This window comes from Oryzias latipes, chromosome 16 (genome assembly GCF_053564925.1).
Source record: "Oryzias latipes strain Hd-rR chromosome 16, Olatipes_Hd-rR_3.1".
In the NCBI taxonomy this organism is placed as follows: Eukaryota; Metazoa; Chordata; class Actinopteri; order Beloniformes; family Adrianichthyidae; genus Oryzias; species Oryzias latipes.
Genome location: NC_136252.1, coordinates 6,055,699 through 6,197,940, shown reverse-complemented (window position 1 = coordinate 6,197,940; position 142,242 = coordinate 6,055,699). Strand labels below are relative to the sequence as shown.

Below are 142,242 nucleotides of genomic sequence, written 5' to 3'. Positions count from 1 at the left end.
ATTCTGTTATTAAAAGCTGCCATTTCATTTCAACTTAAAGCACATTTTTACATTTAGACACCAAGAGGGCAGCAAATCTGACATTTAACTGTATTACAGTGTGTGATAAATAAAGAATGTGATCCAGCCAAAGATGGATTACTTGCTAAACATATGTTATTCATACTGAAACTGCGGGTTAACCGTTGTCATAACTATTCTGAGTTGTATTTGTGCATGATAAACATTTTCTATTAAGGATACCTTTTCTTAAAAACAATTGCAACAGAAATGCTACGGTGAGAAAAACATTTTTTTCTTCAGAAAGTGGAATGACTGCAATTAAGGAAAGGTATTAAGCCTCCTCGGTACCATGTAATTGTTCTTAGCAGAAAACAAACTACTCCTTGACTTATTTTTCTTTTTAATCCACAAAAACAAACCTATATAATCACTTAACAGTTTAACAAAGAGAAATAAAGCGCCGATGCTGGTGTTTTTCCTTTCTAACCGAAAAGAGCAGAGAACTGCAGTTCTGCTGTCATGAAAAGACTTTCAGCAGCAGTCAGGACTAAAGCTGTCAGTTCAGTTTATGTACATTTTCTTTGTTATGGATACGTGTCTTCTGCCATAAATGTTCAATTCTAGTGAAGAGTGAATAAAAACTACAGATACTCGACCAACTTGTGACGAATAAGCATGCTTTTGTTGTTGTTGTTTTTTTGCGTTTTAAATGAGTTCTTAACGTAAGTTAAAAATTAACTTGTGACCTCATTCATACACGCTATCTGCTACGTTACCTGCCCATAACACCGCTTTAGAGGCTAAAAGGCTAAATTGATTAACAAGGACGTGCCTTGGTGGTCATGTGATGTCCTCAAAATGTACTAGTTAACCACTTTAAACTTAGGCGAATTTAAACGCTTTCCCGTTACTGTCAGTGCTCTACCAATAATCAATGTTTCTTAAGTGACGAGATTCGTTGATTTCGACAGCTAAAATAAATATGACTGAGGTAAAATCGCACACAGGAGAGCGTTTCTGATTGCCTACGCCGCCGGTGTGTTAGCTTATGCGGAATTCTGTGGATATAGTCAACCGAAACTAAGCTAACTAGCCGACCGGCTGACTGAGCTGTCAAAATGCGAGCAGTTAGCTTCTGTTAGGTAGCTTTAGCGTAAGCATAAAAACACAAGAAAATAAATAAAATTGAATGTACAGTAAACGTGGGTCGAGATTTCCATTCATGAGGAGCTCTCCTCTTCTCTTCCAAATCTTTTTCCAGCTATTTCAGCTTGCAAACAACCATTCCTGTCGTTTACCTTCTGATGCGACTTTCAGGATAATCGGAAATCTACGACTTTAAGATTGCACTACTCGAATAAATGCGCATTTGGAATAAATATAGTCAATAATCGAGTTAAAATGATCATTTGTATACTATTAAAATAGTCTGCATCTACAATCAAAGCTTAAATCAATATTTTCCATGTGAAATTGTTGTCTTCTCCATCCACTGTTACAGCATTTTGTATGTATGTATTTTTTAGAAAAAAGTTTAGAAACGTTAAATTATTATTCTTTTAAGGTTAATAAAGGGTTTATATCAGATTTAAAATCAACTGCTTTGTTTCAAGGACGAATAAACTGATATTTTTTAAATGAAATCCAAAAGTACGTGTAGTCTTTAAACGCCACATCGTCGTGTACAACAAACTGTCAACATCCGGTCACCATTCCTCTAATGCAAAGGATCACGGGAGTGATAGTTTATTGTTTCCACAAAGGATATCTTCTACTATATACCATACCACCGCGTCTTTTTTTATCCCTTGATTATCGTTTAATTTTTGTACCCACATTATTTGGATTAAAGTTTTATCCACCATAAATTAGTTTTATTTTTCCACTTTTTGCTGCTTCCTTTGGGTGTCGCCGCAGCTGTCTCGAATTATCTTCTTCCTTTTCGCTTCTACAAGAGAAGAACTCTTTTACTAAATACATTCTTCTTTTATTTGTTTACGTTTTCTAATACTCGGAGTTTAAATTTGCTGAGAATTGATGTTAACTAATTCAAAGAAAGTTTCTTCAGGTTCTATTTTCTGAAACTCCTTTGTGGTTTGTTACTGGGGCAGTTAATGACTGAAACTCGGATTAATGTTGATTAAAGGTGCAGAATCTTAGCATTGTTTTTCCCTTGTGATCATTTTTCAATAGCAGGTATTTAAAGTTATAAATGTTAATTTTGAATTTACTATAAATAACTTTGATACATTTTCAGTACAAGTACAAGAGATCTTCTGTCTTACTTTGACTTGGGTTTTCCCATTGTTACTGCAGTAGTAATAAATAAATAAATATAAATCAGTTAATTGTCTTTACTTCCCAATGAAAAAAGCAATTCAGCCATTATATACCATGTTAGATCCCAACCCTGTTCTACCCTCACATCTGAAAATAATTTTACTTTGGGAAATCCTATGAATCAAAAAGGGGTCATTTTTAACATTAAATAGTTCATATATTGCAAACTTCATGTTGACACAATCCAATTAAATCAGTTTCTGCTCAGATGTGTTCCCTCAAAAAACGTAGATGGTTCTCCCAGCGTGACATGTTTGTTAGCTTTCCCGGTAGTAGTTTTTCATCATCTGTTTTGTTTGATCTTCAGCTGAAACCGGTCTGTGCAGCTCGGACTGCAACACCGAAGCACATCACAGAAAAAAGACAAAAAACCCCAACACACACTTAAAATATGAAAACAGTCTCCAGACAGATTTAGAGCTAACAAGATGGTTTAATGTGAGTGGAGCACTGCTGGGCATGCTCAGTGACTGACAGGCCGGGCTGCTGTCACCTCCTCCAGGCAAGGATCAGCAAGCAGCAGCTCTGCTGCTGTCAGAGATCTGTTCTGGTCTAGTGTCACCCAGACACACGCACATGGTTCAGCACATGCAAATGGGGATGGACACACACATGAGTGCTTGTAAGGACATGAGCACGCACACACATTAACAGAAGATTCTCCTTCAGTCTTTCGTCAGTCATATGTTCATCCTCTCACTGCTAAACCTTCTGTCCCTTTAATAAGCCAGTTAAATAACAAGTCTGCACAGAAATAGCTGTTTGGCTGTTGCTTGTAGGACACATTTTTATCTTTCTCATGTGTTGGTGTTCTACGTGTCCTAAAGTTGTGAGCAAATCCAAGCTTGCCTATTCAACCTTTATACACTGAGAAGCAGTTTTTCCATATTTAATTGAAACAGATTCTTGCTCCAGTCAAGTTTCGAATCTTTAAAGAGTTGGTCTTAATTCATGGCATCAATGGGATTTCTGTCCATTTCAAGCCAAAAGGTTCTTTCTTAAATAAAATAAAATAAAAATGTTAAAAGTCTACATTCTTTCTTTGTTTTTGTGAATGTACTCAGCATCTTTGTCTTTTGGCTTCTGCTACTTTCAGAGTCTGAAGAGTTCTCAGTATATACTTTCAGCTTCTCTACATCGGCGGTTCTGGTGTTTCTTTTTTCATCTCATGTCTGCTCCTCTCATTCATGTGCTACTTTAAATGAGCTAAAAAAAACATTAGAACTGACAGTTAAATGACAATAATATTTGTGCTAACTGGCTCTTTTTAATCTTCACCTAAGTTCAGAATGTTAAAATTGATATTTAAATCCTCTCTTTATCTTCGCTACTTGTGGTTTTGGTTGATAGGGCTGCAGCTGCAATGTGTGAACAATGTTTTTTTTTTATTGCATATATGGAATTGGGTTGTAAAGTGACCTAAGGTGGGCAGCATTTCATTTGTCCCCTATGGATTCATGGATCCCTGGTTAGGAAACACTGATCCACTTCATCACAGCAGCTGTGTGAAACCTCAGTAACAATCACATATAGAATCACAATCAGATTTGCAGCATAGTTAAACTGAAGCCAATACACTTTAAAAATTTTAGCTTAAGAAATGTGCTTAGCCTGTCAAAGTGCCCTGGAGCACTTCACTGTGATGTATTCTGCCCTCTCTCTTTTCTTTCAGTATATTTGCTGTAACTTTCTTTCATTACAAAGTCAATATACTTTTTTATTTATTTTTATTTCTGTCTTTTTGTGTGTGTCAAAGTTGAATGAGTACTTAGCAATAGGCTTTAACAAGCTACAGCTTCTGCCTATCTCCTTTTCAAACATGTCAGTTTCTTAAAGTCTGTCAAATTAAGACTCTTTATTCCCCTAAACTGAGAAGGACTGCATGACTGAATCAATGATTATAGTTATTATTTATTGATCTGTTATTGTTTTTTAAAATGTCTGAAATAAATTTACTAAACTAAACTTTTGTTTTCTTTTTTTGGTCATTGTAAAACTTCAATTAACATCATTTCATTCTATTTGCTCACCTGCCTTGACTCACATATGAATTGAAGTGCCATCCCATTCCTAACCCACAGACTTCAATATGATGTCACGCCACCTTTTGCAGCTTTGACTGCTTCCTCTCTTCTGGGAAGGCTCTCCACAAGGTTGAGGAGTGTTAACAGGAATTTTTGACCTTTCTTCCAAAAGTGCATTGGTGAGGTCAGACACTGATGTTCGTGAAGAAGGCCTGAAGGCACAGTCATGTTGGAAGAGGAAGGGACCGCTCCAAACTGTTCCCACAAGGTTGGGATCGTGGAATTGTCCAAAATGTTTTGGTATCCTGAAGCATTCAGAGATCCTTTCACTGGAACAAAGGGGCCAAGTCCTGAAAAACAGCCACACAACATAATTCCTCCTACACCAAATTTTTACTCTCGGCACAATGAAGTCAGAACTGCACCGTTGTCCTGGCAACCTCCAAACCCAGACTCATCCATCAGATTTCCAGATGGAAAAGCGTGATTCATCACTCCAGAGAAGGCATCTCCACTGCTCTAGAGTCCAGTGGCGGCGGCTTTCCACCACTGCATCCGACGCTTTGCATTGCACTTGGTGATGTGATGTGCTTGGATGCAGCTGCTCGGCCATGGAAACCCATTGCATGAACTTGGGCTGGACTGAAGGTCACACGAAGTCTGGAGCTCTGTAGCAATTGACTGTACAGAAAGTCTGCAACCTCTATGCACCATGGGCTTCAGCATCCGCTGATCCCTCTCCTTCAGTTTGTAGTACACTTAGACTACTTTTTTCTAAGGGCAGTTTTAGACACTTAATGTCATATTCATTGCAGCTATAGATATAACATTTGCTGTGTTTTGTGCTAAAGCGTGTTTCTACAGGAATTCTGCAGACAAACACGTCGCAGCAAAAGGTGCAAGCATAGGTCCTCAGCATGCAGGAAATAACAATCCCAGCTGCTTGTAAATGTTCAATACAAGGTATAACAAAACATGTCAGATACATATAGTTCAAATGAGAAATGGGAGTCATTTTTAAGGAAAACAACAGCTGAGAGTACTGAGGACGCTTACAGGCACCTGCTTTTGTTCGATAAAACAATAATAACGCAAATTTGTATTTTTCTATTCTATTTTGACTCATATATACCTATAGTGAGAAGTATGATTTTAAAATAGCCCTTCATGCCAACAGTTCTGTCCAGGTTTAACTCTAGATTCTCTTTTGGCCCACCAATATGAACTTCCATCAACCAAACATTTTTAATTCTTTTAACAGACTGCAAAACTTTTTAGACGTTTTAGACCTAATGAGAAAATCTGCAAATATAATTACCGCACCAAGAAAACTGAGTCAAGATAGCACAGAGAAGCTGTCATCAGCTATTGTTTCCAATCTGTGTCCTCCAACTGAACTTCACCAACCGACAGTTTAATTGGTTTTAGGGAATGGAGTGTGAAAAAGAGTCATGACCTTGATCTTTCTTTCTGATAAATGATTTTCCCCCCCAACTATACATGCAAATATGCAGACTCTGTGTGTCAGAGTGTTGAGAGGGAGGTAAACAGATCGTCTCATTTTATTGTGTATTTAGTGGCTGATTAGGGGCCTAATTAAATACGCTGTTAGTGAGCTCATAGGCAAACAGAGGAGACACTGACCCTGCGACTTCTAAGGGACCCTGGAGATCATCTGAACAAAGAAGGAAGATGCACACGGCTGATGGGAAACACGCATTCAGAGAATCGGAACAAACGTCCATCATCAGACCTTTATCACCATAACCTGTTCTCAATACATTCCTCATTTGGGCTGATTAATATTATTCAGAATCCAGTGAGAAATCCCAGAAAACTAAGCATCAGTTAGTGGTGATGCTCAGTTAAGGCTTGAGATGGGATAAGCACAAAACTGCTAATAATGTGTTAAAATGTATAGCACTGAATCTTTATTTAAGAGCGGAAAATGTTCATATCACAACAATAGACTTCTGTTTTTAAGGACCCACTCTAATGAAAATGGTGTTTCTAACATGTTCTTGTAGCATTTTTCTGATGATGGAGAACAAGCTCCGAGTTGCATTTTTGAGTGTTTCTTTTTTCAAACTGTAGACCTATAGACCTGTAGTTAATCAAGAAATGCAGTAAGCAAAAGGTCGTATTTGTGATATAGAAAATAAGCTGGGCGGGCCACAAGCTCCCTCTTCAGTGTTCTAAGCAATGGGGAAGGGGTTGCACCAGGACAAAAATCCTGCCCACAACTCAAAGGTGAATTTCTCATGAACTCCTGCCGCTCTGCAGAAGCAATGTCCTAGATAACAACACAGGTTTTTTTATTTTGCCTAAAACAGCATGATCATAATTAAAAGACCACTGGGAACAATTTAAAATAGATCTTAAAAAAGGGTCAGAGTGGTACTTTGAATTTACTTTGTCCATAACCAAAGAAGAACTTCATTGTTGAAGACTACAACTCACTGCATAGAGTATGTTTCATCAGTAAATCAAACACTTCATTGTTTACCTGTCACAACAATGGTCTGAGCAGCTTCTGCTGGCATTGGGGCCACCAAAAGAAGTTTGCATGTCATCTCCCTGTTCCTTTGTAAAGTCATATGCAGTACAACACAGCACAGTGCTGCTGCATGTCTGTTTGCAAGAAGCCACGGTATCCCAGATGCTCATGTATGGACATTTTAGAGGAGAAAAAAAGTGTAATTTAACTCTTCATAAGGCACATACTACCCATCCATCAATCTTCTGTACCTGCTAAATCCCTTTTGGGATCATGGGGTTGATGGAGCCAACCCAGCTGCTGTTGGGCAAAGGCAGGACACACCCTGAACGGGTTGCCACACACTATAGTTGCCACCTACGGGAGATTTACCTATGAAGCGTGTTTTTGGGCTGTGGGAGGAAGCCGCGGATGGCAAGAGAAAACCCACGCAGAACATTCAAACTCTACACAGAAAGGTCCCAGCTGGGAATTGAACCAGGGCCTTCTTGCTGTGAAGTGAAAGTGCTGAAAATTAAGTATTTCAGCTTTACATCATAACTCGTAACCTTTTTTGCCAATCAATTTTTGCCGACATCCTTATATCGCTTCTATTCTAATTATGATGGATCAAAAGTGACGTGCTGCAAAAATATCAAAAAAGACCAAAAGCCATTCTACTGAAGTAAACAGACATACGTTGTGAATAGTACATACAGCTCAAATTATGCAAAGTATGAGCAAAATTCAGGCCAAAAAAATCCATCTAACATCTTAGAGCCTAAAATGTACACATGAAGAAAGTATAAGAAAGAAATAAACCTTTCCTTAAACTCATCAACGAGATGGGACAAGTAGGATTTGTGATTTATTTACGTTAGCAGGTGAACAGAGGAGGGTGTTCTGCTCTCAAACGTAGGTGTGACCTTCACAAAACACTAGATACAGTATTGATTTCGAAGCAGAATGTGTTTGAACAAACTGTAATGTGGAGCCAAAGTGCCTCCTGCTGCCCAATAACCGTCGTCTTATCCTCATCCACAGAGGCAGGCAAAGTGTCTGTCCATTGTCATTAGCAGTCATTTAAAACAAGGGAGCAAATTGTTGAAAATGAACTGAAATTGTAGCCAAACCTTTCATTTCTATGTAGCTCATGCCCCTCCAGAGGCCTTTCAGAGCTCTTTCACATGTACACCCCCCCTCCTCTACTCCCGCACCCCCAACTCTCCTTTATATTTCCCAACCCTGTCATCCCCTCTCCACCCCATTGGCGCCAACAATACTCCTCTCGCCGCACCGCCCCGCTCTCAACAGGCTTCTGTGGAATTTATTCAAATATTTTGACATTTCGCCTCCCCTCACTTCCCGAGCAGAAATGATTTGTGACAGCTGGAGATGGGCTCGGTCGGAGCAGCTTCCTCAAACACCCTGCTTTCTTTTTTTCCTTCCGTCCTTCTTTGGAGAAGGGCAGATTTTCCCCTTTCAACCCCCATCCCCTTTTTACCTCAGCTATTTGCTGCTGCTCCTCCTGTCAGCTGAAGCCGGCCTTGAAAGATTCTTGGCTTGTTTTTTTTCTGCGATTTCAAAGTGTGATAGACAAACTGGGTGATATTCCTATATTTGTTGACATTGTGTGTTTGCTGTCTTTCATGTGCCTTTTGCTCAGTTCCCACCTACTGTGTGACTCCAGGCTGACACCATGTATCTGCAGCATTGAGGGTAATCCTCCTCTGTAACGCCTTTCATCCCATTCCTTTGAGGATACAGAGCAACAAAATCCCTCTAGTTTGGCTTTTAAAGCAATATCAATTACACCAGCACTTTTATGCAGTCGGATCACCTGCAGAAAGCAGCCCATCCCAGACCATAGATAAAACTGGACAGCAGTTTGAAGGCACCTTATTTTCCCACTTGGTGATGAAATGAAATGGCATTAAAATAAGGATGCTGGGTGTCACGCAATGCTGCCTGTGACAGCACAGGGTGGACTGTAGCACAGAGCAGTGACAACAAAGAGCCCATTTGAATAATGCTGCTCATTAGCTCGGGGACAGGGCCTTTTTCTGTTGCCGTCTGTCCCTGGTCAGTGTGCGGCACTGCGATAGACAAACGCACACCAAGGTTGTCATCCATCACAGAGAAAGGTATGAAATGCCCAAACAAATGTATCTGTCTGTCATCTGTTTTCTCTTCATTGATTCTACACTTTGTTGTGAGTATTTACTGAAAAAATCGGAGAATCTGGACTTTACGATCCTTCTGTAATTTGAGGAAGATCAGTGCTAATTGTAATTATAGCTACCAATTAATAGGTAGTTCTGCAAAACAAAACTTGTGGTTAGGTTTTCCATGCAAATGTTCCCACTATTGCTTTATCACTGAAGTCCAGTGCTGAAAACAATGGTTAACGTACGGTAGAACTTACAGTATCTGACATCTTTCTTTCAGACCCACAATATCAGCTGTTTGCCAATATCTTATATGCAGATAATTTTTACTTCGGCCAAAGCAGATAAATAATTGTATAAACGTTTATTTTCTCATTTATTAAAGCTATACCATACAGTCAAAACAAGACAAAGAAGAACTCTAATTTTGTTTGCATGGTTTACACATAAAATGCACTAACATGGCAAATCAAACCCATCAAACAAAATTTAAGACTCAAAATTCCCTTAATCTGACTTAAGGTCTTTCAAATAAAACTATTAAAAACAGGCTGTTGATTGCAAATAACCATGATAGACTTTGGTTCTACCCACAGATATATGGTCTCTGGACCCTGACATGAGCTGTTACATTATGCACAGGGAAAATGAAGTCTGAAGTGAGAAGCTTGTTAAGATAAGATAAGATAAGACTTCATTGATCCCCGGAGGGAAATTAGGTTAACTGGAGTTCACTCCATCCAATCCAAAGTTATTCCAAAAACACCATTTAGACAAAGTAAAGTTTAAATCTTTGTGGGGCTCATCAATGAGTTCCACTACACTCCAATCAAAAGTACATGCAACTTAGCACAAATTCACATTCCAATAGTACAGGAATAAGAAAGCTGATCATCCCCACACACACACACAAACCTCTCTTGAGTTGGAAATATAGCAAACAGAAATCAAAGCAATCCATCCAGAACCTGCAGAATCCCTTTTAAGGTCACAGGGTGTCTGGAACCAAGTCATCTACTGTTGGGTGAAGGTGGGGTCCACCCTGAACATGTTACCAGTCAGACACGGGTCACACATACATGCACACCTGGGAGCAATTTTGAGATATCAATTAACCGATGAGGCATGTTTTTGGACTGAAATAAAAACACACCCATGCACAAGAAGAAAATGGAAACTCCACGCAGGAAGAAACAAGCCGGGATTGTAACAAGGAGGCCGGTAAGGATAAACTCAGGAGGAGGAACTCTCGAACAGATCCAGAAAATCAAAGAGATTTAATTGAGACACCAACACATCGCTCAAATACGACTTTAAATAATGAGAGCACATAGGATCACTCAATGGAGCTGCAACATTCTCCAGAAGCACCTGGGGGTGGGGCCTCCAGGACAGAGCTGACCCAATTAGAAAACAAACCAAAAAAAACATAAACATAACAAGGATTCAAACCAGGGCCTTTTCGGTGATAGCCAAGAGCGCTAACTACTACTCCACTGTGCAGCCCCAAGCAAAGCAATTTACATCAAAAGGAATGAAAATGTAATTAGTTTTGGTATAAACTGTCACTTCTTAACCGGGGTGTCAATGTTAAATTACTCGCTTTTATATCCTACCCCGTGTGGCTTTTTAAAGAACTCCAACATTTGAGACTTTCTGGATGGGTCAAATTTGGATATAGAAGGAGTTACAACAGAATTTATTGGCTGGTAGAAACCACTACAAAGAAGAGGCAATGAGTTAACATGCACAGGTTTTCCAACACAAAAATATTTTACAACCTACCTTTAGCTTTGACATTTCACTCAAAAACAGCAAAAGAGAAAAAATGTTCTTAGGTAAAAGAAAAACTGTAGAACACAGAACAGGGAATCTAAGTCAATCTACATAACAGCAGAAGCAGAGGAAAGAATACAGACATCTGTAACTACAAAATCCATAAGATTGTCCATGATTGTGCTTTTGCGGGTGATCTGGATTGGCAAAGGTCCATGCTTTTTGGTTGTTCTAACACTGCTAGCTAACCACTGGACAAGAGCAGTCTTTTTATTTGAACAGACCTGATGGGAAGATCCAGCTATAGCTCTCTATAATAAGAAAATCGTTACTCTGCCATGGACAACTGGAGCTAATAAGTGTGTAACATGATAGAAAAGAAAATTAGTTCATAGCTGTCATCTTATTGATGAAGAGGCAATCAAAATCAAAGTGAATCATTTCATGAGGAGGACTGTGTTTTGGAATTCAAACGGGCAATACCTCAATATGACAAATCAGCCACTGTGGCGCTTGCTGATTGATTCCGTCCATGAAAACCTAATAGATTTATCCCTCTGTGAATTTGGCTCTCATTAACCTCGCAGCGTTTTCATACAAGAATGTATTGGAGCCATTTTATCCACCACTCAAAGGCAATTCAGTGGGCGATAAATCCTGGGGCTTATCTGGCTGCAGGTGACAGCACAGCAGAGCACTGCGGCTGACAGGGGCACAAACACACAAAAACACACACACACACATTGCCGCATGGAGATGCACGCTTATGCATGGGCTTTTTCTCCAGAGGCGTCGCCATGGCAAGCCACGTGAGCAAAAACCCGTGATCTAACCCGAACTGAAGACACGCTTTTTGACCCAAGCGGCCAGCCACAAAAAAATCTTCCTCCGGGCTTCCAGTTAAGAGCAAGAAATAGAAGAAAAAGCAGAATTCAATTACACAGTCGAAACCCTGTCTTTGCCCTTGGGGAGTGATATCAGCACCATTTAAAAGTCTGATTACTCACAAAACCAATAACATTTTGACTCCATGGTAATGGACCAGTAGATTAGAAAATTTAGATTACATTTAACTGCCTGTAGATTCTCATTAAAATGCCACCAAGTAGTTAGAAACAATAGGTAATTAAGAGTGTAATGAAGCACAGTAGCGTTGGTGCACGACGGCTTTATGCTGCTCTTGTGGGACCAGCCTTACTTTGCACTTATCCTGCAGCAAAACACAAACCAGTGGCTCAGTTGGGCAATGCAACATATTTAATTAGATTAATATGAGTTGGGGCCGTCCCGGCGGGGTTGGCTCTTCCTCTTGTGGTGACAGCGTAACAACACATTATATATGACCGGTGCAGGCTGGTCCCATGACAGAGGTGCTATGTGTGACAGTTTGGGTGGAACCTGTCTACGACTCCCTCCCACTAAATGATCAGATGCAAATAATTATGAGCTGCTGTGCTGCACCAGCAAGCACAAACTCTAACCCAAAACTAGATTCGATTTAACAAGCTGAGACCTATTACACTAAACATGATTGACAGTAACACAGTGGAGACATGAACAGGCAAAAACGTCCAGATGATAAATAGCTGAGTTGAGAACCTGTGGTGAAGTTTAAGTTGAGTTTCTCTCTTGGCAGCAAATCAATGAATGCTTTCATTAATAAACCAAAGGAAAGGAATTGATGAATGATGTCTTTAGAGCTTAAATAAATGTATTTAAAACATGAAGACTTTCCTGAAGCAGCAATATATCTGTGGAGTTTACATTTTGTAAAATACAAATTAAGTTTCAGATACGCAAAGTATAAATGCTCCTTGATTGATGCAAAACTAAACACAGAATGTTAAATGTGTGATAAATCGATCCTTTTCTGCTGCTGAAAATGATCATTTTTAGAAAAAGACAACATTTATGAAATGTTTTCTCAAAGCAGTAATTATTGCAAACAACTTCATGCGGCAACTCATTCATGTTCCGGCAGAAATTTCTCTGGATTCTGACACATTTGCAACACATCAGAATTTTTCAGTCTTGTTTTGGAGGTTTAAAAATTCAAACCTTACTGGTGTCTGAGGGAGATAGTGACTTAAAGGAGGTAAAGATAAGCAGAGATTTTACAGAAATATTATGTTACTTCATGTTAGATCAGGAGGTGAGTCCAGGACAAATGGCAATAAGGAGAGATGTAACATTTAATCAATGAATCAATATTTCAATTTCTTTTACAATCCAACCAGATTGATCTGTCGGAGGCAAGTTGTTAATTAAATTGAATCAAACTATACCATTAAACAATAGTTTCCAAAATGAGATGGATTGATTATCGATCTTGAAAAATACCATTTGGATTCTTTGGATGTGGAAAAACAACAGTGGGCTAAACTTTAGGGAACTAAAATATGAATGGATTTGACATTCATTCTTGTTTACTTGTTTGTACACATATTTCATTTATTATTGATTATCAGGAAAACTTCACCTGCCCTGTTCAGTACCAGGTATTTCTCTTGGAGTCACACTAGTTAAATTTTTGTTTAAAGATGTTGTGGATCCATTTTTAGGTCAGTGAATCAGATCGTTCAAAATGAACCAATTTGGACAATGAATTATATCGGCAACCGCAAATTATGATATAAATGGCATCGTTGTCAAAGGAATTGTTACACCCTTATTTATAACCAATTTTTGTTGGGTTCTATTATTTTTATCATGATTCCACAAAAACAGAACAAAAAGTATAGAGACACGCTTTACAACCGATCATTAGAACAGATGAAATCTACTGACAGCTTTTCTTCTGCAACCCTAACAACTCAAATATCAGAGAAATTCAGTTTTGCATTTATTTATTTTTTTTTTCCTGCAGTAACTCATTATGCATTAAAAGAGCAAAATACTTTTTTCTGTAAAATAGTGGAGTAAAGAATCACTAATCAATATTTTACTCAGTACATCAGAAGAATTTGTATTACAACCCACAAAACCTGCTATTAATTGAGCAATGCAATGAGTTATAACAACTCAGAAATGCCACAAGAAAGTTAATTTTCTGCTTGTTAATCAATTTAAGTTTCATTGAGTTTGACCTCAATAATAGAGTCATATATGTTTTTACAGTTCGTTTACACCCATGCACTTATATCTAATTTTTCCATTCTTTTATTCTTTATTTCTTCCTGAAATGTCATCATTCCTACCGTCTCATTTTTGTAAATTTTGTGGAGCTATTTTAACTTTAATAAACATATTTTTTGAGGTCTTTTTAAAGTCTCATTATCTGTCACGCACCCAGGTGTCTGCAGCTCACCTGGGGGAGTGGCGAGCTGCAGACACAGCCGCGCTCGGGAAGCATTTGGGGGTTTAACCCCCAAATCCAACCCCTTTAAGCTGAGTGTCAAGCAGAAAGGCATCCCATTTTTTAAAAGTCTTCTGTACTTGACCTGAACTTATAACTGAACTGAAGCTGAGAGGAGATCCTACAACTGTTCATTCTGTAAAAAAAATTAAAAGCTAAATAGATAAATGAATCCATGTCCACCACAATACCCTTGTGTGATGCAGATATAAGCCTACGGATTACAACAACAAAAAAGAAACACTTGCATTTTGCCTTATATCTTACATGCAAACCTGTCTAACATGAAATAACTGAAGCTCGTCACTAAGTTTGTCAAACAAACACTTTAAATCTAAATTTTTAAATTATCCTGAATTTGATAAGTCTTTGTATGAATGTTTAAGTGCTGATTTTATTGTTTCGTACATCATCCTTGCTTTGCTGGCTTGAAATAAACCAATTCATATCAAAATAAAAAAATCAAAATTTAAATAAATGTCTTTTATACCAGAAACAAATTGATCAGCCTTTTTTTTTGTAAAGTGAGCCCGTTTGTGAATGTCATTTGGTCAGATCAGTCAGAGCAGCTGGTGATTTACAAAGATAGTAACAAAAATAGTATTGGAGAATGAAACAATTTCCATTAAATTACATACAATTTACCAGACCTTACAAATCAACGCATCAAACCAGCTAGTTTATTGATAAAGAAAACATAAATGTGCTCCCAGCCTTCTGAAGAAAATGCTCCCCAGCTGTTGATTCATAGTAACACACTGCCCTCTGTAGGACGTCTTTTTATATTTGCTGTCTTCAGCCTCAAAGAATATTTTTAATCTCATATCCTCCCCAGCTGTTTCACAGGCTCCACAGATTTACAGTTCAGAACAGAGAATTACACTTGGCTGACAGGCCTGTCAGGAACTCTGTCCTCAGCCGTTTTCAGCGTCAGCATGCATACGACTTGCTGTACATGAATTTCTGCAGCGATTTTGGCGGCAGACACAGATGTCACACGCCTTGAGCATATAGACACAGGCCGTATGTGAAGCTCTAAGAGGAAAGCACATACACACTCGTGCACTTCAAACCTGCTGGAGTGTTTGTGCTTGTAAGCACTTGAGAAACTGAGCCAGAATCAAACACTGTCCTGATGAAGGAGGAGGAGGAGGATGGGAGAAAAGTAGAGCAGATGGCCCTGTGCAGATAGACTCGCACACCAGGAGCGAGGCGTTTTCTCTGAAGGACGAGGGCATGCATTGTTGTGGCAGCAAAGGCCGCTCCACTGCACTGCGCTCCAGGGGTCCCCGAAGAGCGGCGGTCTTATGGTGTCAGTGTCCCCGCAGTCCTCGTCCCACAGCCCTGCTCCATTGTGATCCCTGCTTTTTAATTTCTCAAATGCAATCAAGTGTGACACAAATTGTTTACCTAGCGTGTCTGCCACAACCAGGAGGGGGGAAAGAAAGAGCGGTGGGAGGGGGGGGGCTCACAAGCCAGAATCTCTGCACAAAATAATCCTCCATAATACCAACGAGTTTAAAGAGGCTTTGCCAACACCCCCCTCCCACCCTTCCTCCTCACTTTGCTCTTTTGAAAAAGGGAGCAAGAGATAAAGAGGGGAAAAAAGCTTGGAAAAAAAAACTACTAAAGGAGAGCTGTTAAAATCGCCCCTCAGTCTTGTTTGGGATTGCTAATTATTGTTCTTTTTGAGCGCAACAATTGGGGTATTAAGGCGTAAGCAGCTGTAGATAACATCCAGAGGAGGGCAAGGAAGGGAGAGGGGAGAAACGAGCAGCAGGGCACGGGGGACACAGATAATGGGCTGACAGAAGGGGAGCCATGATAGGGTCTGGTCCATGACCGTGCGCCTCTCTGTTCTACAACACACCACAACAAAAGACAAACCCATTCAGCTTTCTCCCAAAAGTCTGGAAAAGTTACTGATGTCCTCCATTTTGCCCCCCGGATTGAGAGGGGTCACAGCAGGGCAGCTAAAGGTCCCTCCTTTACCTCTGAATTTATGTATAAGTACATTTTACTAAGGAAAATAATGACAAACTATTTGATGACTAAATTGTATTTGTTTGTAGCATAACTTTGACTCATAGTTGACAAACACGAGTAAAAAAAAATTTAACTCATGATCAAATATATTGAAAATGACCCAAAGCAGTTCTTTGATGAAAATATTTACCTATGAAAGAAAATGTAAAGGTATTTAAAAAAATAAAAAAATAAAAAAGCAAAAATCTGTAAGCATCATGTTAACCTCTTTTTCATAACTGTACCCTAACACTCATCTGACATTTTGTCACGGTGTGAGGAACACTCACTACCAGAAAAGACCCTTGGCTTCTGATTGGAAGCAGAACAATCACTGAAAAAAAAATAAAATAAAAAATCAATCCATGAAGTACTTTGGTCCAATTTTGCCATATGTTGCCAAAGCTAAATAACTTGAAGAGTCTGGAGGGACAGAAATCCACAGAAGGATTTTTTTTTTTCTTATCTGCTCAATAAGTCACATGAGATTAGATCTAAGACTGATCTGATCTGAAACTGGCTCCTTCCTGAATTCTCAGGGAAGTTTGCTTAAAAGATGGAAACTAAACAAAATGTTTAGTTTTTAGCTGTTATGTTCGTTTGTGAGGAACAGAGATGATGTTCCTGGGTCAATTTGACCCGGTGAAGGTTTTATTAATTAAAAGATGTCTGAAACCCAAAAAATCCTAACAAGCAGTGTGAATATTTCATTACTAACTTCATTACTAATTATTCTATCAAAACTTAGTGAAATGGTGTTCCTGACCTCTAACAGCTAATGGTTGAATCATTAGATAGTTCACTCGTTTTTCTTAAAAATATACATGGTCTAACTTTTTTCAAATTTTTCACTACTGTATTACTTTTAAAAGAGCACCATATAAAATACAATACTTTTACATAACATTGAAACATAATCTTGAAATTTTGTTTTACATAGATGCACTGTGAACCAGAAAAAAAACAAAATCACAGACAAGCAATTGCAATATGAAGTTGTCCGTGTGTGTCTGTACATATACACAGCACAAGAGTGATCAGTCATCACATTGTGCTTTGTGCAAATTAATTTTGCACATTTTGCACATTTTGCACAGGTCATGCTGGTCTTGACCTGGTTCCTGTCTCCGGCTCGACTCGCGCCCCCGGCCGTCCCCCCAACTCCATCTGGATGAAGCTCGTCTGCTGGACTTTAAATATGTAGTAGTAGAGTTTGATAAATTAATTCTTCTCAAAGAGTTCTGGTAAATCGCCTGTCCGTCCTGAGGGAGGATCCCTCATTCATGTGGGCCCCCCTGAGGTTTCTTCGTTTTTTCCGGAATCCGTTTTTTTTCAGGGGTTTTTCCTTACGGCGATTTTATGTTTACTTTTTCAATAACCTATTCGAAGCCCATTGAGACGACTGTTGTTGTGAATTTGGGCTATACAAATAAAATAAAATTGAATTGAATTGAATTAGATTGAATGAAGGCTGCACGGTGGCGCAGTGGTTAGCGCTCTTGCCTCACAGCAAGAAGGCCTCCGGTTCAAGTCCCGGCTGGGGGAACTGAAAAACTACATCAACAGGGGACCTTTCTGTGTGGAGTTTGCATGTTCTCCCCGTGTATGCATGGGTTCTCTCCGGGGTCTCTGGCTTCTTCACACTGTCCAAAAACATGTTTCATAGGTTAATTCGTTGATCTAAATTGTCCCTAGGTGTGAGTGTGAGAGTGAATAGGTGTGTGTTTGTGGACATTCTACCTTGCGACAGACTGGCGACCTGTCTAGGTTGTCCCCTGCCTTCGCCCACAAGTGGCCGGTATAGGCTCCGGCAACCCCGTGACCCCAAAAGGGGTTAAGAAAATGAATGAATGAATTGACATGGTCACATGAATCACTAGTGGGCCCTAACACTGTGTTTATTATGTTTTCTGCAGACAGGTTTGTCTGACGCATATTTGGGGATGAAGACCAGTGTACTTCACCATTCTTTGATATGAATGTCTTGCTTGGAGGAGCAGGAATAGCAATTCCCTCATCTGGTTCAAAATCAGAATCATTAGAATTAGAATTTAGCTCAAGAAAAGTCTTCTTCTGATCATGATCAGTGATGACTTCCAGAGCCTCCTGGACTGTAATCTTTCTCTCATTTTCTAAAGGTCTGCCTGTGTAATGTTGGAAGGACTCCCATGCAGAAAATCTTTTATATGTTTTGCCCCTCCCCTGTTGAGTGTCCGCGGAATGTGGGTTGAGTTTTCCTGCGAGAATATGAATGGTTCCTATCAAAAGTCATAACACCTAGGAACCTGTGTGCGTGTGTGAGTGCGTGCATGCGTGCGAGCGTGTGTGTCTATGTGTGTGATTGGGGTGAAATATGTCTCACAGCTGCAAAGAAAGCAATACTACTTATAATAAGACATCCTTGTACCTCCAGTTTGACTGCCAGGTCAAATTGACCCGAACAGTATCTATGTGATATATAAATGCAGGGGGGGGTTGCAAATATGTGAGATGAACCAAATTCATAATATGTGTTGATTACATCAATTAAGGCAAGCAGAAGAAGTTTCATGCTGAAAAAATACTTTTAACTATTTTCTAGATGTTCAAACTTTAAAACGGGTCAATTTGACCCGCAACATAGCATGAGGGTTAAGCTCCTGAAGAAGCAATTCAGTCCATTTGTAGAGTAAAAGTCAAATTTGACATGCTTGTCTGCAGTAAAGACATCAACTTTGTCATGTCAAAGACCAGACAGACAGACAGAAACTTAGAATGTCCATAATATTTTCACTTTTTTATTTCATATATTCATGTTACGGCCCGACAGGCAAACCTGTCCCAGTCTATGGGAAATCATAACGGGGCCAGAACATATGAAAAATGGACACCAACAAGGAACACAGTATATTAAGGGGAAGGAAGAACCCTCTTCCAAAAATTAATAATTACTTTGCTGGTTCTAAACAAATACAAAACAGAGGGATTGGAGCCTTGGACAAACATAAAATAAGTCAGAGACCCAGCCACCATGACCGTCGGAGTCAGGCTGCCTGACAAAATCTAACTAATAAAAAGAAATAAAGAAGGTCCGCAAATAAGGACTACCAAGGTCCAACCCCAAACTAAAATAATAAAAGCCAACAGTATAAGACTGCTGAGGACCAAGAGGGGAATAAAAAGAGAAACAAACCAACCAGCACAACTTAAACTCAAACCACAACTGCTCCTCAGCCTCCTGCTCTACTCTCTGCATGCATCCCTGGATGAGGCCTCCTCTGACTTAAATACCTGGCAGGTGCTGATCGAGATCATTGGCTTCACCTGCCAGGTGAGCAGAATGACAGGGGATGCAGCAAAGAAGCAGCAGCAGCAAGACGTAACAATTAAAATAAACATATTCTAAAGGTAAAAATCTGTGTTTCTTTGTATAACTTTGTGACAGTTATTCTCCTTCAAAACCCCTGGATTAAATTTTCTTCTGGGGGACATAATTACCTCTACATGTCAGGGACTCTCAGAAGGTCTCTGAAGTCTGTGAAATGCATAAGTGCACTGGCTGTGCTGCTAGAATTAGTAACATCACCTTCTCTTGGGTTTATTAAGATGATCAGAAAGTGTGTTTTTGGCAGTTAAAATTCATCACAACTACTTCTGGTTTCTAAACAACATTTATACCAGGCAGCAGGGGATGCGGTTGAGTTTTCACACTACACCAAGCCCGTAAGTCTTACCGAGTTCCTTCATTCAGACAAACGTGACGTCGCTTGGTGGACGAGCAGCGCCACCTGGCCACAGCCTGCCTTCAGGTTGGGTGTCGACAGTTAGATGCAGGTAACCTTGGTGAGTCTCTAAGTTTCATCTGCAGACTTGGATCAAGACACAGAACTGCTGGCAGAGTTTATGACAGACCCAGCAGTGGAGCCCCGCCAGTGAGAGACCACAACCATGACCACGAACATTTGCAGTCCACACAAGACCGTGTGACCTGGACGATGCAGCAATGGTCTACCGTCCTGTTCACTGATGAGTGTCGGGTCACCTCACGTAGAAATGATGACCCTCAGCTTTGCTGGAGAAGGGGAAGTGAGCGATTCGCCGAGCTCAACATGGTCCTCAGGGTTTGCTTTGGTGGAGGAGGTGCAACAGGTCAAAATTTAACAAAAATGTAACAATTTTTAGAGAAGTAGTTTCCCCAGGAACCACAAAGCAACCAATCTAAAGACTTTGCATATGTTTGCAAACCTCCCAGTGCCCAACTGTGCTCCTGTGCACAAAGATCAATAGTAAGCAATAAAGCCAATCATAAGGGAATCCCCCCATGGAAGCCCGAAAAGGTGACCAACCCATCATCAAACATCAAATGTTATAAAAGTAAACTTTGCATTAGATTTTTAAAGAACATTTTTAAGCTTGCTTCACAAACTTGAACTGTTGCCACTGAGGAAAAATCACATTAAATGGAACAAAAACTGTCACAGAGAAAAACATCATTTTAAAAAGATGTGTCTTCCAGCAGAGGTTTAAGGCCTTCAGAACAGAAGCAAGCAACCTGGAAAACACATGGTGTCACACACACACACACACACACAAACACACACTATTGTCCTGAGAGAAGAGGCTGGCCAAAGTCATCTGGAAGCTTCTACATGCCAATAAATAAATAAAGCTGTAATTAGCAAGGAAAGCAGTGCCACCTGTTGGTGTCCCACCCCAGTGAACTCAGACTATTATATGGAGCGGTGGGACACACCTGAGCCTGCAGAGACTCTGTGTAAATGAGTTGGCACACGCTGAATGCTGTGCGAGAGCATGCGCTCGTAAGTTTTTGTTTCTCGTGGGCCACCCATGTAAGCACGAGTGTTTTGTGCTCCTCCATTTGTATAGGAGCTTACTGAGCATATGTGCGGCTGTAGAGAGAGGGGAATGTTACGTCTGAAATGGGGGTCCAGCTTCATGTCCTGGGGCCCACCTGGCAGCACTGAGCAAACTCAGGGGCAGCTGGCCTGGGGTGGGGGCTGATGATTGGTGTGGGGGAGGTTTAAGAGGGGAAACTGAGGGGGTCTTGCAATGTCCCTGCCCCACCAGAGCCAGACAGTGGGAGGCAGATGGACCAGCCATGGCTACTGCCAGGGGGGCATCAGGGCCACAGAGCTGAGGGAAAGGGCCAGCGTCCTTAGTTTAGAGAGAAGTCAAAAATGATGCACACATGAATAAACAAAGCAATCATAGATTAAAAAAAGAAAATCCCTTAATTGGAATTACTAATCATTTCATATGTGGTGTACTGAATGTGCCACACTTGCCCACATCCCACAGATGTGCGGGAAGTGCGATCAGAGAAAGCACCGAGGAAGATCCCCACCTCATAATCAGGTCTCTTAAAAATCGTTTGCAGTGGCTCCAAAAGGAGTTTTCTAAACCTTGACAGAGTGATGTGCAGGAACACTTTGCTGTGAGACTGACAAAGTCTGTTGTGACTGTGCGCTGGAGCTTGATGGAGCCGGAAGCAGCCACCGGCTCCTGCAGTCCAGAGAGCCACAGATGCTCCACTGCTCGAGTGTTGACTCTCTGTAATTTGTTTGCTCTAATTTGTTTTGCCGTGCCAGGGGAGTTCTGATTTTAATTCTGCTCTGTGTGTGTTTACCCCTCTTTGTGGATCACTGATCTGCTAAGCACGGAGAGAATGAGAGACAGTCAAGAGAGGAGGGTGGGCAACTCACACAACCAAATTAAAAAAAGAAGCAGTGCAGATTGTTTTAAGCTCTGGCAGCCCCTTCAGGCCCAAAGGCCTAGCTTGCAGCCTGCACCTGCTCCGTCCCCCGGGAGTCTGGTTCCTGAACCATGGCCCTTGTTTCTCCTCAAGCCCCCTATCCCAGCATCCCCTAGTCCCCTTTGCTTTTCTCCTCTCCTCTGCAACTTCGGTGCCTTTCATTCCCATTTCCTCTCTTCTCCTGTTTGGTGGTAGCTCCCCATCCCCAGCCTGTACACCACTCCTCTGCTCTGTACCACCTGCTCCTCTTCTTTTCCCACTTCCCCTCTGCTGCCCTGTTATTTTATCTTCATATTTCCTCCCAAATAATCCCCTTCCACCTCCCTCCTCCACCTCCCGTCCCTCCTCCTGCAGCTTGCTGTCTGGCATCTGAATGAATTCTGGGCTCTGCAGCATCATCAACCCATGAAAAGCATCAAACTCATGAGGACCACTTGTTCAAAACTGTCAATGATGTTCTTTATTGAAACTTTCAAGTCACTCCACTTTTTAAACTTCATATATTCGGGTCTGTCAGTCTGTATATTTACACCCCACTATTTGCAAAGTTCCAGAAACATCTCATTATACTATGGCTTTTTTTTAAAGCAGTCTAGCTGTGGTGCTTCTAGATACGATGACTGACAAGCAAGTCAGTCAGGTTGCGGCGGGTTGGACCAGCGTGAGATCGCAAAACACACGGAAGAACATGTTCTGTTATAGCTGTTACTGCTGGATCCAAACCAGACTCATGTACTCGGGCTTCATTCAGCGTCTTTGAAATGCGCCAACATAAAAAACTAAAGTTCCATCTCAGCAGACGCTTCGTTTTTGGTCATCTAAGTACATCAAAAATGGATTTGACTTTTGGTTTCCTTGTTTATAATTTTGTTATGTTGAAAACTGCAGTTACCCAAGCAGTATAAGGAAAAATTACACCACCAGCACATGTTGCTGCTGTAAACAACATTCGGCCTCTGTTTAAACTTAATCATGAATATAGCTTCTCCTGGAAGAAATGTTGTGGTTTTACTGTAATTCAGTTCCTCAAATCATTGCTAAACTGGTCTGTACTACTTTAATTATTTGTGAACAGACCGGCTTTCTCAGCAAATATCTGTATAAAAAGAAAACAAACTACAAGAAAAGAGGCCAAAATATGCTGCAACTGCTCAACTGTGGCAACTGTTTATTAAATTTTAGTATTTTTAACACTGCTTAGGGTTGCTTTTCATAAAAATTGGTGAAAAGGTTGGTATAAGCAAAAAAAAAAGGGCTGTTAGTTGATTTATAGATCCTTCTTTTATTTGCTAATCTTAATCCAGGTAAAATATACCAAATAAAATTAAAAGTGTGATCTCTAAGGATGCACAAAAGGATAAAAATGCATTATGTTTGGAAAAGGAAACTCAAATCCAGAGTTTGTCCAACTTTTTAGCTCCTTTTTTGCATGTGACACTCACATCATTCTAGCACTGAGAATCATCTAATCCAATGTTTTGTTTTTCAGTGCTCCAAAATGAATAAATTAAGTAATTAGATATTGGGAATAAGCATGACCTGCCCCTGAAAATTCTGTACATTTTATTTATCTTGCATGTACTATATTTGTTCCAACCATCACATTTCCATTCTGAGCACCACTAGCAAAATGGGACAGTTTGTGTTTCGACTCAAGAATTTTACACGCATCCCCGACTCAGTCTGCAAAGACCTTTGTATCGCCTGCCACCATGACGAGCATTCCAACCCATAACATTCAACTAACCATCCATGTAAGCTGCGCAGTGCTCTCACAGGCTTTATCTTTAAGAATACACTTCATGTCCTGCTGTACATCTGTAGTCGTCTCTCATTTGGCCTGTTCTGTGGCTCCACAGCAGACTCCTCACCCTGAAAAAAGGTGAAAATAAATTTCCACTAGTGCAAAACATATTCTCTCTTTGAGAGCAATTAGAAAACAAATATGAACAAAGAAACATATTTGACACAGAAAGTCAAATTAATAAATACATGGCACTAATAAATCATATTACAACAAAAATCACTGTAGGGTGGTTTTACCACTTTAAGAAAAAAATAAAAATCTGAGCACTAAGGCTGGTTTAATGCTGCGCTCAGTTTGGGTACACAAGTATGCATGCACGCTCACATGACACCAACATACCTAATGACAGGTCACATGACTACTAAACTATGCAGGTCTTCCTGCAAGAATAGATATTTTTGACAGAATGGAGAAAACAAGATGATTGCCAACACTACCTTGTGGTAAAAAATAAAGAACTACACCTCAATAACAGAAGAAGGTGCTGGTATAATTAAATCTCAATAGATTTGGTGCAAGCAAAGTTACTTGCAGGAAAGAAACAAAAGTAATGGCTGTAATGAAACAGGCACAAATCTGCTCATTTTCCCTCATCGCTAGTCGACGGCCCTGCGTGTGAAGTTTTGTTGAAGTCTGATGGAGACGTTTCCCATTTAGGATACAATTTCCTCCCACAAAAGCAGCATTAAGAAATGACATGACGATCCATGTGAGACACGATCTGGCGCTCAGTGTTGTCTGTGTTTGCTATTCAGCGCACGGATGGTAAACAGCAGAGACACGACAGCTGTTCCTTTTATGCCACGTGATCAACCTCCACCTGTTTGAACGGGTGTTTGCGTTGCAGTGACACTGGCAGAGTGGCGATTAGTTGCATCATTTCATCACAAGCGAAGTGCCACCTGTTTTCCCTGCAACACTCTCTCTTCTTCGATACGTTTTCCTCACAAGATCAGACATTTACTTTGCGTTCACCTTCCACAGCTACTTCTGATCTGAAGACGGGACAAATAAGGCAAAGAGGAACTGCGCCGGGGGCAGTTCTGACGGTACAGGAGGGGACAAGCCACACAGCAGCATGTGCAGCAGGATGAGGTTCTGTTTGCATCCTCTGCATACAAAAACCCAGGGACTTGCAAAGTGCCGGGTGAAGACGCTGCAATAGTTTCTCCAGATGATTTTCCACCCAGATTCTGTGGAACTACACAGAAGACTGTTGACCCTCCTGTTGTTCAGTCAAACCTCCAGATCCGGCATAGACTCCTCTTTTAGCGGAATGTCATTTTCAGACCCTGTGCCCATGTCTGAGTCAAAGAGGGAATGGTCGGAGTCAGGGGTGGCTGTGTGCGAGTGTCCCCCTGAGTGGCTGCTGCCATCACTGTCGTCCAGCGTGTCAGTCCTGGAGAAGAGGCCGAAGTCCAGCAGACCAGCGGGAGTGCTGCTGCTGCTCTCGCTTTCTCCATCGTAGTACATGTCCTCCACCTCCACGAACCACTCGGGCCAGAACCTCCTCCGCATCCGCTCACAGAACATGGCCAGATTGATCAGCTCTCCTGCGGATGAACCAGTTACACCAGACCTCAGCTGAAACATACAGATAAGGAGCTCAGCACTCTATTCCTCAGTCATTTTTTGGTAGGGTGTCTTCAACACAAAAGCCATTCAACATGAATTATTCATCAGAATTCAAAATATATATTTTGCTATTAGAATTTTTAAAATTCTTTCTATAAAATAAAAATGTTCATTCAATTGTGATGAAGCAGCTGCGACATTACAACAATGTTGAAGAACATTACTGCCATCTAGTGGATAAAATAAAAAATATATAAAATCTTATTCAGTGTGAAACTTTTCAGTGCAAATTTTGCACATTTCTTTATAATCTCATCTAATATTTAGCTTTGGAGCATATAAATATTGGGACAAATAAGCACGTAGATTTTGGATTATAAATGTGCTTTTACTGAATGTGCACATGGTTGAAAACAGATGACAGCAATTAAGACTTTCCTCAAAGTGTTTTGAACTCAAACGATTTTGTTTGTGAGGACATCAGCCATCAGATTCCCTTTAGTTTTTTCTTTTTGTTAATTTGATTGTCTTCAACTCTATTTGGTTTATTTAGCTTATGTGGCATTTTAAGGATAACCTTGTAACACTTTTGGAAGGTTGAAACTGTTCAGCATTCTGCAATTTATTTTAAAAGATATTTTTTTGGAGAGGTTTACTTTTTTGAGTATTTATATACAGCACAGCTTTTCCAACATCATTCCTGTTTTTGTTTTTTTAAGAGGTTTATTGCTTGAATTTGTGAATTGAAATGAGTGTTTAATTAAACAGTAATATATGCCATAACACAGAAGTCCTTCAACCTGGCCAAATAGAAAAGAAATTCAGCAAAGAGTTTGAGTTCCTGCTCTTTTGACTTCCATTCTAACATCTGATAAGAACTTTCTGCTGCTGTCCATCCATCTTCTGAACTTGCTTTATCCCTATCAGGGTCACAGGGTTGCTGGAGCCTATCCCAGCTACAGTTGGGGCAAAGGTGGGGCACATCCTGGACAAATTTACTAGTCCATTGCAACACTGCTGTTATTACTTTCATGAATGTCAGTAAGTGCTGTATAACATAGTAAGCTGGTTGCACAGCTGCAGACAGCAGTTCGTGTCTCACGCCACAAACATCAGCACAGACCTTTGATTTTTACTGTTGATCCTTATTCAAAAACGTGAAGAGAAATACTTCTGGTCCCCAACAAAGGCTGACCTTTGATGAGTTGCTCCGGTGGGGTCCCAGGCAGGGTCCACATGGCCTGAGCCAGATGTCCAAACACCGTAGCATCCAATGTGGAAATCTTGGAGCCCATAAAATATTTCTTGTCCCCTTTAGAAAAGACAGAACACAAAATATTGACGCAGAGACACCAGTTACTGCAGAAGAGAGTTCATTTAAAGAAGTCCACGGAAATGTTTACACTTACATTTTTACAGCAACTAAACATAAAAAAATAATAATTTTTATGTTAAATGACTGGCTTTGTCGTCTTAAAAACATTTTACCAGCAGCAAAACATTCAGTTGCTGCCTTCACTGACACTTTGTACATTTGTGTGTAAGATAGAGTGACAGGATAAAGTTGAGGAGAGGATTTGTCATCAAATAAAATTCATCCAACAGTTTGCAAATCTTTAATTTTAAAGAGAAACTTTGAATTCCTATTCTTTTAAAGTCCCCCCCCCTCCTTCCGATGATTTTTGATCTATTGTAAAAACGATCCAAGTGGTCCTATAATTATGATTATGCCGTTTTCAGCCAAAATCAATGTGTAATTTTCTAGGATATAGTTTCTGCAAAGCATTAGAAATCCACCTCTAGTTGTGGGAAGGACTGTTGGTGCAGCGTAATCCCTTTCCCTTCACCGACAACTGAGCACTTTCTGTGTACAACCCCAACCTAACATTAGCGGTGCAACAAAAATGGCGAGCAATATTGGAGCCAACCAGTTTTACAGTTTAGATCCAGATTCCAGCACAGACGAGGAAAATGAAGATGTTCATGGATGTATTTGTCAGCTAGTGAGTGCATCAGAGCTTGTGGCCCTCCCAGCGTATTTTCTACATAATAAATAAGACCTTTTTCAAACAGCATCTGCTCCTGATTCACAACGATTCAATTTAAGAAATACTCAGAAATGCCATTTTTAACTTATTTTTCCTAATATTCAACGACCACTTTTTTCAGTAAACCTTACTAGTACCGGGTTGGTCCCACTCTTGCCTATAGAACTCCCTTAATCCTTGGTGGCATTGATTCAACAAGGTTCAGGAAACATTCCTCAGAGCGTTTGGTCCATATTGACATGACAGCATCACACTGTTGCAGCAGATTTGTCGGCTGTACATCCATGATGCCAATTTCCCGTTCCATCACATCCCAAAGGTTCTCTATTGGGTTGAGATCTGGTGACTGTGGAGGCAATTTGAGTCCAGAGAACTCATTGTCATGTTGAAGAAACCAGTCTGAGATGATTCCGGCTTGATGACATGGAGCCTTATCCTGCTGGAAGTAGCCATCAGAAGATGGTTTACTGTGGTCATAAAGGGATGGACATGGTCAGCAAAAATATTCAGGTAAATGGTGTTGACTTGCACAGCACTTTTCTACCTTCCTCGAAGTCCCAAAGCGCTTTACAGTCACAGTCCCATACACACACACATTCAAACACGGATTGCAGTTCTGCTGCTGAACGCTGGCACCACCTTCCACCAAAGGCAAGGTGGGGTTCAGGACAAGGACACTTCAATATATGGGCGGGCAAGTCAGGATTCTTCCTCACTGCAACCTTCTAGTCAGAGGTCGACCGCCCTACCGCAGCACCGCAGCCAACCCGTGGTTCGGGCTGTGGCGTTGTAATCTACTCAACTGCTACTAAAAATGTGCCAAGAAAATTTCCCACACACAATGACACCATCACCACCAGCCTGAACAGTTGATACAAGGTAGGATGGATCCATGCTTTCATGTTGTTGATGCCTAATTCTGACCCTACCATCTGACTGTGGCAGCCGTAACCAAGTCAAGCCTTCTATTGTCCAGTTTTGGTGAGTCTGTGTGAATTGTAGCCTCAGTTTCCTGTTCTTAGCTGACAGGAGTGGCACTCGGTGTGGTCTTCTGCTGCTGTAGTCCATCTGTTTCCAGGTTGGACGTGTTGTGGGTTCAGAGATGCTCTTCTGCAGACCTTGGATGGAACCAGTGGTTCTTTGAGTTCCTGATGTCTTTCTATCAGCTGGAACCAGTCTGGTCATTGTCCTCTGACCTCTGGCATCAACAAGGCATTTCCGCCCACAGAGCTGCCAATCACCGGATTATTTCTCTTTTTCAGACCATTCTCTGTAAACCCTAGAGATGGTTGTGGGTGAAAATCCCAGTAGATCAGCAGTTTCTGAAATCCTCAGACCAGCCTGTCTGTCACCAACAACCATGCCACGTTCAAAGTCACTTCAATCACCATTCTTCCTCATTCTAATTCTCAGTTTGAACTGCAGCAGAACATCTAGACCAAGGATTCCCAAAGTGCAGCCCGGGGGTCAATGGCGGCCCGCGGGAAGATTTTTTGTGGCCCTCAATAAATCCTAATTGATGGTTATTAAACCAGCTGTAGATTAATTGGAAAAATATTGTTTCGTGGTTTCTGGTGACATCTGCAGGAAAAAAAAGGTCATTACACTTGGGTGTTAATGGTACAGCGTATTAATTTCACCACAAGAGGGTAGACAACATTTTCTATGTTACTGCCTCTGTGAAAGGAAGGACCGTGACAACAGAAGTAGAAAATTAATCAGAACCCGAGTCGGAGAGAGAACCAGAGCAGGTTCCTTTGAGGAAAAATGTTGTGTTGGTGAGGAGAAAAAGAGATTTCAAGCTAAGTGGACAAATGCTTACTTTGTCGTACCTCATGGGCAGAATAAAGTCTTGTGCCTGATTTGCCAGCAGGTCAATGCAAAGCTCAAAGAATCCAATATAAATCGTCACTATGTTACAAATCATAAAAACTATAGCAAATTTACCGGCGAGGAGCGCAACAATAAGCTCCAGCAACTACAACGAGGCTATGCTGCACAGCAGATAATGTTTACAAAAATGGCTAAATCCAGTGAAGCTGTGAGAGAAGCGAGCTACGTTGTGGCTTTGGAAATGGTCCGGCGTAGCAAACCCTAAAGTCACGGGGAGTTCGTAAAAAAAAAGTAGCTGACATTGTTTGTCCAGAACAAAAGAAAAAGTTTGAATAATTAAGTCTGTCAAATGACACAATTACTAGAGGAGTTGAAGATCTGGACAGCAACCTCCAACCTCAACTGGGAAAACATCTGGAGGGCCTGGTTAATTGTACAAATGAAACTTGGCCATTAAAGTTGTAAAAAACAACTTTTTCTATTTATCCAATTTTTTTTTTCACCAAAATTGACCCCCACTGGTTTAGACTCTAGAGACCATGTCTACATTCTTCAATGCATTGAGTTGCTGCCATGTGATTGGCTGATTAGAAATTAGCAGTGACGAGCCGCTAGACAGGTGTACAAGACAAGGTGCTCAGTGAATGTCATTGTCCTCCATTATCAGAAAGATGCTACAAGAACATGTTAAAAACACCAAAAACAGTTTTTTATAGGAGTGGTTCTTTAACTGAAACATGTACAATACATGAACACACTATATCAATTCAAGCATCTGTAATTGTAATTGTATCATTTGACTAACTAAGCAATGTTCTCTGGGATTTGGAAATATTTTTGCGAAAAACTGGGATAAATTTATAGATGATACAGGTAAAATACAATTTTTGTGTTTAATTTTTCATTTTGTCCAAAATCAGCAGTGTTTGACTTTAGGGTATTTTAACTCAATTCTGATGCTCTCATTTAAAGAATTGGAAAAAATTAGATTTTGCTATGGTAAACACAGGTGTGGAGTAAGATTGCAGGTGTGGGAGCTTTCTCATACCCAGCAGTGTGGCCAGTGTCCTCAGGTCCTTCTCCATAAGCCTGTAGACCTCCTCCTTGGAGAAGCGTCCAATGCCGTGGCCATACATCTCTCTGCGCACCATGCTGCAGTTCAGGTGGCTCAGCAGCCACTTCAGTGTGTCGCTCAGAGGCCCGCTCATGGACAGCAGCTTCTGGGTCTCCTCCAGGTTGTCCACCCACTGGCAGTAGGCTATTGTCCTGGAAGAAGACAAAATGTAGTTGGTCTGATTAAAAACTGACCACTTTTAAAAATGTCTACTTCTTGGTTAATAAATAATCTGACTATTTTGATGTAAATGAATGGACAATCTCTCAGAATATGCTGCACAAATCCACTGGAAGTCCTCATTCAGCAGCAATCTTAAATCCTGAAACAGTTTCCTTCTACATGTAGGAAATTATTGGAGAAAAAAAGTTTCCAAAACATCTTGAAACTAGTTCAATGAAACAAATCTTTTCTCAAAACAGACTGACTTCACTGATCGACTAAACCAACAAAATTCTGCTGGACTTCCTCCCAATTTTTGTGCAATACTAATGTGAGGTTTAAACGGAAGTTTGTTACAAACTCAAATTTTTCTTATAACATTTTATGTCCAACTTGAGATCCAGCTATCAGTTTAACAACAAATTTAAAATCTTTTGAGTCACACAGCAGCCCCATCTTCTAAACGAATCAAGCGCAAAAAAGCAGCAAAAACATGAAATGCGTCCCTATTGCATTTACATACAATATTTAAACTGTAATACAAAAAAACTGCAAAACAACATTCCTTCTTTACATTTCCTGTTTTAATAAAAACATGTTAGAGATTTAAAAACAAAGCATTTCCAAACCAAAAATGTGATTCTCAAAGTGCTACTAGAGCTGTTGTGATATCAGTGCAGATTGTGCAACAACTTTCAAGGCATCACTCATCAGATCCGAGAGATAAAGAAACCAAATAACAAAATATAATAATAAACAAAATTAAATAAAACAAAAAAACAAAGTGAGTCTACTTGATTTAGCAGAGCAGGTAGAATCATGATTTGACTCAAGAGAAAACGTTATTTATGAAGTTGTACAATATGCAATACAAGGCCTACCAAACAACAATATCAAAAATAAAAATGAGATAATTAGTGTCTCTCTTCAGGGGTAAAGACTCCAGTTTAAAGCTAATAGAGGCAAGAAAATGTTTCCTTGTGACTTCAATCTGCTGCTGTCAGACTCCTCAGATGCTCGTTTGTTTTGGTAAACCTTTTCATTAAATCTATAATTTTAGCAGCTTTCTTAAAACGTTGAAGGAATTAATGCTACACTAACTTATTACTGACTTTAATCATGAATTCATCTCCAGCAGGTTTGATTATTTTAACAGTCGTGCAGTGATGCGGCTGCAGTTCCTCCAGGATGCCGCTGCTCGGGTCCTGACTAAAACCAGGAGGACTCCCTGTAGCACAGAGAAAAGACCTTCAAAGTATTCTGCTAGTGTGAAGGTCGCGATGGCTTGGTGCCAGAGTATATCTCTGACATGTTGGTCCTACAAGAACCACCTGAAACCCAAAGAAACTCTGGGACAGACCTTCTGAAGGTGCCCAGAGTCAGGACTTAAGTGGAGCAGGATCTCAATCTTCTTGTGACAATCAATGTGACAATGTTTAATGTGGTCCTAATGGTCCTCACCCCTGGCTAATCTGTGCTCCGGTATCTGACCGTGTACCTCTTCTCTGGCTAGTCTCTACTACTGCTCCTAGACCTGGCTGTGGATCCTGTCGCTAGCTCGTCTCGCGCCCCCAAGCGTCCCCTGACTTCATCTGGAGGAAGTTCATCTGCTGGACTATTTAAACATGTGGCTGTAGATTTAGATAAATTAATTCTCGCTAAGAGTTCTGGTACGTCGCCTCTCAGTCCTGGGGGAGGGATCCCTCCTTCATGTGGACACCCCTGAGGTTTCTTCTTTTTTCCAGAATCCAACTTTTTAGGAGTTTTTTCTTACCGCAAAGGGGGGTCTAAGGTCAGGGATGCCCAGTTTAGTTTAGTTTGTTTAGTTCAGTTTAGAATGTTCCTATTGAATTCTGTGTATTCATCATCCTTATGATTTCATGTTCACTTTACAATTACCGGTACAAAGCCCCATTGAGACGACTGTTGTTGTGATTTTGGGCTATATAAGTCAAATTGAATTGAATTGAATTCAAAACGGTTCTATTCATACTACAACCGCTGAAAGTCTGTTTCAGCTCTCGTTTCTTTTTCATTCTTATTTCAAAGAAAATTTGATTTTACTCTCTGCAGGCTTTTTAATTGCCTTTTTTCTAAAGCACTTTGAATTTGAATTACCTTGTGTATGAAGTCTTATTATTATTCAAATTCATATTCAAATAAAGCTGCTTTGCCTTTTAGACACCAGCTTATCACCACTTATCCTCCACATGCTCCACTTACCATATCACTGCTTTTTATCACACCCTCAGTGAAATCCTCTGTAATCTCATTAAAAAGATGTTTAAAACCAGGGGGGAAAAAAAGCAGAAAAAGCATCTGTTTTTTCCTTAATCTAAGAAGTTTGATGTGGAATTGTGTAAAAAAAAACACATGTTTAATGACAGATTCAAACCTCTGAATTTTCCTAACAGCACAGCTCTGGATCTGTTAACGTCAACCTCCTCCTGATCAATAAAGTGCACGGCTGTCTCTACCACTGTTACCATCAGTAAAAAATTTAAATTTTTAGGCAGACTGATCACTGTTACCATCAGTAACAGTGATCAGTCTGCCTAAAAATTTACTCCCACACACACACACGGACCTTACTGCCTGCTTTTAAACGGATAGTATAAGAGAACCTTGCTCTCAAATACCTGTAAACTCATGAAATTCATATAATAAGAAGAAACTACTGGTAAGAATTAAAGCACTATTTGGAGTCTCTTTTTTTTTCCAGTAAATGGCTTAGCAGTCATCCACACCCACCACCTCCACTACACACACACACAGACACAGATGAATAGTAAAGGTATTATTATGTTCTTATTACATTTGCTTCAGAGCTCAGGGGTCTGTTTTTTATTTGCAGACGTGTTTGTTTTTCTCCAAAAAAACATTAAAATTATCTTCAAAAGCAAAAGCAGCTAAACATGCTCCCATGCTCTCAATGAAAAAAATCTGAGCTTTGCTGGTTGCTGCTGCAGGACACAGCAGCATGACCTTCTCCCCGACCTGACAGAAGTGTCATCATCCTCTGCAGTCTTCCTCACTGCTCAGCCGAAGACCTTCAGTTGAAACCCCTGATCTGGACAAAGTTTGTTTCCACTGCTCTGTCATGACTGCATGATCCCATAACGGCCTCCCCTTTGTTCCCAGGTGTGACTGTTTAACAGGCACAGACATGTTTTACAGGGACACAGAGAAAAAGCAAAGTGTTAACACTTGACAAGTCAACAGGTCAGAAGGAGGAAGGGAATGAAGAAATGTTCTGCTGATTTAAAGCAGATCACAGTATTTTTCTATTTCAAAGTCAGCCTGTTAACACATGCAGCTTAGTAAAGCTGAAGTCCACCTTAAAAAAAGAACTCTGTCCATCATAAATCTATATTTAACATATTTTCTGAAACGTTCTTATCATAAAGCAGCAAATTAATTAACGCACTCTATCGAAGCAAATTGATGCATTTTTTAACACTTGACACCAAAAATCTCTACAAAAAAGCAACATTTATGTGCAAAGACAGGAGCTTAGTGTCTGAGTGCTGAGTGGGAACCTCTTCTAGGCTCTTCTGCAACATTTTTGGAAGATCTTCCACAACCACATCAAAACATTCATGATGTCACATTGACAGACAGCTGTGCTGATCTCCATTCTTGCTCCTCAAGTGTTTTACAAATAATGATAAACTACATAACCTGGTATGTTAGAAACCAATTGTCTGCTTGCTGAAGGTATTTTGCTCAGGGAGAATCAATGATCAAGCTAATGTTTTCATCTGCATTTTTTTTTTACCTTTAACCCTTAAGAACCCACGGTGACATTAGCGTACCATAAGAGCATCAGAAAGGTTTTCTATGGTCCACTTGGTCTGTGGTATATCCCACATAATGATCATTTTAAGGGGAATGGATCTGGATTCTGATGGGTTAAAACAGCGTTTAGTTCATGTTCAATGGAATAGAAAAAAATCATTTAAAGACATCTGATCCACACTGAACAGAAAGACTGCTTAGTAAAAATAAAGATGACTGAATCTTCAGAAGACATTTATTATTTTTTAAATAATATACTTTCAAAATGAATACTTTTTTAATCTGACACATTGTTCAGATACAAAGTTTTTAAAGGTCAGCCTCCTGCATTTCCTTCTTAGAACCACCAGGGTGGCTAAGTGGCGCCGCTCATCTGTATCGAACCACAACAAGAGCAGCATGTTGCCACACTGCCCTTCGTGGACATAAATTATTCAGTCAATAAGTCTATATGTGGTTCTGAACATGGCAGGGCGGAGCAGCAGAGGAAGGAGAGACGGCAAGAGGAAGAATGTGGGTCACATGGATGACCTTTGGAGTGAAATTCCCTGTTCAAGACAAACTTTGCACATTTTAAAAATGAATGTTTTCCTTTACTAGAATCTCTAAAACCTCTGATTGTTCAAAGTGAACCCTGGCTTAATAAACGGAGGCCGATCTGGAGCAGCTGTGGTGAGGACGGAGTGTGTGATGGCAGGAGAAAGACAGAGCTTTTTAGGTAATGGAAAACATGGAGAGTGTGTGGTGATAACAATTTCCTGGCAGCGGTGGAAGCAACAGAAGAAGCAGCGTGTCCCAGGGGGGCTGGAGTGACTCACTGCAGACACGATAGAGGGAGAGCTGCACAGAGGGCATGGACAGTGTCCGCTCAGGCTGGAGGCAGGCATGTGTCTGTCGCGCTTAAGTTAGGATGGTATCCATGCAAACGGCCAAACGCACATTATGCCATTTCAAACCAAGGAAGCTGATCTGTCTCTGCTTTCTGTCACTTTTCCATCTCTCCAACTCGCTCTGTAAATTTCAACCCTGCAGTTTTGACATTATATTGCTGATATACGGGAGAGGAAAGCCAAACAAACAAATGCTTAATGAACCAATATTGATAACAAAAAGGCTGACATAACCACATGGGGTTTGTTCCTTGTTTCTTAAAGGTTACAATGTCAATGCTTTCAAAATAACAATTTGATTTTTCGAGCCTCATCATGCCTCATCCCCTCACCAGTACAAATGCTCCTCCACCATTTTCGTGACGGCTCTGGACACGGCTCTCTCCTGGGGGGTTAGGTTCTTGTTCAGGTTGACCCCCAGCTTCTCCTCCAGAAAATCCACTATGAACTCGGAGCCGGACACCTGCTGGTGGTTGTACTCGATCCACGGCATCTTTCCCTGTGGTGACAGCCTCCCGTCGAAGTAGTTCTGCGGAGGAAAACAGCAAACGTCAAAAAATGCAGACCTTACGGGGTCCTCTTATTTAAAACTTTGTGTTGGACAGTGAGGAGCAAATGAACCGCTTAAGGTTAGTGTTTACAACTACTGCTTATCTACTGTTGCCTTGGATAATTGGGGTTAAAAGCCAAACATCATTTTTATTTATGTAAATAAATAAACATAGTTTTTATTTGAGTCTTAAATGTATTTAAGATCTTTTTCTAAGATCAAATTTGTCTGTCATTCTTGGAAATGTCTCCTAACTCTAAATGCTGCAGAGTACAAACAGTTAAAATCAGGGCATTGGATTTCATAGTCAACATTTTGTGTGTTTATTTTCATTTTTTCATTTATAGCTGCCGGTGCTTCACAGCAAGAAGGCTGCTGGTTCAGATCCTAGATAAGAACTTCCTGTGTGGAGTTTGCACTTTTTTCACAAGATCCAAAACAATGTCTAAAGTCCCAGTTTAATCATCCTTGATCTATTCTGAAATTGTTTTAATTATGATTATGCCGTTTTTAGCCAAAATTCAAAACCCTCTCAGGACATAGTTTATGCAGAGCAGCAGTAGTTTGTTAGAAATTCACCTCAGAGTTTTGGGCAGCACCCTTCGCATGGATTAAGCCCACCCCTACTTCTGGTCATCCATCTGTTTTCCACGCTCTCCTGCTAGCTTACAGTCCCTCCTACCCCCAACCTAGCATTGGCGGTGCGACAAAAATGGTGAGCAATATCAGAGCTATCCAACCGTACATTTCTGATCCAGATTCCAGCTACGACTAAGAAAACACAGACGTACATGGATCTATTTGTCTACCAACAGATGCATCAGAATGGGGCGGAGCAGGGAGACTGTAGCCCGCCCAGTGAATTTTCTACATCACACCTATAAGCTATTTACACCATAGTTTTTTCATCTGCTCCTGATTCACAACGATTTAAATGAAGAAATACTCTGAAATGCAAATTTGAGCTTAATTTTCTTTATAAATGTCCTGCATTATGAGAAAAATGCCATGAACATGTAAAAAACACTGTTTGCATCGAAGAAGGTCTCTCATAGAGAATGTGGTGAGTCCTACTGAGGCGAGCATGTTGGAAACAGCCGTTAAACCTTTATGAAATAATCTTTTTTTTGATTGTTTCCTGTTTTAATCTCTTGTCGTGCTTCAAACTGCCGCCAAGTGCACATTTCCAAAATAGATTATCTCTGGAGGAGCTTTGTGAGTGAACACAAAGCCTCACAACCTTAACTCCTGAATTTCACTAAAAAATATGTCCAAGTGTGAACAAACTTCAAGTTCAATTTTTTCATCATTCATTAACTTTAGAAACTACCAAAGAAAGTTGGAAAATGTCACAATGTTAATTAGTTGACATCCTGTATTCTGGAGCTACCTGATAAGGCAGATCCGCCATGCGCAGGTATGTCTCTATTTTCAGGCAGAAGGGCGAGAGGCTAGGAACGCCATTCTTTGGTCTGGAGAACTGATGGAGGATAATGGCGTCTTTAGAGTCCAGCTCCTGCTCCTTCCTACATGGACAAACAGGGAGAAAAGCGCATCCTTAAAAAACGCGCCAAAGGTTTCAGCTGCAGTTCATGAGCCAAACGAGCGTGCTGCTTCTTGTTCTTGAACCAGCATGTCAGAAGATATACTTTAGGACACTGACAAAACTACTAAAATTTAATTTGAATGATGCAACGCATTCCTGTAGAACGCAAAACCTGTAGAGTCACCAAGAGCTGTGATGAGAGGAGAAGAGAAATATTTGAAGCAAAAGAGAATGAAATGTTTGCTGAAGTCCAAAACATCAACAGCGGCCTCAAAAAGGAATAATATACAGAAATTTAAATGAGATAAATGTGAAAGCTGAATAAATCTAAACTCTGCACCCCTAAAAAACATTTGTTTTTAGGTCAAACATGTAAGATAAAAGTCCATTCAAACACACAACCCACTTTTTTCCATCATAAGGCTTTCATTTTTCATTATGAGACTAAAATAATCCAAAATTCCCAATTCCAGGTGGGTGAAAGTGTTCAAAATGCTCAGACCAGTTCAGATCTAGACTCTACTGAGAAACTTGAAGAGGGACTGGAAATTAGTAGTTGACTTTTTGATAAAGACGGTGAATGAAACTTAAAGGAAGCAGCAGGGATGTTTCCTGAAAAGAAAAAAAGATTAAGCTGTAAACCAATCAACCTGAGAGCCATCAGATGCCCTGTTTGTCTCCAAGGTCAGTAGGTTGTCTGTAGTGATCACAAACGGTCTGAAAAGAAAAAAAGGAATCTGTGGTTCTGTTTTTAGTGTCTGAAAAACCTTTCTCTGGGGAACATACTGTACCTGTTCCTCACATGCAGGTTATTGTTACATCAAGACTGGCCGACAGAGTTCTGGAAACCAAACTAAATCAAAGGTGAAGTGACATGTTTGGTCATTGTTTCTGTTGGTTTGTACAGATTTTGTTGTCCTGATTGAGCTCAGTGCAAATAAAAAGTCTGTGATGATGGAAAAGGAACGCACAATAATTGAAAAAGCAAAACTTGTTGGTTTTGTTAATGGAATTGAAAAAGCAGGATGTTTACATCAGACATTAAATCATTAGAACTTTTCAACAGTGCAATACAATCATCCAGCACTTATTTTTTTTCTAAATTTCTGCGGCTTTAGTTTAGACATTTATCTTGTTAAGTACTGCACTGGCCATTACTATAGCAGAGAACACTATTCGATTATACTATATTGTATTACACTACATTACATTATGCTACATAATCTTCTTCTTTCTCTCTCTCTCGGCTTCTCCCATCAGGGGTCGCCACAGCGAACAAGTCGCATGGTAAACTTGGCAATGTTTTACACCGGATGCCCTTCCTGACGCAACCTTCTCAAACTGGGCTTGGGACCGGCACAGAGGTAGAGAAGGGAACATGGAGCAGCCCGGAGTCGAACCCTGGTTTCACGGACGGAAGGCGCCGCAAACCAGCACGAGCTAAACCGGCTCCACTTTATGCTATATAATAATATATTCTATTATATCGTATTGTATTATATTACATTACATTACATTATATTTTTCTTATAATAATTGGGATGACTGAAATTACTTCTACTTTATTCTAAATTGTGAAGTTGCTTATACTTAGCTGTGGTTTGAGAAAACGTGATAATTAACTTCCCTGTTATTAAAAAGAACGTGAAAACAGAACAAAAGCAAGAGGGATATTTGGAATCCAAATGACGTTTTTGCTGGTTCAGATATCTGGCTTGTTGGAGCCGACCTGTTTACTTGTAGAGGTAAGGACTATGTTTCTAGGACTAGCATATGTAGATGATACAGCTGATTGATCATATTGCACCATTGTTTGGCCTTCCTATGAGTGATGCCACATAAATACAAAAATATTTGGGCTTGTCCTGGGCTCGCAGAGATTTCTCCTATTTCTGTAATTCTTTTAACAATGTAATCTTGATGTGGATGTGTTGATTTCCAAAGACTTTCAGTCTGAGTAAGTAACATTGTTTTTTTTAGTTCAAAACCTTTTTATGCCTTTGACTAAGTGGAGAGCTTCTATTTTTCTTTTTAGCGAGTGCTATTGAAAGATATTCCTTGGTATTTTCTACAGACTTGATCTCAATAAATTCAAATAATTGTAAGTGATTTTCTAGCCAAATCTTTTTTTTAAATGTTTTTATGTTAAAATTATCTAAAGCCCCTTTACCAACTATTTTGAGACCTGAAAAAAATCAATTTCAATTAAAAAAGATCTATTTAAATGAATAGAAGTGTAACATTTCCCAGTTTAAACTTTAGTTAGGTTATCAGTTTTCTAAATAAATATTGACTTGTAGGATTTGAAAGTCTATTTTTAATTAATACCCTACTTTTCATATTTATGGTTGAATTTCTTTGCTGCTGTGTATGAACTCATCAATAAGCTTACAGGCTGAAACCATCATGATACTTTATGTCGCTGTCCACTCTCACGTGGTGCTGAAACCACTCCAAATCTCTCCATAGCCTGCCAAGAGACTGATGCTGGGGGGTAAAGTCTACTGAGCTCTTTGCTGATCCTTTCTAGTGTGAATGACAAATTAAACAAAATTCCCAAATGTCAATACAAGTCCTTCCCAGAGCATCGTGTGTTTATTTCCGCTGCAGTCTCAGGTATCTGCCTACAACACACCGCGTGCAGATGATGCTGGCAGCATCAGCAGCCTGCACGTGATTCAGCAAGGTTACGCAGCTGTGTGGGGGTGGGGGTGGGGTGGGGGTTGTACTGTATGGGGCCACCGTAACAGGATGTGCAATAATCCTTCTAAATGACAGGGAGGCGTTTTTTTGATCACACAATAATAGCCCCTCTTAATCGCTTCTCCTCAACTGGCTTCATCATTTCATGTATCCCCTTACTTTGGATGGAAGGACAGCTAGAGCAAGCGATCCTGCCCCCCCCCCCCCCCCCCCCCCCTCCGAGCCGTCCGAGCAGGAGCGCGTACGTTGTTTTAGATGGAAGGAGCAACGCACGCGCTCCTGGAGAGTCTGGCACAAGACATGGTTCCCGGGCGCGCGCGTGACAGCCCCGTCGTGTCCTTGGAAGGAGCAAAACAAGGACTGAAACCACAACAATCCCCGCGAGATCTGTGAAGGAGCGGCCTCCTCCTCCTCACTCCGCCTCACGTTTGTGGAGACAGTTGCCAGAGGATGCGATTAGAAACGGAAAACCCATTATGACGTGCTGCTTGTACCTGATAGCGAGCAGCTCGTGCAGGAGGTAGGCTGCGGCGGCCAGCAGGGCTCCCCCTGTGATGTACAGGGTCTTCTTCCACCAGGAGTCCGAGCCCAGAAGCGACATGATGCCTCCGTAGTCCTGCAGAGGAAAGGCGATGATGTATCCATACAAAGATTGCTGCTGCTCGGAGCCGCACAGCCCGAGCGGCAGGCTGTGATTCCGCCCCAGCTCCACCACACACGGCCGGGAGGAGGCGAAGCCAGCCGCCCAGTGCATCCTTCCACCCGCGCTCAGTCTCACCACCACCGCCCCGCGTCCTCCTTCCTGCGGTCCGCCCACAGCTGCATCCGAACCGCCGGTAGACTCTCTACGGCATGATGGCGGAGGCGGAGGCGGAGGCTCAGGGCAGTTCCCCCAGAAAAGTGGAGGGAGTTAACATACTGCCTCTTCCTCTTCGGGATGAAGCTCAGCACTCAGCTGCGCCTGCTGCTGCAGCTTCAGGAAAACATTGTCAACAAATACCGAGCCGCAACATCGTGACTTCCGGCTAAGCATTCCAAAATAAAAGTTGGGCTGCAGATCAAATGCATTTCAGTTTGCATTTGATAAATCAACATTAAATTTACCGTGCCTGCTTATTTTTATTATTGCTCTTGTTGTGTCAATGCTTTAAATCACTTATTTAAGCTAATCACTTTAGCCACTTTAACAATTTATTGACTGTTTTTGAAACTTCAACTTTTGCATCTATTTTAGGAATAATAAGAAAATTACTTTAGTGTTTCCAGAACAAGGTATTCATATTTGCGTTATCAAAGGTAAATGGAAAATCTTATATTTTTAATCATTTTGCCACTACAGTTTTTTGCTATTCTGCTTTACCCACAACATCTGGAGATGTTGGAGCTCCTTTATGCTTTGTTTAATTTTTGCACTAAATAAAAAAATTGAATTTAAGTTTGTCTTTTTAGGTCTGGGTGTCCTTGAAGCAAACAGTTGGCCCTTCTATAATGAGGAACAATGGTGCAAAACAAATGCTGGCCATGCAAAGCCTACTGTACATTACATCCCAGCCAGATGTGCAAAGCCTTTTTGTGCCTCCTCATCAGTTGGAAATCAATAAGATGTTCCTGGATTACAGTTTCCTTCTCAAAAACATCTACCTTAAAAGGTTCTAAAATCCAGTCAGGCACTTCCAGATTCTGAAGATCCCTAAAACGGATCTCCGTGTCAGCTCTGATCATCCTTAAGTGCTGTGTGTAACACAGCAGCTCATTGTCAGTCAGTGTACTTGACACCTGAAAGCAGGTAGAGACAAAGAATTGTAAAAAGAGATTAGTTCCTTAAAAATTTTTTTTAAACAATTTTGATTTAAATAATCCATAGTAATAATAGAGTGATTGTAAAAATAATAATACAGCAAACAAAATAAGAGCCTTTTCTCAGCCTTTGCGAGAGGAAGCATCTTGGCAAGGAAACCATTGTAGTGGTTTTGTATTGATTCAGGGTCACACAATGTTCTGTGTTTCATATTCTCAATAAAGTTAACAAGGTAAAAAAAAAAAGCAAGTGATTGTTGAGATAAAAGTCTTTGTTGCCTAGAAACTCTATCCACTATATTAAAGAGTTAATGAAGATAAGAGAAAGCCTCTGGAAAGTCAACACAACAGTGTGCAGCAGCACGCGCTTAAACGTTTCCTCCTTTTCACCTCAAAAGTTGCTTGTGGTCATTTAGCATATGGGCTTCAATTTTGTTATAAGACTTAACTACAAAATTTAGAGACTTGTGGAGCTGAGGACTGATGTTTTTAGTCAGTGAAAGATATGCGTTGATTGCACTTCTAATAATATAGTGACGTTTCATGAGAGATACTCCTCAGCCTCTCCATCATCAGACAGATGGCGGATATGTCAATAATAAGGCAATATTCTCTTCTGCTGTGGTTATGATCCCCCTGATTTCTGAAAGGGGAAGCTAAACTCTTGATGCTCTCACCAGACAAATGTTTAGTTTGTGTTCTTTAAGGGCTTCGTTGCCTCATTTGAAATACCTTTTCACAAAGTACACACAGTGGAAGTTGTGTATTTGTGAAGGACTGTAGCCATATTGGGTGGCAGTGGCTGCGGTTGAGCAGGTCCTCCAATGATCAAAGGGTCAGCGGTTTGATCCCCGCTGCCCCCAGTCAACTGCCATTTGTCCTTGAGCAAGACACCTCACCGTCCCTGCAGCCTCCGGTGTTGCTCCACCGGTGTGTGAATGTGCATGAATGCCCCGGTGATGGTCAGAGGGACCATAGGCGCACACTGGCAGCCACGCCTCTGTCATCACCAAGTATAAGGAGTGAATTATTAATGGACACCTTGTAAGCGCCTTGAGGGTCTGGAAAAGCGCAGATAAACCTAATCCGCTTTGCTTTTTTTTCCACCATTCATGTCCTGTCCTGCTGCTTCTGACTTTCATTGCTCTTATTTCCACCAACTGTTTTCCCAATGCAACCAAAATGCATTACAGAATAAATAAAAATCCATGCTGGGTTTAAGCAAGAAAAGGCTCAGAGCCAGTCATTGATTCATATTTTTTTTTTAAATTTAAAATATCCCATCTCTTCCCGTAGCAACCTATCATACTTTAGATAAAAGTCAGAATTCTCTGATAATAAATTAAACTGTTTTTTATATAAATGATCATATATGATACAACACTGAACAGGCAGACTGACCTACCACAAAAAAACACATTTTGCTGTTGCTGCTTCAGTCTTTTATTTTGAAGACATTGCAATGCCACATCCGAGGTGAAGCTATAAAAAAAAAAAACTCACTGACGAAGCTGCCCTTTTGTCTCTATTGAGGGAGTCACCCCACCCCGACAAGCCCCCAACATCCCAGGAGGGTATTCAAGGTCCCATTCCCACTATCTCTTTATCACTTTTAAAAGCATTCCCAGTTTTTTCCCATTTTGATTATGCCGTTTTTAGCCAAAATAAAAAAACTTTTCTATGACATAGTTCCTGCAGAGCAGCAGCAGCTCATTAGAAATTCACCTCTGAGTTGTGGTTGAGACTGTTGGTAGTAAGTTGGCCTCCTCTCTTCCACGAGCTGACAGTCTCTTCCAACCCAACATTAGTGGTGCCACAACAATGGTGAGCAACATCTGAGCTGTCCAGCCGTACAGTTTAGACCCAGATTCCAGCTCAGACGAGGAAAACAAAGACTAACATGAATCCATTTGTTTGCAAGTGGATGATCAGAATGGAGCGGAGCAGGCAGACTTTGGCCCATCCACTTCAGTTGCTGCATCCCAACATAGTTTATTCCAACGCCATTTCTTTGTCTGCTCCTGATTCACCATGATTTGAATAAAGAAATACTTAGAAAAGCCGTTTTAATCATTAATTATTTTATTTATGACCTCCATTATGAGAAAGGGCTTGCACGTTAAAAACACCATTTTCATTGGAGGGGATCATCAACCATGTGAGAGCATGTCATATAAAGCTGTATTTCTGACTTTTCCACTAACTTAATTGGGAAAAAAAATAACAGAATGGAAATTAATTTGTGTAACATAAACACTTTTAAAACAGACTTAAAAATTCCAGGTGTTCTGTGACGTCACTACAGGTCCTCCCCCGTGGGCTCCAAAAAGATCATGAGGAAAAATCCAACTTAATTTACTCACTTTGAAGCAACTTCGGAAATGCAGCAGGACAGTCATCTCGACGGCTTAATCCAGCAGCAGGTGAGCTGTGAACAAGCCAGAGGCTAACAGGAGGAAGAGGATCTCCTGGATTAGTGACGTCACAGTGGAACATCCTGTGACTGATTAGCTCCTCCCCCTGCAATGTCCAGGTCAACCTGAAATTGCCTCTTTAAAATGAAATACAAGAACGTCAGCATGACTAGTGATGATCTTTAGCTGTGCAGCTATGGAAACTCTGAGGTAATTCTTGGAGCTGTTGTCAAATGGGAATCAAACTTTCTTTCTACATGTAAAGTCACGTTTTTAACCATGTTCTCTACACTTGTCTCTTGTTTTTTCCAGTGCTCTCCCTGGCTACTTTCAAAAGCCACCACGCCAGAATGACTTCCTTTCCCTGCAGGGTGAGATTTGGGTTATGTAATGCTTTCACGAGACCCTCTTTAATCCAGAGGAGCAGCGCTGCCCCCTCCTCCTGCATACAATCTACAGACTGCAGCGTGCAAAAATAGAAATCATAAAGCCAATGTTTGTTAGCAGCGTGCATTACATAAAAAAGGATGAGCATGTCTACTGATGAACGGTCATGGTTTACTCACACTTTTGCACATATTTGAATTGGATGCAGATTTATTTCAGAGATGCATCATGTTAAGTGCTGGAGCAGTGGTGTTGTTGGAATAAAAGAAGAGCCTTGCTGCATTTATGAAACACATTTATTAAACAGCTCCAGAGCTTAAAGACATCCCACGGTCAGCAGTGGGCATGCTGGTTGTCCCTCCTTCATTAATCATGGCCTCCTGTTCTGCATCTCTGCACCCACATGTCCATTCATGCATGTGAATATTTCTGTTTGTGATTTGTGAGCAGCTCAGCTGTGTGTGGTTTTTGTGTGCTCCTCTGGGTAGGAGCTGCTGTCCTCTAGCCCGTGACCCTCTTTGACCGCGTGAAGGGCGTAGTTGATGGCGGTGCTGTCAGTCCAGCTCCAGGCTCCAGAGAGAGGGCTGTACATCATTCCTTGGACAGACTGAACTGTGAAACCATCTGATGAAGGAGAAATGACACAAGAACACCATGTCAGACTCACTTTTCTTTTTGTAAACCAACCCCCCCCCACCCCTCCATGTTGGAATGGAAGCGACTCACTGGACTCCAGAAGGCGCTCCAGCTCCTCTGGGCTGATGAACTTCTCCCAGTCATGCGTCCCTCTGGGAACGATGCGCAGCAGCTGCTCGGCTACTACGATAGCCAGCGCGTACGACAGTTTGGTTTTATTTATGGTGGTAATGAAGAGTGATCCACCCGGCTGCACACACACATGATGAGAATTTTAAGTTCAGGTAGGTTTTTTCCAAAAATCTTTGGAAAATCTGTGCTGGTTTCACATGCAGGGACTCCTGATTTCAGAGTAAATAAGTCTCTGGAGAAAAGACTTAAAACTTCTGGGGGGAAAAATAAAAGAATCCAGGAAGGAATGCTGCTAAATGTAGAGACTTATCTTGGAAAAGGTTAAGGACCAACTTAGATGAAAATGGTGTTTTTAACATGTTCTTGTGGCATTTTTACTGATAGAGGATATTCATAAAGAAATTTAGATTAAAATAGCATTTCTGAGTATTTCTTAATTATAAACGGCTTAATCCTAAAAGACGATTGAGAACACTTAGAAATTAAATCAAAAGATGATGGGAGTGGGACTTTAACTACTTCAGCAGTTAGAGGAGAAGCAATGAAGCCCAAGTCTGCAGCCTCTTCCAAGTCAACCATAACAGATCAGGAACATGTCATAAATGTGTCTTTTTTAGGAAGAAGTAGCCTGCTATGGAAAAAAAAGGAGTTTTTTAGGAAAGGCAAAACAGATTCCTAGAGATGCCCCACAGAGGCAAACACACCAGTCACCATCAGCTCCTTAAGAGGCACTGATGCACAATCATCTGACCCGAAAAAACAAAAGGCACCAAAGTGAAACACCTTCAGATCATGACTGCAGCAGAGGGCAAACGTCTCCAAGTCTGCCAGATGTTCCACGACCTCTGAGGCCACAACGGCGTCAAACTGGGCTGCTCCCGGCTCCCCTTCTCCTTCTCCTTCTCCTGAGAGCTCCTCCAGGGTGCAGGCCCGGTAAGACACTCGGTCCCGTAGGTCCGGGTCGTGGGAAGAATGCAGCTGGGCGATCCTGATGCTTTCTTCTACAGGATCTATGCCCAGCACGTTGGCTCCCAGACGACCGAGAGGCTGAGGAAAGATGATGAGAGCAAGTGCAGTTCAGGTCAAAGGTCAAGACAAAGCCTTTGTAGCTTCTAGAGACAAAACTATTTGAAACTGATTAAAAGAAAATCAGTCATAAAGCAACAACACTTCCATTAAATTTCATCTGCTTCATACTCCTGGTGTTTTGTGCTGTTCATACATTTACAAAAAAAAAAAAACATTATTAGTTAAAACTATAAATTGAGGTTATACTGAAAATCTAATCCATGCAGCTAATTCAGTGTAATTCCTTCATTTCAGAGGTTTGCTGACTTTGGAGTCTCGGCGTGTTTTTGTTCATTTTAATGTTGTGTTAGATGGAGTCAAACCAGCATCAGCTTAGAGTGAATAAAAAAACAGATTGCAAATTTGAAAAACAATTTCAAACATTGTGAACAATTGTGAAAATTAAAATTTTGAAGTTGAAATAAAATATTTTAACATTGAAAGAAACTTTGAAAATCAGGAAAAAAAACTAAATTTGAAACTTGAATAAAGAAAAAAACTGTTAACCTAAAACTGTTAAAAAAAACAATAACAAAATAAAATATTACCAATAATATTTATTTGTAACGGCTGCTGTTTAGTGTTTTTCACTTTTGTTCTTTCGTTTCTCTCCTCCTTTGCTTTCAGTCCTCAAATGACTGTTTGAGTTCAGACTTTTCACTTTGGGTGTTGAGCCTTATTTGTGGGGGTGGGGCTTTGAGCCCACGACCACATTGGGAGATAAAGGTCAGCACAGCATCTGCTGATGGCGCCGCCTGTGTCATCCCTCCTCTCACGTGGCGTACAGCAGTCAGAACGCTCTCCCAAAGTTTGGTACAATGACACAAGTTGAAAATGTATATTTTTCACATTTACAATTTGGTTTTTCAAAATCTCAATATTTCCTTTAAGTGTAGAATATGTGCTTTCAAGTTTAAAACTTTTTTTCCGAATACACAAGGTCTATTTTTTTAATGAAAAATTCACTTTCCTGATCCTGGTTGACCAAAAAGCGTTGGACTGAGCGGACTACAGCTGTAACGGCGTCTCCATTTTGGCCACTAGATGTTGTCATCTGTCACTCAGTTCTTCTAAATTAAAACCTAATAGAAAAGAAAACAATTGGCAAGACTGATAGTAAACTACTGATAATGCTGAAACAGAATGAACTCAGTGGTGAGTGAAAACACTTCTAAGTTTGATTATACAGAGCATGGACTTTATGATTTTGATAATGATGTGGATCCAGACACTCATGTGTTTAATAAGTTCAAGGATACCTGCAGATATTACTGCGAGGAACAACTCAGTGAAGTTAAAACTGAGGGAAAATTTTCTGTTATTCATTTTAATTGTAGAAGTCTACCAAGAAATTTTGATAAAATTAAATCTTTTTTGGACACATTTAAAGGAAAATTTAAAGTAATTGCTCTGTCAGAGACATGGATAATTAAAGGGAAGGAAAATAATTTGAAAGTTGAAGGTTATGATTTGTATTTCAATAGCAGAACAAATAGGATTGGAGGGGGAGTTGCCCTTTATATTGACAACGGTTTAAAATGGAAACCGGTAAAATGCATGACATCTACTATTGATGATTTAATGGAAAGTGTTGCTGTGGAAATAGAGTTACAAAAAAACAAAAATATGACTGTTGGATGTGTATGTAGGAAACCAGGATCAAAAATTGAAACTTTTAAGGAAAATTTAGAAGATATGTTAAGTAATCTAAATCACCATAAACAATTAATAATTTGTGGAGACTTCAATATAGATCTCATAAAGTTAGATTCACATTTACAAACATCTGATTTTTTCGATTCATTATATAGTAAAGGATTGTATCCTTAGATTACAAAGCCTAGCAGAATAACAACAAGTAGTGCAACTTTAATAGACAACATTTTTACCAATATTTTGGAAACTCAAAGAAATTGTGGGTTATTAATTAATGACATAAGCGATCACTTGCCTGTATTTGCTATATTTGACTTCAGGTTGCAAAAAAAGTCAGCAGAAATCCACCAAATATACAAAAGAATAAGGAATGATGAAACTGTGAACGCTTTCAGAAGTGATCTCATAAATCAAGACTGGAATGAAATTTATACAAATGATGTAAACGGTGCATATGAGGCTTTTCTGAAATGTTATTTAGATCTTTACAATAGACACTGTCCAGAAGTTCTAAGTAGACCTAAATCTAAAAATAAAAGAAAACCCTGGATAACAAAGGGCCTACAGAATGCTTGTAAAAAGAAAAACAAACTCTATAAGGACTTTTTAAACTTAAGAACAGCAGCAGCTGAAAAACGTTATAAGGTTTACAAAAACAATTTAACAAATGTATTGAGACAAGCTGAGAAGAAATATTATCATAGGATTCTGTATGAAAATAAACATAACATAAAGGCTACGTGGAATATTCTGAATAAGGTCATAGGAAATAAGTCAGGATCAATAGAACTACCTCACTTCTTCCTTAAAGACAATGTGGTCATCAAAAAGCAAGAGGACATGGCAAATGAATTCAATTCATTTTTTGTAAATATAGGACCCAATTTAGCAGAAAATATTACATGCAATTTACAATCAAAAGATATTATTAAAAATAAAAATTGGATTTCCCATTCTATGTATTTATCTGATGTGACTGAAAATGACATTTTGACTACAGTATACAAACTAAAAAACAAGACCTCAAAGGACAGTGACGGGATTGACATGAAATTAATAAAAATGACCATAGATTGTGTTGTAAAACCACTACATCATATCTTTAATCTTTCACTTAAATTAGGAATTTTTCCTGAGAAGATGAAAATAGCTAAAGTTATTCCTTTTTTTTAAAATGGAGACAGACATACTTTTAATAATTACAGACCAGTATCATTACTTTCTCAATTTTCTAAAGTTTTAGAAAAGTTGTTTGTTAACAAACTAGACAGCTTTATTGAAAAAAATAAATTGTTAAGTGAGAATCAGTTTGGGTTTCGTTCTAATAAGTCTACAGATTTGGCTATAATGAAAATAGTTGAAGAAATTTCAACAGCAATTGACAAAAAGAAATACACAATAGGAGTTTTCATGGATTTAAAGAAGGCTTTTGACACCATGGATCATTCTATCTTGATTTCTAAATTATATGCATATGGGGTTAGAGGAATCGCCCTGAACTGGATCACCAGTTATTTAAAAAACAGACAACAATATGTGCAGTTTGGACGTAAGAAGTCTGATCTCATGAATATTATTTGTGGACTCCCACAAGGCTCAATTGTAGGACCTAAACTTTTTATTTTATATATAAATGATATTTGTGATATTTCTAAGTTGTTACAGTTTGTTTTATTTGCTGATGATACTAACTTTTTTTGTTCTGGGGATAATCTGAAAACCTTAGCTAAAAGTATTGAAATGGAAATGATAAAACTCAAAATGTGGTTTGACTACAATAAACTATCTTTGAATCTAACAAAAACAAAGTTTATGGTATTTGGTAATAAAAACAGAACAGAAGTGACTTTGTCCATTGACAATATAAAAATAGAACAGGTGTCTGAATTTAAATTTTTAGGGGTTATGTTGGACGACAAATTAACATGGAAATCTCATATATTTTATGTAAAAAATAAAGTAGCCAAGAGCCTTTTTGTTCTGAACAAATCTAAATATGCTTTACCATGTCATATTATGCACATGTTATATTGCTCTTTGGTTTTACCTTATTTCACATATTGTATTGAAGTGTGGGGAAATACATATGAAACTAATATAATGCCCTTAATTCTACTACAGAAGAGAGCTATTCGAATTATTCACAAAGCCAATTTTAGAGATCACACAAATGAACTTTTTATTAAGTCAGGCTTATTAAAACTTAAAAATTTAATTGAATTGCAGACCTTATTGGTTATGTTTAAAGCCAGAAACAGAGATTTACCAGAAGACCTACAAAAGCTTTTTATTTTCACCACAGGAGATGAAAATCATAGGAGAAAATTTGATTTCAAACAACAGATTGCTCGAACAACATTAAAGCAAAAGTGTTTGTCTATAGCAGGGGTAAAAATGTGGAATTCTCAGGAGAATCAGTTAAAAAGTTGTCAAAATATTATTAAATTTAAACGCATGTATAAAGCTAAACAAATTAGTTTGTACAAACTTGACTGTTGAATGCAATTTTTGGAATGCATGTATTAAATGAATGGAATGTATTTACTGTGTAGTGGAAGTGTATATTGTGAAATCTGAGCACAGGTGATGGTGTGAGAAATGTAAATGTAATGTTTAAAAGGGAGCAGATAATTATAAGAATTGTGTTCTTCAATTCTGCTCCCTTCCAATCATGAAAATGTTCAATATGTAAGAGAAACATGTAAACATTTGAACATCAATTTTCATGAAAGGAACAAATAAATAAATGAATGAATGAATGAATGAATGAATGAATGAATGAATGAATTGAGTATTAAAATAAACAAGCAAATAAGATTTCTTGATTTCTTGTTCCAGCAGGAGAGAAGTTATCTCTCCTGCTGGACTGAGCATTACACCTGCAGCCAGGTGAGAATCCAGTGGTTCAAAGTGTTTGTAAAAGAACAAGAAGAAAGATGAGGAACAGTTTTGAAACCACAATCGACCCTTTGACCTTCATGACCCTGAGGGTGAACCTGCAGGATGTGTGAAGCTCCGGACGAATGACGGGATAAGATGGTCGTGGAAACTGTTGATGGAGCTTTTGTCCAATGCTTAAACAAAAACTAAAGCCTGAACATGTGCCAAAGAAAGCAGTAAACTGCAAATATGAACACAGAGAGCCCCCCCCCCCCCCCCCCCACACACACACACACACATCCAGTCCCTCACAGCTGATCCATTCTGATGGCAGATTTACATCAACGTTCCAGACGCATCACTGGGATCCCCCCTTGTGAGGGTCTAAAAACAGAACCTGATGCTGTCGGCCCCCATCAGAGCTGCTATGGCCACAGTTGAGGTGAAAGCTCAGTCCTAATGTCTGCAGCTGACAGGCAGATAACGCAATCAGATGAACGGCTGTGGACGCGTCGACCCGCCGCGCAGCGACCAGTCGAACCACGGGAGGAAGAACGCAGAGATGACGAGGGTTTGTGAGACACCAGAGGATATGACAAAAATATAACACAAATCTATAGCAACAAAGGGCAGTTTGTCCTGAGCACTAGGGCACAAACGGACTCAGAGCTGATCTGGAGGAAGACACATTTACCTCTGAGAGCAGGCCTCCCCCACAGCCCACATCCAGGACTCGGAGTCCTGCCAGCGGTTTTCCAGGGTGGCGTGCTCGATGTACAGTCAGCAGGTTGTCCCTGTGGAAGGAAAGGAACAGACGAAACCTTAAAGGTCTTCCAGTGGAACTAACCATCATGGACAGACGGGTTGAACTGAAGGCAAAGCTGCCGTCCTGGCTTGAAGGTTTGATTCCTCTTCCCTTTACCTTCTGTCTTTAACCTATGAAGGATTGCTGATCTTGACCAATATGACCCCGCCTTCTGCTCCACAGCCAGCAGTCATCTGACTGCTGCTGACAGCAATTTAGAAATTACACCCAAAAAAAGTGAAACCGAGAATGTAGGACATTTCACAGACACCAAATGAGTCCATGCCAATACTTAGAACTGATATTCTAAAACTTTATGACAGCGAGTGCTTTTTGCTGGACAAATAACAACATAATCTATTTCATACGGGGGCCCTGAAGCTCAAATCACATCAACAAATCACTAAAACACATTACCGGTAAATGATCACAACAGCAATTAAAAGAGCAAAACAAAACAAAGGCTTTGTCCGAATTCCTTCCCTCACTATATAGTGCACTATATAATGCGTTCGCCATTTTCTAGTGCTGTCCAAATCTACAATACCAAAATGGGATTCCCTAGAAATTTCCCAGAAGTCACTGCAAAAAGCCAGTGTGCATCGATACTCACTAGGTTGGCAAATATAGACCACAATGCATTGCATTTGAACAATTTTTGCCCAAAAAGGTATTTAAATGTATTTTTTAAATAGACCATCAACAGTGGACTCATAAATAATTGTAGCAAAACGCTCATATTAATTAAATTTTAATTTCGTGAAATCGATGACGTCATATTCGCTGTTCAAAAATAAAAAAAAGTAGTGAGCATGGTGACTGAATTTTTAAAAACCAGGACAGAACATAGTCCCGCACTATGTTGTTTTTTTAGTTGTTAGGGGTTAGGGTGAGAATTCGGACACAGCCATAAATAACACAACACTTGTAAATGTAATTTCAATAATAATAATACTAAAAAATTCAAACATAAAAGAAAACACTAGGAAAGCAATAGTTATTTCCAGGAATTAAAATGAAATGTTAATGAAATGTCTGCTTTCTTTCTTCAAACTGTCCTCATCCAATCATTGATAGCACCTATTTCTTCTGCTTTCTTCATTTGTTTTCATTTTTAATACTTTGCTTTAATTTCTAGAAATTATTTTTGCTTTCTGAAAAAGAAAAAAGGAAAAAGAAAGAAAATATATACATATATTTATTTTTGCATTTTAGTTTCTGACTTTTTCCCCCCAAAATGTAATGTAATGTTTTTTTTATTTGTTATCTTCAATATGTTTTTAATTGAGTGATTTGTTGATGTAATTTGGACTTCAGGGCCACCGTAATGCAATTTTCCAAACAGAAGATGAAGCCGAGTCCAGCATTAAAACAGATTTTTTCATCCTCTGGCTCAAACACAGCTGAAATAAACCAGAAAACAAAAGCAGAAACGCTGAACTGTTGCTGCTGGATCTCGTGGAAACTCACCTCCAGGGTAAAGTCGAAGCAGACTTGTGTCAGCAAGGATTATATATAACCATGACCACCACCAATGAGACCACAAAGAGGAAAGGTAAGAGCTGCAGGATGACTGCTGTCATATTTATATGGAAGCATCCCTACAACACATCCTGTTAATCAAAACTGTTAAAGCTGCGGCCGCTCTGACATCACTGGCTCAGAACGCCGTGTCCCCTTACATTTTTTCTTCTTTCTCTGCATCTGTGAAACGTTTTCACTGAAATCATTCTTCCGCGGGTCATTGCTGCACCAACGAATGCGCTCCTCAGAGCCCATCTCATGTTGCATGTGAGTGCAACAAAAGCCCAACGAGCGCTGCGGTGCGGACACGTACCGCACAAAAGGAACCCGCAGGTCGTTCATGGCGTGAAGAGCAGCAAACTCTCCGTCTTCATCCCACCACTTGCTGGCCAGAAGCCGGAACCTCCTGACCTCTGAGGAGTCCACAGTACTCTGGGAGGCTGACCGAGTGCTGCACGTGCACACACAATGAATTACACACAGGTTACACTTTCACCTGCAATAACTTCACTCATCAAGATGCACACCAGCAGAACAGAAAGGGTCACAGGGTCGATTGGTTTGCAATGGCCTTAGGAAGGAAAAATTACCCTTTAATTAAAAAAAATAAAAAAGGAATTTTTACTAAATTTGGCACAAATAGGATTTTTTATTACATTTTATTTTGATCTTTTTTCATATTACTGGTATTTTTATTCTCGTGTTAAAAGCCAATCACTGATTCTTATAGAAAGTTTATACTTTATAAAAACCAGAAGTAGTAGCCCCTTGAGAAAAGTTTATATTATGTTTTTTCTCTTTTTTATCAAATAAATTTTGTCTATTATACAGACACACTTCAAACAAACAAGGGAGGAATCGTGTGATATTATCACTGGTGAAGATGTTTACTTTCCTTTTGTTGCCCTTTTCAAGTCAAAATGTCAACTGACAAAAAAAAAAAGAGTAGCAGATTTTCAAATTACATCAAAAAGATACATTTCATTTATTTTATCTGTTCATTCTGAAATGATGACGTGAAAAGTGACCCTATTAGTACATTCAGAGTAAGCTATTCATTTACTGATCAGAGACCGATTATGTCTGTTTTTCCCTTTGATCCTCTGAGCTTTAAGGTCATTTTAGACTTGATTGAAGCTCCGGATAAATATTGTAGAAGCAAATGGTTCTAATTGATCTGCAGGGAAAACCACCATATTTTGTTAATAAACTGCCGTTATAACTGGTTAGAAACTGAATTCATTTCTTATGATCAATAAAAACAGTTTTAAACAAAAAAATACAGAAATAAATGAAAAACTGTCTGATATTTAGACTACTCCCATCTGCTCTCTTTTTAGGACTGAACATGTATTAAAATTGTAATGACGTGACAGAAACTATTCATTTTAATGCATAATTCAAATTCATATGCTTATTGTTTATCCAAAAACTCAGTATCCATTGCATGCACCTTTACATACTTTCATTATTTATTCAAATAATTCATGGTTTTACGTTGAAACCTAAAATTCCAAATAAAATCCACACATTATTCCGTAATGCGCACTTGAAGACAAGACTGATTATATTATTTTATGGACATCAATGTAAAATAAATGAGAACCTCTGATTAAAAAGACAGAATCTACTGATTGAGTTTGCTGTGCTGACATCAGCTGTTCCAAAAATGCCAAACCCGCACGTGACCCCAAACGCACCGCAGAGCTGAGCGCAAACAGCCGCGCGGTAACTAACGGCCGTGATGCGTACCCGCGTACTCGCAGCCGCTGCGTCCGCTCTCTGCACACGGAGGTCCAGCTGAGTCCCCTCGGAGCCGCAGCCCTCTGGACCACAGTGCCGACCGAGGTGGCCCTCAGGCCGTTGAGTCCCAACACGAGGCGGGTCACTTTGTTTGAGTACATTTTCACAACACCTTTACCTTCGGCTTCCGCCCGGGTCTTCTTCGGCTGCACCGGTCAGAAGCTCTTCGCTTTGCTGCCACCTTCTGGTTCATGAGTCACATTACAGCCACTCTAATTCTTGATAAAGTCGGAAACGTTCCTTATTAGAAAAAAAAACCTTAAGGAAATATTTTGTGATCGGCTATACGTTATTCTTTTCCTAACAAAGTCATAGTATAGATGAACACGTTTTTTCTGGAAACCAGTAAAGAAACCTTTGTGTTACAGAAGACATTCACATCTAAAAAATGTGTCTCATGTTAATAAAATGTTCTTCCATAATATAAATAAAATATATAATGTAAGTTCAAATACAAAATCTAGGTTATAGTGAAATTTAAAGACAGCATTTCTTGTTGTGGTGACATTTCTAACACCAATTATTAAAAATGTAAATTGATGCATGTTAATGCAGAGCTGAGGTCAAAGTTTCCATACATTTATTATTCTTTGCACATCTCTGTATAAGTTTAATTGTAGTGATGTTGTTAATTGTGAGGATTTTGAAATTGTGCATAAATCTAATAACTTTTCTTGAAAAAATATTTAATATTTTTCAAAAATGCATGCAAGCCATCACAATCACCTATGCTTCTCATCAACAGAATCACATTTATTGACATTTAATATGGTTTCTTTGAAGAAAACAATTGCAAATATTGTTGAGAAACACTACATTTAATTTAAAATGCAGACAATTGTAGAGGCAAAGATTTGCTACACTGAAGCCTGAAAGGTTTCTGTTGTGGGAACCATTTGCATTCGTGAAACTGAGCAAATATTTACCTGTAGACTTATTTCCTGACTTTAAAAAGATATTTAAATATAAATCTATGTGTATTCTGGTGATTCTGTCTTTTTCCTTCATTGGTGCTTTGGGTGGGTAGTAGAATCAAAGGAAAATATGAGCTTTATACTTCAACCCTCTGGGTATTTTGTATTATTTTGTGTTGTTCACTGGCTTTATGATTGAATAAAGAAATAAATGTCACCTGTTTCAATGTTAAATGGCCTCAGCAGGCGATCACACACTAAGTTCTCTGTAATCCTTTATGGGTCATTAACACAACAGCTGCTTATTTCTAGCATCAGGATTTCTTCTCTGAGGCTTTAGAATCCATAGTGTTGTTATCTCTGTTTAGGTCTCTTCAATCGTTTATAATTGAGGACTTAAATATTTAAAAGAAATGGCAAGTAGAAGCTAAACTATTGTTGCTTTCTCTTTGTGATTCAACAGTAAAGCATCAGAAGATAATCCATCCTCGTCCCTATGACGTCATCAGGGAGCATCAACAGCAGCTGGAGTCCAGATTCTGGTTCCACCCACAACCAAACCATTGTGGTTCCCTCCTGAATTCTGCACTCTACCCCTTGCTGGACAACAAGCTCATGCCACAATATCTACTGCTGGATTTTTATACGGGCTATACGTGTACATTTCTAACCCCACACCCCCCCACCCCATACACACAAATTCTCTATTCCTAAGGACAAAATGGCTGTTTAAGACTTAAAGAAACAAATACTTGACTTTAAAGCAGGTTTATTCTCTCATCTTTACTTCATATTATTTCTGAACGTTTTATTGTACTAACAGGAAGAAGACAGCTTTTATTTTTGAACCGGCTGTCTTGTACCTCATGAGTTTGGTGTATAGTGTTTGGACAAACTCTTTGCATTAGCAAGACGCCTGCAGTGAAAACAATCCCAGCTGTTGATTTCTGCATGCGTGTCCGTGAGATGAAATCCAGTTGTCAGTGAAATGATTTTCTAAAATCTAAAGTTTTACCCAAATCCTTTTAATACTAAAATTCTTCACAGTAAACATAAACACGGGATAACTTCTAGGTAGTGGTCTAAAAAGGAAAAAGTGAAAACAATGACGTCCAGAATTCTGCTCTTTGGAGTCTTTTGATCAGAGGAAGCAGAGCCGACAGAGCGATATCTAGACACATTTTGGAGGAGGCTTTCAGAATCCACTAATGCAGCAAAATGCCTGAAAGCTCACGTTTGAAGGTGTTGCAGACATGCTGTGCTGCTTACGTTAAACCATGAACTCAAGAGGGCCCGGGGGTCTGCAACCTTCAACATTTAAAGAGCCATCCAAGTCGAATTTTCAGACTTCTTTTCAAAATAAAAGACACCTAGTATCGCATCTCAATGCATCAAATGTAGTTGTAGGTAGTGTGACATTAGCAGCGATTACAAAAAATATATATACTGTTAAGAGTTGTAGGTGCCAGAAAATTGGAAATCTAAAACTAAAATTAAACTACAGCTCATTTTGTGGCCCTTACTGTATTTTTGGACCACCTTAAAGTCCTTGTTCAATAATACACAGTCCACCTTAAAATCCACTCTGTGAATGAATGCTGCCTACTGAGCTCAAATGGCTTTTCTGTGGTACAGGCGCTCAAAAACCTGTCAAAATATTTGTCTTTAGAAAACTACTAAGCTGCACTGCATGATGGATTGATGGAGCATTATGGGTACTGTAGTCCTGGTGAAGTGATGCGTACAGTGCTGCAGCCCCCTGGGAAAAGCTTTTGCTTTTAAGCGAGTAAGATCAAACGGATAATAAGACAAAACGGTGAACAAACAATTTTATTGGACATCTTACAATAGATTGTGTGTGTGTGTGTGTGTGTGTGTGGGTGTGTGTGTGTGTGTGTGTGTGTGCGTGTGTGGAAGATAATCCTGCCACGTTTAGTTAACGGCAGCTTCAGTTGGTAGCGTCTGTTCTTCTACTTTGCATAAAGAAGACCACCATTCAAAATGTTTTTCAGTCACGCTTTAAAAAGAACATATTTACAGTAAAAGAATGAATGAAGGGGTGTTCACCTACACAACTGCCTCTATAATGAGACAAGCCTGCTCAACTCATGGAATTAAAATGGTTAGGTGCACAGATCTGGCCTTAGACTGTGCTCCTCAGCGTCTGCTACGACGGGGAGGGGAGGCTGACCTGGAAGAGAAGCGTGGGAACGGCGTTAACGAAACACACACTTTCACAACACGCTACACACAAAAACAGAGAGGCACATCAAGAGCCCAACACAACACTGTGGAGGTTAGTTCTCTCTGCATTCCTGAGGCAGCCGTCACTCAAGTACACGGTAAACATTTGCATTTTTTTAAGTCTAAATTTGCTCCAAACATGGGAAATAAAGCTCTTTGTTGCATCATATCTGACTTTAAAGAGATCAGCATATATGGCTGCAAATGTTCTCAACTCTTAGATTAAAAGACACACAACAGACATATAGTGAGTAAAGAGAGAGGAAAAAAACGAATACTACCTTGATCGCGACTTAGACTTGTGTTTGCGGCTTGCCTTCTTACCAGACTTGTGAGATTTTTCCGTCGACCTTGAACGACTACGTTTGGATTTCTTAGATTTCTTTTCTTTGCTAACTTCCGGGGTGGGGGATCTACTGGAATCAGAGTCTGAGTGCCTCTTACTAGCCTTGCTGGAGCCCTTCTTGCTGGACTTGCTGTCTTGCAGAGACAACTTGTCTCGTTGCGAGTCTGTGCGCGAGTCGCTCTCTTTCTTTTTCTTTGATTTACCGTTTTCCTCTGCGCCCGCGGAGCTTCCCTTTTCCTTCTCTCTAGCCTTGGGCTTCTCCTTCTTTTTCTCTGCATCCCTGTCCCTCTTTTTCTTGTCCTGGCTTCGACTCCTCTCCCTCCTCTTGTCCCTGTCTTTGCTGGAGGCCCTCTGCTTGTGCTTGCTGCTGCGGCTCTGGCTGCTGTCCCTGCACTCCCTGCTCCTCTTCCTGTCCTTGTCCCTCCCCCTGTCTCTGCTGCGGCTGCGGCTGTCTCTGGCCCTGCCCCTGCCTCTGGATCTAGACCTGGACCTGCTCCTTCCCCTCCTGCGCTCCCTGGAGTCACTGCGGTCTTTCTTGTGGCGCCCTGAGCGCTCGGCGCTGTCCCGCCTCCTGCCCCTCCCCTTCTCACTGCGATGCCTGTGCGTGCTGCGGCTCCGACTGCGGCGGCGAGCCTTGCGGGGGGAAGAGGACCGACTCCGTCTCCTCTTCCTCGGTGGAGAGGAAGAACGCGATGAGCTACGAGAGGACGATGTGGAAGAAGAGGACGAAGAGGAAGACGGCGAGCTGCTGCGGCTGGAGGTGGAGCGGGAGCTGCTGCTTTGGCCGTTGGCCGGAGAATCGCTTCTGCCTCGGCCGGCCTGATCCTTTGCCCTGCCCGAGTGCTTCACCTCACTGCCCTCCCTCTCACTGCGGGACCTACGCCTGTCTGCCCCGGCCTCAGCCTCCCTGTCCTTCACTTCCTGTTTGTGTGGGTTGTCTGAATGGCCCTCATCATAGTCCCCCCTTTCCTTGCTTAATCTTTCCTTCACCATCTCCTCTGGGGAACAGAACAGAGATCAACAGTTAAAAACATCAAAATGCTGCATCGCATACTCCATCTTTAGTCATGTTTCAATTTATTCTGTGCATTAAATGGAAACATTTAAAGCGTTTCAAGACCCACTCCGATGAAAATGGGGTTTTTAACGTGTTCTAGTGGCATTGGGCGATGGAGGACAGACATAAGGGACATTAAGCTTTAAATAGCATTTCTGAATATTTCTTTACATAGTAAACACGCACGGAGGGCCACAAGCTTCCTGCTCCGCTACATTCTGATCATCCACTGTCAGACACATAGATCCATGAACGTCTTTGTTTTCCTCGTCTGAGCTGGAAACTGGATCCAAACTGTACGGCTGGAAAGCTCTGATACTGATCACCATTTTTGTTGCACCGCTAATGTTAGTTGGGGAGGAGGCTGGAAGCTAGCAGAGGAGCAGGTAAACTGACAGCTCAGTTATGGGTAATGGGAAGGGAGGGCGGGGTTGCTCTGCCCCAATGGTCCCACCCACGATTTAGAGGTGAATTTCTAATGAGCTACTGCTGCTCTACAGAAACTATGATTTAGGCTAAAAATGGCCTAATCCTAATTTAAAGACCACTGGAAACACTTTCACAACCGATGAAAAGGAGTGGGACTTTAAAACCAAAAAACTTCACATTAAAAATCTTTGATAAAACTTTTAGGTTGTGGAAAGATCCCAAACAGAACTCACCACGGGCTAGAAGAGCCTCTTGTGCTTGTTTGTCCTGAAGTTGCTGCATCTCTCGCTCCTTGCGGCGGAAAGCATCCTGCTTCTCTTGGATCCTGTGGTGCAACTCTTCATCGTCTGTATCCGAGGACTCAGAACCCTGGACGACGTCCTCGTCCTCGCTTTCATCGGACCCGTAGTCGCCGAGGCCGCCTGCCACAACAGAGCCCCCAGGTTGTTGAATGGAAGGGAGTCACAGCGATTCTTACAGTCAGGTTTTGCCACGAAACCCCTTCATCCCAACTCAAGGTTTCCATGAAAGGCACTAAATCTCATACAAAGATCATACATGTAGCTTTAAACATGAGTAGGCATCAATTACTGAAGGCATGCTCGTGAAAATGAACATCAGAATGTTTTCCCCCTAATGAAAGTCTTGTATTTGAGTGGCATGAGCTGAGAAACTCGTCTTTGTCCCTGCTAACACCAGACCACAAATTCAAAATAGCCCCCGCCCCGCCCCCCCAGCAATAGAAAAAGGAATACTCACTGAGGCCGGTCAGAGAAGCCAGTGCACTTGACTGTGCCAGCTGTTTTGCAGGTGCTTTGATTCACATCAACAACAGGAACAACATGTTAAAACACATACTGCCACTGTCTCAAAGGCAAGAGCCGCTAGAGAAGGGGGGGGGGGGGGTCACAGGTAAAAGCAATGTTCACAAACGCTGCCATCGGTCACAAGAGAAAAACAAAATGGGGGGAAAAAAATTGGGAGAAAAGAGAGAGGGTTAACAAACAAGCTTCTGTCACACAATCCAAGTCATACAGTGGGACAGAGAGAACCACTCTGCACTAATGCACAGTCCCTTTGAGCGGAGGCCAGAGGCAGTCAGAGTCAATGCTGAGACTTTAGTCAGTCCCAACCATTGGAGCATCCCAAACACTGGAAAAGCTCTCTGATGCATTAGCAGAGAATGGTTGGAAAAACTCCCACGTTTATGTCTCAAATGTCCACCGTTACAGGACATTAAATGGTTATGTGTGCATTTTAGATTCTCTCCAGACTCAATCAATGTGTGCTGATGACAAGCTTAGATGTATGAACAGAGGAGAGCAGACCTCGGGTGGCTTTCCTGTGCGTCTCTCGGGCCACGCTCAGAATCTCTTCGTTCGTGACTCCAAGCAGGATTTCTGTCAGGAGGGTTTTGGTGATGCCCATCTATAAGAAGGTTTAATAAAAAAATGTAAAAGCTTACATTCATTAGGATTTTTTTGAGTGAAGCCGTTTGCTTGAATGCAGAGAACGCACTGACCAGCACTTCTTCCTTCAAGTCCTCAGTCAGTTCCGGTTCACTGTCCTCTGCAGGAGGGGACGGTGAGCGCACAGCAAATTCTCTTTTCACGGGGGGCTTTTCCTCTTTCTCCACGTCTTCATTTCCCTCATCATCACTGTCCTGATAACGTTTTCACAAAACAAAAAAGGGTGCATTCAGACTGGGATCTAGTCCTGAACCTTGGGTTTGATCTGTGTTCAGACTGCCGTCCAGCGGCCTTTCCTGATTCGACCCAAAGCTTCTTGTAAACAAACCCTGTGACTAATCACCTCTTCAGTCATTGGTCAGGAATTACGAGGGCGGGGCAAAGCAACTAGAGACAGAAATTATGGAAGTCCTGATTCAAACGTAATATTTCACCGAGCAATTTTAAACGCCTGTATGACCGTCAGACTTTTTTCTGCTTTTGTGTCCGGTGGAGTCACGCTGCAGGGCGGTTACTGCAAGAAGACAGCTAAAAAGGTACGCTGATAAGTGTTTATGACATGTAGATTGTCAGGAAAACAGTGAGAAGCAATGTGGATCACGTTAAAAGTTGTTTTAATGAGTCTGCAGTCATCCAAGCACATTTTAATGAGTTTCTGTGTCTCATGGTTGTGGTGTTATGGCATTGTATTTAAGAGAATTGGGTTAGGAACTACATCGTAGCTTTTAGGATGACATCAGCCGTGTTACGAGACACAGAAAAGCATGTAAGAAGCGTTTTCAGCTGTGTTGACATAAACATTCTAACTGATTAACAGTTGGACCCTTTTTTTCTGTCTTAATGAAATAAAAGTCGTTGCTTTACATTTGTCTGCGTCTCTTTCTTTGCCTCTTTCCTAAACTGTTTATATCACGTGACCACCAGCGACGGTGGCCGTTTGGTTCAGTTGCTTATATTCAGAACCGAAGCTCAGGCCGATTGGAAACGCACAGAGACCACCTCCAAAGATGGGTCAGAGAGCGGTTCCTGGGACAAGAGACACCTGCAAATACACAGAACGCCCCACTCCCACGGCTGAAGAACGCCCGTCACCGATCCCTCCTCATCCAAAACGTCTAAAACATTTCTGATGGAATTTTGCTCAACAATACGAGTTTTTTGTATTCAGCGCAACAGGCTATACCGTAGCGTACTTTCTAACGCACATAAGGAGTGTCTCAAGACTGAAACTAGCTGCGCCCGGCGCGCCAATCACGTTTGGTGTGAACAAAATAACAAAGCTAACGAGGAAAACCTGCTTTTAGAAAAATGATACTAACAAATTTGCTTCTGCGTGGCATGCGCGGCCCGTCTCCTGCTTCATCAGCGTTGTGCGCTTTGCTTGTGTCCTTTGCCATTTCTGCCCGTTCCTTCTCCATTCGCTCCCGCTCCAGCTTCCTCTGCTTCTCCCGGTCCATCTTTTCAAGGCCCTCTCTGATCCAGGCTGGAAGGGTGCGTCTTTTCACTGCATCTGAGATAAAGGCAACAAACAAATGATCAGAACGTTCCAGACCCATTCATCAGAACTCCAACTGTAAACTGCCTCATGCTGTCTGTCAAGCAGCAACTTTGAAATGAGCTTTGCTCTCATTCCTCAACAAACATCGCCAGATGTTTAACAAGACAATAAGAAAATGATTGACTTAGATGAAAAACTTCAAATTGATTCCCAAAATGTCAATTCAAAGAAAAAGGCTGGATAAGTTTTATCCCCAAATCTCTGATCATATTTTGTCTTTGATCAGAGTTCTACTCGTCTCAGCCAGCTTCAAAACTGTCCTGCTAGCTGACAAGCAGATAGATACTTGGATTCATCAAAAGTCAGCAAACAATATTTACCCAAAACCCAAAGTCGATTAAGTAAAGAGGGATTTAATGGGCAGAGTAAAAAAATACAACAACGTAAAAATAAAAACAAGAGAGATCTTTCTTGTTTCTTCTCAAACTCAGGCTCACCAAGCGGTGCTGGGACCTCCGCTTTGACGGGCAGCTGGATGGGGGATCTGGGCCGCTCTCTAAAGCCGGGGGGTCGAGCTTCTCGCCTGTTCTGCGAAGGTCCTTGCCAGTATTGGGACGGAAAACCTGAGGGAGTGGGGGTGAAGGACGATGCAGCTCCGTGCTGGGGAAGAGCACAGACCGGGAGTTACAACATGTTCAAATACCGTTTCCTCCCCTCCTGCAACAACTACAGGGAAAAGTTTTAAAAGATGATGCTCAACATTGATCATTCTGGCTGAAACACCTACAAATACAGAACTAAAAGGCAAAGTATGCCGAGAACAGCCAACATCCAAGCATGAAGTGACTAGTGCACTTCGATGCAGGATCCAGCTGTTTGTTTGGACTGGACCGTCTTCTGTTACTCTGCAGTCAAAGTAACAGCAAAAAGCTTCAATCTGTAGAACCGCATACCTGATAGTCAAACTGGTTCATGGCCATGGGGGCCACGGTGAAGCTTTCGGGCTGTGCCCCGTACCCATGGCTGTTCTGGGGGGGGTAAACCCCGTGGTGGGTTTCTGAGTTGAACTCCACGCCGTCCTGGCTGCTGCTGTCCTCTCTGGGGTTTACCACATCGATCGGTGCAGACACTGGGGGGATCCAGGCCTGGTCCGGGGGCGGGGGAGGCGGGGGCTGCGGGGGCTGACCATGGATTCCCCACTCTGTCAATCAATAAAGTAATATAAGCACAAAATAACAAATACATCTGTTTTATCCATACATAAGTTCTTGCTCTATATAGTTTGTGCTTAGAAGTAGTAGTTTGAACAGACACATTTTTGAGTGAATGATGGGAACTCTGTGGCCTACTAACCACATTTACATGTCTTCTCAGACTAAATTATCATCTGGGTTAGTTAATACTTTGAATAACATTCTTACAAGGGTTGCTGCAACAAAAATACCCCAATTTCAATGTGCTTTTTCAGAATAAAACTAAGAAAATTTAGTACCAATTCTGTTGTGCCGCAGCAAACAAGGAACTTCACTGATGTGCTAAACTTCCTATCCAGTTCTTCCTTTAGCGGCTACGATGCCTTAAAGAGTGATCAAGAAGCGCTCAATATGACATTTCAACACGAAAACTCCTTTTTGGTTGGTCAAATAAATTAAATGATGTAATAACTGACAGATTTACTCATGCTACACATCTTGCACCATATTTGATTTTATCAAACGAAAAATCCAGCAGAAATCCATTTCGTTTTAACTAGTAGTAGCTGCTGCATACTGTTGCTTTAAATTTCGGCACATGTGACCTGCTGTGATTTGAAAGGGAGTTTTCATGTCTGCTTCTTCCTTATATCTGTAGCGTGTAAGGGGTGGGGTGGGGGTGCCAATCCAGGTCTGTACCTGGCTGCCACGCTCGGCTGAACGGTGGTTCCCCCTGAAAGGTTCCATGGTTACTCTGCCCAACAGGTGGTTCAACGCTCGGGATGTCCTGGCCGTTGGGCTGAACGTTATGCTGTGGAGGTCCTGTTGATTCCTTCTGGGCTATCCAAGCCTGGGCCAGAGCAGCCCAGTCAACTTGACCTAAATGAATCGGACAACCACAAAGAGGCTTTAAATGTAAACATTGATTTTCTGTGCGTTTCCCAACCCCGGCTGCGCAGTAAATGCACTCTGGCTTTGGGGGGAACAAAAATATAGACAAAGGCTGTGTTCGAATTCCCACGCTAACCCCTAACTACTAAAAACTATACAGTGCGGTACTATGTAGTCCTCTGAATTTTAACAGCAATTTGGACACCATGCTATTTTTTTTAAACGGTGGATTTGACGTCATCAAAGTCTCAAAAGTTAATATCTCATTAATATAAGCGTTTTGTGGCGACTATTTTTGCATCCACTGCCTTCTGAAGATGAAAACATTGATGATTTATTAAAAAAAAAAAAAAGAAATTTTAAGAATTTCTTTTGGTAAAAATTGTTCAGACCCAATGCATTGTGGTCTATATTTGCCGATCTAGTGAGCATCGATCCACACTGGTTTTTCACAGACACTCCGGGGAAACTTCTAGGGCACTCGATTTTAGAATTGTAGATTCCGATTCCGGCACTACAAAATGGAGAACACACTATACAGTGCACTATGTAGGGGTTAGGGTGGGAATTTGGACACAGACAAAGAATACGTAACATCTTCTACATGCACTGACCTGGATCGTGCTGATGCTGGAAAGACTGCATCCACTGCTGTTGGCTCAGAGGCCACTGTGGCCAAGGCTGTCCTCCTTGGTCCCACATCACTCCTTTCTGCGATCTCACCTGCAACATCAGGATGATTTGTTCCAACTGTAATAAATGTACTTCAGAGACTAAACGCATATAAAGGGAAAAGCTACTTTTAAGTTTAATCTGATCTAAACTCTTAATGGCATGCAGTTCAACAACGAGGTCAGAATAACCTTTGATTTACAGAGTAAAAACACACTTCAAAAGGCCTGGTTGGAAAGTAAAAGGAAAGAGGATTTTCAAAATAAAAGTTCTCCTATTTTGTGTTCGGACATCAAACTAATTCAACTGTCAATCAATCTGTTGGTTTAGAGAAGAATTCATAATTGGAAAAGGCTCATTTCGGGTCTCATGAAAAGGTTCTCAAAAAGAATGCTGCAAGCTCAATAAAAATATAGTTTGTACTTTCTCAGCCTGCTTCATAAGTCTAAATACATAATATATTCATTCCGCCCTTTCAATTCTTCGGCGGCCCTCCCCCATCTTTATTTTAGCGACAAATCCCGACACGTTCAGAGAAAGAACGCAAACACGAGTCACATTTGCAACAAAACAAAGTCCCCGTCTGGTCTTTTTTAGACACAACTTTTCAAATCGAATAGGAAAATAAAATAATACGTGATATAGGAGGGACGTTAGCTACGCTTTGGGGTCAGATTCTTCCTGCAAACCACGGCACGAGCAGAGCTAACGTCAATGCTAGCAGCAAGCAGATGTTGGATGAAATCCTTTTTACTTTGAGCAGAGGTGGAAACAGACGTCGTGCTGTACCAGATCATGTAATTATTAACATGTGAACCAAAAATCTGAACCAGTGAAGAGCTAGCCTCAAAGACAGCCCCAGGTTTGTGAGCTACGGAAGCTCACCCAAGCTAACCTATGCTAATCATAGCAAAACGAGGCTTTAGAGCCTGCAGTTCAACCCTGACGTCATCTAACATTCAAATGTGCCAGTGCGCCTAAACCCCTGACATGGAGAAATGCTGTAGATGTTTGGGATCCAGCATTTGATTGTGAATTACATGACTCCAACCTTTTCTCCAAGTTAGTTTCTCTCCCAGAGCTGCGGGTCCAAACCAAAATGGCTGCAACGGAGAGCCGCTTGGAGGAACAGTGAAACGCAGCCGTGGTGCCTTCAAAGACAGTTTGGAATTTTATTTGTTTAGGAGTTGTGGGCGCAAAAACTGCAACATTTCGACTCAAGTAGGTCGTGATTTCATCAAAAATCATTGTCCGGAAGATTTATGTCTGTTTTTCCCATTTTGCACAACATATTTTCAATATTTAACCAAAAAAACGATGTCGAATAACTGTAGAGTGTTATTGAGGAAAGTGCTGGATCCATTGCACCAGTGTTGTGTTTTTATTGCCATATAATAATTCAATTGATTTTTTATTTCTATAAGAGCAACATATTTGACCCATAAACAAGATACTGGAACGCTGCAAGCTATGGTAGCAAACGATCTGTTTCAATGTGTCTTCATTAAGATTTCCAAGATTAGAAGGAGTACGTAAAAGCACCATGCAATGTGATGACAGCTGAAATTAAAAATGCATGAAAGTCATGTGATGCATTCATCTGATGCTAGGGAAGTCTATGGTGTTTTTGACACCTCCAAGTCATCTCAAATACGACTGTAGCTGTTCATACAGGTGTAGATGTAAAATACAACACGAATTATTTATGCCTCTTCCAACCACACTAAGATGACATTTATTTTAACATGTAATATCTGCCTGAGACCCGGCCCATTCACTTATGTCCTCTATAATGGACATTTTGTTTACCTGTATATTTCTAAGGAATTAAGAGATGCCTTTCCAAATCCTATTGTACTCTGTAGAGGACATCCTGGGCTTTCCATTGATGTGTCATGTGATGAGTTTGCATGCTGGGAACTTTAAGTTTTACATCTACAAAGATGGCTTCCATGCCATTTACCTAATTTTATGGAAAGGTGAAAGGCAAGTCAATTATTCTGTATCTATTCCTTTTATTTACAATGATAATTATATATATTCTTGGTCATAAACATGTTAGGAACAATATTTTTAGATCTGAAAAAAGTTTCATGTTTTCAGTTTTAAAACAGCAGGCAATTAATGAATGTCCACTGTAGTGGACACCGGGACCATTTTAATGTATTTAATGACTGCACATGGTTTTTGGAGAAAAAAGTGAAGCAGAGAGGATTCTATACCAGATAGTCGGAGAAGATTCAGATTTGGAGCTTTCAGATGATAAAAAGGATGAGATTCAGGAAGAAATAACTGTTATTTTTTTAAATTACTTGATTTTTTTGTGTTTTTTAAACGTCCATCATAAGAGGTTTACACCTGTGCTAGCAGGGCGCCCTGCCTAACAAGATGACGCCAAAGTCGTACTTTTCCCAGTACATTGATAACATTTTTGAGGATCTGTTTTTGATCTAGTTTTGTTCCAACTACCGGGGAATCACACTCCTCAGCCTCTCTAGGAAAGTCTATAGGCCACAGTACTGGAGAAGACAGTCAGTCCGATAGTCGAACCTCAGATCCAGGAACAACAGTTAGGTTTCCGTCCTGGTCGTGGAACAGTATAACAGCTCTACACCCTCTCTAGGGTGCTGGAGGGAATGCGGGAGTTTGCTCATTCAGTCCAGATGTGTTTTGTGGATTTCGAGAAGGCGTTCGACCACGTCCGTCCCCCGTATCCTGTGGAGGGTGCTATGGGAGTATGGGGTCCGGGGAGCCTTACTGAGGGCTGTCTGGTCTCTGCATGACCGGAGCAAGACCTTGGTTCGCAGAGCCGGCAGTAAGTCAAACCTGTTCCCACGTGCACGTTGTAGTCCAGCAGGTCTGCCTTTTATCACCGGTTCTGTTCATAGTTTTTATGGACAGAATTTCTAGGGCACAGGCAGGGGCCGGAGGGGGTCTGGTTTGGGGACCATAGGGTTTCATCTCTGCTCTTTGCAGATGATGTTGTCCTGTTGGCTTCATTAAGCCGGGACCTCCAGCGTGCATTGGAGTGGTTTGTGGTAGAGTGTGAAATGGCCGGGATGAGGGTCAGCACAGCTAAATCTGAGGCCATGGTTCTCGACCAAAGAAAGGTAGTTTGCCATCTCTCGGTGGGTGGAGTATCCCTGCCCCAGGTGGAGAAGTTTAAATATCTTGGAGTCTTGTCCATGAGTAAGGGAAGACAGGAGCATGAGATTGACAGGCGGATCGGAGCAGCGTCCGTAGTTATGCGGTCTCTGTATCGGTCCGTTGTGGTGAGGAGACAGCTGAGCCAATAAGCAAAGCTCTCAATTTACCGGTCGATCTTCCTCTGTAGCAGATGGTCCAACAAGTAACAAAAGAGTGATGCAGAATTTTATTGAACAAAATTTAATGTTTTTTGGGTGAATATCACTCTAAAGATTTAATCTGCTCCTTTTTTCTGATTTTCCAAATTTACTTCTAATTTCACAGAAATATCATCCTGTTGTCCTCTACAGTGGACGTGTTGGGAAATTAAAATAAAAAACATTTTTAAAAAAATTAAAATTGTAAGGTGTTTATTTAGGCCCAAATGGATAGGAAATCACAAAAAAACAGAAATTGTAAGACACTTTTTTTCCTCGGTTCTCAGGAGGATATTGTGTTAAGTAAAGGTATAATTTGACAAAAAATGAGGTTTTTTTACAGTTATTCTGGTGTGTTTGTTGTATTTTCATGGTTTGTTTTTGCACAACATAGCTTTTTTTTTACATGGTTGTCTTTAGCTGTTCATGCATATGTTCCATGAACATGTTCAGATTTATTTAAGGCAGATCATCTTTGTAAATGGGCAGTTATTAGATGTAGATAAAGTATTTCCTTCTTGATGCCACGGCAAAGCTGCTTCAGATCCATTCAACTGAAACTATTCTCCCCTGAAGTACAGCGGTCTTTTGTTAAGACTGTATTATGACTGCCACATGAACACTAACACCAGTCTTTACTGCTTAAAAAAACTGGATCTCCATTGTGATTTTTCAGCAGTATCCATCCATCTTCCTCCGCTTATCTGGGACCGGGTCAGCAGCAGTCTAAGCAAAGTTGCCCTAACTTCCCTCGGCCCGGTCACTTCCTCCAGCTCCTCTGGGGGTACCCCAAGGCGTTCCCAGGCCAGCCGAGAGACATAGTCTCTCCAGCGTGTCTGGAACACATCCCCAGGGAGCCGTCCAGGAGGCATCCGGAATAGATCCCGCCACCTCAATTGGCTCCTCTCGATGTGGAGGAGAAGCGGTTCTACACCGAGTATTTCACCCTATCTCAGCCGCTTCTATTTCAGCAATATAAAAAAGCAAAACACAACGAGCTAAAAGCCAAGAGGCCTTCGATATGTTTTGATCTAAATTCTCTTGAACACCTGTAAAAGAAACAGAAACGTGCAGTCCAGAGAACAAATCCTTCAAACAGTTGTTTGTTCAAGTGAGTGGACCATTTCAGCCGTAGAAAGGGATGTGCAAGTCTCTTCGACATTTGTAGAAATCCCGTTGTTGCTGAATATGTTTCTAAAGGTTGAGCAACAAAAAAATTTAAAAAAAGGAAACCAATTTTTAAAAATCTTAGTTATTTTTTCATCAATTCTGAGTCTGGAGGAAGAGTGGAGACAAAGAATCCACCACTTCAAGTTCAGTGTGAGGTGAAGTTTCCACAGTCAGTGATGGCTTGGAGCGCCTCGTCTTCTTCAGGTGTTGGTGTCTTCTGATGTCCACAGTCATTGCAGACGTCGACCAAGAAATTCTACAGTACTTCATGCTGCTGCCTGCTGATAAGCTGAGCTGCTGATTTTAATTTCTAGCAGGACATTGGCACCTGTCCACAACACCAAAGGTACCAAAAGCTGGATTGGTGACCATAATACTACTGTACTTGGTTAGCAAACAAGCCTGACCTGAATCTTTCAGCAAATATGTGGACTGTTGTCAGATTTGCGCTGAAAACGTTGTTTTGATCGGTCTTATGGGACATAGTTTTAGGTTTTGACTAACTGTATAGGCCACAATCATAAACATTACAAACAATAGATTTGAATACTTCAATTTATGAGTAATGTTTATTAAAATAAAAGTTTAAAATAAAAATGGTTTCATTTTTTAAAAGACAAAAAACAATTAACTTTTTCATGATATTCACATTTTTTTTAGATGTTCCTGTCGATCTTTACTTAGAAAGTGCTACAGTGCCTCACAGACATTGGACAGTAACTATCCTTATTTATTTTTTGTGTATGATAAAATAAGATCAGGTAAGCCTTTATTTGTCCCGCAATGTGGAAATTCCAAATTATTTAATATCTGTCTGCTGTTTTTAATAGAGATATGGTAACAAGGTAATTTCCCCTTTTGTGAAATAACTAAAGTTTTTTTCGGTTCTATTACATGCAGAACAACACATGTTTGAGACTTTCATTGTAAAAGTACTGCAGGGATGCAATGACGTATTTCCCCCACTATCCAGCTCAATGGTGTAACACGCAGCTCAGATTTTAACAGAGAATTGTGATATTCCCAGAAAGTACTGGTGGCATTTCTGGTACCGGCAGTCTAGGCTCGGCATACATTGGTCCTGTAACACACTGATGACTTGAATGAACAGAATAAGCAGATAAATTCATCTTAAAGCAACTTCCTGTGTGAAGTTTCAAAGTAAAATTGTGGGGAGAGATGCATCTTTTTCCATAAATCATGACCTACATCTATTGTATGCCAAGAAGCTCGTCCTGTTCCTAACATAAAAACCTTTAAAACATTTTTTTTGGTTTACAAATGTTATGTGCTGGTGTTGTTCACCACGCTAGTGCACTTTGTTGGTGTAAAGCTGTGGTGGTGCTAGCTGAGAGGAGCAGACCCTGAAATACTCAGGAGAAACTGTGTTGTGTGTGTGTTGGGTAAGCATGACAGCCTCTTGCATGGTGAAGAAGAAGATTTAACCTTCAATGCTGGTAAAACAACAGTTCAGCAGCATCTTATTAGCTTACGAGTGTCTCCCTGAGGGGGAGGGAGCCTTTCGTTAAGTGAGATTAAATCACATCAAACGGCTGAGCAGCATGTCCTGAAGCCCTAAGCTATTAAAAATAGACAAATCCATTTCAGGAAGGATTTGCTGTTTTTTTTGTTGGTGGCTGCCTGACAACTGGTTCCAACGTTCCAGCTGCATGACGGGGATGTCACAGCGTGTGGGAACAGAAGGACATGTGGCGAGATGTTTCTCGACGTTGCCCTTTTCCTGATTCCACACCCACCTCCTCTTCACCAGTTTGCGACATGTTCTGAAGAAGCGGCCCTTTGCACCTGTCAGGCCCGATAACGGGCTGGGATGGGTCCAATGTGGCACCATGGGATACAGTGTGACAGCACAGAGATGTGGTCAAAGACATCTCGCTGAGAGTTAAAAACAGCATGACACAAATCCCAAAGCAGGAAACATAACAATTTTCTTCTCCCACAAGCACTTGAGAGACTCAACAGAGAAAGAGGCAAAATCCAGCTCCAAAACAGCCTTTATTTTAGACCTTTATATCCTTCCAAATGATGCATTACAGCATTGAAGTATTCACACCTGGAAAGGAAAATCTTAAACATTTGAAGCACCATGATTTATACATTTCTGTATATAAAATTACATAAACCTCATACTCTTTTTGCTTACAGTAAGCCATACTGTACATAAATAAAGCCACACCTAGTTGTTTACCTCATGTTCTCTTCTAATCATACTTTGCCTTTCTGATGCAGAGGCACTGAGTAGATCCTTACTTCAAAAATAAAATAAAAAAAGCTAAATTTATTCTGGTAAATCCTCCTCATCCTCTTTATCTTTCTCATCTTGCTGCTGTTTAGGCAAACAAGCTTAAGCAGAAAACAATTGAAAGGAGCTGAATCTATAATATGCTAATAGAAACCGATAAACAGCTTTTCACATTAGTTTAAGACATTTACCCAAATACATTTTGACAAAGAGCTTTTTCCTTGTAAGGCCAAAAGCCTTGACATTTATTTTCTATGAACAATATAGATTTAATCTTTCAAACATATTAATTGCATTTGGAATTGAATCATTTGCAGGGATGATGAGCCTGTAGTTACAGCCGTTTGGCAAAATGAAGGCAGATGTGGTGTTTTGTTGGTATGACGAGCATCTGCGTGCGTTTCAGAGGCGTACAGACGGAACAAGATAAAGACAAAACACAAATACAACTGATCAGGTTTGCAGCTGCAGAGCGTGTTTTTGGCAAACGCATTGATAGTCTTACATTCATACATTCAGATGGATCAAACTGTGCAAATGGAAAACAAGTAGGTTGTGAAGTAGAACATGAAACTGAACCTATATGATAGTCACTTTCTAAAGTCAACATGAGTCTTCTCCTCTTCAGATTCATTTCGGTCTGCAGCTCCTTCCTAAACTCTCATTCATTGTGATCTCCATCACTTTTGTGAAATAACCTGCACATCTAAATCATTTGTAATGCAGCAATTCTGTCCTAATGGTATTGGAAACCCAAAGCTGGAATAATTCTGTGTTTTTTGCTCCTAGTGATGACTCAGTCTAATGAGAAGCTGCAGCAGAAGCTTGCATTGCCATCACAGCTGCAGATTTTCCTCTAAACCCAAATATATTCAAAAGTTTTCATGTCTTGCTTTTGCAAGTGACCCAAAATCTGCAAAAGGTGATGCAAGTTTTCCGGCCTAAAAAACCACGATGCTCAACATTCAAGGGAAAATCTTAGGAAACAAGAAGGAAATAGCTGTGTAAACGCGTGACGTTCCTGTTAGAGTATTTAAGATGCTGAATGAAACAATGGAGACGCATTCCTATGTTTCTCACATATATGTGCATCAAGAGGGCTGGGAGCAGTTTACCATGCTTTCCTTTTGCTTGTTTGTAGTAAATCCCAGCATGCGGTCTGTGTCTCAGCCATTGTTCAACCTCTTCAAAACACCCAATTAAACAGATAGACATGTGACTGACAAGTGGGCAATAAAGGGAACAAAATTAAAGTCTTGTATTGTTTTGTTTGAGTCTTCTCGAACAATTTGCCATGCCTTTTTTTAAAGATCAAGCAAGCGTAAGCAGTCGAAGCATTCCCTTTTCATGCCTCCACCCTTTCTCAGTCACGGTAAGAGAAGCTGGAGGGGCTGTAACACAGGATAATGAAAGCACAACAGACATGTCTCAATCGTCACTTTACAGTGTTTCCTCGTAGAAGAGCAGGTAAGCCTGAGAGTTGAGTACTCTGGACTCTGGTACTGTCTGCACAGTGGTATCACTGACGTACACCCACTGGCCCTGGGAGCTGCAGCTGGCGTCCCTCGCACCTAAAAACATACATTTGATCAAAACTTAGAACCAGAAGTGATGGAAAGAAAACACTTCCGTTAAAGGCTGCCTTTGTGCTTTCCAAATGAAGCTGTTTTGTCTTACCTGGATTAAAGGTTGGATTCATCACTTTCTCAGTGTTTCAAAAGACAACAGACCCATAGAAAATTCAGGAAGGCCTCAAAGTGTAAACATGTCATTGCACTGAATGGACTCCTCAGTGTTAAAATAAAATGAAAACATACACTCTATCACTAAAAGTATTGGCTGACCCATCCAAATGATCAGAATCAGGTGTCCTAATCACTTGGTCAGACCAAAGTAGGGGTGTGCCAAATCATTGATATGGTCATATATCGCTATATTTAGTCCCGTGATTGATTCTGGATGCGTCTTCATCAAGTATGGACCTTTTATTTACGTTCAGAAGCCCTGTAAAACATTATATTAACGATCCTTTGGTAAGACGATTCTTCGGAGGGTAGATAGGGGGCGCTTGTTGCGACATTGGCTGTCGCGGGCGGACGAAGAAGAATTCACATTCAAACAAAGATGGCTGAGAGTCAGGGTCCTCACCAACTACAGTTGAAATATCTAGATTCTTTCATAGGTTGTTAGCAGAAGGTAGCAACTCCATGAGCTTTTCTTAGCTACATATCAGTGCTACACTGAGTCTGTGCAGTCTCCTTCAAAAGAGTCAACAGAAGCTGTGTGGGGAACCAGGACCGGGGTTGACTGTCTTCAGGGTCACACGGAGTCCAGAAAGCTGACCGCCTTAGTAAATTAGAAATGAAAAGAGAATGAAAAGAGCTGGACCCTGACCTGACAGGTTCTTGTGAAGCAGTTCAGTCCTCCGCTGGGGGGGCCGCACTTTAACATAGGCAGCATAGTGGCCCCCGCGCATTGAACCGCTGTGTTCCACTATCCCATAAAGACTGTACAGGACACGCTCACCGGCAGCCAGGTTCTAATCAAAACCACACAGGAGAAAGATGGAAGAGAAGGAAGATTATCGACCATTTCAACAGCTTGACAAACGGTAAGACAGGTTCCTCTAACGGGAAATGTATCTACGGTAGTATTGTATTAATGTAAGACCTTGCAGGAGGCGGAGCAGAATGGAGCTAGATCCAGGATCAGAGGAAAGTCAACGTGGCGGTTCACCTTCCGTAGGTTCATCCCTGCCTTAACGCACATGTGAACACGTTATGATCTGCAGCCGACAACTCGAATGACAATGCTGCACGTGAACACGATGAAAGACAAACAGCTGAAAGTCTGAAGAACGCCTTACCTGGTGGAATCGTTTCAGGTGCAACATGATGACAGGAGGCAGCAAAGAAATGAGCATCTGCTTCCGAGCACTGGTGTATATCTTCTCTACCTTTTTCTCTGCAAAAGCACAAAAAACTGAAGATGTCAAAAAAAAAGTCTTAAATTATGAGAAAGAACAAAGGTTTAAAGACCCACCCCATGAAATTGTGTTTTTGGTGTTTATAACGCGTTCTTGTGACATTTTTTGCAAGATATATAAAAGAATGTTGAGATTAAAATGGTATTTCTGAGTATTTTTTTATTCAAAGAGTTATGAAAAATTGCCAGTTGAAAAAAGATTGAATTTTTGACACAGAAAACACGCCGCTCTGCAGAAACTATGTCTCAGAAAATGACAGGGTGTTTTTTTTTGCCTATACAAAATATCACAATCCTAATTAAAAGACCACTGAAAAGGCTTTTTCGGAAGGTCAAAAGAAAACCTGAGCGAGGCTTTAAGTTGTTGTAGTTCTGCTGCTTTAGGCAAAACAAAAACTGCTGTCGTTAGAAACATGACAGATCAGTTAGAACTTGTTCCTATAAATGATAGAATGTGGTTTGATTGGATGTGGGGAAATTTCCCCATCGTGGGACTAATAAAGGAATATCTATCTATCTAAAAACAGCGGAGACATGGGGAGAGGCTGCACGGTGTTGGTACCTGCTGAGCCGCTCCTCCACAGCTGCTTTTGCCGGCGTTCTGTGCAGCTCTCACACAGAAGCTTGTTGTTGCCCATCAGCAGCTCCACAGAGGTGAACTGGTGCAGGCAGGACTGGATGGAGCACTCTTTGGAGCTGGGGGTGTAACTGTGGGACAGAGCCTGGAAAGCCCCCTGGTGGTGCTGGAGGTTGTCTCTGTTTTGGGTTTGCTCTTCATGACAACAGTGAGCGGAAGCAGAGCCGTCTCCAGAATTGAACCCCAGGCTGACCTTAGAAACAGCGGCAGCTATCTGCTCTACAGCGCCACACTGCCTGGTGAGTAGAGATGGGGAGGGAGAGGACGAAGAGGCCTGCGGGGAGGTGGAGGTGTGTCCCAGGGCGTGGCTGGAGGCACGGGGCGCCCACTCGCTCTCAGACGCCTCACTGTCGGCATCGTTGCTGCTGTCCTGAGCACCAGAGTCTCTTTCACTGCCATCTGACAAACTGCCAGCCGCCGCCATCTTACAAACAGGGAGCCAGCGGGCCGATCCGCCAGCCACACCATCCTCCTCTGGCTGCTCCGCACCACAGCTGGCCCCCTTCTCCTCTAAAGAGCTGGAAGATTTCCTCCTCAGCTGTTTCTGCAGAAAAGAACCTCGTCATGTCAGCACTCAGACTCGGACTGCTCTTCAAAGCTGACCTCCGTTTTATAAATGTTTTCAATCATTTAAGGTTTTTCAGCTTAAAAATTTTACCAAAACTTCTACTAAATACTTTGATTTATAATTTCATTTTTTGTGTGCTTTCATTTAAAGTTGGGCAAAAAAATGTTTGAAGATTTTTCAGAGAAAAGGTTTTTTTTTTAAACAGAAGATCAGTGGCTTTAGCATTTGCAAATCGTTTACAAATTCTTAAGACAGAATCTCTGCAATAAAAGAAGATGGAATCCAGTAAATGGATCAGATCACGTGATCAGAAATGAGATTTTTTTTTTTATTATTATGATCAGTTCTATATTTTTAAAGCTCATCATTACCGATGAATGCTCTACTAGAGGTCTGAATGGATCACAACATTTTATTGCCATAAACGCTGCACAATATAGGACTAAGTTGAACATGAGGAACACAAAAACAGATAATCACAGACGTCCAGGCTTATTAACTCTTTAAATAAAGGTTTTAAACTGACAGTAAGTGTCTCTATTAGTTTGTCTTAACTCAAACAACAACCTAAAAGGGCTTTTCAAAAGTAAACAGATTGGATTTTTTTTTTTATGAGAATAGCTGTCTCCACGCTGCTGGTAGAGAGAGAGAGAGAGAGAGAGAGAGGGCTGCCAAGGGACCGTCTACAAAGTGCAAGCTCTGGGAAAAAGTGATATAAAAAGAAATCCATAACCAGCTGAAACTAATAAATGGTTACATTGATATGAGCTAGTCATGCATGCTCATTGTCCTATTCATGCTACAACGATTTTCAAAGGAAGACGTTATCATTTTTTAATGAAAGTATGAATCACATCTGATCAAAAATGTTTAATGGTTATGAAGATACTAAAACTACAGTCACCAAACATTCTTACAGGACTATCACATATAATTTTACTAGTTAATAGTTAACTATTGTTTCTAGTTGGTAGTTGCATTATTTTTACTTGATTGTTGAAGCTACTTCACAGAAGTGCTCTGTTTAAGTGTTAAATGATAAAAGAAGCTGAATAAAATACAAATCAGGGACAACCTGGATCTGCTTATTACTTTCTTCTACTTTTAAAAGCTTTCCAAAAGCACCAGATCTGGACTGAGTATCCTCAGATACTCAAAATCAAACTGAGGCCAAGATACCTGATGGAACATCCCTAGTCCTGTGTTTTCCCCTCCTCACCTGTCCGCTCTGCTTCTTGGTGTTTTTGTTGACGGGGTGTGCAACAGAAAGGTCGTGGTGGGCTGTGTGCACGTCCTGCTCACGGCTGGCTTTCCCAATCCGCCCAGGGTTGGATGGTTTGGACATCTGTGCAGAAAAAAACAAAAAGAAAAAAAAATTGCTAAACTGCTAAATAACATCCGACTTGTGAAAAAAAACTACTTGTTAAAAGAAGAAAACACTTCTAGTTAAAAGAATCTGGAGGTTTGGAAGCAGCTCACCCTCTCCTCTATGATGGGTAAAGAAATGTCTATGAAGGCCTCCTTCACTGTCGATATCTGAAAGAGAAATCAAACCCATTTCTGAGAGGTCTAAAAGGTGGTTAGATCTGAAGCAGATGTTTATGGGATAACTTTTTTTTTGGTTTAAGTTCTCCGTGTCTGGCTGACGCTTCCTGCATGGTCTTCACATTTCTTTTTTAGTCACCAAAAAGCTCTCATTCCAAACGCTTGCTGCTACCTGCTGCAGTTGGAGCTGGTCCTTGAAGAGCTTTTTGTTTGTTTTTCCTGTGGTATCTCTTCTATTTGCAGAGTTATTTGTCAGAATGTGATCATCATTTGGGTTGTGGTTTTCTAAAGCACAAGTGTTTTCTCTGTGGCTCTAGCAATCTCAACTTCAGGTCAATCATAAATACCTCAAAATTATGAAATTAGTGAGGAATGCCAGAGAGGCTGGAAACTGCATGGTGATCTGCTAAACCTCTGCCAATCAGTCAAGGTGGAAAGGATTTCAAAACCTTTGAGACTTCCATTTCTATTAAAAACGGGCTTCTGCCTCCAACAAGTGCATGAAACGCCCTGTTGTTGACCTGCTGATTCCTTTCCAGACAGCCTGAGAACAATAGACCGTGAAGCACACAGTGCGATGCTTGGATCGCCATTCCTCGTCTTTCTGTCACCCACAAACACTTACGTGTTCGCACTCCTCGCACATGATAGTGTTGGTGAGTTCGCCTACAAAGATGCGGTCAACAAAGTTCAGCTTTACACCCTCTTTTCCATATGCTGGGGAGAAAAACAAACCCAGATTTGAGTCATTTAAAGAAGCAGCTTTGACAAACCAGTGTAACATTCTAATATGAGTGAGCTCCACTAAAAATGACAAACACATCACTCATGGCTTCCACAGCAATGCAGCAAGGTAATGCAAGTTAAGGTACTTGGAAGTAATTTAGGACATAACTTAATGTAAAAGAAACAGCTGTCCTTTGCCTGACTGACAACTGCATTTCCCTTTACTGCCACAAGGTGGGACTATTGGTCTTAGGCATACGTTTGTGACATACAAACCTTTGACTTGGCGCTTGGTTTCCTCGTCAGCAGTCTTCTCTGTCGGATTGTTGAAGGCTTTCAGAATGGCAGCTTTGACCCTCTGTAGACAAAGATATGTGCACACAATACTCATAAACGCAGGAACATTGCATACACTCTGACCAATATTAGCTTGTCTTCTCATTACTGAAGTCATTAGTGATGGATCACATTCTAGCCTGCAGCTGACTTTGACAGGTATACCCATTATCAGCATCATTAGTGTAAAATAATTATTGTGCTTGTCTAAAAATGTTAGCATGTAGATCTCTTCATTAACTATACATCCGTGAGAGTTTGCGCGTGTGTGTGTGTGTGTGTGGGTGTGTTGGGGTGTGTATGTGTGTGTGTGTGTGTGTGTGTGTGTGTGGCAGCTTTCCACAAGCTCTTCTTATTGAAGGTGACATGGTCAGTGAGTGTGTTGGTGTGAGAGCTGTGAAGAGACACAGCCACAGTAAAGCACCAATCAATAGATAATTGGCCGTGGTCTATATGTCTGAGTCCAGACCAATCAGCCCCCTTTGTCCCTGGACCCACGCACTGGACTGCCTATTTAGGTCAAAAAGCCCAGTTAATCCCAGCCAGGCCAGTCTGCACCCCACTCAATCTGCAAAGTCAAACCATGCTGGGGCTCCCCCACTAATTAATTACCAGTAACGCCCATGCTCCCAGTCTCTCTGTCCAGAGAAACAGCGTGCCTCGTCCCATACATGATGGGAAGGGGGGGAGGGGTTGTGGGGGCTGGTGCGAAGGCATACTGAACTGAAGAAAAGGCAAAGAAGACCGGTGCATGGCCCGAGAGGGAACTACCTACTCACTCAGCTAATTGGTGATAACTGGAAGGGTCTTAATTAGCATATCCAGATCTCTGATACTAATGGGCAATCACCACAAACACTTAGGGCATTTAAGATATTGGTGACACTCTGAGGAAAATCAGTGACACACAGTCTTTATGCAGGATCTGAAATAACTTTTTGTGCTCCTTGATGAAACTTTTAGACCTGAAGGATTCATTAAAAGGTGTGAATGGATTATTGTTTTGTTTCTAAATCCATGTTTTGTCTTTTTTTCCCAAAGGAAAGTGAGAGTACAGTCCCGTCTTAATCAGTACATTAGCTGCTCAAAACCACAGCACATGTTCAATTCAAAAATCTGCTGCATAAACGAGTTTGAGAGGGTGATTTACCCCCACCCCACATTTACCTCTTTGATTGCACTGAGAGCCAGACTGATGAGAGAGTGTGTGTTTGTGTAAGGAAGGGGCTGCAGAGAACCCTCCAGCACAAAAGAACGACCCTGGAGCTCTTTCAGCAGCTGTGGGTTTCCCAAGATCAGACAATGATGCCGGTCGTGCCACTTGCAAGGGCCCTAAGTGGCACAACTGTTAGTGTTCACAAGTTTTAATAGAATCAGGAGAGCCGAGCCTGTGCCCCCCCCCCCCCCCCCCACCCACCCACCCCACGGGCCTGAGGCTGACCACTAAACACACCCGCTAACTTCTTCTCTCTGGTTCACAGAGTCACTGGTGGGCCCTCCAAAGAGCTGCTGTGGGGTCTCGTAATTGCCCAGTGAAGGGTTAGGGTGTGTGCATTTGGGGGTGGGGTGGGGATCACGAACACACCATTAGGTTATATAAATGCAAATGCAAATTACAAAAAGCATCTATAATTACTTTTTATAACTGTAAAACTTTTAACTCAATAGCACTGTTACTTAAAAATCAGTTCAAATCATAGCCAATGATGACGACAGAAAACCAACAACAAAACTTACTTTAGTTTCTTCTACTCGTATGGAGTCCAGTAAGTAATGCAGCAGCTCTTGACTGTCTTGTTGCTGGTAGCCCTTGAAGCGTGGAGCTCTGTGACAAAACAAAAAGAAAAAAGAAAAACAGACTCAAGATAAAAAACAAAACAAAAAAACAAAGATTTCAGTATCGAGTACCAATAAATACTTATCACACAAGGCCTAAGTACATTATGTTTTAATGACCTTCACTGATGAATCATTCTTTTTATTATTTCATTGGAATAAACAACTTTTGGTGTGGATAAACTGGAGCCATAAAAAACAAGTAGAAGAGGGGGCTAGAAAGTGGGAGATAAAAACAACAATGGGTGAGAAGTGTTTTTTTTTGGAGAAAAGATGATCACTGCTTGTAAATTTAAAAAAAAGTTGCAGAAATGAAGAGCTTGTTAACCAAACGAAAACTATGAGAGGAGTTCAAGATCAAAGAAGCACAGAGCTTCACAAACACAATGGTTTATGACAATGATCTGCAAGAGCATCTTGGCTATAGAACATAGATCCTTTTCAAAAAGGAAAAAGTTCTTCAAGAGGTTGTTTGGGAATTTTACAGATCATTTTCAGAAATGTTTTAGCTGTGATGGTGACAGCTGAAAGGAAGTAGAGAGTTACCTGTAACCACCCATATACACTCACAGACCACTTTATTCGGCACACCTGTCCAGCTGCTCGTTACTGCTAAGTTCTAATCAGCCAATCACATGGCAGCAACTCAATGCATTTGGCATGTAGACATGGTCTAGACTCTAGACCTGCTGTAGTTCAAACTGAGCAACAGAATGAGGAAGAAAGGTGATTGAAGTGACTTGAACGTGGCATGGTTGTTGGTGACAGACAGGCTGGTCTGAGGATTTCAGAAACGGCTGATCTTCTGAGAGTTTCACCCACAACCATCTCTAGGGTTTACAGAGAATGGTCTGAAAAAGAGAAAATATTCAGTGAGCCGCAGTTCTGTGGGTGGAAATGCCTTTTTGATGCCAGAGGTCAGACGAGAATGGCCAGACTGGTTCCAGCTGATAGAAAGACAATAGGAAGGCAAAGAATCACTGGTTCCATTCCAGGTCTGCAGAAGAGCATCTCTGAACCCACAACACGTCCAACCTGGAAACAGATGGACTACAGCAGCAGAAGATCACACCGACCCCCTGGGTGCCACTCCTGTCAGCTAAGAACAGGAAACTGAGGCTACAATTCACACAGACTCACCAAAACTGGACAATAGAAGACTAGTCAGAGTCTCCTTTTCTGCTCCCACATTCGGATGATAGGGTCCGAATTTGGCGTCAACAGCGTGACAACATGGATCAATCCTGTCTTGTATCAACAGTTCAGGCTGGTGGTGGGGGTGCAATGGTGTGGGGGATATTTTCTTGGCACACTTTGGGCCTTTTAGTACCATGTCCATCCCTTTATGACCACAGTGTACCATCTTCTGATGGCTATGTCCAGCAGGATAAGGCAGAATGGTTTCTTGAGCATGACGATGAGTTCACTGGACTCAAATGGCTTTCACAGTCACCAGATCTCAACCCAATAGATCACCATTGAGATGTGGTGGAACGGGAGATTGGCATCATGAATGTGGAGCCGACAACTCTGCAGCAATTGTGTGATGCTGTCATGTCAAGATGAACCAAACTATCAGAGGAATGTTTCTAGAACCTTGTTGACTCTTTGCCACCAAGGATTAAGGGAGTTCTAAAGGCAAAGGGGGTTCTGACTCGGTACTAGCAAGGTGTACTTAAAAGTGCCCGGGGATTTTGAATGTGCCACAGTAGCAAAAGAAAGCCATCTGTCAGGTCTACAGCAATTGACTGTATAAAGAGAGCTGAACCGAGTTAGTGTGACGTCACCCATCAAAAATGGCTTCCGGCACCAACCAAAAGAAGTCAATTCGGTTGACATTTTCTTGCGCTATGGACGTTGCTATGCTTATGCAAAATGATACAGTGATTGGTGCGAGTTGGTTTGAGTCATCGTTTCTATAGCAACCTAGCTCTCAAATCAGGAGTGAGCTTGTTGGAAGTCTTACACCCCTACCACTCAAAATCTGGGTTGGGAGAATCTATTAATCATTCGTCTTGAATGTGCGATTTGGTGACCGGCAGGCACTTTTGAGGTCAGTTTACAACTTGCAATAAAAGAAAAATCAAAAACCTGTTAAAAATAAAAGATAGTAGAGCAAGAATGGTTATTCTGACAAAAATAATGACTGAGTAACAGCTGTTTATTTCTCCATAGAGGTCTATGGGATTTTGGCTTCTTAGAGCCAGTGGGTACTTCCTGATTGAAACGTCAGGGGGGGAGGAGTCAATTAGTCAAGTTCTTGTTTACAGTCAAAGGTTACAGCAGAGCTCCAGAGCATGAGACAGAGTGTACGGTACATGAATGCAGAGCTTAGATCTAGTTACAAAAATGTTTGGTTTGAAGTTATATTTGCTAAAAAATTGACCATTTAAGAAAAGAGTGAGAACAAGTGAAAACTCCATTATACAGGCTGCTAGACCTTCTAATGTTCTTGTACTCCAAAGTGATCTTTCACTCTGGTGGTTTATGTCAGAGCTGACAGAGGGGAGGCTCTCCTTGACTCCTTCTTCTTGGCTGTCCATGGAAAAGCAGATGTGTGGACAGATGCAGGGGGCAGATGGGCAGGCGAGGCTGGAACCATGGCAACCTGTTGCACCGAGTCAGCCACATAACCAAAGGACAGGTTGGTCAGACAGTGAAAACATGAAAAGGCCTGACTTCTGGTAGGAGAAGCTCTTGAGTAAATGCAGGGGGGGTGTGGATTGGGCAGATTGTTGGGTTAACTCCTGCAGCCTTGTCGATAATTCCTATGATGGTTCAACTGGTTTAGTTGGGTGCTAAAGATTTCCTGTTACATTCATGAGAGAAACAATGCAAGATGTCAAAGAGATCAGACTCTGCAAACGTGAAACCAGTTTCTTGAAGCAAACATCTGACACAGAGAGATAGTTTTAACATTCTAGATTGAGAAACTGCCAGATTCTTAGTCATATAAATGCCATTTTTATTTTTGTTTTAGGGACTGAATCCCCTTAAGTATATTGTTTGTTTGGGACACACTGACACAGAAATGGATGAAGAATTACATGCTACAGTTAATGTGTTAATGCAAAAACCCAGCGAAATAAAAGGTGATGTTAAGGGTCATTTATCTGTTAACTATCACCTCCAGAGGAAAAAAAGAGATCAGTCAATGAACACACGTCACAAATCTAAATGTTTATAAATCAAATAAAGCACATGAGAGGATAAACAGGGGGGAAAAAGCAAGATAAAGGAGAATGTGAGGAGCTCTACTGGGATCAGTGGGAATGAGGAGGTCTGGAAGCTCATCCCAGTGGAGGGAAGCAGAAGGGCCCCGTAGCTCTGCTCCAATCTGGCCAAAGCAAACAGCTGCGGTGCTAACACAATTAATAGCCGGATGACTTAGTACCAGACACAAGGCCGCATACCCCCCCCCCCCCCCCCTCCCCTGAACACATACACGTATGAGCAACACAATGCACCTGTTCCCCTACTTCACTAAAGCCTTTCCTCACTGGTTAAAAGGTAATCTTAATGTTCAAAATGTTCCAAAGGCAAATAACTGCAAAGTGAGTTCAGCTGTGAACTGGTGCATCCTAAAATAAATATGCACATTTAAATCTAAAGTTTGGAAAGGTGTCAGATAAGGATAAAAAAACACCATCATCAAACATTTCTGATTATTCTTTTTGCTATATCTAGGGAAAGAAAAGCTTTCTGATGACAACAGGGTTTTCCAGAGAGCTCTCATATTTTTAGAACAAGGCCTCAGCTTTCAATGGGTTCTATGAGTTCCAGAAGGGTTTAGTGGAAACCAACAGTCTTCTTTTTCCGAGAAAAAGTTAATTTCTTTTGAATTAAACTGAAACCCACTCGGCTAAACTAGATCTAAAGTTTCTGAACATGTAAACAGGTTTGCCTGCATGGTCCCTAAACTTTGAAAGTTTTTTTTTCTTTTCATGTTAACAGCATAAAAGCTTGTCATGATTTTGACCTTCAACTAACTATGGACAGCAAAAACTACCATCACAAGTATCATGTTGCTCACTTACATTGTACTCCGTAAACACGGACTCCATACACTGGGTTCAATTACTTGAGCTGAGTGAATCGTAGCCGCTGAGGTTTTCTAACTTTTGTGTAAACACTGAAGTAAATGAATGTCAAAAAATACATGAACAAACCAAGATTTTCTTTTTTATTCCTACTATTTGTGAATGCCTGCAGCCTCTTTAGAAGTGTGTGTGCTGTCGGTGGTCATGTGTGTGTGATAGCTGAATGTCAGGACTAGATGGAATTCATTGTTGCTCTCTGCTATTTCTATCAGGGATGAAAAGCTTTTACAAGGCTTATTTCTCAACAGTTTCTGAAAGATGTGGGTAAGTGGACATTTAGAGAATGGAGCCAGCATACTTTTCATGTCTGAAATACAAAAAACTGTCCAGTGGCTGTCCTGAAAACCAAAAAGGTCCTTGAAAGAAGCAGGTGCAGATGAATGTCTGTGTGTGGCTTTTTCTTCCAGCCTACATATGGGAGCACCATAAAAAGAACCTCCAGATATATAGATCAGGCTTTGATGAGTCATCGTGATTTTCAGACGCCTGCGACTCACAGGGTTCAGGTTTTATGAAGCATTTAGAAAACAGTCTTGCATCAAACTACTGACTAGCAGCTGACTAGCTATTTAGTAGACTGGGTACAAGCTGGGACCCTCTCTGGCACCAGAAATGGAGCGTGGTGCTTGACCATCCAACATGCAGTGCCTGGCACTGGACCAAGCGCAGACCTAAGCCCTTTTCCTGGCAGAAGGACGAGGAGGCAGGCTGGAGATTACTCAGCTGGTTGAGGGCAAATGCAAGTCAACACATGTGCAGAAACACATGTGTACACGCTCAGACGATTGTACAATGAAGGCTCAAGCTTGCCGACTGTCACCGTCATCCTGGGAAACGCAGTTATGGTGGATAAAAAAAGGATGTCAGCATCGACAGGTCAAGGGCAGAATTGATCCCCTCTGAGTGACGAGAGCGTGAAGCAGCAATTAATACTGCTACCTTTAGAAAAGTCACTGAAATGAGAAAACGTGTCGCAGTAAACTGGAGCAGTTCTTGACTTTGGCCTTTTCTTTTCAAAGCTTTAGATCTGATACAATGCAGTTAGGTTAATCTGAGGAGGGGCATAGAAAACTTGAGAGGAAAAGCATTTTAGCACACAACAGGAGGCTCAGTGGAAAAACCTTGTAATGATGAATATTACAACATCCGCAGTCCTTTTCAGTTTTGCATGAATGTAAAAAATAGTGATTTAATTAGCTTTAATTATAAAGGTGATAGGCAAGTGTTGAGTTAATGGGTGCTGAGGCTTAAAACCACCTCTCTATTCAAATGCATGCTAGTGGAATAGATTGGCCCTATTTTAAATTAGACATGTGTGGATGAGTGAAGGTGTGGGCAATGATGATGTTTGAATGCACAATTGCCTGCATGTGTGATGCATGCTGAGGTGGTGTCAGGTGAGGTGGCAGTCCTCATCCATACACAGATGGCACAAAAAGCACTTATAGGCCTGTCGAATGAAAGTTAGGTACCAGAATAACCTAAAGCTGCACCACAGAGCTATCCAGTCAACCAACAATAACTGCTCTGGTTACCCACCTGCCCTACTCAACTGTACAAACTATACAAACAGGGTGGACCCGACCAGCAGTGCACCACGTTCAAACAAGAAGCCAGCCAACCAAACGTCCACAAAGGGGAACAACATGCAGTTTAGTGCATTAAAGCAAAGATGCGTGTTACCTTCATGTGCGTCCAGTATGACACAGGTGGAACAGCGGTGTTCAAATGAACATCTCCTAAAATAGTCTGCTGCAGCCAAATATTAGATATGGTAGAATGCTGAGGGTATGTTTTGAGTAAGATGATGTCAGAAAGGATGAAAGGCGAGGAGCAGGAGGCAGGTGTCAGTGCCAGGTGTGGGTCTGGCTGGTTAACAGTGTTTATCAGTGCACCAATAGGATGGAAGCTAGTGAAAGCTGGTTATAAAACCTGCAACACTGACAGCAGAGTCTGATGCATGCACTGGCTCCAAGCTCAGATACCAACTTGTCAAACGTGACAGGCAAGAAAGTCAGGAATGGGTGTTACTCAAAGAAAACCATCAACCAATAAGTGTTTCATTACAAACAATCGTGCTTTATGGTTCGTCACCTGGAGCCAAACCTTGGGGGAAAAAATAAACTAACTCCTAAAAAACTGATGAAGCTCAATTTTATCCAGAGATCTTACTAATCCAATTAAGCATCCATGTGTAGAAGTCATGGCCACATCCCTCACAGTTATGGGTGATCTTCCTCTTATCCCCTCTAGCCAGTAGAAAGCCACTGTTGTAGCTCCAAAACCCTGACTCCAAAGTCTAAAAGCATGGTGCAGCTTAAACAGACACAGCAAACACAGGTCAGAAAGGTTGACCAGCTTAGAAATAACCACCTAGGTCTAAAGCACACGTGTCAAACTCGAGGCCCACGGGCCAAATGTGACCCACCATGTGGCCCGCGAGAGCATAAAAGTTTTTAATTTCTTAAAATAAAAAATAAAAATTGGTGTGTATTTATTCATATCTAGGGAAAATCTGACTTGAAATATGGGATTGGTCAACTATACATTAGGACTTAAACACTATCCATATAACCTAACCTGACAGAATCAAATGTATAAGAATTCATGCTGGAGTAACAAGAAAACATATGTTTTCTATGCAACTGTAATTGTCACTTTAAAAAGTTATAGTAAATAAATAATTAGTAATTTAACACTAAGGAGTAGTTACATTTATTTTTCATTACATTTAGTTAGATGTATAAGTTATATCTGGCCCTTTGAGGACAGACACTATGCTGATGTGGCCCTCAGTGGAAATGAGTTTGACACCCCTGGTCTAAAGTAACAACAGTAACCTGGTACCCCCCGGTTCCAAAGATCCCTCAGTCATCACCAAAAGATGCAAAACTAACATAAGTGATAAGATCCAGATGCATCACAATTGAGAGTATAGGACAGTGCTGTGGTTCTTTACAGCGCATTTATGGCTCATCATGACAGACAATCTAAAGACATTTAAAATATATATTCTTTTAAAACAAGAGCGTTTAGAATTTATGATTTTGAGTTTTTATATCAAACACTGAAATAGTATTTTTCTTTCTTTTTACTTTGACCCATTCAAGATTCAAATTAAAAAAACTGAACAGAAAGTTCTTCTTTGTGTTGGTTTTTGGCTAATCTGTCAGCTTTTTTAAATGTACTGATTTGTAGTCAACAAACAGGCTCAGTTTGTGCTTCCATCAACCACAATTTCTTTTTAGGAATTATGAATTAGTAGCACCAATCCCTAAAACAGAGCAAATGTAAAACAATAAAATAGCAGAAAATGTCTCACTGATCTGTGTAGGCTTCTGTCACTTTGACTGGCTAATAGCGCTGATGAGTTGAGTTTCTTAGTGTGACATTCAGTACAATGGGGTTTGATCTTACTTCTGGCAGAGCTGGTTGAAGAGGATCTTTGGATTAATGGGGCCTTTTCCTGCCTCCTTCATGCTCTGCAGGAAGACAAACATGGCTGCTGTCAGAGGCTCTGGACTGGGCAGCGTAACCGTGAGCGGATTCTGGGGGGGAGAGAAAAATAAAAAAATCAGTTCAAGTGTTGCTTCTAAACCAGAGCACAGCACATGGGGGGGTTTGGTTATCTGAACAGATTTGGAGGAAAACCTGCTCTAAGCTTGTTCCAACATGTGGAAGCAGCTTTTTCAAGTTTATTCACTGAAATTACACTGCAGAGCACATTACTAGAAATAATTCTTAAAATTTGTAAAACTTGTCTTTTCATAAGCAAAAAAAAAGGAAGACAGGTCTTTCCACAAATTCTTATTTCAAGAAAAAAATCTAGTCACTAAGGCCGGTTCTCTTGAACTACGATTATTTTGCTTTAGAAAAACTTTCTTAATAAGATTATTTTTCTTGCAAGATAGATGAAAAAAAATTTCTCAAAACAAGAGGCTTTTTATTTCTTAAGATTTATTTTTTGCAGTGTAGTATTTGATGGAGGTCAGAAAAACGTCCCCAAATTTCTTTTCTTTAACACATATCTAAAGAAATAATGTCTTTCATTAATTTTGAATCCACTGGGTGATGAAACGGGAATACTGTACCAGGTTCATCTCCACAGGGGGACAAATCTTCATCTTGTGCCCTTTTTCCTTCACTTCCTGGATGAGGTCGATGAGCATGTGTGTCTGGGACAGATTCTGCCAAAATAGAAATATTTATAAGCTTTAAATCATTTGCAACATGGGAAACACTTCAAGCCAAAGTCTTTTAGATTGTAAAAAACAAATGCACACAACTTAACAGCTCAAAACGGGTCAATTCACACACCTGCATCAAAGACAAAATCTATTCCTACCAGACACAAAAAACTGTGATGAGCTCATTATTCTGAATGAGCTTTTCAAAATCATCCGAGTTTCAAAAATGAAGAGGATCCTTGGTGAACAGTTGACCAGTAACAGTCATTGTCCCTTCATGATAGAGAAACATCTTTTCCTTCCTTTTTAAAGGGATATTTATTTAGTCACATCCTGGCAATAAAGACTGTTGCTATGGAAAACAACACAATGGAGCTGGCATTGTGAATGCAGACACAGCTCATCCTCTGACAATTACGTGTTTTCACCCAAAAGATTGCAATTTTCAAGGAGACAATACAAACAGACGGGGAGAGGGAGGGAACGGCATGTAAAGCGAATTTCAATCAACGAGGAAGACCCAGAGGGTGATTAACAAAATGGCGGAAAAAAACAGCTTCATTGTTGGCGGCGTACCGGTTTACAGTCACCATGACATGACCGCAGTCGCACTGAGGAGGCTGTGCTGTCAACACGCTCTGCACCAACCGGCGGCCACTCGTGCTCGTGCAGGTGAACGTGCTGAAGTTTGTGCAGCGCATAAAGCCCAACGAAGCACACACTACAAATAACCTGCACACACCCAGCCATTGAAAGCCCACATTCTGATTTACTAGAGGCCGGACTCGTGGCAGGAGCCGCGTGATGAGTGTTTACACAATCTGAGGCTGTACACATGTCTGTAGCCATATCAGAATGGAAGTCTTTGTGTTTTGATTATTCACATCTCTGAAGATGGAGCTCAAACTTTCAAAGCACATCGTGTACACATGTACTTTCTATGATGTGATCCTGCCTGAGGCTGCTGAAGGACCAAAAGCACAACATGAATCAAAAATAAAATGAAAACGAGAATAAAACAGTACTTTTCTCTTTGGGGATTGTTGAGATCCACTCACTAAAACCTGGGTTTCTGTTGCTACATCAGAGATACATCCTCCGCCAAACATTTGGATGACACGATAACTATACTCCCAAAGTCACAGCAGTACCAACCTGCATAACAGCGTTGAAGAAGCAGGTGTTGCCGAGGTTGGTTATTCCTTTAACAGGAGCCAAGGTAGTGTTAATGACGGGACTCTTTCCTCGGGACGGGTCAACATAGTCGGAGGATTCATCTCGCAGCTTTATGATCTTGGGTGATGCTGATCGACACCAAAAAAAACACAAAATGAGTTCTTCATTTCAGAAAACAACAGCATAATCTCTCCATTCAATCAGAACTGTGGTTTGTCAAAGCATTCCTGATTTGACTTTCTTTGAGGTTTCATTTCATGAGACTAGAGCAGAGTTCAAAGCTCAGAAGGTGACAGGTCTGCACCTCTTTAAGGGGACTGTGGATGAACACTTTGGAAAAGCCGAGCAGAAAACCTCTAGCCTTTAAACCACACCGCGGCGCTGGGAGCGGCGTGCTGGGACGGCAGCTGGAAGGAGCGCTGGGTCATTTGGGGAAGCAGATGACAGCTGTTGAAGTTTCTGCTGGTTAGTGACGAGGGAGTGGGGGGCAGGGGGAGATGGCTCCTCTGAGCCAGCTGTTACTCCTGATCACCGATGAAAACTAACCATCTACACGAGCGAGGACACAAACGGGCTGAGGGGAGAGGAGCAGCTCCAAAATGATGAGCACAATCCCTCAAGAATCACATGGAGGAATGTCAAAAACATGGCTGTTCATCTGAGTAAGTGAACAAATGATGAAACCCCATCAGGTATTACAATAATAATGCATTGTGTGGTACTAGCACCAAATCTGGCATGGATACACCTTAGGAGCCCCTCTTTTAATAAAAGCCCCTTTTCTATGGGCGACATCACACATAATTCTCATATACAGTCAATTTTCGCCCCACAGACGGCCCAAAACACAGAAGTACAATAAGATGAATGATAATAAGCTAAACAAATGATATGAAATACTATTTTGTAAGTAACTCATTTGAACTGATGATGATACGCAACAAGGGGGCAAAGAAAAAAAAACCTCACGCTATCCTCAGTCCTTTAGCTTTTCTGCTTCCCATCAACGTCTGTAAAGGTTACTTACTAACTGTTGATTCCCAACGGAGGTCAAACGGCCAGACAAAGACAGAAGAAAATCAACCCAAATTATTTTTTTGGTTATTCTTTAATAATAAAGAAACTCTAAATCCTTCCAATAAGACCCAATGATTTCCCTCTATGTTACCATTTGTTGTGAACAGATTATATGAAGGAGTCTTTGGTGTTATCCTTCATTCTCAGCGTGCAGCAGTGAGAGTCCAAAAAGCTGACATGCTACAGTTCCTCAAATGTCAACATTTGATTCAAAATGACTTGAAGTGGAGACACGGCAACTGGACTTAAAATCTTGGAAACGTTTTGCTACGTGGTCAGATTGGGGTGAAGTGAGAACTTTCAAAGAACTTCTGCCTTTTTTTCCCCCAGAAGAGCAGGAATTTCCTGAGCTTGCTTCATGACAAATATTGTATCAATGCAAAACTGATTTCTTTTTTCTTTTTTAATAGGTTTTTAAAGAAGTGATAAGCCTGAGGCAATCCCACAATGGGACTATGAAGGAGAGAGCAAATAGCCTCAAACTTTACGGCTTAGCTGTGTTATTTAAAGTATGTAAAAATAAAATAACCGTCATCAAATATGCTTTAAAAAATTTATAAATGGTTGAACGTGCTTGATGCTTAAAAGAAATAAAGCTACAAAGTGATAATAATACAAAAGTTTTTGGTTATAAAAGGAACTGAATTTCCAGAGGAAAAGGCTGGTTCTTTCAGGGACTTGATGCCAGCACCTTCGGAGCCACTCGCTCTACAGGAATCAAAGCCATACTGAGAAACACAAAAGAGCTTTGGTCCATGAGCATTTTTATTTTTATGAGCTAGTCAAGAGATGACTGGCGGTGAAGTCCCAAGCCTGACCCGCTACTGTCCAAATCCAGTGAAATCAACTGAACCGCCAACCTTCTGAAGAACCTGTTCATTTCATTCAGCGGTCCTCTCCCTCCTCTGCACACCGTCTTTAGCCCATATTCAATTTGTAGAACCGCTACTTCAGCACAACACCTTCATTAAAAAGCTATTCAGCCTCCAGCAATGGAAGCTCTCTGCTGCGCACTACCCTCTACGCTGCCTCTCTCAAGGCCAAGGGCACTAAAACAAGTATCCTGCTCACACAAGTCGGAATGTGAACAAACAGTCAGATTCCACAAAGAGGAGTCTAAAGAAGGAGGCACCTTTAGCAACAGATTTAAGGGGAGAAATAACCTACAGCACTAGAGCACACGCACATTCCAGAGACTTGCTTCAATCCACTGTAGTGTTTCCTCTAAAAGACGCAGAGAGCCGATAAGAAATCCAGCACAAATGAATGGTTCCTGGAGTTTAGGGATCAAGATAGCGGGGGGTGAGGTTCAGCTTTCCGGGACGCCGCGGTGCTGAGGCGCCTCACCCAGTGGTGCCAAATGCATCTGGCCCTCTGTGCTGGCAACATCTGGAGGCCTATTTTTTAAAATGAAAATACAAAAAAACATGAGGGGGCTCACATGGGTCAACACATGCGGCAAAACAAACAGACAGGCTGAGCACCTCTAAGTTTGGGTGTCAAAGTGATGAAGAGAGAAACAGCATCCCAACGTAGGCGAGGGTGAGACGGAAAAGGAGATAATTCAGACGTAGAAGTGAGTTTGTCTGCTTGTTGTGTTTATAAAGTCAAGCAACTCCAGTTGAAGAGCTGAAGCTGGCACTTGAGAGGGTGCAGAGGAAAGAGGGAACTAAACAGGCGTAACGGGGATGCCGATGGATACACTCTGCATCTGGGACCGCCACCCAAGGTAAACAATGTTCAGGGAGCCATCTGCTTGGGACTGAAGGAAGGGAGGGGGCTAAGGAGGGCAGTGTGGGGGGGAGCAGAGAGTGTAGGGGAGGGTTGCAATGAGCACAAGCATATGGAAAAGCAGATTTTTTCTCTCCCTGCAGCAGTCATGAAGGCAAATGTCAGCATGCGCCGTGTCCACGCTTGACTGTGCTGCACTCGGCACCACCACCTGGCCCTCCTTGCTCAGCCACCGAGTATGGGCAGCAGTGACACTGTGGAGCCCGTCCCCGGGGCAAAGGAAAGAACCGGGACGCTCTTCCACATGCATACAAGTACAGCAACACCTCCCGCGCTCCCTGCTCTTTCTCACACAAGACAACAGCTTACCTTTGCAGGGAAAAGCAGGAAAGTTTCAAAAGTATTCCCAGTGTTTTGTCACCCATTGAGGAGATTCCAACAAGCAAGAACCAAACCAGCCTCTTCTAAATTACAGTTAGGTTTTGTGTGAATTCTTTTTATTCTTTTTTTTACAACAGAATTGACTCACCAGAAGCCAAAGTCTCATAGTCACCTAAAAAATATATAGACTTAAACTTTTCTGACGGTATTAAAACATTACCAAGGTTTGAAAACATGTTTTTAAAGTAGCTCACAGTTGGTTTGAAAAGCTGTCAGATTTATGGCCATTGGGCTCCATCCATGCACCCATGATAACTTGCAGTGAGGAAGACCAAGGCCAGCTCACTTCATGCAGAGCAGCCAGTCAAGAGGAAGGCCAGGCAACACCAAATGTCTTATTCATTTGCTAATTTGTTGTGACTGCGGGGCATAAAAAAGCTCGCTTTCTTGCCATCTGAGGCCAAGAGAACCCACAACATGTTACTTACAGATTCACAGAGGCGAGCAAAGAGATTCTGCTTCCCACTATTTGCCCTACTTTTACGTGTGGTGGTAGGAAGGACGCAGTCCCTCTTGATTACATCCATGAAAGCACCACCAGGGATGACAGCGACAACAGACCCGGGTACACAAAACAGAACCCTGATCCAAACCTGGAGGAGATGTTAAAGTCCCACTCCCATCATCTCTTGTAAAAGCGTCATATTCTAATGAGGATTATGCTGTTTTTAGCCTAAATCCAAAAACCTGTGTCCTTTTCTAGGACTAGTTTCAGCAGAGCAGCAGGAGCTCATTAGAAATGTGGGCGGGACTGCCCCCCCTCTGCGTTGCTGAAAGCAGCTTAAAACTTATCGCCTGCTCATTTTTTTTTTTTACATCATAAATAAAATCTTTTTCAAACGGCATTTTTCAGTCTGCTCCTGAATAACAACAATTTGAATAAAGAAATACTCAGAGATGCAAATTTAAGCAAATTTTCCTTAAATTTGCCGTATATCGTGAAATAAATGCCACAAGAACACGTTAAAAACACACTTTTTATCGGAGTGTGTCTCTAACAAAGGTCTGGTATGAAGTCAACCTCATATAAGCAGCTTATGTGACTTTATCGATGACAAACAGCCTCATAAATACTACCAGTAATCATCTTGAATTTCCAACAAGAACTAAAAGCGTCTTTTTATAAAGGGATAATAGAAAGCTAGATTTTAAATCACAAAAAATCATAACATTTTGCATTATTTGGTGTAAAAAGAACATTTACAGAATGTAATCATTTCCCTTGATGCACGTGTCGCAGCGTTTAACTCTTTAATTTGTAGGATCGATGCAGTTACCTCCAAATTTGACACAAATAAAGCTGACGCAGCTCTAATATGCTGACTCTTTACTGGATCCGTGTACTCAGGCAAAGACAAAGGTCTAAATAATGAAAACATTCACCAAACAAAAGCAATTGTCAGTTTTTCAATGAGAAACAAGCACGGATATTTTCCTGCACAAACATTTTAATTTGCTCCACAAAGACTCGCCAGCTGTTACAAGCTGGAGCCTGGATTTCTGAGGTCAACTTGCTTTTTACTGGGACTCTGCCACTTGAGTTGAAGGTCTTGATGGTGAGAGAGCACAGTTAATCGACTTTCTTTCTTTCCCAAGCTGTTGTTGTACAAAATTATTATAGAATCAGGGGTAAAAAAAAAAATTAAAATCCTTGCAGAGGCTCTTTTGTGCTTGATGTCTATAGGAAAAAAACACAAGAGCAGCTTTGTGGAAAAAAGAAAAAGAAAAACCTGGCCTTCACACTGAAATGCAATTTCACAAGCTCCTCAACAGGCAACAAGCATCTACTCTGCTGCAACAACGGCTGGGCGCCTCTTTACCCATTTTATTGGCCGGTGTGGAGCAACCGAGTGGCAGCAAAGGTGACAGGTAATTTACAGAGAAACAGATATATGTTATTTGAAGTAAGCCACTTCCCTTCTTCCCAGCCTCACAGATAAATGGATCCAGCTTTAGCCAACAGATGGAAAGAGGTCATTTCTGTGTTTTGTGAAAACTTGTCTTGGATGTGTAACAAGTGAGATTGTAAACGCCAAATTATTTTTGACACGTTCACAGTCTGAGCCCGTCAATGCAGGCACTGCCACCTGTTTGATGGAGCCCCCCCATTATGCCTTCAGTAGACACTCACATACTTCACCGGCTCAGTCAAGAAGCGCTTAGACTACCAGTGGTCACGTGACTTGAGAGAAGTAATCGTGAACAACGACAGTCCTGCTTTGAAGGACTTTTCTGCTTGTGGTACCAACATAAATTGAAAGCTGCGTTTAACTTCTGTTTTGTGGTTTAAAGGAAAACAATGGCTGCAAGCTTTAAAAACTTTGTGACGAGAAGTGTGCAAATGTTATTTAGAATCCTTCTTTTGGAGACCTTCTTGTGTGAACATGTGTCCTCAGAGAGTTGGAGCGCTCCAGCTGCTGGAATCCAGTTGCTCTGACTTGTTGAGGACCCTGGCTCCCACTAGTGCAGCACACAGCCCCAGAGGTGGTGAGACACACAGCAGCTCAACGGAGCAAACAAGGGATGGAAACAGATAGCAATGGTAAGACAAAGAACGCCAGGGCAGAGGACGGACCCCACGCAGCTGCTCTTGTTCTTCAGGGAACCCAGGCGGGAAGCCTCTCAAGCGCTAAATTCCTCTAATATGTGCAGTCATCCGGCGTGCAAGGTGGGGGCGAGGGTGGGGGACTGCAAGAGTATCAGTCCTGCAACTCTGCGGCCATGATAGAGAAGAGGGACCAGCTTGACTGGGCGGCTGGCCACTGGGCACCGGGCAGTGGGCTACACAGAGACCATGAGGGGTGATACCCACCACTCTGTCGGGCTGCAGTCTGTTAGGAGACCCTTTAAAATGCCAACAAAGCAGGGCAGGCATGGGGAGGCAAGAACAGAAGGTGTACATATGTGTGTCAGTGTAGCGAGAATTAAGAGGGGTGATACTTTTATGGTTGAGCGACTGGGCAATGAGGGCTCAGGTGGCCTGACTGAGGTGAAAGGACATGCGGGAAACGTTCACCACAAGTATAACTGTCAGCAAAAACCATAAACTGGTAAAACTAAACTTTCAAAATGTCATAACTTCCTACTAAAATGGATTAAAGGTAGTTGTTTCTTTTCTTTCAAAAATTCTACTTTAATCTAACTTGAAAAGTAGATTGATGTACAAATCCACCAGGGGGAGCAGATGTACTACATCCAACTTATGGAATTAATGATTTATTCTTTTTAAATCAGGCAGGTCAATAATAAATCAATAACATGACATTTTGCTGAACTGCCATAGGCCTAAACAGTATATTGACAAAGAACAGTATCTGTTCCTACAAATCCCACTTGGTTCTTCAGTGTTTCTATTCTACAGGAGCCTTACCTGTTGTTGCTTTGGTGCTCTGCTTTTGTAGAAAGTCGAGAGTCTGAGCCAGAGCCTTCTTATTGCAGTGGGTGGAGAGCTCCTCGTTGCATTCAAAACACCTGTTGGAGTCACAGAGTCACAGACTTGAGGAACCCAGAAAACACATCACGTCAATCATCATTATGAGGACACTTTAAAAAGCATTTTTAAGTGTCAAAATTTTAACAGGCCATCCTATGTGTAGAGAGCTTCAGAACAGACTTACATATATTACGTTTAAAGACTTTTAAGACCTTTTGAAGAATTCTTAGAATCTAATTTAAGACTATGAACAAAGAAAATGAAACAGTCGGAGTCTGCAGTTCCCCAAGGCGCCAAATTTAAATGTCTTTCAGAAAACCATACAATTTGCTTCATAAGGATTTCCGCTAACCAGTTCTAACCACCACCACTCCTCTCAAGGCATGAATTTACACTCTCATTTTTCTGCACCAAGGAGCCTGAGTCACTTAGCTGTGGTTAAATGATACACGCCCAGTTCACGACCTTCTGACAGCGGATGCTGGAAATGTTTGTTGGTTTTTTTGTGTGAAAGGACATCACATCACATTGATGAGAAACAAAATGTAAGATCCATTCACTAGAACTTAATGCTTTATAAGGCCCTGTTTTTGTTCACTTATATTTCATTTAATTCAATTCAATGTTATCTATATAGCCCCATATTACAACAATAGTCGTCTGAATGGGCTTCAACTGGTAGTTGTATAGTAAACATAAAACAATAAGGATCATGAGGTCATAGAATTCAATAAGTAAATTCTAAACTAAACAGACTAAACTAAACTGGCCATCCGTGCCCTTAAACCAAACCCTCCTTCTCGACCCCCACCCCAAAAGAAAAAGGATTCCGGAAAACAAAAGTAGAAGCCTCAGGGATGTCCACATGCTCCCCAAAATGTAAAACTTTTGAAGACTTCAAGGATCTGCGGCCACCCTTTGGCAGCCATCAACAGACTGTCATCTTTTCCTTCCATGTTAGCTCAAAAACAGGCAGAATGCCAACACTTTACTGTGAAACTAGAAACAGCGTCTTCATGACAGGACAGAACAAAGTTCCAGAGTTTCTCACCAGGCCTTCCATGTGTTTAAGCTGATGGTGATGCAGTGAGATTCCAGGTGGAAGGCCTGGTGATGCTTGACCGCGTGCTGGATCTCTGATTGATTGCAGCCCTGGAAAACCAAACAAAAAATACAATTATGGTAAAAGGTGTATAATTATTCTGTAGAAACCCCAAACGCAGAACCAACCTTTCCTATCTTAAAGCACTGTATCAGTCAGTTGCTATAATTTCCATGTTAGAAAAATCTCAACTTCTGCTCCCTCTCCTTCACTATGCAGACATCCTCTACTTCAATACCACTTCTGCTTATGTACCGGTACATTCTCTGGACATCATTTACAACAACTTAGGTTGCTTTGTGCTCCGCTGCCCCTATATGACCCAATACACCACTATGTACCAGCAGCTAAGTTGTTTCTCACGGTCAGCCTGAAGACAATATCATTATTCACAGTTCATTTCTAAATGCATACATCTGAAATATGCAGTTTTTTTTCACCCCCAGGTTTGATAGAAATCTGCTCCCAAAGAATGGAATAACCTTCCCACCTCTAGGAGGACTTATACATCAATCACATTATTTAAGAGAGCATTCTCAATACATTTAACCTGCTTTTGTTTCCATAATCCTAAATGATATGTAAATATCTTTCATTTTTCCTATTTAGTATTTTAAAATTCAATTTTGTTCTGTGTTTTGATTAAATATGCTTTGAAAAACTGTGTTAGGATGATGGAAGTCAAAGCTGTAATCTGTGTGTGTGAGTATGATTGTGTTTGTGTGCTTTGTGTTGATCATACATTTTATATCCATCATTCATTCATTCGTTCATCTTCTAAACCGTTTTGTCCCTTTCGGGGTCACAGGGCTGCTGGAGCCTATCCCGAACACTTGTGGGCAAAGGCAGGGGGCATCCTGGACAGTTCGCCAGTCTGTCGCACGGCTAAAAGTATCATCATTTGTATTTTCTTGTGTCGGCTTCTCTTGGTTTGTTTATTATTTAACTTTGCTTTGTCAGCTTTTCTTTTGTTAGAAACAGGAGGAACACTTTCCCTGCTGCTGCAACAACAGCAGCAGGGAAAGTTTCACTTTTCACCACAGACAAACAAAAAACCTTTAGAACATGTTCATAAAAATGCCCGCTCTGTTCCTCAATGCAGACAGACATGCTCTGCATGCATGGATCTGTACACATCCAGGTAACTGGACTCCCTCATGCACATCTCCTCTCAATAGACAAAAATTGTCTCAAGTTTGCTCTTGTTTTTTTTCTGTGAAGCCCATTCTTTTCTTGTCCTCATCACTTTACAGTTCTGTTTAGTTTTTGTTCACAGGCGCACCTAACAATCATAGATGCACCAATGTTTCTAACATGACTAAGACTGAGGTAAAGAGAATGAAGAATGAAGAGAAACAATTGAGCAGTGATATCTTCCATTCAGCTATAGTTTGATACAAAGTATAAAATGTGTGGAAAAGCATGTCATTCTTCACAAAACAGTGAGGCTATGAATATTATGCCATTTGAACTATTCAACCAATAAGCAATAGAAAAAACATTTCTAATGTCTGATCTGTAAGTCTCTAACCCACATGTGTCAAACTCAAGGCCCGGGGGCCAAATGTGGCCCTCCATGTCATTTTATGTGGCCCGCGAGAGCATGAAAGTTTTTGATTTCTTAAAATAAAATAAAAAATTGATGTGTATTTATTCATCTCTAGGGGGAATTGGACTTGAATTATGGGAGTGGGCGTCTATATATTAGGACTTAAACTCTGTCCATATAACCTAATTGACAGAATCAAATGCAAAAAGATTTATGCTAGAGTAACAAGCAAACATATGCTTTCTATGTAACTGTAATTGTCACTTTAAAAAGTTAGAATAAATAAATAATGACTTATTTATCATTAAAGAGTAGTTACATTTATTTTTCATTACTTTTACTCACATGTATAAGTTATATCTGACCCTTCAAGGACAACCACTATGCTGATGTGGCCCTCAGTGAAAATGAGTTTGACACCCCTGCTCTAACCAGAGAAAACAGATTCCCCTGCTAATAATCCAAATAAGAAGTTCATCCCTTCAAAGGGTAAAAATAAAATCTTTAAATCTAAATAGAAAACTCAAATGATTGGTTTACGAGCTATGCAGGGAGTCTTTTATGTCAATCACATTTACAAAAACTGTTGGAAATCTTACCTGGAAACCGCATTTTAAGCATACTAGGATGTCATGGGATGCTACTGGCTCTCCGTCAATCATGGTCCTTTCCTTCAGGCAGTCTGAACACACCAGCCACATGCCTGAGAGGACCGACTTCTTCACAGAGCCCAGGTCCACGGCTTTATTTACATGCTGGCATGTCAGTCCTCAGTAAAAAGTAGCACAGATGTATTTCTTAAAACCAGAGGAAGAGGTCTGGGCTTTATACAAAACAACTGAGACAAATGTACTGATCAATAGAAGCCAATAAAGATTAAACTCAAGGCAGCTGACTCTCACAGCATTATAATAAATCAGAAGAATTGAAAATTTAGGTTGTAAATATATTTATTTTGATTCACGGTTTCAATTAAAAACTAATTTCCCTCTTCATAACTATAAATATTGTGAAAGGTGATTATGTTTTGTACTTATTACAACTATTTTAAATTATTCAAAGTCATCACACAGATAAAGAAGCCATGTAAAGTAAATGCCTGTCATTTGTCCACATACCACTGACTTCATCTGATGACTCTTCATCTCTGGGTTTCCGCGGTTTGTTGGTCCGCTTAGTCATCTCAACAGCTTTCGAAGAAAAGGGGTCCTTTAGCCGCATCTGGAGGTCTGAAGAGGACGGATGTACAACTGAATAATGCTACATACAAGTAAACAAAAACTAACATAACTTTATTTAAACACTACAACAAATAAAATAAAACAGTTGTAGTTTAATCTACAGATCAAAGAGTCTTTTATACCAAGAACAAAAGAAGCAACACAAACAATAGCTGAATCTGCAACATAGAGTGAAAATATTCTAGAAAGAATAACAATCTTTGGTAACTCATTTCTAATGTAGCCCCAGTCCAAGTCTTTTGGTTTCATTCCATCCCAAGTTTGTGTAGCTTTAGCTGCAGGGCTGTTGTTGTTATATAAGATCACTGACGTCAACGGGAATTGCTTTAAACCAGACTGCATTTTCCAACAAAGTCAAAAAGCATTCAACATAAAAGGAAATAGATTAGCGACATTGCTAAATCAATCAAATGTTCGTTGGCCTTTACAATATATGTCACTATATCCCCTTACAAAGCAAGTTCAAAAGCGAATGAAGTTTAGTTTTTCCTGTTAAGATAAGTAATACATCAATTTGAACTCACCTCTTCCAGTTAGCTTCTAAACTCTGTGTTAGCTGAGAGATGTCAACTCTGCCTAACAGACAAGCTAGCTACTTTAGCTAGCCCAGAAATGACCACAATTACTTTCATACACCACTCCGAAATATCACCTCCTTGGAAAGAACGCGATGATAAAATTTAAACGACTGTAATTGTAGCAGTTTCTTTGCTGTTCTTTATTATTTAATTTAGTTAAAAATAAAAGTCGGTAAGCTGTTGGTAGCAATAGCCAAAAGCATAGTTTAACGTGACGCACTACGGCAACTCCACTGGTCGGATGCGGCGTTCAGGGCCCGTAGAACTTTTCTAATTTATTTTAGTTTGTTCTTAATTTGGAAAAAGATAAAAAAAAAAAAAAAAAAAAAAAAAAGCCCAACATGATTTTAGACATAAATATCAGGTTCACACTGTGACACTGAACTTTCTATGTTTACTATCTATTTGTAAACCGTAACATATTTGCTCTTGCTAAGTTTAGGGAAAGTTGAAATGAGGTTCTGAAATTACAGTAGTTTTACTGGGGAATTTGCACAAGTATTTAATTTAAATATAATTGGGTGTCTGTGTGTCTTTTTTTGTAGGTTTTTGTACTATGGACTACGAGTCCGCAATAAAGTTTATCTATCTATCTATCTATCTATCTATCTATCTATCTATCTATCTATCTATCTATCTATCTATCTATCTATCTATCTATCTATCTATCTATCTATCTATCTATCTATCTATCTATCTATCTATCTATCTATCTATCTATCTATCTATCTATCTATCTATCTATCTATCTATCTATCTATCTATCTATCTATCTATCTATCTATCTATCTATCTATCTATCTATCTATCTATCTATCTATCGTCAAGAAAATACAGATTGTTTTATATAGGTTTATGACCAATAAAGGAATGAACCAGCTCTGTGTGGTGATGCTGTTCATATTTAATATGAGCCTCAGACTGGAGAAGGTACCAGTCCTCTGGAGGACTTCCTGCCTGGTTCCGGTTCCAAAGGTACCTCGTCCTACGGAACCGAACCACTTCAGACCTGTCGCCTTGACTTCCCACCTGATGAAGGCTATGGAGAGGATCATCCTCAGCCATCTCCGCACTCAGGTGAGCTCAGCACTGGACCCGCTGCAGTTTGCATATCGACCAGGCATCGGGGTGGATGACGCCATCATCTACCTGCAGCATCGGGCCCTGTCTCACCTGGAGGCCCCTGGGAGCACTGTGAGAGTCATGTTTTTTGATTTTCTCCAGTGCTTTCAACACAATTCAGCCATCACTGCTGAGGAGGAAGCTGGAGGTTGCAGGTGTGGACCAACATCTGGTTGCTTGGACCATCAACTACCTCACAGACAGGCCACAGTTTGTGAGGCTGCGTGACTGTGTGTCTGATGTGGTGGTCTGCAGCACGGGGGCACCTCAAGGGACTGTGCTCTCCCCATTCCTGTTTACCCTGTACACATCAGACTTCACCTACAACTCCCACCACTGTCATCTGCAGAAGTTCTCAGATGACAGTGCCATTGTGGGCTGTGTATCAGGGGGGGATGAGCAGGAGTACAGGGGGGTCATCACTGACTTTGTTAGCTGGTGTGAAGTTAACCACCTGCTGCTTAACACCAGCAAGACAAAGGAGCTGATCCTGGACTTCAGGAGGTCCTCACCATCACAGTCACCGGTGATCATCCAGGGTTCAGACATTGAGGTCGTGGACACATTTAAATATCTGGGTGTTCACCTGAACAACAGACTTGACTGGTCCAACAACACGGATGCTCTGTACAGGAGGGGCCAGAGTCGCCTTCACCTGCTGAGGAGACTGAGGTCCTTTGGCGTGTGCAGACAGCTGCTGAGGACCTTTTACGACACTGTGGTGGCCTCAGTGGTCCTTTATGGAATTGTGTGCTGGGCGGGGGGCAGTGCAGGCAGAGACTTGAGGAGGCTTAACAAACTGGTTAGGAGGGCCGGCTCTGTCCTGGGCTGCACACTTGAGTCCATCGAGGAGGTGGCGGACAGGAGGATGTTAGCTAAGCTGACATCCATCATGGATAACCCCTCCCACCCCTACACCAAACTGTAGAGGCGCTGACCAGCTCCTTCAGCACAAGACTGTTGCACCCTCAGTGTAAGAAGGAACGCCACCGCAGGTCATTCCTCCCCACCGCCATCAGACTGTACAACACCGTGTCAAAGTGACACTCCACGGTCCCAGGGGTGTTTTTCTGTTTAGTCATTGATTCATTTACTTTTGTTGTAGTTGTTGTTTTCAATTTTAAATTGTTTTTTGTTCCTGAACAGTTGTTTTTTTTTTTGTTCTTGGTGTGAACTTCATTAGTTATTTCTGTATTTTGAAAAAATTTGCAATGTTTTTTTACAGTTTACATGTTTTGCAGACCGCATGTTTTTTACACTTTTGCAGCTGTATTTATTTAATATTTATTTCTTTATTTAATAAGAATCTCATTTTTGATAATAATTTTTCATAATAATTTTAGTAATATTTTTAATTATCTAATATAAATGTAATTTGTGATGTCCTTTATTAATGTTATATTATATAGATTATTTCTGAATGTCGTGTTGCTGCCACAGATAAATGAAATTTCCCCATTGTGGGATTAATAAAGTCATCTATCTATCTAACTATCTAATAATTGCGCGATAGTGTTTTTATTTTAATATAGGGGAGCCCGTATTTTTTGTGTGTACATTTTTTACCCTCTAGACGATCCGTAGTCCAGCGCAGGCGCAGTCGAGGTCTTGTCTGTTTCAGCCATTGAGCGCTAGTTCATCGCATAAGTTTACTAGATTGTCTTATTGCAGCCGTGTTTTAAGCTTTGTTGACTGGTTTTATGCCCTAAGAGGCTGAGAACAAAGGGTCTCCGTACAAATTCATTAGCAACACATGGCGTTCAGGGGATGTTGGAGGTTTGTTGGGGTTGTCCCTCGACTTTTGTGGGATAGTTCTGTCCCGTGGAGAGCTTCTGTCCCGGTAGGGCGAAGCTGTGTGCCCGTCTTTTACAACAGTCGCCAAGGTCTCAAGACTGACATCTGCTTATCATGTGACTCGTTGTGTGTGTTTTTAAGAGATCGTCAAGTTTACTTTGTTTTGTTTTCAGGCACCGAGTTGCAGCTCCGCGGGTACAGTTCAGAGCCGCTGAGCACTGAGGTCAGTTACGAGCAGCTAAAGCAGCGCCTGAATGACGGGAACGCGGTGGTGATAGACGTCCGGGAGCCGTGGGAGCTCAGGGAGTATGGCTTTATCCCAGGGTCCGTGAACGTCCCCCGTAAGTCTTGCTCTGAAACATAAAAATACACTTATTTGTAAGGACGCACGCAGCATCATTTAAAACAACACGGCAGCACTTGAGACACATTAACAAATCTGATCCAAACTAAAATTTATACAAATTTTACTTTAACATTGGAAAAACATCTTGGTTTCATTAATTATGATCAGAAACTTTCGTCTAAATTTTATTTAATAAATCTGCTGATTTTACTAACTTAAGTATTATATTCATAAAACTAAATTTAGCAATAAAATTCCAATTTTTTTATTTTTATTGATCAGCCCAAATTAGGTTTTAGTAACATTCCATTTCTCCCAGTACAAACAAAAAAGCAGTTAAAACATGTCATTTTGCCCAGCTTTATAATTTAATATAAGTTTATTTTTGTGTATGTGTCCCCTCTGGTGTTTACTTCAATTGATGTACAGTTTACTGTTCTTTGCTTTTTACTGTATGTCACCTGTGTTCTGAATAAAAAAACAACTACACAACAGCACAGAGCCGCTGGACAGAAACACAATCAAATATTCAACAGCGTGTGTTCATAGAAATATATTATTTTCTGAACAGTTTTGACCGATCATAACAGTATAAAAATCAAGCTAACAGCATGTTTCCATGTATAATTAAACAAGGATGAATTTATTTATTTAAAACATTTTAAGAACAGAAAACCTTTCTATTTGATTTTTATTTAACTTTATTAACCTACCTTCTAAAACCCTGCGTGTCTTAAAAACAAAAGAAACAAACTCACTTGCATAAAGCTAAAAATTATTTGCTGATGTGGACGTAATTTCTAAATAAAGAACAACACTTTTATCCACGTGATCTCATCTGATCTAATAGGCTCATGTACTTTATGACCATAACTACAATAGAAATGTATTTCAAATACAGAGAAAGCTTTATTGCCATAATACAAGGACCGTAATGAAATGTAACCATGCTGAGGTGCATTAAGGATCATAAGACGATAATAAATGCAGGGCCTTCTTGTCTGAAGCCCAACTAGCAGCAAACCAAACACTCGCACAGTACATCAGCACTGGTTCTACGACACCGGAAGGACATATTTCATACAGTATTATATTACAGAATCAGAAAAAAAGAACTTTAGATTATTTGTTTAGTTTCAGTTCCATGAAGGATGTTTCTGATCATTTATCAAAGTTGTAGTTTGAGCAGTTCAGAATGGTTTTTGGCGTCCCCAATTCCATATCCATCATGCAGCTATAGACATTGTTGATTAGGTTCTGCTCATCATGAGACACAGTAAGTCAGTGACATAGTTGAAACCCTTGACCTGTCTTTGTTTCACTACACCAGTGGGTCAAGTCAACACTGCTCTCCAGCTGAGTCCAGAAGACTTCAGAGAAAAGTTTGGTGCTGAAATGCCTCGCCGGAGGGACAACATCGTGTTCCTGTGCTTGGCGGGCATCAGGAGCAAAGCCGCTCTCGACACAGCTGCCTCGTTGGGATTTAAAGAGTGAGACAGACAAAACCTCAATCCTAGTTCTTGGAGGCTTTTTATGTACAAATAGATTTGAGTTTCTTAGTCCTAAAATACTAATAGAATGTTTCTAAAAGCTACCTTTTGGTTGAGATTTTTTTTCCTGGTTCTGTTTCAGCGCCCAGCATTACCCAGATGGATGGCAAGGCTGGGCTGAACGTGAAGATCTGAAGTGACCCACTGATTTTGGAAACGGATGTCGTTTATTCAGGCAGGACACATCAACAGCAGAAGATGAGGCGTCTTCCCCTCCAAAAGCAGCCACACCGTTCTTCGCAGCTTCTTTAAGTCTCTGCTACATGACTGCAGGGAAAAGCCTTCCTTCCTGCCAGGGTTGCTGTTGCTGATGGAGGTGCAGGACACTGCTTAGCTCATCAATAAGCTGAAGCTTATCAGCTTCAGGGCTTCAGGAGTCTTGTGTCTTTTAAACTCCTCAAACGAGTAGGCGGCTCTTTTTTCCACATGGGACATCTTGGAGATCTCTATTAATTGTTATATTCTAAAGAGCATGTCAAAAATGTTACAGAAAAAGCAGATTTTCATTTGTCTAGATTTTAGTTTGATCCTTGTTCTGGAGGATTTTTTTTAAAGTGTGATTGGAAAAGTTCCTAAAGTTAGAAAAGCCAACATTTACAACTCATTAAGCACGACATGATTATCAAGAAATAGCTATAAACTGCTTTGTTTCCAGCAATCCCTGAACATTTGTTTCTTTCATGAAGTGCAGGTGTGTCAAACTCCAGGCCTCGATGGCCGGTGTCCTGCTGGTTTCACAAACAGCCACACTCTGCCTGATGCAGATTACCTGAGCCAGGTGCGTTTTGGCCATAGGAGACAACAGAAGCAGCGTTAGTTAGAGCTCAAGCAGGAAACCTTTTAGGACTGCAGTTTGATGCCTGTGATTAAAGGCCAATTTAACTGATTTTTTGTGCACTTCCTTACAACTTTGTCCCCCATAGTACTTAATACCCCATTATACCATGGTCCTGGTGAATACTTGATTCTGACTGCTGGGTGTGCATCAAAAAGTGATAATGCACAATGATAATGCACGTCTAAAAAGAAGTTCTGGTCACAAAGCTTAAATGTTCTAGATTACTGCACCGGCTTCTTTAAAAAAACAAACTTTTGCTTCATCATCTGGACAAAAAGAAGTGGTAAGAGGAACTTTCTCTCTGATCCGATGGTTTGTTTAACCATCAGCATGTATATGGCTTTCTTTTGTCGCTGCAGCCCAGGTCAACGCGCCACACCACGTAGCAAATATTCCACTTTTAGTTAAGAAAGCGTTCGAAAAAGGAAAAAATAATAAGAATGAAGCAGTAAAAAATGGTTGAATTTCTTTTGTAAGAGACCATGGTACAAGTGGGATAATGGCCTTGTGGTAGAGTGTCTGCCCAGTGACTGGAAGGTCATGAGTTCAAATCCAGGCCGAGTCACACCAAAGACTCCAAAAATGGGACCTAATGCCACCCTGCTTGACACTCAGCATTAAGGGGTTGGATTGGGGGGTTAAACCACTAAATTGTTCCCAAGCGGCTGTGTCTGCAGCTCACCCCTCCCCCAGGAGATTGGTCAAATGCGGAGAACAAATTTCACACACTTAGGTGTGTGACAGATAACAGGACTTTCATTGATTTTTTTCGAAGTGTGCATTATAAAAAATCAACTCTCTTCGCTGAAGCAACTTTGCGGAGGACGGTTCAGGCTTCCACGGTGTGCATTAATTTCCAATAATGCACACTTCGTCGACCATTGACCCTTAACTAATGAGAGCCGAACAGAGCTTAGTTTGCACACTCCATACCAGGTTTTTTAAATGAAGCACTTTTCCACATTTTTTTGTAAGTTTTTCACTAATCAGCTTCAGATTTCATCAAGATGGAAGCTTGCAGCCATAACAAAAAGTTTATATGAAGTACCGGTAATTAAATCGTTTGGAACAACACTACTGAGTAGTAGCACTAACGGCAGCTCTGCTGGTTGAAAGAAATCCAAGTCATGCCTGGAAAATGATTTCCTTATCTCAAGTGAACACTCTGATTGGTTCATGGCACCAGTGAAAGATTTCTCCTTCCCGTCTAAGTCCCCACTTGTCTGTGCTTTTAACCTTCAAGTGGCAGCCTTACAGCGGTTTAAGTGTTTCCTTGGTTTTGTGTTATTTAAGTTCAGCTTTAGTACAAAAGCAGGGCTAAAAAAAAACTGCAAAAAAATGCAATATTCCTTCAAGTGACTTGAAAACTGTTTATCAGCTGAAATTCATAACTCCTTAAAATACTGAGTGATTGCTAGAGTGGAGAAAGTGCAGAATGGTTTTCACCTTTTATGTACAATGATGGGTTTGTTTTGCAGAGAGTTGATTAATCCTCTTTTAATTTTGTTTTTGAGGAATACGTTTGTAAATAGATAACATTTGCTGCTACAATAATTTCAAAATAAAACTTGTGTTTTTATCCATAAAAATACTGTTTCTTTATTTGTACTGGTTGAAGGTGCGTCCTGCAGAAATGACCTCAGAGACCACTCATTTGGTGAATATGTGGGATTAAAATAGACAGAGGGATGGCTGGTGAGCTGACAGGCGCAGGGATGATCTACTGTGTTGAAGGGCTGTGTCTAATGGCCACTGAGTCTCCGTTTGAATTTGCCACTGACCCTCAAAGGAACATTAACAGGTTGCTTCATCAGTGGTCATGGTTATTGTTTTCAGCAGAGAAGAATGCTTCCACTGCTGAGCTGCAAACTTTGCTCTTTATTTCACCCGAGCTTTACAGCCTCAGCTGAGAGTCCAAACAGCATCAACCATGTCAGTTTGCTCCAAATTCTTATCAGTCTTTATCTCAAAGTTTCAAAGCAGCTTGCTGATTCTGAGTCATTGTCAGTGGAAGGACACTGACCCCGTCATGACTTTTCCCTGGCACGAGCAAACGACCCCCATAAACAAGCTGACGCTATTTCTGCTCACTCTGAGCTGCTGTCCTCGTTGTTAGGGCATAAACACTGATATTGTGCAGCGAAATCCTGCTGCAAACATGAAGTAAGAAGAATAAATGAACTTAAACATGAACGGGGCGTTTTCTTAGCTTGTACAATTTTGTTTTGCCTGTATTTGTAATAACAGAAAACACATTTAAAATGTGCTCATCTGGATAATAGTTGTAGAAATTGTTTATCATTCCAACGTCATGGTGCAACTTTACTCGCAAGTCATGTTAGATACGTTAGTCATGAAAAAAACAATTATTAAAACCTCATCAATCTTTAAAAAAGTTTATAAATATACATATATATAGAGAGAGAGAGAGAGAGAGAGAGAGAGAGAGAGAGAGAGAGAGAGAACATACTTTCTATCTTCTCAAGATGAAGAATAAACAGAAAAACCTTTTTTACCATATTCCTAAGGAAGACCCTCAATGGTTGTGACTAATATGCTAAAGTGAACAAGCAGGAAGGATGCACCTCATACTTTCCAGCTGCCTTGGGGGCAAATAACAAGCCAAGCACACGACTTCATTCATGGCGAAAAGAGCCTTCTTCCACCGCAGCAACTGTATGGAGAAACATAACACTAATGAGAGCGTACCAGATCCCATCTGGGATGTGTTTGGATACAATTTAGTGACACTTATGTCTGCAGGCATATTGACCCAGAGCATGATGGGAAAAAATGTCATCACCATACAAAATAACTAGTTTTTGATGACTTTATTTATCTAAAGGCATTTGTAGCTTTACAACCACTAAATAACTACATTATAATAATGCTATCAATCAATTTGTATTAAAACTACATTTTTAATGATACCGCTTTAGTAAAAAAAAAACATTTGTTCAAAAAAGGAACAAATTGGTTTTGCAAAGTGACAGTAAAGCACATGTTTAATGTGGAGAGAATCCTTGTCAATAAAACACATTTTTTTATTTGACTTTAATTACAATATATATCTACATATTTTTAAATAATTGTTGACAATATATTTTTGCAGCAGACATCCCATTTAGGTTTATTTTTTTAATAAAATGTTGTTTGTTTTATGAAGAAATACAGGACATCATAATATTACAAGAAAACCACAATATTGTTCAAACGTAAAAAATAAATAAAAATGTTTTTTATTTGTCAAATTTGAGTAAAGCAGTGCTTGATTAATGTTAGTGGTCATTTCGATTTTTTGTTTTGTTTCTGTTACATATTTAACTAGTTTCCATGTTTTCTCTATTATCTTACTTTGGTTTTACACATTTTAACCTGTTTTGATAAAGATCCATCAGTTATCTCACGGTTTCTTATTAGTGTTTAAAATCAGAGCAAAATGGTTACTAATGACGGCATCATAAATGTGCTCCAGCGGAGAATATCCTGATGACGAACAGCCCTGTGTGGCTGAAAAATGGAAAGAAGCTGGTTGGAACAGACATGTTTGTTCACACAATGAAAAGATTCCATCTCTCTCCAAAAGTGCCACGCTGCTGTCAGATGTGAGGTCAACAAAAAGGAATGACAGCATGGCTTCATCCATCAAGAGGAGAAACAATAACTGAAAAATGACTTTCACTTGTTATGCTCTGAGCACAAACTTCCTTTTTTGTGTCGAAACTTGAGTATTATCTCCCAAATTGAAGTTTAAAAATGCTGGTATTTAGTTTTTACAGTAATGAAAGGCTTTAAATGTCAATAAAAAGGTTTGTTATTTGACCTCTTATCACTGTGCCACACCAACCGTAAACTCCAGACAGTAATCCCCCCCATTCAGCACATCCTTTTCTTCTCTGAAGCAGTTCATTTCAGTTTCCTTTTTTGCATAGTCTAATTTTAATATGTTGAAAGCAGACCAGACTAATAAGTACTAATTTACGTCAAATTTTGCCTCTTTGCAGCCGCAGCGTTATCAGGTCACCCTCTAGCTTCTGCTCAATGTTCAATTAAAGTCCTTTGTCCCATCAGAGCAGATTACATCAGAGCTGCACCTACTGGCATGAGAGACTGCCCGTTTCCAGCCTGCCTGCTCCTTTTTCTGCTGGACACCAAGTCAGTATGAAAAGAAAAGCATTAAAAGACGGGCGGATATGTGACCCGAGTGTGTAACCGGAGAGGATGAGGAGACACGGATACTGCAATCCTGCCCTGCTCCTCACAAGCTACTGACACAAGTCAGATCAACTTGATTTGGTGCAAGGGCTCGAGATTCCACAGGTGCTGCCTCATGAGTGGGCGGCCTGGCAAACAACTGGGGGGTATAAAACCTGAAAGTGGTTCTGTGAGCAAGGGAAAAAGAAAAAGGACAGCCACAAAACCATATCAGGCAGAGAGGCGCCTAAATATTCCCTTCAGACATCCACAAAGCACACAGACAGCTGCAATGAGTCACAGCCCGGAGAGGATTTCATCCTATCGCCGTCACTTTGAAGACAGCAGCAGCTCAGCCTACCAGGTCAGGGTGTGCAGCCCTTCCCCAACCAGGAGACAGTCCCGTCATGCCTCCTCCGTGTACTCTGCGAGGCCTGGGGCAGTGCGTGTGGAGTCAGTGGGACGGCGTACAGTCTCTGCTGCCCGCAGGTCACGTGTGTCTGCTGTTGGGTGAGTGCTTTAGCTCTCCACACTACTGTATTGTCCTTAAGGCATTGTTTCAAGATGCCCCCCCCCAATGCTTCCTATTTATGTGCGTGAGTTTGTGTTCATAGAGTGGGCGCTGGGGCCATGCTGTGCGTGGGGCCCAGTGGAGAGCGGCCCATAGATCTGGATGTAGCTGCAGCAGAGAACCAGGAGTTCCTCAGCACTCGTTCAAATGAAAGGCAGGAAATGGTCGTCCTCAATGACAGATTGGCCGTTTACATTGACAAGGTAATCCAAATTTAATGCAGAAGATAAATGTAAAAGCAGCTTCTGATATTTTTCTTTAAGAGGTAAAGCAGAGAAATGGGATCAGATCTTTTTTTTTGGTCACAGGTTCGATCACTTGAGCAGCAAAACAAGTTACTGGAAGCAGAGATTGAAGCCTACCAGAGCCGCTTTGCAAAGCCAAGCGGTCTGCGCCTGCTGTACGAACAACAGCTGAAGGAGCTGAAAAAAATTGCCGACCAGATGAGAGTGCAGCGGGTGAGGCAGACAGATTCCCCCGGCTTCATCTCCTCTGTTTCTTTTTTACATCCATACTCAGTAGGGCGTGATGTTTTACGCCCCACTGATCTGGGAAATTCAGCCTAGCAACGATACAAAACGTCAACTTGGTGTTTTCAAGGTTTTCTATCTGGTAACAGGCTCATTTCTAGCAGGCACACTGAGAGGTGCCTCAGTCTGCTGAGGTGTTGTGGAGTACAGCTGTCATCAGCTATGTTTTATGCACAGATGAGATGACTTAATTGCACATTTGCAGGCACTGTCACAAACACACAGAGGAGTGTAGCCGGAATGCAAAAGGGGCTTATCCACATTTTTCACACATCCTTGCACTCACCTTTAAATTGAACAGAAAGGTTATTACTTCTGGTTTCTTGGTTTTCAGGACGTTTCCTTTGCTGCTAAGGAGTCCACAACTGCTCACCTAGAGGCAGTCAAAAGCAAATATGAGGAGGCGGTCGAGATGAGGAAGAAGGCGGAGCTTGATATTGAGGCTTTCCGTCCAGTGGGTGCCATTTTCTCATTCAGTGTTCGGTTACCGATAACATGCAGATAAAAAGACACCAAACTCTTTTTAGGATGTTGATAAAGCCACATCCTCACGCATCACCTTGGAGAAGAAGCTGGAGCAGCTGGAGGTGGAGATGGAGTTCTTGAAGCGGATCCATCAGCAGGTGCATGTTGTTGCTAGAAACCACTGTTGGGTTTACGCACACTTAGATGACGCCCGAACTTTGTTTCTGCACAGGAAATTGAGGAGCTCATGAAACAGATTTACTCAGCTCACGTTTCAGCTCAGAGTCTGTTTGATCTTCCTGATCTGGCTGCTGCGTTGAAGCAAATCCAAACTCAGTATGATGACATTGCTGCTAAAAATCTCCAGGTAAAAATGTGATCAGGTAATGAAGCTTACGAGTACAAGAAAAACTGTCAGAAGTGTGATCATCAACAGGCTTTTTCAATATTAGGAGATGGATTCATGGTACAAAAACAAGTTTGAAGATTTAACCCAAAAGACTTCAAAGCACGTTGACAGGGTTCGAAGCATTCGAGAAGAAATAGCTGGTGCTAAAAAAGATGTAAGTATTTATTATGACAAAAGATTAGTACAAAAAACAAATATGGGCAACAAAGGATTTACAAAAAATGAAAACATTGCCCTCAGATCCAAAATAAAGAACGTGACTTGGATTCCATGAGGACTAAAAATGAAGCTCTTGAAGCCCAGATTCGAGAGAGGCAAGAAAAGTACAAGAAGGAACTGGAAGACTTGCAGGTACGGCTGACCTCTTGATGTCTTCAAGGACACACCAGATCAAATCAAAAGCAGTTGTTGTGGGCCTATATTCTCATTAACTGGGTTATTGGATTTATTTTCTTAACTCACAGGCTCGAATTGAAGCCCTTCAGCTTGAGCTAAAATCCACCAAGGAGAAAATTGCACTGCACCTGCGTGAGTACCAGGAACTACTGAATGTCAAGATGGCTCTGGAGATCGAAATCACAACTTACAGGTGGATGAATAGCAGCTGTAAAGGTAGTTCCCTGTCATTTGTTTACAAAGTAATGAAACATGACTTTTCCTGTTTATCTTGCAGGAAACTGGTCGAGGGTGAAGACCTGCGGCTCTCCAGCATGATACAAACCTTGTCTCTTACCAGCTGTAGCATGAGTGCTGTTGGTGCTGGTGTGAGCCTCAGTGGAGGAAGCATGGACGGTGTAGGTGGAACGGGTGGGGGTCCGATGGGAGGTAGTAGAGATGGCATTGGAGGCGTAAGGGGGGACCTAGGCATGAGTAGAGGCAAAGCTACGAGAGGATTGGCAGCTGCAACTGACATTGATGGCCTTAATGATAGAACAGATTCTCAAGGTTACAATGGCCGGAGGGATATTTTGACTAAAGCAGGTGGGGAGATGAGGATTGGTAGTCATGAATTTGCCACCGAAGATGTCAGAGCAACAACTGGGAGTATGGATACTGGTGGTAGTGTTGGGGCTGGAGGTCTTGTTGCTCAGGCTGGAGGTCTTGTTGCTCAGGCTGGAGGTCTTGGTGCTCAGGATGGAGGTCTGAGTGTTGGGGCTGGGGGTCTGAGTGTTGGGGCTGGAGGTCTTGGTGCTCAGGCTGGAGGTTTAGGTGCTCAGGCTGGAGGTCTTGGTGCTCAGGATGGAGGTCTGAGTGTTGGGGCTGGGGGTCTGAGTGTTGGGGCTGGAGGTCTTGGTGCTCAGGCTGGAGGTTTAGGTGCTCAGGCTGGAGGTCTTGGTGCTCAGGATGGAGGTCTGAGTGTTGGGGCTGGGGGTCTGAGTGTTGGGGCTGGAGGTCTTGGTGCTCAGGCTGGAGGTTTAGGTGCTCAGGCTGGAGGTCTTGGTGCTCAGGATGGAGGTCTGAGTGTTGGGGCTGGAGGTCTTGGTGCTCAGGCTGGAGGTTTGGGTGCTCAGGCTGGAGGTCTGAGTCTTGGGGTTGGAGGTCTGAGTGTTGGGGTTGGAGATTTGGGCGTTGGGGCTGGAAGTCTTGGTGCTCAGGCTGGAGGTTTGGGTGCTCAGGCTGGAGGTCTTGGTGCTCAGGCTGGAGGTTTGGGTGCTCAGGCTGGAGGTCTTGGTGCTCAGGATGGAGGTTTGGGTGCTCAGGCTGGAGGTCTGAGTCTTGGGGTTGGAGGTCTGAGTGTTGGGGTTGGAGGTTTGGGCGTTGGGGCTGGAAGTCTTGGTGCTCAGGCTGGAGGTTTGGGTGCTCAGGCTGGAGGTCTTGGTGCTCAAGCTGGGGGTCTTGGTGCTCAGGCTGGAGGTTTGGGTGCTCAGGCTGGAGGTCTGAGTGTTGGGGTTGGAGGTTTGGGCGTTGGGGCTGGAGGTTTGGGTGCTCAGGCTGGAGGTCTTGGTGCTCATGCTGGAGGTTTGGGCGTTAGGGCTGACCTGGATCCTGCTACCATTCATTTGGGAAAGTCTGGATTCAACACTGAAGGTGGCATCACTGGAGTTGCAGTAGGTGGTGATACTGCCGGCTTAGCTGGTGGCATGATAAGCCTGACAGGGACAGGTCATGGCCCTGAAAAAGGACATGGTGTTACAGGTGTTGGGAAAAACCTTGGAGATGGAACTACTTTACCAGATTCGAAAGAAATGGGAAAAATTGGTGGAGGCAAAGGTGGCTTGAGTGGTGCCAGAATTGGATTTGGATCGGATGGATGTGATGGCAACATTGAAACCTATGCAGAGCAGGCTGTGGAGCTGACGGAGAGAAGGACAGTGCTTATTAGGTAAAGGTACCGCCAGGTATCTTTTCCCTGATGGAACACACATGCTGTGTGCCTGTAGTCTTAAAGGCTATGGTTCTGTAATAAACCGTTTTCAGGAAGTTTCATCTTATCTCACACCACATCTCTGTTTCTCCTCCTGTACAGAACAATTAAGAAGGAGGATGATGTGCTGGAGATGGACCACCAAGAACAGACCTACACCATCACTGGTGCTGCAGGTGACTCTGATGCGGAGTGAATTCTCTGTTGACCTCGTATCACCCTCAAATCTCCACGCCCTTCTTAGCGTTGGACTGACCAAACCCATGTCTGGACTGTGACCTTTGGCCTTTGACTCCTGACATACACCCCAAGTGACCCTTTGCTTCAGGCTTAAACCCTCAAATCAGGATTTAAAGACAACTCACTTGCAACACTATGCTCTCTAAACCTTTGTGTGTCCTGCACTCCCACTTATTTCAGTTTCAAATAAAGCCATCAGCATTTGATCACCTTGTCTGTCTTTTATATTTGTCTGTTCATGAGGCTTTTCAATTGATAAAAGGCAATGTAATATTTTGACAAAAAAGTAAACACATTTTTTGCTAAGCCTAAACAGTTGCTTTTGTTGTCTAAAAGGGGAAACGGGGCTGAAGACAACATCTAAACAGAAAGACAAGGCCAGAGACACCTTAGGGTCAAGGCGTTCGCCCTGACACTTTCTACACTGCTGACGACTCAGTCAGTCAAATTCCTCATGCAAGAAAGTGACAGCTTACAGCCGTTTCCTGTCCTCATTCCATCCAAATCCACACCTTTTTCTTCTGCAGCTGATTGGGAATGATTGGATGTGGCCAGGAGATGCCAAACACGCTTAATGTTCAGTTCAGGGGCAGAGAGAGGGGAAATGAAACACAAAATCTCTGCAGCAAAAAACGAAAAAAAATCTTGTTTCTTAAACAGACGGCAGCACAAACCTGAAAACCAACATTGGAGTGAAACTGTGAAGTGTTCTTCATTTTCTATTATTTGTTTACATTTAAATTTTCAATATGTCAACATTGACACTGAGAAAATGACATAATCAGTCAAGTTAAGCAACAAAGAAACGCATAAAAAAGCAATAAAAAGTAAAAAGAAAAATGTAAATACAATAAACCCCTTGCCGCTTATTCAAATATGCATCAAATTATCCGGATCCGAAATTACTTTAATTTAGCTTTTACGTGAAAAAAGTGATTTTGTTTTTTGCAGCTGGAAATAAATTAAGTTATCAAGAGGTAAGCTCAATCCTCACCTCAATTTACTAATAACTTTATCATTGAAGGCAAATAATCTGATCAATATTTATCTTTTGCAGAATATTTTTACACAATCATCCCACCAAAACTGTATGGGGCAATTATCCTCATCAATTTTCTGTTTGTGTGAATTATCCGAAAAATGTGCAGAACTGAACATTTCTTTAAGATTTATTCTTATAGGAATCAACTGGCACTTAAGTGTAAAAACCCAGTGACATTAAGGATATAAATAACGACCAAAGGAGTGTGCGTTAGTGCGCGCGCGTGTTTGCGCACGCCTTCTTTTTTTTGTCTGAGAAGCGGAGCTCTCCATGGTGCTTTATTCTGCAATGAATAAATCGAGTGTGGTCCTAATTCGTCATAGTAAGTTCAAATGAAAAACATGTTTTCCTACTTTTTATCCATAAAACTGACTCAAACAAATGTTCTGCAAAATTCGTACAAATAAAAAAAATCTAAATAATAATTAAAAAACATTTAAATCCGCTCTAGTTTTATCAAAATGATTTGATTAAATCCCACTCTTTTTTGAAAGAGCACAAAAAGCATGTTTTTATAATTATATTTTAATGGCCTCGATTCAACACAACTTTATTTCAGTTAAATTAGAAAAATCTGTTCGAGTCCAGATCTTTTGTTGCATTTGAATTCAGGGCTAAATCTAATCATCCAAACAGGAGTCAAAGCTGCATGTCTGGAAACACGCTCTTTGCCATCATAGTTGTTTTGCTCACACTTTCAGTTTGCAGAGACAAGCCTCTCTGCCGGCTGGGTCAAACTTGGTCCCATGAGAAAGATCCTGGTTCACTTTAAATCTTCACAGAAAAGGGCAAAAGTTGTGACTTTCTTTGAAACCCGCGATTTTCTGTCACTTTGTGCATATGCTTTGGGTGGCTAAATCCCAATTAGGGTCGGCTGACACGCTGTTCTATTCACGCAGAGCCATGCCTGCATACATTTGCCTAGGAATGAACTCCTCAAATAGATTCCCCGCTAAATGCACCGGACAGCAGAGAGAATCAGCATGAGTGACACCTTCTTTCTGAGGCGCTCGACTGAGAAAAGGTATGAATTTATAAGGTACACCGAAACATATCAATTCACGCTGCGTCATGCGCCTTTTTATCCACGCGCCCTCATGCGAGAGAGGGCGAGTTGGAGTGAGAGGAGACGCGGCAGGGAAAAGCCCCGGCGCACAAACTTTCAAGACTTTGAATGCAGGAGCGGTGCAACCCACTTTGAGAGGGGGAGAAAGGGAGGCACTTGGAATGAAATCACGCATGAACAGCGTTGAATCAGGTGCCATTTATGCGGCTCCTCTCTAATGCGATTTTGAATATTAGTCTGTCATCTGGTGGGAGTCCCATACAAGCATAATTACTATTCAAACGCGTCGCTAATGTCTCCCACCCACATCAAAGGAGCTGGTCTGCTCATGGCGCAGCTTGCGTCTTTCCCCAAGTTTAAAGCACGGAAAATACATTTAAAGGATTCCATCCAGGTTATTTCAAGCAATTAAAGTAACCAAATGTTTAAATTTAATGAAAAAATTGTGTTTTTAGGATAAATTGTTTCATGTTTAGAATGTTTGGATAAACAGTTAGAGGTCAAATAATTAAAAAAAAAAGTAAATAGAACGTGGGAATCAGTGAAAAATAGGAAATGTTAGTGGCTGGGACAATGATTGGGCTCTGCTGAAAAGACCCCAAAGACAGTTTATGGGTCGACATAAAAAATGTGTTTTCTGCTAACTCAGAGAGGGGTCTTAAATGCTTGCCATTGAAGCCGATCCAGAAGAGGTGGCGGTGAACCTTTGGCACCCTGAAGTATAGCCCAGTCAAGGCGCATGAATGGAGATCCCTGGTGGGGCATTGCTCCCTGTATTTACCGCGTTGCTCTGCAGACAGGTTGTTCTTCTATATTCATGGCTCATTAATGACCAACCAGTTAAATCAGAGACCCGACGGTTAAAATCCTGAAAAGAAATGGGGGAACCAAATGGCAAGAATAAGCAAAACCGCCCATAAAAACGTCTCTCTCCTCTTGTAAACTCTTTCTATTCAGGTCATTATTTAAGTTCATTAAAGAGATGAAGTTCGTTTAAGAGAGGCGCACTAGTGGAATGCTGTTGATTCACTCCACACTATTGTTCCAGATGAAAGATCCTACCATGTAATTAATGTGTCTTTTTTAAAACTTTATTCTTTTAAAAAGTAACAATACCCTCCGGTCAGGCCATTTGATTTCATTTAATTTTCCATCCCATTTGCTCTTAACACTGCCTTCACTCTGACACCGAGCCCGTCACGGCTCTTCGGGGCTCCTGGACGCACCGCAGAAGAGAGCTCCGTCCGGACACTTACCGCTTCAGAAAGTACGGACCCTTTCTTTCAACCCCCCCCCCCCCTCCCCCCTCACCCCTACATCCTTATTCGTAGAATAATTGATTCCACTGTGAGAGAAGTGCAGGTCTGAGAAGAGGCGCAGGGGCCGAATGGGATGGGAACCAGTCGAAAATGGCAAGGCGTTAATAAATAACCGCTCCGCGCATCCGGGCGCAAACTATTGATGAGATTGTTCGCGTGTCGTTTAGGATAATTTGAGAGTGGATGTGGGGGGTGGGGGTGGCTGATCACCTGAGGAAAGAATGATCCTCGCGTAGCAGTGCGCGCTCCATAAGAAATTATAATTATAAAGGGTGGATTTTGCCTTTATTTAATGGGAGGGATTTTCTGGTGGGCCCTTCTTTATAATTAAACTGTAATCTACAGAGTCAGACTCAGAATCCGGGGCAAACAAATATTAGTCCACAGATCGGGGGTCAACCTCGTCACGCTGTGGGATGATTGGTCGTGCGTTCTGCTCGCATCAAAAATTCCAAACAGCGTCATGCAACCTGCTCCTCAGAGATCCACCGGGCTCTCCCTTTCGATCACCACATCACCAAGCGCGTGACCGTAATCCATGGGGTGCACCATCCAGATCGAAGTGCCTTCAACGGCGAAAATTATATTTTCTTTTTGCGAGTAAATAAAAAACCGTGAGGTTGCATACATAAATGTAAATATTAATAGTAATAAAAATAAATATTTGTATTACAATAAATTCTGTGTGTTTTTTTATTTTTTATATCATATTTAATTATAATACAAAATTAATGTTAACGTAAAAATGACTGATTATTTGTCTCTGCTTATTTGAGCTGCTGAACATGTTGAATGTGAATAAACGAAAGCCCACAAGTGTGCGCGCGCTGGGAAGATGCGGATGTTGTTTTTCTCTCTGCGTCTCTCCTCCTGCTGCTGGCTTTCCCTCCTTAAGTACCTGCCTGATCCGAACCCGGCACACGCCGAGAGTCAATAGAAGTTAACAAGTCCTCCAACTTTCCTGCTCCTTTTGTTAAACTAAGGACAAAAAAGGGAGGAGGGAGTGCAGGGTCCTTTGAAGTATGCAGAGCCTCAAGAATGCCAGCCAAGTAGATTTAAAGTAGCCCCTGATTTCCAAACTCCGGGCTGAAGGGGAAGAATAGAGAAGGGAGAGGATTTATGGAGAAATTATACAGTGGATTTGTCAGTTAAAATATCGGAACTGTCTGGGGGACAAAGCCACATGCTGAGGATTAATGGCCGCTCTGGACCTTTGATTCCGCACTCTCTTTTCTCTGGCCTTGACAAATTGGATTTCGGGGATGGGAAGGTCGCCCGGCTCTTTGTGTCCCCTGACCGGTTTCGAGCATTTCATTATGCGGCGGAGTGAGGGAAAGTGTCCATGTGACCAGGCCGGTCAGTTTTCCTTCTCCACGCAGCTGCTGGGAGAGCTCAACTCTCTCACACGCACACACACAAAAACAAGCACACATCCGTAAACTCAGGACCGCTCCCCCCTGCAAACCAGCATCACCTCTCTGCAACACCCTCCCATCTTCTTCAAACCGCTCTTGCATCCACGGACAGGGAGGTGGATGTGTATGAGTGTGTAGGGCAGGGGGTGGGTGGGCGCGCAGGGGGAGGGGGGGTGCTACCTTCCCCTTCTCCATCAGTAGAAAAGCCGGGGAGCCAAACGCCACTGCATCACTTTGAGGGCGGATTCTGGAGTGTCCTCGTCCTTCTCGTCTCTCCTCCTCTTCCTCACACTGTCTCTCACAATTGGTCTCCATCAGTCTTCATGGTTTTGATCTCACCCCACGCAATGCAAGCCAACCGGGCGTCCACCACCGTCAGCGTGTTCGCGGACTGCAGCATCCCGGCCGGGCTGCGGATAGGACCGGTACCGGGCATCTGCAAGCTCGGGAAGTACGTGTCGGACCGAAAGGAAGTTGGACCCAAGAAAAAGGTAAAAAGGCAATAAAGAATAATGCGTATTTGATTTCCCCCCACAGTGTTGCCTTTCATTTAAAATCCAAATGATTGAAATAAATAAGCGTCTATTCTTTTGAAGGCTGACGTGTCAAACTCTGTTGGACCGAAAGTTGTTAATTGGTTTGGGCTGTCAGGTTAGAAATAATTGAGCTCCATCAGTGGCCGACTTGTCAGTGTGTGCTCCTACTTATCCGGCCTAATGGGCGGCGCGGGAGTGCAACACCGCACGGCCTCACATTTCACTGCCTGGCAGGCCTGTTATTCTGATGAGCCGTTTATGGTTAATCCAATCCGGCCACAGAAAGATGCCACTGGGGGTCGAAGCCTCAGCCAGGGGGAGAACGAACGGAAAAAAAATAGGAGAAGCAAGAAAACTGCTTCAGGACTAACGCAATCATTCCCAAATGACGGTGCGTCAAAGTTCATATTCTTGGGAAAATGTGAGTTATATTTATTATTATTAAACAATCTAGATAGGAAAAACACAGACAATAACAAGCAGCCGCATAACTGCACCTCTAAGTGCAGCCTGTGATTGTGGAGGCTGTCAGCGGCTGTGATTGATGCGTCTAAATGCGTAGCCCCGGGGAAACAGGGCGATCATCAGGTGAAATCTCTGTGTCAAATGTCACGCTCCCATTTTTAATGTTCTCTAACAGTTTAGAAATGCTCTGACACTCCTCAAATTCATTTCTCATATCAACTCAATTAGGCCCGCGTGGCAGTCTCTTTAGAAAATTATCAGCAGAGCGGATAAAGACGCATTAGGAGCGCTTTGGGTCGCAGCATCTTCTTTAGCAAAGGCGGATGCGCACAGGTGATTTACGACGCTCCAATCATTTCATAAAAAATATACAAAATATAATAAGTTCTAAATAAAAATTTGAAATTAGTTACATAATAAATATACAGACAGTGCGTAAATTTGATTCATTTTTTTGTATAGATTTTTTCTTGCTTAACGGGTTTTAACTATGTTGTTAACTTTTCTCCAGATCCGGTTGGTGCGTGGAGAGTTTGCAGATGAATCTGGTTGCGCCGTGCCAGACTGGATCGGGTTCATACGCCCCGCGAGGAACAGTCAAGAGCAAAACCTTGAGGCTGTGACGGATTTACCTGGCGGACAGGTGAATTTTTTGTCATTTTTCTTTTTTTTTGCAATTGTTTTCTTTTGTGATGAAACATATTTTTTCTTGTTTTGGAATTGAAGATTTTCTACCGGGTTCTGAGGGAAATCCCCGCTGGTGAGGAGCTCCTTGTTTGGTATTCCAACGCTTTGGCCCAGTGGTATGACATTCCCGTCACGGCCACCCCCACGCACGACGAGAAAGGTAAATGAAACTATTTGTAATAAGACCGGGTTTTGCATAACAGAAAAAAGTAAAAACTGTTTGATTTTGATTTTTTTGTCGGATAATAATAATAATAACAGTTTATTTTTGTACTTATTTTAAAAATGCCACATCTTGCCGAACTTTGCGCAAACCCGCAGTTTCCTGGACGCGTCTGGCACATTGACGTGTAGAGCTGCTGCTGACATAAACGCCTGTTTTATTGCTCAGTGATCAATTGGATGCGTTGCCCTTTCAGCAGCCAACCTAATGATTTATTTACCTCTAAAAAAAACATTTGTCGTTTACTGACGACTGTGTTGCGTTTGCGTCAATAAACTTTGATTACATCTAATTTATTATTTTATTGGTACTTTTCGTTTGCTCCGAAACAAGTGTTTAAAATCGCGTGTTTGTTGTTAAATAAACATTTTTCTGTTGAAGGAATTTTGCGCAACGGAATCCCAATGTGGAACAAAATATATGCGCAATGACTAATTCTTATTTTTGATATCAGGTAAGAAATCTAATCTGATTAAGAGTCTGTAAACGACTCCCATTTTGACTTTTAATCAGTTTGTTTGGGGGATTAAGGATAGTTCAGCGTTTGGGGATTATTCTTTAATCCGGAAAAATACAGTGGATCAACAGACTTTAATCCCACCAAAACGGGGATTATTCAGACATTAGATCATTCCTAAATAGCTACGTTCATTAATACTGTACGTGATATTTCGAGCAGCCAATGCCACTAAAATTAATTTTCGAAACTAAATATCTTGATATGATATCTGTGAAAAAAATATAAGTGCTTGAAATAGAACAAAAAAAACAAAACAATTAAAACCAAAACGCGACAGGAAGAAGAAAAAGAGGAGGATGAGGATGCCGTCATTGCGCCATTAATATTCATGCTTTCAAAAGCAGATTATTCAAAAACAAGTGCTTCACGGTAAATTAGGTGGGTGCGTTAAGGTATTGTGGCCTAATGAATGCTAACTTTTATGTGGGGAGTATATTGCCCCGATTCCCCGGCCCTACACACCGCGTGCGCTCCTGGACATACGCTCCATCCCATTATGATGCGTCAACAGATGGGCCCGCGCCATTGTTTCTGAGGACTTGCGATTTCAAGCAACAGCTGCTGTCACTTCCACGGGAAAACGCACAGAGAGGGAAAGGGCCGCATCGGTTTTGGAGCGCCAGATTGGACAGGGGCGTTTGCCCTTTCGAGGGTGATCATAAACAATGGCCCTTATGAGCATTACAGATTCATTACATCTATATTATCCTTGGAGTACTCAACTGGGGGTAATTTAGATGCCCTCTTGTGTCTATTGGCACCAGATCTTGAATTTTAACTATAATGAATGAATGTAACCTCCAGATGTGTCTAAAGATTTTGAGATCAATTTTAAAAAATGTAAGAATTTGAAACAAAATTAGATTTTTTGTGTGATTTAGGTTTGTGTTTTGCGTTTTGGGGAGTTAATACGCGTTATACTTGAGCTTTTAGGCCGGACTTGGCTCTTTGCGCGGGCGGTACAGCTCTGTTTCCATTAAAATTAATTAAAAATGACGGCGTGTCTGTGTGTTTTATGGTTCAAATGTTCTCATTGCTGTTGCTATGTTGTCTCTGCAGGTGAGGAGCGTTACATATGCTGGTACTGTTGGAGAATCTTCAAATACCCCAACACGCTCAAGGCCCACGTCCACTTCCACTGCGCTCTGAGTAACGGGAGAAGCTTCGTGAGCAGCGAGTTGGTCAGAGGCACGGAGAACTTCAGCCGGTCACCGAAATCCGGAGACATTCCCAGCGCTTCCACCTCCCCGAGGAGCGCCCACAACAACTCCTCCGTCTCGGACTCTGGCAGGCGGGTGGTGTCTTCCTCGCCTTTTTTGAACAAAACAGGACTTTCACGGAAAAGCAGCTCTGAGGAGCAGGACAGGGCCCTCGACATGAGCGTTGCATCAGCGAGAACCCAGGGTCCCCTCCTTAGCCTTGGCGCGACGTCCTCGGTGTTGGGTGGCATGGGCTTCCATCCGGGCGTGCGCTCCGCCTTTAAACCGACCGGAGTTTCCAAAGCCTCGGGTTCGGAAACCTCCAGAGAAGAGGCCAACGGGAAGCTGAGTGGCCTCGGATTCAGCAAACTAATAGGAAACACGAAGCCAATCCGCAACCTGAGCGAAGGCCTGAACGTGGGAGGAACCCATCCTTCAAAGTGCGCACCTGCAATTGTGGACTCGGCATCCCCGATGGTTCCGTGCGCAAACGCCATTAGGGGTTTTCCGTTGCTGCCCCACCTGGAAGAAAGCTCAGCTTTTAAACACGTGGACAGCCGAATACACCCAGGCCTGTCCCCGTCCCGCTACCCCCAGATGAACCCCGGGCTTCATTTCGAGAGGTTTTCTTTGCCTCCATTTGACGGCGTCAAAACTTACGGAGGAGACTGCAACATCCCGCTGATGCCGTTCACCGTCTACAACGGGGAGCTCCTGTACAGCTCACCCTACTACCCGCTGAAGTTCCACTTCAGTAACCTCCTGAAGTACCAAGAGTCCATGTCCTACTTTGGCGCCCCCTCCCTGAGCCAGGATCTGGGCTCCATCACGAACATTGACCGGGAGATCGCCATGCACACGCAGCAGCTGTCTGAGATTGCAGCAGAGAAGAACCGCTCGCGGCTAGACTCCCTGCCTGCCGGAAGCGCCAGCAGCGGGGCGTCAGGTAAACCCAAAAAAGGACACCTGTGTCTGTACTGCGGCAAGCTGTATTCCAGGAAATACGGCCTGAAAATCCACATGAGGACTCACACAGGCTACAAGCCGCTCAAATGCAAGGTGTGCTTCAGGCCCTTTGGAGACCCAAGCAACCTGAACAAACACATCCGGCTGCACGCGGAGGGAAACACGCCGTACAGGTGCGACTTCTGCGGGAAGGTGCTGGTGCGCAGAAGAGACCTGGAAAGGCACGTGAAGTCCAGGCATCCGGGTCAGACTGTCAAGAAGCTGGAAGACAAACCAGGTGGCCTGTTCGAGGACGCAGAGCAGAAGAGCGACAACGACAGTGACGTGGACGTCTGCTTCACGGACGACCAGAGCGACCAGGAGTCCAGCAAAATCAACGACTGACATGTTTACGCACGGAAAATAAAACCCCTTTCTGAGACCAGAGTTTTTGCTGGGTGCAGGAACATCTCAGTGTTTTAACGTCACTATTTCACCCAAAGATATCTGTTAAATTAAACAAAAAATCCCAAACTGTTTTCAGATTTGGTTTTTATGGAGTAAAAGGGATACATTTAGAAAACTATCCGCAGATGTCGTTTCAGCCCATTTTATGATAAGACTGTTTTTGTAGACATTTGTGTTTGTTTAAAAAAACATCATCTTCCAACTGTTTATGCAGCCACACGCGGGCTCCTTTTCTGCACTCAAAAAAGTGAAATTTTGCTGCAAACAAACAAGGAACAATGATCAGCTGCTGACAGTTTTCCCATCACAACAACAAAAAACAGAAGCTGTCAGGAATATCAGGATTTGAAGGCTTGTTTGCAGAGTAACACGTTTTTTATTTGTGTCCACCAGACGGTTGTAAAAAGCAGACTTGATGATCCAAATGGAGGAAAGAAAACGACACAATTCTTTCAAAACTGTTTTTGCTGTCCCTTTGAAACTGTCAGTTGCACTTTAAAAACATCTTCACCAAGCAGCTGCAAGAAAATAAATTATTATTATAATAATTATTATAATCAATTGTTTTTGTCCGTCCCAGAATAAAACACTTAAAGTTGCACTTTGTTGTCGAGGAGCGCTGTTTTTCAGCCAACAGCTTCCAGTTTATTTATGGATTTATTACCAGAGGGAAAAGTATCGCAGTTATAGAATTTGTATAGAATTTGTAAAGTAATATTTCACATTTTGGTGGAGATTTGTTGTATGTGTTGTTGTCTGAGAGGAAAATGTTTTACTTCTGTCAATTAAGTGGTTGGTTTTTGAATAAATTTAATTTAAAACTCGAAAAGGTTGTTGTGATATATTTCTAAGCCGGTTAATGATATTTCAATAAAACCTTTTTGTAATGGAGCAAGAAATGACCAACTGTTTTAATGTGAAATTTGAAAAGTTTACGCATCTGAAAAATATTTTTAATAGTCAATGGAGTTACTGCTGCGCGCTAATGGCATTAGTAATGCGCGAATGGTTCTGTTGGAGGAACTTCTACTTTTCCGTGCTAAAATGTTGCGCATTAAATTTGTTTTTTTGTGTACAGGTTTTTTCCACACACTTCTGGAACTTTCGGCACCCCAGTCAGGTCCTTTTCGCATTTAGACTTTAGTTTGTGGTTAAGTCGCTAAATGCAAGAAAAGAATGTGAAATATGAATAAATCACATCGTTAGTTATTTAAACGCGTTTTCTTACTCGCATTAAAATGTGCCCGTTTTAGCGCACAACTGGACCATGTGGACTGAACCTGCTGTCTTTCATAATTAGCTGTCTCCGCTGAGATGTGCATGCTTTCCCTGCAGGACAGCAGTGCGTCCTTTTCTTTTCTCTTTTCCCATCTGTCCTCTTCTTTGAAAAAATGGGCAAAGACAGGTTCAAATGCTGGTCATTCTGCGCATGGAAACGCGAGGGACTATTTCATATTAAGTTGCTCCGCATGTCGTCGTTTGATGTCCTGCAAATATGAAACCAACGATGCCACATTTTCATGCATTCCCACTTTTCCATTGAATACAAAGTAATTATTGCTTATGTCGTCGATTGCCGCTTTCTTCAATTTTTGCAGCATTTGGGTGTTTTACGCGACTAACATCCTGTAAACTTGCTGCAAATACTCAGAAGAGCCGAAATCCTCAGCATTTCCGGAGCAGACCCGCCTAGATGAGGCAAAAACGGAGTAACAAACTGTGGTTTTTGTGGTCAACGAAGATAAGCGTCAATGAAAAAGACAAATTATTTGTTCCATTAAATAAAGTAAACATCTCAAAAGCCCTCACGGACAAACGAAGGGCTTATCAGACAAATGTGGAAAAGTATTAGTGGAGAAAAACTAGAAACAAATGTGACATATCTGCATATTTTCTTAAGAAAATTGATTCAAAAATAACTGAGTGCTCATTAAAGAATGTACATCTTTCTAAGCATATATGACCTTTCCAGGGACCTTGTGGTGGCATGGGATGGGTAAGTGAGCTACTTTCTTTTTTGTTGCAGATAACTGCTCATTCAATCCAGAGGTCAAACCTGCTCTTAATCAGAGCGGACTGCAGCCTTTCTTTATGGTTATTTCAGAAGTGTGCCTTGACCTGCCCGCAGAGCTGAGTGTGACAGACAGCACAGTCACAGTCAGAGGAATGGGAGTCAGAGATCCTGGAGCTCTGCTGCTTTTACTTGGCCACAAAACAGAGAAATTAAGAAATGTGCTTTCTGATTAATAAAAAAGACTTATTTGGATTTTTTTCTATCAAACATCGATTCTCTTTCTATTGGGCTACATAAATGTTTTCAGATTTCAGTCAGATTTTTGCAGGTTCTGTGCAAAGTGCATCATTTTATCTGCAAAGTTTTATGATTATTTCTTTCATTTGTCAGATGGTTTGTTGCTTTTAATTTTATAAGTTGGTTGTGGGAGTGTCTTTGGTTGTGTTTGTGCTTATCAAGTCTGGCACTTGGTGAAGCATCATATCCAATAGATTGGCAGTTTTGTTATGAAACCAGAGTCTGGTTGTGGAAAATTGGCTTGGTAGAGAATGTTAGTGATATGGTTTGAATTTCTTTGCGGACCTCATCAAGGATCAGACTGACCTCATTCCTGCAGGACAAATTCAGCATCACACACACACAAGGACTCTTCTTTCTTCTCTTTTGTCCCCCCGGATGAGATTTTATCTCTGTTTTTTCTTTCCCTTCAAGTTGTGAACATTTAACAAATTGTTTTAACAGCAGCTGATGAGTGTCCTTTACCATGACAAAAAAAGAAAGCATAGAAAATTGAAACGAGGCAATTATGTGTCACAGAGAGCTTGGAGACCAAGACAGAAGCTGCCTGCTTGACTGTTTGGTTGCACATTGGCGGTCTGGGCTCTGGATGAAGGCCCTGTTAACGGAATAAGTATCAAGTAATGTATTGTGATGGGAGCGGTATTATGCGGTGTGTGTTATGTCAATACACACAAAAAAAGTAAAAAGGTGTATTGACTTTATGTACTTATATAAGATACAATTATTTTCATGATCATCTTTAAATGAGGACCACATCTGAACAAAGGAGAAGGTCATGATGCATTAACAAGCTCATGCTTTACAAATCTTAAATTAGAATGCATACATTTAACAGGCATGTCCTTTCCTGGTGGGAAAAGAACTGTAAGACAAAAGGGTTCTGATGTCAAACACTGAGAAGTTGTACCGTGTTTGACAAGATCATTTTCAAAATGAGAACAATCCAAACATCCTTAGACATAATTTTTTGGGTTAAAAAATGGAAATAAAAAATAGAAAAATAAATTTCTGAGACTGCAGGCTTCTTCTTTTCCTTTCGGCTTTTGTCTTCAGTGTGTCACCTTCCTCCATCTAACCTTGTCTTCTGCATTGTCTACTCTAACACCAGCTACCTTCATGTCTTTGTTCGCTGCATCCATAAACCTCCATTTTGGTCGTAAGCCCTACTCTGCATCCTTCTACCAACAAATTCATGGTCTCTCTTCTGGACGTATCTTAATCTTTTCAGTCTGGCCTCTCTGACTTTATCTGTAAAACCTCTAACACGAGCCGTCCTCTCTGATGTCCTCATTCCTGATCCATGATCACTCCCAAAGAGAAGCTCAGCATCTCTGCTACCTCCAGCTCTGCTTCCTGTCTTTACCTCAGTGCCACAGGATTTAATTCTTGCAATCTGTCATTTTGGTTTCGTCAAGAAATAAAAAGGACATGATGGATGACAAAAAAAAACAAAAACGGCCTTAAATACAAAAGATCACCTGTCAAACTTAAACACACCAAAATAATCTAGGTTTTATTTGCAGTCATTTTAAGACAACAGGCAAAGAATGGACTCCTAAGCTGCACTTCCTGTGTTTGTAAAAGCAAATCTAAAACAACTTTAAGGGTCATGCCATCCAAGAAAGCTGCCATTTAAAAAAAGCTTTCCAGCTTTTCTTTAGACAGCAACTCTATGACAATAACAGCAGCACCACAGAGAGAGTAGTAGGTGGACATACTCTTAAGCCTTAAGTGCCACCTGCAATTCAAGGACTGTCTCGCAGACCTGGATCAATCTGAGAAGGTTTCAGCTCTTTATGGGAAAAGTCTTTTTTCCCCTCCATGCAGCTAACCAGCAGTCAGAGTAACTTGTTTTTTCCATTAGTCTGACTGAAACGATTGACTGACTTCTATGTGTCTCTGAATCACCTTCCACTTTGTGGCAGATCCTTGTTTCAAACAGTTTTGTTAGTCTTAAGAACCTAATTGCACAAAAATTAATCACTTGAAACTTTGGCTTAGTAGAAAAACTGTTCCATAAAAGACAAAAGTGATCTTGTTGGATATGGTGATGTCTGTTTCCCTGCGTTTTAGAACAAAAAACCAGCATGGTGCACGTGAAAGCAATAAGCACCATGTTTGGCAAACATGGACTCTCATTATAACTGACCACAAATGATCGCTACATTTCAATCAAAGGCAATTATTGTAATTAAGCACAAAGTGTTATCACACTCTGCAGGGGTGCTTCTGAAGAGGGTCAGAGTCTCTTTTGTGCGTCCGTTCCGCTGCGCTTACTGATTCCCGTATTATATTCTCTTCTCTGCGTACAATATGCGGGCCTCTCTGCTGTGGGAGCCACCATCAGTCTGGACCAGATCCAGACGGCGTTCACCACCCCACAGACACACTCTCTCTCACAGCATAAACCAATGCTTGCTCATCCCCTCCCACAAGTGTTTTCAATCAATTAGTCCTGTTCATTAGTGGAAACATTGGGGGTAAAAGAGTTTGATTGAGGGAGTTTGACTTCCAGCCTGGGGCTTGAGCCAAAGCCTGACTTTCCTGGCAGGACAACTGCCCCACCATAGCCAACCTGTTTTCTGGGCCTCTGCTCTATTTCTTCTACAGACTGGTGCTGTTGGTATCCTTGATAACAGGAATCCTTTTCACCCACTGCCTTTGCTGACCGAAAGGAGATGAAAGAGCGAAAACTAAAACTTTACGTTAGCGGTTGAAACAGCGAGCCACAAAATAGCAAAAGAATATGTGGTTATCCATCTGATCTTTAGGAAATCAGAAAGCAATGCTAAGACATTCCTGCAAATATCGAAAGGCCCTCTCCAACACACACAGACAGCCTTTTTTAAGGCAATGAAAGAATCTTGTTTTCAAAGGAAAAGTTTGAGCACAAGGCTATTCAAAATTCTCCAATATAACCTGAGCGATAACGTTTGCCATGTGCCCTGGAGGAAAAATAAAGATCTTTGCAAGGACACAAAAAAGGAAATGCACAAAGAAAAAAGCAGTAGCTGTATGTCTGAATAAAATGTAATAATAAAAACAGACAGACAGTATCTGTGGGTTAGTGGACTTGTTAAATTCATTCAGTCTTTTATTCCACAAAGTTTAGCATAACATATTGTAAAGCACAGGATTGTTAAAAATATACTCAGAGTTTGATGCTTTAAAGTCAAAAATATAATGTCAGTGTGTCTTTTGCTGTGATCTAAAGATGGATTTTGGATCTTTAATAACTTCTTTTACTATAAGAATGTGTGTATTGGTAAATTTCAAGGACATATAATTAACAAAATCATTATTTGAAAAGGCGGGCTGCACGGTGGCGCAGTGGTTAGCGCTCTTGCCTCACAGCAAGAAGGCCCCTGGTTCAAGTCCCAGCTGGGGGTCCTGAAACAGAACATCAATGGGGGGCCTTTCTGTGTGTAGTCTGCATGTTCTCCCCATGCATGCGTGGGTTTTCTCCGGGGTCTTCGGCTTCCTCCCACCGTCCAAAAACATGCTTCATAGGTTGATTGGTCACTCCAAATTGTCATTGGTGTGAATGTGAGAGTGAATGGGTGTGTGATAAGTGTGACCCTGTGACAGACTGGCGACCTTTCCAGCATGTCCCCTGCCTTCACCCATAAGTGGCCGGGATAGGCTCCAGCAGCCCCGTGACCCCGAAAGGGACAAACGGAAGAAGATGAAAAGTTATGGGCGGGGCCATTGGTGAGGAGTAAGCCCTCCACCATTTCCCATCATTCCTTTGTTTACACTTTCCCACTAGCTTACAGCCCCTCACACCCCCAACCAAACATTACTGGTGCAACATAAATGGGGAGCAACATTGAAGCTATCCAGCTGTACCATTTTGAGCCAAATGCCAACAAAGTGAATGCAGCACCTACTGTACATGCTGCTAAAGGCTTTTTCTGACTTTTTTTTTTCATCTGGTCGTGATTCACAAGGATTTGAATAAAGAAATACGTAGAAATAAAAATGTTTAATGTTCCGCATTATATAAAAATGCCACAAGAAAATGTTAAAAACACACCAAAAACACAATTTTCATTGAGTCTTTGAATACAGATTTAAACCTATTGGATTTATTTTTACATAAAATTAATCTTTGAGATATGCCTGTGATGAGCCAGGTCAAATGAAGAATTGTCAACATGGTGACATGTTCTCTGTTTGTTTTGTAACAACGCTTTTATGAATTTAGGTTTCAGATGCAGAGACACTAGGACAACATGTTTCTACAGCTTGTCTCAGCCACTCAGCTTGGGTTAAGGCTAACAGGACCCATGTTGTCTGACTGCTCCATGGCTGACAGCCTGCTCTGCTCGAGCAGGTTGACCATGACGAGTGCAGGTAGAGTCAGCGAGTGCAGCTGGTTTGGTTTAGCTTGAAAAAGATGGAACAAATAGCTTTGTGTGCATTGCAGTTAGCATTCAGGCAGAAACACAGGAAATCCTCCCTTGCGTGGATGTCAGTCTGTCAGTCCGGATGCAAAGTGATTGGGCCACTGCTGGCATTCTGCTCTCCTGGAGCAGGTAAGCCAGGTCGAGTAAATAACAAAATCAGCTGGTTTCAGAGAACACAGAGGGATGCAAACACATGAACCCAGGAAACTGAGGAGAATAAATGCAGCTGAGAGGAGTTATGACAAGAGGTAGAGAAGACGGCAATCAGAAAGATGGGAGGATGGATGAGCCGGAGAAACAAACTGACACATTTGATCCGGATGGACAAATAAAGAAGAACAAAGAAGGATAAAATAAGTTCTGCTTGGATTCTGCCTCGTCTTCAGCCAAAGAAAGTTTCAGTCTGCTGTCAGGTATGATAGCTGCAGGTAGAGGGTTTGGACTGCTGCACACCAGCTGTGGCCCACTGGTGCCTTCTCCTCCTCCACCATCCCTGCAACCCAAACACATGCTAAACAGGCTGCTGCCTCTGAATCCTCTCACATTCAGCTGCAAATGAGCCGGCTCTCAGCTCTGGTGCTGTTTGATGTCATGAATAACGATGATGAATTTTCAATCACGCACCTTTCTCAAAACTATAATGCTCAATTGTTCTATGCCTGCCACATCAAGCAGTCAGGTTTAGGAGCTCCTGGCTCCATTTAAATCTAAATTTACTTCATTTTAAATGCAGATTTTGTAACACAAACACAGATATTGGGGCTTTATCTTTTCAGAGCTAATTAGCTAGCTCTCAGAGATAAATTAAATTCTTAAGAATCAAGACACAAATTCTTATTTTAGACTTCAAAACCTTCTTTACTTACCATTGTGTCATGTTTCCTGCAGACTGAGGTGACTTCCAAGCATTCAGTCTTGAAAATTAAAAGTAACAATTAACAACAAAAGTTTGACATTTGTTATTGATTTCCTCAAAATCTGCACAGATCTGAACATTGGTGTGAGGTGTGTTCATTTTGAATAATTAAAGATGAAGCGTTTTTGATCTTCTGGAGAGGTTTGGTCCTGCAATGTCTTGTAATCAAGCTGAGAGGAGGAAAGTTCCTTACAAAACTGCTGGGTCTGATCTGATGTTTCTGGGTGTTGGGCGGATGAGATGTTTTCGGTAAAGTGTTTAGCCTTAGTCACAACTGCCCTCACGGGTGGACATAGGCTGTCTGCGAGCATAAAATGGGCAAACATGTATGAGACTGTTTAGTGACTGTTTAGTGAGCCAGTAGAGCAAACATGTTCGTTCACATTTTTTCCTATGGGTATGCTGCGAACGGCAGGTTGTACTGAAGATTTAGGGTGAAATAAGTGAGACGGAGGCGTGCTGTAAAATGTTCAACCCCACTAACCCTCCGCGCAGTGCAAGGAGCTCATCAGCGCTGTTCAAGTGATAAGTGCGCCCTCCTTATGTGCAGCTTGACTTTTAGAAATTAGAAAAGCATAGTTTGTGTGGTCATCCTACGGGCGTCCTACGGCACTTACGTATCCCCTGCATAACCCGTGCATGCAGGGGGAATGCGTGCATGCTGCATAAACTCACACCTTACTAACGGCTAGAGTGTAGCGTAGGGACATCGTACAACAGCATTATCCTTAGTGTACAACTTACATTATCCTTACAAGGATAGGGTGGTCACACAAGCTTTAAAGGAACTGCAAGACAGATCTGTTTTGTACGGGTCAACCCCGGTATGGATGCATGTGACTACAGCAATGCTACGGTCAGAATTGCAACTGTGCGATGGGGAGGCATCGCCCGATTTTTTTGAAAATTGTTGGTGTGGATGTAGATGGCGGCAGTCAGTCAGGCAAGGATGATGCCATCTGATTATACACTGTGTAAATGTCTCCGGACGGTACCCCTCTAGTCAAGTACTACTGGCTGCCCGGAAGCCCGGGGGTATATAAAAAGCAGGCCATTCTGCGCCACTAGTTATTCACAACTCAGGTTCTTCTTCTTCTTAAGCCTTCTTAGGCCTTACTCTTCTTCTATGAGTAGTGCAGTTGGCACAATGTTCTGTCTTTTTTATATTTTTTATTAGCATCAACCGCAATTTTTCATTATGCAGGTCTTGAAGTTGCTGTGGTACTAACTCCATGATGGGTTTTGTGCAACGTAAATGCAGTACCGTGATTTGAATCCACGATGGCCATATTGATTGCCATAATGATGTTGGGTCATCGCCGGGCCCCTGGCCCATGTCAACAGCCCTTGTCGACTACAATTTCAAATGACATGGAACTATTTCTACCAACCGGATGGTGGCAGTGTGACGGCAGCACACGGCAGGGGGTGGCAATCTGAAATCGGCCGATCAACAAATGATTTGGGGGACCTTGGAGACCCTCTTATCAGTCAATAATCGCCACCTTTATTTTTTAAACTTGCACAACAATCATGTACAACAAAACATGCTGTAGAAAAGCTTTCTGCTTCAACTGCACAGACAAATGATCCACAGAGATGTTTGTTGGTCTTAATTAATCTGTGCGAAGGTAAGGTAATTAAAACCCAAGTCTCACCAGGAATTAATGTGATGTTTTTGCGATCAAAGTAAGATTTAGAAAGGATGGAGCTGTAGGCATTACTTTACTGTGGCACTTCTATAATCAAGAGCAGTGATTTTACAAAACTAAAAAGAATAATTTAAAGCGTTATGAAATCTAAACTTCAGCCTTTGGTACCAATACTACTTTGCAAGTTCAAACAAACAAAAATGAAAAGTAATAAGGGGTAAATGTAGCAGGTCTAGCACTTATTGACAGCATAACGGGTAAACTGTTGGATTTAACCAAAGCCCCCAGGATAGTACAAAGCCACAATCGATAAGCAGCCAGTTAAAAGACAAAGTAATTTGTCAGTCCATTGTGAGAGACTGAGCAGCTAAATGAGGACAACAGACACGTTTCCTGAAAAATTTAGATTCCTTTCTTCACAATTATAATTTAAAAGTCTTACAACCTGGGAACTTAAAAGACATCAACAAAAACTAAATGTACTCAAGGTGGAATAAAGAAGGTTAACTTTACCACATGAACTGATCAACTAACAGAAACAAACACCCGAGAACAGACAGTCTAGAGGGACAGAGCAGAAGTAAGCTCCAAACATTTGACAAAGTATACAAACAAGATTGAATTTAGGACTTAGCGTTTTAGTGGAAAAGTATAAATAAAACTAAAATATTTATGAATGAAAGGCAATTAAATAGAGACAAAATGCATTTGAAAATTTTTCAAAAAAGTGTATTTTCCAGGCTCTTTGAATACTGAGAGGATGGCGCCTCTCAATTGGCTGGCTTGTGTAGATGATAGTTCTGCTTTCCATACTGACTTATTCAACCATGCAGCACCAAGAACAGAACCATCAGCAAGCACCAGCTTGTCCACCACTGGGAAGCTTAACACAAAATGTTTAAACAATTATTAATAACATATATAACAGCTGTGATTTGATTTGAAATGGTTTATTTCAAGCAATTAGGTAGAAATAATACACAACAGCCATATAATCATCAGTTATACATTCATACAGTAACTAATCAAACTTAGGATAATTAGACATATTAATTATATTAATAAATATTAATATAATTAATATTAATGATATTAATAAATATTGCTTGAAAGGGAGTGGAAGGAAGCAAACTTATATAATCCCACCCCGTTATACTGTAACCATTTTATTACATGATTTATCAATATCCGGTTCCTAGCTTTTATCAGACAAAAATAAGAATCATAAGATATCGATGAAGCACATGACAAAGATGAATTACTTAAGTATTACGTCAAAAATAACTATTTTAGAAATCAACATGGCAAATGCAGATCAGTCATCTGAAATATATGCAGATTATGTTACTTATAAAAGCCATTCATATGAATAAAACATAATACTATATCAGTAAAGTAGACACAACACTGTTTCAGGAATTTTCATAGCAAAATTTCATCAAGTATCAAAAGTTAAAAACATGTGCAAAATTATGCTACATTAGGAAAGATTTTTGAATCAATTTATGGAGAAAGTGAAGTAAAATCATTAAAAGTCAATCAATTTAACAATTTTCAATAAGTGTTTAATCATTTGTTTTACTTTTTTTAAATATTTTTTTGTATTTTATTTATTTATTTATTTTATAATAAAGTAATGCTGTAGGGGAAAAATAAAAAGGGTCCATAACTGTCGATTGTCCAAAGTTGGTATTTCTTCTTTTACTGATAACAGCCGTTCTTCTGGGTACAAACAGTTAATAGTTCTCTTCGATATTATGACTGCAGACATTAGATTCAGGTCCATATCCTTCTTCAGCTGATATCAGCTGTGGTGAAAGTTGAGGTCAAGTTGTCTGCAGGTCAGAACTCTGCTGTTATTCAGGCTACGTCAGACATACAGAGAAAGTGAGGAATCCAGGTGTCATATTTCTTGAAATTATTTGGCTCTTTGGTTTATTACTCCATGTTGTTTCAGACGACCGTGATCAAACACTTTTCAAAGTCTTTCATGGTGTTCACAACCAGAACCTTGGACCGGTCCTCTGGACCGAGCGGTTTGACATAAATCCTGCAGCCTTTAACCCAAGTGTTCTCAATCTGCTTACGCTTCCTGAGAAGCCGTGCATGTTTTGAGATTTCAGCATTCCTTCTGGTCAGATGGTCGTTCAGATTAGCAGCCGAACCTTTCAGGTGTTTCCTTTGGTTCATCAGAGCTAGCTTGTGTTTTTGATTCACAAACCTGATGAGGATCGCTGGTTTATCCGTCTCCTTTCTCCTGGGGAGCAGGTGGCAGGTCTCGATGGTATTGAGATCCAGGGAAATCCCTTTAGATGTGAGAAATGAATGTATTTGCAGCTCCAGAGGTTCTCCACCGATCTCCGTATTAGCACTGCTAGCTACGCTAGCGCTAGCATTAGCAGTGCTTGTTCCTGCTGTCAGTTTCGCTCCAGTTTTGATTGGTACTCCAGTGAGAATGACATTATTCATCCTTACTTGCTGTTCCACATCGTCCAGTCTTTTCTCCAGAATTTCGACCCAGTTTTCTCGCTGCTCGTTTTGAGCCCGAAATCTTCGGAACTCTTCCATCATTTCCCAAAGTGGCGCTAGCTTAGCCGACACTTGTTCCATAAAACCTTTCAGCGTTTCTTGAATAATGTCAAGAGTCTTTTTGAGGTCTTGGTATTCCTGGGGTTTCTTCGGGGGCATGGTCAGCTCTCTTTTTTACAGAAAATCAACTTTTTAAGTAATTTGAAGATAGTTGTAATCGCAGAGAGGCACGCCACGCGTCCTGATCGTATTTAGTGTTTTTTTTTCTTCTTTTTATTCTGTGTTTTGTGTATTTTATTTCTTTATTTAAATTTTAAACGATGAATATGATGTCACGGATTTCACGAAGTAAAAATTTCATTGATCTGAGCATTTTACGAAAACTATTTATGAATCCACTGCGTTCTGAAGATGAAAATGTTGATGGTTTATTAAAAAATACATTTGAATACCTATTTTTGTGTGGCAAAAATAGTTTAAACGCAATGCATTGTGGACAATCTAGTGAGCAAAGACTTCTGGGTAATTTTAGGACACTTGAATTTGGAATTGTAGATTCTGACAGTACTACAAAATGGCGAACACGCTACATAGTGCACTATGTGGTGAATAGTGAAGGAATTCGGACATAGCCAAAAACTAAAGTGTGCAGCGCAACCATTTTCATAGGGGTGTGCCATCACAAGCACCAACACGAGAGATGAATCTGGACTCAGTGTGTTGAATCTTTAATTTCTCAGAGCATTTTCAAAGAGCATGTATAATCATTGCTGCTGGAAAAGCGGTAAAGATTTGTTGAATGTGGTCTATTGATTTTCTCATTACCCTCAGCCTACTAAACAACAGGCAGCTTCTAATGCACTGGTCATTATGCCTCGGTACGGAAGGCAAGGTCTCTCCCTCTAAATCTCTAAACCCAGACAGTGACAATTCAAGCTGTTTTCTACCATACAGCCGTCACATTGACATTACAGAATGGTTCTTGTTTCGCTCAGCTGTTATCTGCACGGCATTAAAAAAAACATGAAACGGAGCAAGGATAATGTGACCCTTAACACACTTGAGATCTCAGGGTTATTCTTGTATTTGCCAATGACTTCCTATTTTATACTTTCTTTCTATACAGCATAGTTTGACAAACTGTAGTTGAACAGGTTTTGTTAAATTAAATGTCAAACTTTGTCTTACTTCAATAATGATTCCACCAAGTCAACTTAAGGTATGCACTTGTGGGTCCTTGGGGCAGTTGGTACTAGGCTGCAGAGAAAAAAACCCCTGCACAAATGAATTTTTCTCTGTTCAATTCAGATATAATTACTCATTTATAAACGTAATTATAATATAGAAGTTCTGAGAAAAATTTAATCGTGAAAAACTAGGGCATTCTCTCCACCACATCAGACTCATTGAACTCTATAAACTCAGTATGACATAAATCCATAAATCACCAATATAATTTATATGGATGATGAAGAAAAGGAAGCTTGATTGATTTCAAATTAAAACTAAAGGTGTATTCAGACAGGAAAAATCTGTTGGTCCAAACCGAGTCTGCTTAATTTGGTCTGGATCGAGTCCTGAACCTTGTGTTTGGTCTGTATTCAGACTCCCGTAAAGTGGACTTTGCTGTTCCATCATCATGTGATCATGTGAAACTATGAGGGCGGGGCAAAGCAACTGTAGAGGCAGAAATGATGGAAGTCCTGCACTTTACAGTCCTTGTTGGGATAGTTCATTCAAACTTCATACTTCATTCACCAATTTTGAGTAGTACTCAAGTACTCACTTTTTTGGCCCGGTGGAATCATGCTTCATGGACAAAAAGACAGCTAAGAAGGTACACTGATAAGTCTTTATGACATATTAGGAAAACAGTGAGAACAAATGTATGTCATGTTAAAAGTAAAAAGTTAGTACAAACACTGTTTATTGTAAGCAAGGTCCAATTGTTTACATGTGGTGTCACTCACAGTAAAAAAAATCAAGCTGACAGCACAAATGTATCACTGATACCACATACTTTTTTATATAAAAGCAAAATCATATTACCTAATTTAGTATTCAAAGTCAAACAACAATAGAATTTGGTTTTTAAATAAGGTTTTGCATGTTTTCAAGAAAACAACCATTAAACTGAGAATCAATTTCTTGCTTTTGATCAACAAGATCAGTTTCTTTGTAAAGTGTGCTAACTGTGAGACCTTGCATTTGGAACATGCACTGAGACACTTAAAACACATGCTAAGACAATGGCAATATCTATAATATCTGTTGCAGGATATGAGCCAAACCAATGGAGAAACACTGTAAAGTCAAACAATAAACTTCTTAAAATAGGAAGGAAAAAAGAAAAAAATACTTGCTGTAAAATGTATTTAACATTAATAGCTGCAAAATGAGAGATAGTAATATTACTTTAGGCACCTTTACGGTAACTATACTGCAACTGGGCAGTATTTTACTATAATATCTGTACATAGCAATGAAAATGCTCATAGTCACCGCTGTAAGCTTCAATGTTGTATTTACGGGTAGAAATGGACAGGATAAAAGGTGAATTTGTTTTTCTATGTGCTTTCCCAAAATGGATTTCGTTTTTCGTAAATGTTTAACTGTAAGGTTCAACTGTGTGTGAGTGGAAATTAAAATAAAGTTCCTTCCTTTCAAATGGGGAACATAGCTGTGCATTTTCATTATGCTTTTATTTTGTTAATGAAACAACATCCTGTTTGTGTTTTTTAAGAGGATAAAGAGGTAAAAAAACTTTTCACTTCTTCATTCCAAATAGATTTTCTATTTGAAATATCGCAAATTGTAACAAATAATCTTCAAGTATAGTTACAACATAAATTGACATGTTTATTATGCAAATGTGTTTCTTCTCTGAAAATATCTAACCCGGAACTAAACTTTGTCTGGAGAAGTTTTTGTTCAAAAACAAAGTTGCAGTGGTTACTGTTAGGGTTATATAATTATCCTTTGCTTACACGCCATTATCACCATAATATGATTGTGTCAGTTATATCTTTCAGTAAGAAAACAATGACATGAAAAGTGCTGACTATAATAGTTCCTGTACTGCTTGATTGAATGACCCACTCTCATGGCATCAACCACCAATAAAACCCTGACAGTTACAAACTCTTGGTTAATCGTTTTGTGGTCCAAAGGTTGATGTTATGCACTAGTTTTCTGTAAAACATTTGTGACATAATAGGCTTTTAGAAATACACCCTTGAAGGGGAAGTTATTCAGGAGGGGCAAATGTACACTTTGCTGATGGACTCACTTCAACGTCTAATTTGCAATTTTGGAAGAAGAGAATTGAGTTTGATCCTACTCAGAGATGGCATGGTGGTGCAGTAGTTAGTATTATGGCTGCATAATAAGAGGATAATAAGTTCAGTCCCTTATATAACTGGATTGTACATCTCACAGTCTATAATTCAGAAACAGCTGGTGAAATTTATCAATACTTTTAACAGTTATTGTAAGGCTTTTAATTTGGGGAATTGGGCTAGTTTAAAACAAAACTAAATATCGGCTTTTCATTTTGCAAGGAAGGTGGGACCTAGGACCATCTGTCCCCTGCCTCTTCCCTGGTGGGGGGTACGGGCCCCTTTGCAACGGCGGCCGTGTCCCCGGGGTGCCGGCTTCCTGGGCCCGGCGGTGCTCTCTCCGCACAGTGGGGGGGTTCACATTACATCTGAGCCGGGGGTGTTCGTGTCCCTGGGGGGTGGGTTCTGGTCCTTGCTCCTGAGTGCTGGGCCCCGCCAAATTTCCAACTGTGGCCGAGCCAGGTCGGGCCATATTTACAACACCCCTTGTGGGCCCTCTTTTTTCCCCGGGGTTCCCCCCTCCTGGGCGGGGGCGGCGGGCCCCTGCCTCGCTCCTCCCTGGACCAACCGTGGGCCGGGCGGATGGCTGCCTGGAGTGCGGAGCGGGTCTCCCTTGGGGGGTCCTGGCTCGTACCTGGGGTTGGGGTGGGGGGATGCCCGGAACTCCTGGGTGGTGGTGGGGTGCTCGTCTGGGGCTGTGGGCGTCCTTCTCCGGTGGGGCCCTGCGTTGGGTTCTCCCGGCGCGGCGGGGGGGCTGCTCTCCTGGTTGGGCTGGGGCGGCGCTCTCTTTCCCTCCGTGCCTCCCTGCTCTCTGGCTCTGGGGGCCTTGCGGCGGTCCTGCTGGCCCTGGCCTGGGTGGCGGGCTTGGTCGCCCGGGCGGCGGTTGTTCCCTGCCGGTTCCCGTGTGGCGTTGGGGGGATTCCGGCTGCCGCTGCTGGTGCGGTGGGGGTCTTGGGGTGGGGATGGCTGGGCACTCTCCTTCCTTCTTTT

General features: G+C 41.3%; 8 protein-coding genes across 12 annotated transcripts in view; 3 read left to right on the top strand and 5 right to left on the bottom strand.

Annotated features, from left to right (window-relative positions):
• Positions 1-1,419, bottom strand: part of fbxl4 (F-box and leucine-rich repeat protein 4) — a 23,240-nt gene extending 21,821 nt beyond the window's left edge. Inside the window, exon 1 of one of the 3 annotated variants that reach the window (XM_020709883.3) lies at positions 1,302-1,419. The gene's annotated coding sequence lies outside the window, so the exon portion shown is untranslated. Of the gene's footprint in view, positions 1-779; positions 1,044-1,198 lie in introns of those variants that run through there. The other 2 variants (XM_011484838.3, XM_078933773.1) reach the window with 2 other exon arrangements.
• A 20,934-nt stretch (positions 1,420-22,353) lies between these two features.
• faxcb (failed axon connections homolog, metaxin like GST domain containing b) lies at positions 22,354-40,956 on the bottom strand. Its single transcript, XM_023964413.2, has 6 exons — positions 40,440-40,956; positions 37,087-37,222; positions 35,479-35,675; positions 30,231-30,448; positions 26,497-26,613; positions 22,354-25,279 (listed from the first exon to the last, which is right to left on the bottom strand). Exons 1-6 carry the CDS (start codon positions 40,697-40,699, stop codon positions 24,963-24,965), a joined length of 1,245 nt encoding a protein of 414 aa, XP_023820181.1. The 5' UTR covers positions 40,700-40,956; the 3' UTR covers positions 22,354-24,962.
• A 3,865-nt stretch (positions 40,957-44,821) lies between these two features.
• Positions 44,822-55,256, bottom strand: coq3 (coenzyme Q3 methyltransferase). Its single transcript, XM_004077598.5, has 6 exons — positions 54,997-55,256; positions 53,558-53,695; positions 51,610-51,709; positions 46,095-46,358; positions 45,270-45,429; positions 44,822-45,167 (listed from the first exon to the last, which is right to left on the bottom strand). Exons 1-6 carry the CDS (start codon positions 55,146-55,148, stop codon positions 44,995-44,997), a joined length of 987 nt encoding a protein of 328 aa, XP_004077646.1. The 5' UTR covers positions 55,149-55,256; the 3' UTR covers positions 44,822-44,994.
• Positions 55,257-56,965: 1,709 nt separating this feature from the next.
• Positions 56,966-66,934, bottom strand: pnisr (PNN-interacting serine/arginine-rich protein). Its single transcript, XM_023964412.2, has 12 exons — positions 66,812-66,934; positions 65,703-65,811; positions 64,897-65,076; positions 63,958-64,205; positions 63,502-63,664; positions 62,826-63,016; positions 61,560-61,700; positions 61,366-61,465; positions 60,797-60,850; positions 60,271-60,459; positions 58,487-59,549; positions 56,966-58,152 (listed from the first exon to the last, which is right to left on the bottom strand). The coding sequence occupies exons 2-12, from the start codon at positions 65,788-65,790 to the stop codon at positions 58,119-58,121; spliced, it is 2,451 nt and encodes an 816-aa protein (XP_023820180.1). The 5' UTR covers positions 65,791-65,811; positions 66,812-66,934; the 3' UTR covers positions 56,966-58,118.
• Positions 66,935-72,271: 5,337 nt separating this feature from the next.
• On the bottom strand, positions 72,272-102,037 carry usp45 (ubiquitin specific peptidase 45). 3 transcript variants are annotated; one of them, XM_011484841.4, is made up of 18 exons: positions 101,732-102,037; positions 101,085-101,195; positions 100,566-100,735; positions 98,367-98,467; positions 97,253-97,353; positions 90,613-90,761; positions 89,362-89,457; positions 88,688-88,818; positions 81,072-81,159; positions 79,275-79,356; positions 78,898-78,989; positions 78,207-78,263; positions 77,947-78,072; positions 76,085-76,703; positions 75,404-75,501; positions 75,208-75,294; positions 74,932-75,076; positions 72,272-74,108 (listed from the first exon to the last, which is right to left on the bottom strand). In XM_011484841.4, exons 2-18 carry the CDS (start codon positions 101,185-101,187, stop codon positions 73,978-73,980), a joined length of 2,376 nt encoding a protein of 791 aa, XP_011483143.1. In that variant the 5' UTR covers positions 101,188-101,195; positions 101,732-102,037; the 3' UTR covers positions 72,272-73,977. The 3 variants fall into 3 exon arrangements, with proteins under 3 accessions (XP_011483143.1, XP_011483144.1, XP_078789898.1); XM_011484842.4 differs by having other exon boundaries at positions 76,085-76,697; XM_078933772.1 differs by having other exon boundaries at positions 101,092-101,195; positions 101,732-101,748.
• A 2,462-nt stretch (positions 102,038-104,499) lies between these two features.
• Positions 104,500-109,024, top strand: tstd3 (thiosulfate sulfurtransferase like domain containing 3). The gene is made up of 4 exons (XM_004077597.5): positions 104,500-104,790; positions 104,875-105,042; positions 106,378-106,537; positions 106,680-109,024. The coding sequence occupies exons 1-4, from the start codon at positions 104,661-104,663 to the stop codon at positions 106,735-106,737; spliced, it is 516 nt and encodes a 171-aa protein (XP_004077645.1). The 5' UTR covers positions 104,500-104,660; the 3' UTR covers positions 106,738-109,024.
• A 2,793-nt stretch (positions 109,025-111,817) lies between these two features.
• On the top strand, positions 111,818-116,415 carry zgc:172323 (uncharacterized). The gene is made up of 11 exons (XM_078932520.1): positions 111,818-112,139; positions 112,244-112,403; positions 112,509-112,658; positions 113,065-113,184; positions 113,258-113,353; positions 113,428-113,562; positions 113,648-113,758; positions 113,845-113,955; positions 114,069-114,193; positions 114,278-115,927; positions 116,072-116,415. The coding sequence occupies exons 1-11, from the start codon at positions 111,922-111,924 to the stop codon at positions 116,163-116,165; spliced, it is 2,970 nt and encodes a 989-aa protein (XP_078788646.1). The 5' UTR covers positions 111,818-111,921; the 3' UTR covers positions 116,166-116,415.
• A 4,868-nt stretch (positions 116,416-121,283) lies between these two features.
• Positions 121,284-126,923, top strand: prdm13 (PR domain containing 13). Its single transcript, XM_004077686.5, has 4 exons — positions 121,284-121,542; positions 122,564-122,695; positions 122,779-122,899; positions 124,542-126,923. Exons 1-4 carry the CDS (start codon positions 121,375-121,377, stop codon positions 126,029-126,031), a joined length of 1,911 nt encoding a protein of 636 aa, XP_004077734.1. The 5' UTR covers positions 121,284-121,374; the 3' UTR covers positions 126,032-126,923.
• Positions 126,924-142,242: the final 15,319 nt, after the last annotated feature.

Excerpts from the sequence above, each read along its gene's own strand:
- faxcb (XM_023964413.2), bottom strand. The coding sequence starts at position 40,699 with ATGCACTGGGCGGCTGGCTTCGCCTCCTCCCGGCCGTGTGTGGTGGAG. Across the intron at positions 35,676-37,086 it reads TGGCGGATCTGCCTTATCAG|AACTACTTCGACGGGAGGCT; the intron begins GTAGCTCCAGAA and ends TTTCCTCCGCAG. Across the intron at positions 26,614-30,230 it reads GACACTGGCCACACTGCTGG|GGGACAAGAAATATTTTATG; the intron begins GTATGAGAAAGC and ends TCTTTTCTAAAG.
- coq3 (XM_004077598.5), bottom strand. The coding sequence starts at position 55,148 with ATGTACTCAAACAAAGTGACCCGCCTCGTGTTGGGACTCAACGGCCTG. Across the intron at positions 53,696-54,996 it reads CAGCGGCTGCGAGTACGCGG|CACTCGGTCAGCCTCCCAGA; the intron begins GTACGCATCACG and ends GTGCACGTGCAG. Across the intron at positions 45,168-45,269 it reads GGAGCGCCTTCTGGAGTCCA|ATGGTTTCACAGTTCAGTCT; the intron begins GTGAGTCGCTTC and ends CTCCTTCATCAG.
- pnisr (XM_023964412.2), bottom strand. The coding sequence starts at position 65,790 with ATGTGGGACCAAGGAGGACAGCCTTGGCCACAGTGGCCTCTGAGCCAA. Across the intron at positions 60,460-60,796 it reads GGCTTCTCTGACCGGCCTCA|GCGGCCTCGGCGACTACGGG; the intron begins GTGAGTATTCCT and ends CTGTTGTGGCAG. Across the intron at positions 59,550-60,270 it reads AGAGGCTCTTCTAGCCCGTG|AGGAGATGGTGAAGGAAAGA; the intron begins GTGAGTTCTGTT and ends TCTGTTCCCCAG.
- usp45 (XM_011484841.4), bottom strand. The coding sequence starts at position 101,187 with ATGCGGCTAAAGGACCCCTTTTCTTCGAAAGCTGTTGAGATGACTAAG. Across the intron at positions 97,354-98,366 it reads TTAAACACATGGAAGGCCTG|GTGTTTTGAATGCAACGAGG; the intron begins GTGAGAAACTCT and ends TGACTCCAACAG. Across the intron at positions 88,819-89,361 it reads CCCCTGTGGAGATGAACCTG|AATCCGCTCACGGTTACGCT; the intron begins GTACAGTATTCC and ends TCTCCCCCCCAG.
- tstd3 (XM_004077597.5), top strand. The coding sequence starts at position 104,661 with ATGGCGTTCAGGGGATGTTGGAGGTTTGTTGGGGTTGTCCCTCGACTT. Across the intron at positions 104,791-104,874 it reads CTTTTACAACAGTCGCCAAG|GCACCGAGTTGCAGCTCCGC; the intron begins GTCTCAAGACTG and ends TTTTGTTTTCAG. Across the intron at positions 106,538-106,679 it reads GCCTCGTTGGGATTTAAAGA|CGCCCAGCATTACCCAGATG; the intron begins GTGAGACAGACA and ends GTTCTGTTTCAG.
- zgc:172323 (XM_078932520.1), top strand. The coding sequence starts at position 111,922 with ATGAGTCACAGCCCGGAGAGGATTTCATCCTATCGCCGTCACTTTGAA. Across the intron at positions 113,759-113,844 it reads TAGCTGGTGCTAAAAAAGAT|ATCCAAAATAAAGAACGTGA; the intron begins GTAAGTATTTAT and ends CATTGCCCTCAG. Across the intron at positions 113,956-114,068 it reads AGGAACTGGAAGACTTGCAG|GCTCGAATTGAAGCCCTTCA; the intron begins GTACGGCTGACC and ends CTTAACTCACAG.
- prdm13 (XM_004077686.5), top strand. The coding sequence starts at position 121,375 with ATGGTTTTGATCTCACCCCACGCAATGCAAGCCAACCGGGCGTCCACC. Across the intron at positions 121,543-122,563 it reads AAGTTGGACCCAAGAAAAAG|ATCCGGTTGGTGCGTGGAGA; the intron begins GTAAAAAGGCAA and ends ACTTTTCTCCAG. Across the intron at positions 122,900-124,541 it reads CCCCACGCACGACGAGAAAG|GTGAGGAGCGTTACATATGC; the intron begins GTAAATGAAACT and ends TTGTCTCTGCAG.